The sequence below is a fragment of the Vipera ursinii genome, assembly GCF_947247035.1.
Source record: "Vipera ursinii genome assembly, chromosome: 2".
Lineage (NCBI taxonomy): Eukaryota > Metazoa > Chordata > Lepidosauria > Squamata > Viperidae > Vipera > Vipera ursinii.
The window spans coordinates 136,067,370-136,189,265 of record NC_139513.1 but is presented as its reverse complement, the minus strand read 5'-3'; the positions used below and the strand labels follow the sequence as shown (position 1 = coordinate 136,189,265).

The 121,896-nt window shown below is 41.4% G+C and overlaps 1 protein-coding gene and 1 long non-coding RNA gene across 6 annotated transcripts; one reads left to right on the top strand and one right to left on the bottom strand.

Moving 5' to 3' along the window:
- Nucleotides 1-1,390: 1,390 nt before the first annotated feature.
- Nucleotides 1,391-10,040, top strand: LOC310636018. Of its 3 annotated transcripts, none has more exons than XR_014491585.1 (4): nt 1,391-2,700; nt 8,117-8,178; nt 8,930-9,104; nt 9,689-10,040. It is a non-coding gene; the product is annotated as an uncharacterized lncRNA (long non-coding RNA). The 3 variants fall into 3 exon arrangements; XR_014491586.1 differs by having other exon boundaries at nt 1,393-2,226; XR_014491587.1 differs by lacking the exon at nt 8,117-8,178 and having other exon boundaries at nt 1,395-2,226.
- TEX2 (testis expressed 2) lies at nt 6,319-108,516 on the bottom strand. 3 transcript variants are annotated; one of them, XM_083355436.1, is made up of 12 exons: nt 108,321-108,516; nt 59,416-61,028; nt 48,807-49,007; nt 47,707-48,046; nt 45,047-45,285; nt 40,799-40,945; nt 33,459-33,558; nt 26,222-26,354; nt 15,296-15,421; nt 11,569-11,778; nt 8,496-8,616; nt 6,319-7,072 (listed from the first exon to the last, which is right to left on the bottom strand). In XM_083355436.1, exons 2-12 carry the CDS (start codon nt 61,003-61,005, stop codon nt 6,950-6,952), a joined length of 3,330 nt encoding a protein of 1,109 aa, XP_083211562.1. In that variant the 5' UTR covers nt 61,006-61,028; nt 108,321-108,516; the 3' UTR covers nt 6,319-6,949. The 3 variants fall into 3 exon arrangements, with proteins under 3 accessions (XP_083211562.1, XP_083211561.1, XP_083211563.1); XM_083355435.1 differs by having other exon boundaries at nt 108,316-108,512; XM_083355437.1 differs by lacking the exon at nt 108,321-108,516 and adding an exon at nt 108,042-108,164.
- Between the last annotated feature and the right edge of the window lie 13,380 nt (nt 108,517-121,896).

The following is a 121,896-nucleotide window of genomic DNA, read 5'->3' as shown; positions in this document are numbered from 1 at the left end:
CGTGCCAAAATTGAGAGGAACGTAACAATTTAGCATCCCCCCCAAAAAAACAAAGATCAAAAACACGGCGGGGAAAAATATCAGCATTGCGCGCTAACCGGCACCCTTACCTCGAGTTGGCGCCGATCACGTGAACGGAGTCGTAGCAATGCGATTGGCTGCTGGGAAAGGGGCGCGTCCCTGGGCGCCACGTGGACTATAAATAGAGACGCAGGCCGCGCATTCAGCCTTTTCGTCGTGGGACCCACGGCGTGGGAGGTGCGTGCTCGCCGCGCCCTTTCTTTTTTTTTTTTTTGGGTGCTGTCGTTGCTAGCAAAGAAATTCCCTCTTGCTTACACCCGCGCTTCGGCAATCTGAACGATCGTTCAGCGAGAAAACGTTCGCAGCTTTTTTAACAGTATATCTCTTCGGTGCCATCTAGCGGTCGTTGGGTGTTTTTGCATCCTACAGACGTGCGGTGGTCCCGATTGCGATTAGAGCCTGGCAAACGTTTCGGGTCGAAACGCCTGGAAATTGAGCAGACGCGTTGGTCTCACTCACGGTTGTGGCCCGGGATGGGGAGGAATCACGTCGTGCCTCGCTGCTCTGATTTTGGGGGGCTGGCTTACTAACTGCACTCGTGCACCTTTGCCTTAAGGGGGTTCAAGCGCTCTCCCAACGGCAGTTCCGGGCTTTTAGAGCCAGTTTTGCGAAACGCCACAAAACTTATCAACTGAGAAGGTGTGTGTGTGTGTGTGGGTGGGCAATGCATTGCGTTATACCACGGGTAGGCAACCTCGGCTCTTTTATGACTCATGGACTTCAACTCCCAGAATTCCTGAGTCAGCAGAGCTGACTCAGGAATTCTGGGAGTTGAAGTCCATGAGTCATAAAAGAGCCGAGGTTGCCTACCCCTGCGTTACACAGTAATTTTTTGAGAAATGTTTTTTGACAACGACTCGCGGTGGAGTTGGATGTGCTAAGTGCCCTTGAATGTATTGTCCTTTAGTGCTGAGAAAACTCCGTCCGTGAAAAGGGGGGGGGACTTTGGGGCTTCTTATGGTATTTTGTACTGTGGTGTGGAGGTGCATTTCCCTCTTGGGTTTGGTGGTCAAGTCTTGACCAGGGTAAATAAATTGGGCAGTAGGTTGTTATAGTTTGCTTTTGCAAGAACTGGAGAGAGGCCCGGTATATCTCTTGATGCCAGAGGTAGATTTTGTGAGCTTTAGGAATAGGACTCTGCTGATGCTAAAGCGCCCCCCCTCCCTGTGCTTTCAGATGTGTTGTGCTCCTTCTGTAATGCTTTATAGTTCAGGGGTCTTCAAACTTGGCCCTTTTATGACTTGTGGACTTCAACTCCCAGAATTCCTCAGCCAGCAAAGCTTTGCTGGCTGAGGAATTCTGGGAGTTGAAGTCCACAAGTCATAAAAGGGCCAAGTTTGAAGACCCCTGCTTTAGTTTGTACATTTGAAAAAGAAGTTGGAATTGGTGTATAGGGAATTACTCACTTGCCATATTAAAAAAAAATAGAACTTTATTCTAGATTATGATGACTGTATGTGCTGAGTTGGAAAGGTGGGAACTTCTTTCCCTCTCAAAATGTGCAAGTGCCAGCAATCCTGCGGTGAAGCTGATTGATGCTTAGAACAAAGAAGTTTTCCATACAGTGGAATTTATGAGCACACAGGGATGACTACTACTATGGATGTCATTAAAAGAGAAGTGAAAATCATGGATGACATGTCTGATATGGATGGTTAGTCTTAAAAGACTCAAAGGTTTCCCCTACATTGTTGGAATCATGTCTCCAAAGAACTGCAGTAGGGGAGGGATATGTCTGCATCTCCTTGTGAGCACATCAAAATAAACCTTTTTAATCCTGCTGTTGGGTGATCTAAATTGGGAATACTATGCTGGCTGCTGTGATGATATTTCTTGGCGTGTTAGACTGCTGATGCAGATGAAGAGAGACTATATCTGAGCCACCAGCATTAGTTGCCCAGGTGCAGGTAATAGTGTCCTAGCTCTCAACATTCAGTGATATGTTCTCGTTTTGTTTTTTAAAAAAACTAATTTTGTTAGGTTTGAGCAAAGATATCTCGGTATTCTTAAATCACTACCCTAAATTCTGCTTTTTTGCTGTAGGTATGCCAAGATTCTCTTGATGTTGAATGAAAACCTCTGGAACCAACTACTGCTTGTTGAATAGAGCAACACAAAGAGGACCAATGTGGGAATGTTCTGAATGTAAATAAATAAATTTTAAAAGACTTTGCTTTGGATATTTTTTTCAGATAGCTTTGAAGCACTGCCTTTGAACTGGTGCATGGCCCATTCATGGTCTCACTAGCTACGCTACAGTGCAAAAATAAAAAGCTTGCTTATAACTGGTGTTGCTCAGCTTAAACCTGAGTGATTCTTTTAAAGACAAGTTACAATCCATCTCATGCTTAATGTTAAAATATGTAAGTGCCTCAAAAAACTGCAGTGAATATTCAGAGGCTTGATCATCTGGAAAGAGTATTACGTAGGAGTGCTTCAGTTTTATCTTTGCTAGAATATCTGAAGATAACATGAATTAAAAGGAAAGATTGGCTTGTTACTTGGGTTCTTATTGCTTGACAGTCTTTGCATAATCCTATCTTCAAAGATTATTTATTTATTTATTCGTTTTATATACCGCCCTTCTCCCGGAGGACTCAGGGCGGTGTACAGAGCAAAGTAAGTATACAATAAACCAACAATAAAATAAAACCCCAGATCTACAAATAAAACCCCAAATCTATCAGGCCAGGCCGGCTTGCTGGAATAGATAGGTTTTTAAATCTCTCCGAAAGGTGCGAAGGTCGGGGGCCATCCGGATTTCGGCTGGTAAGCGGTTCCAGAGGATTGGCGCACCCACTGAGAATGCTCTCCCTCTGGGGGTCACCAGCCGACATTCTCTGACCGGTGGCACCCTGAGGAGGCCCTCTCTGTGGGAGCGCACAGGACGGAGGGGTGTTGACGCTGGCAGTAGGTGCTCCCGTAGGTAATCCGGACCCATGCCATGTAGGGCTTTGTATGTCATCACTAGCACCTTGAATTTCACCCGGAAGGCAACTGGAAGCCAGTGCAGCTCACGAAGCAGAGGTGTAATATGGGAGTATTGGGGAGCCCCAAAAAGTCCGTGCAGCTGCACTCTGTACCAGCTGAAGCTTCCGAGTGATTCTCAAGGGCAGCCCCATGTAAAGAGCGTTGCAGTAGTCAAGACGAGAGGTCACAAGTGCATGGGTGACTGTACGTAAGGCATCCAGGTCCAGATAGGGTCGTAGCTGGCGCACCAGACGAACCTGAGTGAAAGCCCCCCTAGTCACAGCTCCTATGTGATCTTCTAAGGAGAGCTGTGAATCTAGGAGGACACCCAGGTTGCGAGCCCTATCTACGGGGGGCAGTAACAATCTAGCATTGGGAAAAAGTGTGTAAAGCCCTACTCAGACAAGCTATAATGCACTGCAGCTGACTGCTATCTCCTTGGTGCCATATTTCATCAAAAAGCACATATCCATCTTTGGCATGCTAGTGGAGCATCCAACAAAAGCCAGCAGTCAAGGTAGGGTGCTTCACTGCTAATTTCCTTCCATGGTGTTTAGGACAACTTAATGAAAACAAACCAGATTTCAAAAGCACAGCCCTCTGATTTAGCCACAACTTAAAACACTAGTATGGATAAATCTTATAACCAGAGTTCTTTGCAAAGAACCACTCAAGCATGTTTGTAACTGACACAACTTGTTGACAATCACATTTCCTTTAATGCTACTGAATATAGTAATGAGATAAGCAACTGGAGCATATTAAGAGTGCCAACATGTTGAATGTGTAGCTTAAAATTAGATACCAATATTTCAAGGAGGTGAATTGATCTATTCCTGGATAAATTTTTTCTTTCGAGGAATAGTTAAAAGTTCTACAGAGCAGCCTCTCAACCTTTTTAACCTAGAGCACGGGTGTCCAACTTGATTGCATCATGTGACATATCGTGATATATTTTGCCTTTGTGGGGCTGGGGTAGGCGTGGCCGCATGACACACCTGGCATGTGGGTGCCAGTTTGACACACCTGACCTAGAGAAACCCTTAAAATTTTCACATCTCTGGGAACCTCTGCATAAATATAATTGTATCTACAGTTAAGTCAAGATCTCTTGAAGGATCTGGGCAAAACTTTAGTAATGCTATAAAATAAATTGATGCTGGTTAAATTAGCATAATGTGATTGTAATGAAACAATCTGGGATCTTGTGACAATGGATACTGGATACTATCAATTTGACTTAAATTTGCGATGCTAAACCATGGCCTCTGGTTTAATGTAAGTACATAGGCTGTCCCATGTAGTTCCTAGTGTCTGGTTATTTAGGGAAAAAACCTGAACTCTTTATTGTGCATGGCTATACCATGTAGTTAATGCCCGGTTATTTAGGGAAAAGGCCTGCACCCTTTGTTGTGCATCTGGTCTTAGGTGCAGCTTTAAATTATATCTTGAGATGTTGACTGTAAAGGAACATAGAAACGGGTGCATCTCTTGAGGCAGCTGACCAAGAGATACAACCACTTCTACTTACTGAGCAGCAATTTTGGAGAAATCCTGAAACATTTGATTGGATAGTTCGCATAGCTATAACACTGAATCATGTTTTAGATCACAGTGTATCAATACAGAAAAAAACCCTTGTTCTTAAGGGTTGTTGCAAGTCTTCCTATCTGGGAAGCTAACTGTTATTTAGATGTGGTGGCATCCCTAAAACTTTACAAATGGAAGAAAATGTTTTTACATACTGTAACAAAAAAATAAATAAATCTCAGACCTTCTATTTGGAGCAAGATTGAGGAAGCCTGTAGGAATGCAAAATTAAATCCTGAAGAACTGTATGCTATTTTAATTCTTGAGCTTTTTATGCTTTAGGCCAGGGGTGTCAAACTGCTGGCCTGTGGACTGGATGCATCATAGCGAAACCGCGCCCACCTCATTGCCAGCAATGGGGAAAAAGTCACAATACGTCACGTGACGCGAGTTTGACACCCCTGCTCTAGGCTCAATCACCAAAAGAATCTCGAGTACTCTTGGCTTAGAGAACTAGCTGGCTCCAGGTGTCATGAGACATGATCTATTTTGCCTGACTGCTGCCACAGAAAATGTATCTTTCATGAGTACTGGATATAAGAGCTGAAATGTTCAAAGGAATTCTAGAATATGATTGGGTAATTTTTCAGTATTTCAGTCTCGCTGAACAATGAGTGCTACATTCCTGGATATGCATCTACATTTCTACCCCACCAAATATCAAAAGAGATTTTTGACATGGGATAAGTTTATTTGAAAAAAACAAAGCAAGCCCACTGTAGTAACCCACACAGTCCAATTATGAAGTGCAGTAAATTTACTTGTGCCAACCTGGATAACTGATTACATATTTGTGCATCTACTATTTTGACTCATTGTACAGAGGTGGGAAAAAAAGCTGTGAATAAGACATGCAGATTTAAGAGGAAGCCAAATGCTTTCATTGAGATGAGAAGGATAGTACATAAAATGGAATGGTCCCAGAGTTGAGGTAACAAAATGTCCAAATAATATGAATATGTCAATATATTAAATGCTAAATTTTAAATAGGTTTCAGGCAAGGTGCTTTTAAAAAATTTCAATCAGCTTCATTGAAAGGTTGCAAATCATGAGAAATTTGGACGCAGGAACCTAACACAACATACAAAAAAGATTTTAAAAATATGTAAAGCGTAGTACACTATCAGAGAGTGAACTCACCTGCTTTCTTTGTAAACTAACATTCTTTCAACAAGTAGTTGGCAATACTGAGTATCAAGAAACACTCATTGCTTATGTAGTGTTCAGAAGAGACAAGATTCAGTATATGTGTTTAGTCCATACAGAAAAGGAACAGCAAGGTAGTGTTCTCTTGGCCATTCTCACTAGTGCTTTGGTGGTGTTACTTTCATACAGGAATACTAATACCAGCCTACAAGCTGCTTTACAGTTCATTTTTTGTCAACATAACTAATCAAGATTTGCACCTCCTTAAATGATTAAACAAGGATCCACTACATAGTTAGGAAGAAAAACAGCTGTGAACATTCTGGTTTGTGAAAGTGAATGGCTCCTTCCATGCAATCTTTTCTAATGAGTACGTGCTTGGTTTAGGGCATTTCCATGTGTACTCAACTCCCAGAGCCATCAATCACAACTTCTGCAATTGTAATGCACTAACTAGAAGGCTTACTGTATGGTCTCATGGCTTTATCTTAATTTGTTTTTCTAAAGAATCAAAATCCCTTAACAACCAATTCTGTATGTTTGCGTGTTTTATATGGCTACTCATTTCCAAGAAACTCAATTTCATATGAAAAAAATAAGTTACTATGTATAATCTACATGGATTGACAATATCACCTATACATCCAATGTACATTCTTAGCTCCAGAAACCATTTCAAAATTGCTTGACACAAGCTATTGGGAGTGCAGGAGTGAAGAACATGTCACTTCCATTTTATATCTCCAGCTGCTTCAGAGCAGAAAGTCTTCCAGTTAGACATGTTCATGTCTTATTGAAAACAAGTTCCATATGGCTAGATGAGATAAACTACCAGTGTTCAGGGTGTATCCTGAATTACTGCACATCCATAAAGAACTCCATGTGGATCAAAGCTGTTGGATCAATGGCTGCTTGTTGGATTTCTTTCTAGTTTACTGCAGAAGAGTGCATATTAACTACTAGGTTTCAAGCCTAGCAGAAATGGAACTAATGTTCTAAAGTCAATAGAGAGCCATAACTGGAGCAATTATTGGCAGAAGCAATTTTATCTTTAAAAAAATAAAACATGGCACAAAGACAAAATCAGCTGCTAGACTGTTTCATTTGAAAGAGAACAAGAAAATGACATCTGTTAATACTGTAAACTTCAGTCTTCACGTTTCATGATTGTTCCAATTCAGTTTCTTCAGAGAATTTCAAAGGGCACATAGATGAGCGGGGGTCCATGACTGAATGCATTAGAGGAATATAAACATCGTCCATGTTTGGCATGACAAAAATTTTCTGCAAGGTATAATAACCGAGTTAGAATGCAATTCAAATGAAAAGTTATGAGAAATTAAATATACCAAACTCTTAATTTTGGACACTCCCATCAGGCCAAGTAGAATTCTAAACAGGTTTATTTGAATCAACATCATAGGTCATTAGTAAACATCTATCTACCTTAAGGTTAGGTTTGGAATAGAGTCAAGGGTATTAAAGCAATGTTGCTTTTTTCAGGTTACAAGATCTTACCTTCCATTACATTTCAGTAAGCATTTTTAAAAAATAGTCGACTCCTATCTGCTACTGTTCCTTGCCCCCATCATTTCAAATTTTTAAAGGAAATAGCTAAAAATTTGAATAGGTTCAACAGTTCAATAAATTCATGATGAACAGAATTCTAGAAATATAGTCAATAGAAAAGAATGAGCAATAATTTATTCAAACTATTTGTCCCAGGTCAAAATCAGTCTTTTTTTAATGAGATTATCCACAATAATATTCCTTCTAATTATTTGGTATCTCTTAAAGGAAATTAAAACCAGGCATTATTCCCCTACTTTAAAAATATGAACACCGAAGGTATTTTAGTGTGGATATGGCACACTTCAGGTCCAAAGAAAAAAGTATTTTGGAGTACCAGTGATCTCACTTGGTGCCTCCTTTCAGATAGTCCTTGTCTTAGAACTGTTTATTTAGTGACTGTTTTAAAGAAATGACACAGAAAAAAGTGACTTATGACCATTTTTCACACGACCGTTCCAGCATCCCCATGGTCACCTGATTAAAATTTGGGTGCTTGGCAGCCTGTATATATTTATGAGGTTGTAGTGTCCGGGGTGTGTGTGTGTGTGTGTGTGTGTCATGTGAGCACTTTTTGCGGCCTTCTGACAAGCAAAGTCAATGGGGAAGAGTCACTTAGCGACTGCATCAATAAAGGGGAATATTTATAGCTCTGGGTTGAAATGAGGCGTGCTTGGTGCTGTCTGAGCTTGATTACATTCTACCATCTTCAAGCTTGCAGATGGCTTAGCTGATGTCTTACTTATTCTTTTAACACAGGGGTGTCAAACTCAATTTCATTGAGGGCCGCATCAGCATTGCGGTTGCCCTGAAGGGGCCAGGTGAGTGTGCCCTGGGTGGGCGTGGCCTACTGGGTGGGCGTGGCTAGAGTGCATATGGCCTACTGGGTGGGCATGGCCAGCTCTACATCGTTCGCATCAAGGGTGCCTATGGGGGCCTGGGCAGGAGTGGGACAGATCTGAGGGTCTCTGGCAGAAGGAGGGTCTCTGGGCCAGGGCCAAGGCAGTGGGGGCCGTTCCCTCACTGTTTCCAGGATGGCTTCACGGGCCGCATGAAACCACTTTGCGGGCCGGATCCGGCCCCCGGGCCTTGTGTTTGACATGTCTAACACAATCAATGCTAATGGCATTTGAAGTACCTGGAATTCTTGTTCTAGTTTCTTCTCTATCCACTCAGTCACATGAACCAAAGTCACTTCTCTTTCACCAAGTTTTGGCCGAGCTTTTAGCTCCAGGTAAGGGGGTCTTCGGAAACCGTACCTGAAGACAAAGAAAATGTTACAGGTTTAAAGATGTTTCTACCTCATATTTGTATGCCATATTTTCTTGAAGGCCTCTGGGAGAATATAATCCGTGCTCAGATGAGACCTGTTTATCCAAAGCCATCCTGGGATATTCTTGTACAAGCAGAAATTTTAATTTAGAAATGTGCCCATGACTACATCATGCTCCCCAACCCCAATCTTGCTGGCTTCTGGGACTTGTGGTTTCAGACATCTGAAGCAGTCTAGGTCAGGGATGGTTATACTACCTCATATAGCCTAATCTTGTGCATTTGCTTTTTATGTTCAAGGATTTTGTGCTTGGAGGAGGCTTGGAGGCTCTAAATCCAGGCCTGCACAACTCACCAAGGGGAAATGCTCACTGATAAATTAAAAATGACTGTGGGCTGCAAAGGAATATCTGGCATAACAAACGGCTATTTGGCAGCCGGTTGAGTGGCAATGGGACTGAAGCTGGCAGCAATGGTGAGTCTTGGAGACGCTTAGCAATGCATCTTTTTGGGCAATAGTGAATTTATTACTGTTTTAAAACACTTCAGCACACGAGGTTGCTTGGTAGGCTGCACGCAGCCCACAGGTCGTGCATTGTGCAGCACTAAACTATTGTGTTCAACAAAATATTTATTCCAAGTGAGTCCATATCTCAACATTAAAAACAGTCTCATTTCCCCCTTTAGTTCAGGAGTATAGTTTCATTTCTTCTATGTACCCTGTAAATAGATGTGTCCAATTCACAATCTGTCATTGTGAGATCAGATATATATTAACAATTAGTGTTATTGTTGAAGTCTAGTACCCAACTAATAGTAGATGGTGAAGGATTTTATGTCTGAAAAATTTTATACACCTGACTTATAACTGAGATTAAGTCCTAATTATCTAGCAGTAGGTACTATGATTCTCTCAAGAATGACCACAGTAAGAAATCAAATCAGCACCTTTTTACATTCTTACTTGTGAGGGGCACATGACATGGATTTTGTAACTTGCTAACTAACATAGTTACTTTGTATTTTAATTTATTTCTCTCCTTTATGATTATTTATCAGACCACTATACACTGGAATGTAGGAAAACATTTTATCCTATCACTGTATGGATTGATTGATAGCTTCTAACGTTCCTAAACTGAAAAGATAAATTACAGAAGAATGGATGGATACTATTTCCTGATAAAAAAATTGTTGGTGCAAAGCTGTTGTCTGGTACGTTCCTTCATGAACTGCAAACAACTTTTGTGCAAAGGAGAAGTTAACTTTTATCTCGTCCAGTCAACTTCCCTCTTGCATTTTCTTTGTTGTGTTAACTATAAAAGGGAATGTAAGATGGATCTTTGGGTTCTCCCTTTTCATAGGGAGATCCCACTTTATCAGGGTACCCTAATAAATGGCTTTTAAATGATCTTCTGTCTGGGTTGCTTATTGGGAAGGTAAACTGAGGCAGAACCTAGGGCCAGATTTGGCTATCACTTGTCATTAACCCTTTTTCCAATACAGTTTAAAATAATTATGTATTGTTGGACCAAGATAATGTTTTCTGTATTGAATTACACTCTGCTCCTCCTAGAGCAGGGGTCCCCATCCTGTGGTCCATGGACTGGCACCGGACTGCGACATGCCAGAAACCAGTCCGTGCAAACAAGCAAAGCCCCATCCGCGGGATGCAGGCAGTACATGAAACCACGCCCCCTCCGGTCTGCAGAAAAACCTCTCTCCACGTAACCGGTCCCTGGTGCCCAAAAGGTTGGGGACCTCTGTGCTAGAGGTTAATTTCCTCAGGTGTAACTGAGGATCTCTCCTTTGTCAAATATTTTCATTTGAAAAAAATGGGATCCCACCTCAATTAAGGTATCCAATGGTGAAAATATTGAACTGAGAAGGCCCAACTTCAACTCCTCAATGAATACGGACCTCACTGAGGTGTTGTGAGAATAAAATTATGGGAAACCCTATATAAACTGCTTTGAATCTCACAGACAAAAAGGCAAGAATATAAATGTTCAGCGAAACACTCCTGGATAAATGAAAACAAAATTTCATTCACAATTTCATTCCATATTTGTTTCAGATAAAAAGAAACACTGAAATAGTTTTTCTCCTTTGATACTATTTATAAAAAACCACTGGAAAAAGCCTTGGCATTGACCTCTTAATACCTCTGTAGAGGATTTATGTAGTTAAATAGGCTCTTTTACCCAGCATGCTTCTGTATTATTCCATATTAAAGGAAGGGAAAGGTAGGTGAAAAGAAAGAACAAGTGGTAATCTTTCTTTTTGACCTGATTTCTGGTTGCCATAGCTTTTATTCATGGATGATAAAATTGCTAAGCTTTGTAGCTTCTCAGTTTCTGGAAGTTTACAAAATGCATAATAAAAATGGAACTGTACATTTTTTACAAAAGATCTCTTTTAAAATAACATCCAGTTCCATTATCTTTGTCAGTAACTGTTCATAGGAGTTAGTGGCAAAATCCCACACACTTTCTCTCAGAATTAACTTATTTAACCCTGAATAAAATGGTACATGTCAGACTGTCGCTTATGACTCACACATTGGCACTGCAATTTTCTAAAAAGGATCCTTACTAAGAATCATCTGAATACTTGTTGAATTCTGTAACAATGATCTCACCCTGCAGACCAATTTTGATTTTATAAGCATGCTCTCCTGTATGACCTCAAAACTACATTTCTGTTGTATTAATCTTTATAGTTCATTAATCAAATGGTCCAGCGCTTTTATTATTATCTTGGAAGGATGTGAAAAAAAGTGGGAAATTAGGGGACTAGAGAATAAAATGTTTTAGGGACTTCTTTCACAGCCACTCAGAAAAATAAGAAATCTACATTATTTTGGCTCTCTGAAAAGTTTGAGTGCCACATTATACATGATGGATTCCAAAATCATAAGTCTTCTTAATTACACTTACCAGATCCGATCAGTAGGCGGGGGAGGAATGTTAATTACTAACATCCCTTTACACTCTTGCACCTCAACAGTGAGCAGGAGGGGTGTATTGGAGACTTCCTCAATCTTTTTCTTAATGAATTCTGTCTCAGTCGCCTTCTGGAAATATTTTGACTTGGTAATTTTATCCACAAATCTCATTATTTTACTTGTTCGGTGCCCTGATGGATACCTTTAAGGGAGGAAAGAAGAGGAAGTCATCTAAGTAAGTTTCAGCTGCCCTTTAAAAAAATAAAGGCTACGGTAATGCTTTGGGGGTATTCTGCAGCTGAAAATACAACATGTTAAGGGCACAGAATGCCAGTCTGCTGCTAAAGATTGTGAAATGTACAAGTGCATAGACAGCAAAGACTTATAGTTTTTGTGAATAAAAATGGAAAGATCCATAGACCTGGCTGTGACAAGTGCCTGCACTATAAATCAGAACTAATTTAAAATCGGACGTTAGTTACTCACATATTAAGGATTTTGGTAAACAGTTGGCCCAATGTTCACTATTCCTCTTACGCTGCTGGCTGAGGAATTCTGGGATTTGAAGTCCACAAGTCATAAAAGGGCCAGGTTTGAAGACCCCTGTCCTATATGCTGCTGGGATTTCTCCCAAATGTTTGAGAGCTCAGGCCAAACAGGTGGCTTACGTAGCTGCAGTGGACCTTTCAACCCCAAACTGCAAATTTAAGGATTTAGCAAGAGAATGCGTAAATTAACGAATTCTGGATTTTTCCTTATGGTATTATTTTTCTCAACTTTTTATATTATGGTTTTGCTGCACCTTTAGGTTTGATTGTTACTTGGTGTGGATCCCAGTAGATTAGAAATGCAGACTATAAATGTTTAAAAAAGAAGCCTCTGGGGATTTTAGTCTGTTAGTCGTTGCTGATTATAGGGCCACTGCTCATCTCTGAGCCAATGCTGCCTGAAGACATTTCCATGGTCATGTGGCCAGGATGATGTCACGGAGCGCTGTTACCTTCCCACCATAGTGGTACCTATTTATCTACTCGCATTTGCATGCTTTCAAACTGCTAGGTTGGCAAGAGCTGGGGAATATAAATGTTAGATGTAAGAAAATAAAGATTGTAATTAAAAGTAAAGTCAGACATTTTTCTGAAAATAAATAAGCCATGCCTGCTAGAAATTTGACAATGCTGCTAAACATAATCTATGTACCCAAAGGACTATTAAATCTATTGATTAATCTTTGGATGATGTGCAGTTGATTGGCAAGAATCAACTATTATTACTACCTTATTATTAAATAACAGCAGCAGCAAATCCTCTCTGCTGAAATGAAAAAAAGGATAAACTTTTCTGCAACAGATAAAGCAGAATGATCTTTCTCTCAAGTAAAGACTTAAAAATAGCTACAGGAAAATAATTATTTCTGCAACTTCGATCATCTGTTACAGTTGCTAAATTATTTATAATCTTGCTAAGAAGCTGCATTGATCTCTATGCTAGTCCAAAGAAACATTTCAATGTCTGTTATCTAAATGTTTGTTTGCATTAACATAGAGATATTTTCAGACATCATCTAACCAGCAATTCAGAAAAATCCATGCAACATTTATTTTTGATTAAAGAACTATATTTCATTCAGCCTGTACTATTCTCCTCTCTCGGCAGCACTTGAAATATACAAGTTGGATGTTCTTACACACTGAATTTGTTAACTATAAAATAAGCTGCTATATACATGAAAATATCATAATCATAATTGTATCATAATATCATGATCATAATTATTTCTTAGACCTAATTCATTCTAAATCTTTTATCCAATAACTGCTGAAAACAGCCATCTTCAAAACTAGATAATTTACATCATGACTTGTAAATTTATAAATGCCAAATATGAAAAAACAGGGCTGCCTCATATCCCTTATATTTTTTTCTACTAATTAGCAAATATAATTAAGAATCACCTAATGAGACAAGGCCATTTGGATTATTGTAATAACAAGTATCTAATTATTTCCAGATGTATGGCCAGTAAAATTGGCACTCTGAAAACTGCATCACCGAAAGCATTAAAATGATAAATATAGACTGCAAACATTGAAACATTTATAGAGTTAGCTTAAATATCCTATTTAGGTCGAATTTAATTTGAGACATTGTACAATGTTTTCAGGGCATTTGAGGCAAGCACATAATACATCTCTACAACTCATTAAACCAATCATGTTGCTGTTATTGGCTGATTGACTTCCCAGTTTTTGTAAATTGCCCTAAGGTGGAGCCTCTGGATGGACTCTAACAGATTTAAAATACAAAATGAAAACAAAAAATCCTGCAATCAATAGGAGTCCTGCTGATGGCCCCCAGAAACATTCCATCCTGATGCAAAGCAAAGGGACATAATATTATTTTAACAGCTTCCCAAAGTGTCTGGAGGATGGGGCTACTCAAATCTTTCAAAGCAGGGAGTTCCAAAGTGCAGGGGCCAAAACAGAGAAGGCCCTGCTGTCTGGCCCATATTTTTGCTTCAAACAGAGTAAGAAGTACATATGGGCCTTCTTGTGACATTTTTCACGGCTCAGTTTAGAAGACCACATAGGTGCTGTGACCAGGGGGGCTTTTGCCCAGGTTTGCCTGGTGCGCCAGTTGCGGCCCTATCTGGACCGAGATGCCCTACGCACAGTCACTCATGCGCTCGTGACCTCTCGGTTAGACTACTGCAATGCTCTCTACATGGGGCTGCCCTTGAGGACCACTTGGAGGCTTCAGCTGGTGCAGAATGCAGCCGCGTGAGTTGTGATGGGAGTCTCCCGATACTCCCGTGTAACGCCTCTTCTCCGCGAGCTTCATTGGCTTCCAGTTGCCCTCCGGGTGAGATTCAAGGTGCTGGTGATGACCTATAAAGCCCTACATGGCATGGGTCCGGATTATCTTAGGGAGCACCTGCTGCCAGCATCAACTTCCCATCATCCTGTGCGCTCCCATAGAGAGGCCCTCCTTAGGGTGCCGCCGGTTAGGGAGTGCCAGCGGGTGATCCCCAGAGGGAGGGCATTCTCTGTGGGTGCGCCTGCCCTTTGGAATGATTTACCTGTGGAACTCCGGACTGCCCCCGATCTGCGTTCATTTCGCCAGGACCTGAAAACCTGGCTTTTCGATTTATCAGGCCTGGACTGAAGGGGTTTTCGCTTTTTAAATATTGTTTTAATTGTTGGGCTTAATTAATTTAATTTATTTTAATTTTATATTATCTTTTATATTGTATTTTATGCTGCCCTGTAAACCGCCCTGAGTCCTTCAGGAATAGGGCGGTATAGAAATCTAATTAAATAAATAAAATAAATTTTTATTGGATAGGCAGGTTCAACCCTGGCCAGGTAATTCCTAACGTCTTTTCCTAGGGTTGCACTGCAGCTATGGAGCAGTCTTGCACAATCCAAGGAAAAACTGCAAGTGCTTCAAGGAATTGTGGATAGGAACTATATTAGCATTTCTGTATGTTCCAAAGTACCTTTTGCCTTTGGTTCAAAGTACTACACAAACCTACTGTGAAATAATATAACCATACACACACACACACACACACAACTAGATTTTTTTTTATTGTTAGAGAAAGAGAAGATACCTTTGATTGAATGACTAAGCACCAACGAAAGATGCACCATTGTTGATAATGCACACAATAGCCAGAGACAAACTGAACCAACGGCTGCCTGAAAGCAAAGACTCACCCTTCTGCTCCTGCCACTAAATTCTTTTCGCTTCCTGATGCTTCTGGAACATCATCTTCCTCTGAGGATCCTGCACTAGAAGATTCTTCATCGCTGTCTGCAAGGTAATATGCCCTTGGCCTGAAACTGAAAGGAGGGACACAGGTCAAGACAGAAGCAACACTTACATTAGCATTGGTCAGGACAGTATTTTTATGCCTTAGGCAATTAGAGACTTTCTTCCATTCACTTCTGTCCCCCCAGTTTGTTTTTAAGTGCACTGGAGTTCAGACAAAGGGTAGAAATGTACATCAATCTGCTTTCTCTGAACACAACTGTGCCGGACTTTGCTTAAAATAAAAGGAAATGGGTTTGTGTATCCTACATGCGGTTGAATGAAATGTCAAATAAATTAAAGACATATAAGGATGTGTCTCTTTCATACCTAACTTCCCAATATAATGGAATACAATGCCAGCAATTATAACATTAAGATGAAGATGAGAAACTTGGCATGTACTTTCATTTTTAAACGTAATGGGATAGGCTTCTGAGGTCCAAATGAATTGCTGTGTGAAAAATCAGAATTGATTTTGTAAGTGCTGGATGCTTCCAGAAGAACGGGCATTCCTTCCACTGTCTTTTCCACACATACATACCTAACGTATTAACCCAACACCCACAGCTGAGTCCTAGCTGCACTCCACTCTAGGCCACTAGCAATAATGGAATCAGAAATATTTTAAGCAAGACATTTGGCAAATAAATGCAAAAGACATGACAGCCTCAGATGCAAAGCATGGCAAGGAATAGTTTTCCTAAGGCTTGGAGCATCTTTGCAGGATCTCTTGCATTTCAAGTTGTCTTTAAAAGGAATCGCACAGTTGATTGTGCATTAACTGTGAATTGTGATTTAAGGGGAGAAATGCTAAGTACCTCTCTATTTTATCAACAGCTTTTCTTTTTTTTAAATTTTTTATTAAATTTATTATTTAAAAACATTGGACACAGTACCAGCGAGCTGACAAACCTTTTTGTCTACAATGTTCAAATATATATATATACATGTATATATGTACATCAAAAATACACTTAAATACACTTAAATTACAAATCGGTGAAATAACACAATATTTAAAACAGTGAGCTAGTCTGTAAAACCTAATAGAGACCTTTCTTTTTATCCATCCAAAGATACAATTTGTTCCAAATTCTATAATAGTCTGATTGATCTTTATTCTTTAGTTCCAAAGTTAATTTGTCCATTTCAGCGCAATCCCAAATTTTCCTAATAACCTCTTTTTCTCCTGGGATCTCATTCTTTTTCCATTTTTGCGCAAATGATATTCTAGCTGCTGTGATAATATGAATCATTAAATATAGCACATCTTTAGGATATTTCTCTTTCGTAATTCCCAACAAGAAAAGTTCTGGACTAAACTCAATATCTTGTTTCAATATTTCTTTCAGCCAAATCCAAATCATTCTCCAAAATTTTTGTGTTTTACTGCAAGACCACCACGTGTGGAAGTATGTGCCTATCTCTTCAGAGCACTTCCAACATTTGGGAGATGCTGTTGTATACATTTTTGCTAGACGGGCTGGGGGAAGATGCCATCGGTAAAACATTTTAAATAAATTTTCTTTATACGATGAGGCCAGTGTTATCCTTTTATTTCTATCCCAAATTGTTTGCCAAGTACCTAAGTCAATGTTATGTCCTAAATTGTTAGCCCAGATCAACATGGGGTCTTTCACTTGCTCTTCAAACAGCTTATATCCCAAAAGCAATTTATATAAATTCCTTATTTGTTTAGAGTCTGGTCCCAATAATATTTTGTCCAATGCTGTTTCAGAGGTATATATCCCCCATTCATTTTTATCCTTCCTAAATCTCGATTGGATTTGTAAGTAGGCCCACCAATCGAGTTTTATACCTTGTAATTCTAGTTCATTCCTAAGTTTCAATTCCCCCTCCTCATTCAGAATATCCTTGTATGAGATTATGTTACCCAAATCAAATAGATTTGGGTAAACAATCGCTTCAAGGGTGGATAGCCAGACCGGTATTTTAGTGTAATTGTGAGATCTAATTTTTTTTCCAAGTATTAAGTAACGCTTGCCTGATCCGATGTTTTTGAAAATGTGAGAAAAGACCTTGTTTCTCCGTCCATAGGAAAGCATGCCAGCCATATTGCAAATCGTGACCCTCTAAAGTTAATAGTCTTCTATTTCTCAAGATTACCCATTCTCTAATCCAACTCAGAGCCGCGGCATGGTAATATAATTCCCAGTCTGGCAATCCAAAACCCCCATTTTCCTTCGTGTCCTGTAAATATTTCAATTTAATTCTTGGTTTTTTCCCCTGCCAAACAAAATTTAATGATAATTTATTCAAATTTCGAAAAAATTTAGAATCGAGTTGTATTGGGATATTCTGAAACAGAAACAGGATTTTAGGCAGAATATTCATCTTAATGACAGCGATTCTTCCCAATAATGAGAGTTTTAGATTTCCCCATCTTTCCAGATCACCTTTTATTTGATTCACTACATTATCATAATTATCTTTTTTGAGTGAGGTGCATCTAGCCGTAATGTTAATCCCTAGATATTTTATTTTCTTGACTATTTCTATATCCATGATTCCGGCCAGATTTTGTTTATTGGTCATATTTTTAACAATCATCTTGGTCTTGTTTCTATTTATTCGCAGTCCGGCAACCTCACCATATTTAGATAGTTCTTCCAATAGATTTGGTCCTGTCTGACATGGATCCTCCATAATAAAAACCAGATCGTCTGCGAAAGCTTGAAGTTTAAAGGTTTCCTTTTTAATGGTTAATCCTTTTATCTTTGGGTCGTTTCTTATAATTCTCGTTAATACTTCAAGAGTCAATATAAACAGCAATGGTGATAAGGGGCAGCCTTGCCGTGTTCCCTTTTGAATTTGAAACTTACTAGATGCTTCCCCATTAATAATTATTTTTGCTTCCTGGTTGTCATAAATTGCCCTAATTATATTTATAAATTTTTCACCCATATTCATAAAGCTAAGCTGTTGGAGCAAAAAAGACCATTTAACATTATCAAATGCCTTTTGGGCGTCTAAAAAAAGTAATGCCATCTGTTGGCCACTATGTAATTCATAGTACTCCAACGTATCTAATATTATTCTAATGTTGTGCTTAGTGTGTCTCTTAGCGAGAAAACCATTCTGGTCTGCGTGTATGAAATCATTCAGAAATCGTTTCAATCGTTCCGCTATAATTGATGTAAATATCTTATAGTCCGAATTAAGAAGTGATATGGGTCTATAATTTTGGATTAATGTATGGTCCGTGTTATCTTTCGGGATAAGGGTTATGTTTGCCTCCGACCAAGATTTAGGCGTTCTTGCGCCTTCTAATACTGCGTTAAATACGTCCACTAGGGGTTGTGCTAAGATATTTTGTAGTTCTTTATAAATTTCTGATGGGAGACCGTCGGGGCCCGATGCTTTATTATTCTTTTGTGCATTAATAGCTTTTGTCACCTCAGATAGCCGAATTTCCTTGTTTAGCATATTTCTGGTATCTTCTGTGACCTTGGGTAGTTTGGCTTTTTGAAAATATTCCTCCATTTTCTCCACACTTGCCTGGCTATCTTCTTTGTATAAACGCTCATAAAATTCCTGGGCTATGATTTTTTTTTTCTTCCTGGTGGAATATTCTCCCTTCCTCATCTCGTAGTTCGCGAATCCAGTTTTTCCCCTTTTGTTTTCCCAATTTAAATGCGAGCCAATGGCCCGGTTTATTTGCATTTTCAAAAAAATTTTGTTTCGTGTTTCTCAATTGTTGTGCTAATTTCTCTTTGTCTAAAATATTAAGCTTGTGTTTAATCAGATCCATAGATTGCTTGATATTCTCTTTTTGTGGATCTTGTTGGAGTATAACTTCTAAACTCTTGTATTCCCCTTCTAATCTTTCCCGTTGTTGTCTTTTCCCCTTATTTTTGTATACCATGTATGCCCTCGCTACCCCTCTCATCATTGCCTTGGCTGTATCCCAACTGTTTTGTACTGAGGTGTCTATAGCTTTATTTTCCTTAAAGAAAAAACTTAGTTCTCTATTTTATCAACAGCTTTTCCTGGGACTGAAATCTATTCATAATCAGTTCCTGAGAGACTGTTCTTTAAATCTTGGTTATATAGGTGGCAAAGTTAGAAAGAAGACCAATGCCTTCAGCCAAATTTGATTTGGCACCAACCTCAAGATTCTTCCCAGCTGAGAAAGGACTTAATTTTTCTTGTGTGTAATAGAGACAGCGCTTTTGCAAAATCTCTGCAACTGCCTATTAGCTGACTACATAATGCACCCCCTAAATATCTGACTTTATTTTTTAAAAAAAGAACAGCTCTTTAAAAATTCAATCACTACAGAGTGAAGATTGTTCAACAGAGATTATAAAACTTTTCCTTGCCAATAATCTCTTCTGCCACCCATAATGCCCCAAGATAGTTTTCTCTTTGGTTGATTGGATAAAAGTGGGTAAGAGGGACAGTTTGAAATAGATAACACTAAAGAAGTAGTAGTTTAAGAAGTTCCCCATCCACCCACTGATCCCTCCTGAAACAACTTTATTGCTTTATTTAACATTTTGTGGTCATGTATTGTACATAACATGTACTTAGCCTCTTGTACAAGTCCCTGGGAATAAATGGTTACTTTTTGTTTGCTTTATGCTTCAGTGTTATAAACAGAGAATCTCCTTTTTTTCTTTCATCCTTTACAGCAGAAGCCCTCAAATTTTGGGCACCAGGGACCAGTTACGTGGAGAGAGGTTTTTCCACGGACCGGAGGGGGTGTGGTTTTGCATGCTGCCTGCATCCTGCGGATGGGACTTTGCTTGTTTGTGTGGACTGGTTGCTGGCATGCTGCCGCCTGGTACCGGTCCACAGATCAGGGGTTGGGGACCCCTGCTTTACAGAATTTATAATTCTTGATCAAGGTGCATCCCAGACCCAAAGAAAAACTGGTCAGAAAATGCTATCCAGTAAAATTAGTTCACAACTTAACAAGCCAAATATTTAGAATTAAAACAAATGCAACAACCACATATAATAATACAAAGGCCTTTAATTCCCTCCTTAAAAGTAATCCAGCTGTCACAAGAGAGAACTGATTCCTAAAAGCCCAAAGATTGGAAATTGTGACTCTGGAAAAGCAAACGGAAAGATGACCTTGGTAATATTTGGGGAGGTCAAATTGTTGCTGGAGCCCACAAGTGCTCATCAAAGGAAAAATTAAAATCCTCACTGTAAGAAGACAATAATCCTAATCCTATCCCTCTGGAAGCCCTAGAGAAGAGAGGCCAAAAGACCATTTTTTTCTGTATCCTGCTATTTCTCCAAAAGTTCTATACCAATCTGATCTGCATGTGTTTCGCACAAAAATTATATGATCAAAAACTCCATCATTCCACAGCAAACTATACTAATGTGAAAATGATAGACACAGACATGGTGACCACCACTCAAATGGTACCGTTAATTACAGTGATACTTTGGTACTCAATAGCTTTGAAACTCATCAAATTTGGTACTCAATGCATTTTGATGTGGAAATTTTGTCCCGGTACCCATCGTTTGTTCGGTACTCAATGCACAACATAGAATTTGTCAGTGTTGGCTGCCTTGTGACTCATTTACATTATTCCTTATTGGGAAAAATGTGTTTGGTACTCATTATTTTTGATACTCACCATGCCTCCTGGAACGAATTAATGATGAGTACCGAGGTACCACTGTATTTGCATCCTAATGTCTGATTTGTTACAGCCTGAGGATAATGATAAAGCCACACATGTCATCATTAGCTTCCTCTGTCTTACAAATTAACTCAGATTTTTGTATCTCACAGAGTTTGACAAATGTTCCTTTAACTGCTTGGGAAAACAAGTAATCTAGAACAGCCTGCCAATTTTTATAGATTGCTATGAATATTTCTTTCCCACGCTCCAGAATTTTTCCAGAAAGATTGACATGATAGACTCCAGTAACTTTCAATTAGGGCAGCAACATTCTCACCATCCTAATCCACCCAGAGCAGAGCTCCTGGTCATTTTTTAAGGATTCCACATTCTTCTGTTCACTAGATTAGATTTAATACGAAATCATAGCCACTGCAAATAGTAATGGTAGTCTGGTGTTTTAGGAACCATTTCTGTAGATTTTTCTAAAATGATCACTTTCTTATATCTTTTGCTATAAAACAAGCAGAAAGCCTATTACCAATCCTATCAAATTATTTTGCTTTTGTTATGACTGTTGGCAATCTGTGTTATGATCTTGTGTTTTAAACCAAGGATAAAATGACTGCCATAGCTTTCAATTTTGTGCTTCAAACAGCTAAGTTCAAATTCACCTTCAGCCGCAGAGGTCTCTCTCTCTCTCTCTCTCTCAGCACAATCTACCTCATAGGGTTATTGTTGAACAGAATGTAATTACGGAAGAATCCCATATACACTGTGTTGAGCTTCAAAGGAAAAGGCAGGAAATAAATGCCATGATGTTAATAAATAACCTTGTTACCTTTTAATTCATTCTGATGAAATCTATAATAGCAGGAAAAAATGCTACAAGCCTCCTGATAAATGTTCAAATTTCTCTTTAAAGCCATAAAGAAGGAAAAGCAGTGTCCTGTGATAAAATACTTAAGCATATCTGGCCATAAGCACACAACCATGAAGAAAAGGGCTATTCATAGGATTTTCTAATAATATTAGACCAGAATAGCACCAAAACTGCATTATTATTTGCACTTTGGCACCTTTATGATTTATCACATGATTTTATTTGCAGATTACAGAAGGCTAGTTCTGAAAGATTTTTTTTAAAAAAACAATTCCAAAGTTAGAAGCATTCATATTTGTCATTCTACCCATAGCTCAATTTTTCCAGATTTGCTGCTTTACACTGCAGATGGGAATAAGCTAGATATTAGGCTCACTAGAGTGTTTCTGCACCGTCTTCAAGCAGTATCAGTAGTATTAGAGAATTACTACTTGTAATAAGTAATGTTTGCTTCCAAATCTAGAGAGCACGTTTCTCTATCCCTCGACACCCCCACAGGCAGACATACTTCAGACATTCCAAGAACTGTGGAAAGAAAATACATAAGACTCCCCTTTCTCTACTACTTTAGGAGCTGTTGGAGTGATTCCAGCTAGAACTACCGGTAGTATCCAGGACATATAACTATGAGCCAACCCAGTGATGCCCTTGACGTGATGTCCCGGTGCTTGGAGGTGGTGCGGGTCTGGATGGGAAGGAACAGGCTCAGGCTGAACCCCTCCAAGACCGAGTGGCTGTGGATACTGGCATCTCGTATTGTCCAACATGTTCCATCTCTTTTGATGGTGGGGGAGGTATTGCCCCCCTCAGAAAGGGCCCTCAACTTGGGTATCCTCCTGGATTCACCGCTTAACTTGGAGGATCATCTAACTGCTGTGACCGGGGGGGGCCTTCACACAGGTTCGCCTGGTGCGCCAGTTGCGCCCCTTTTTGGACCGAGATGCCCTATGCACGGTCACCCACGCCCTTGTCACTTCTCGCCTGGATTACTGCAATGCTCTGTACATGGGGCTGCCCTTGAAATGCACCTGGAGGCTTCAGCTGGTGCAAAATGTGGCCACGCGGGTGCTTATGGGAGTTTCTCGATACTCCCATGTTACACCACTCCTGCGCGAGCTGCATTGGCTTCTGGTTGCCCTCCGGGTGCGATTCAAGGTGCTGGTAATTACCTTTAAAGCCCTACATGGCTTAGGCCCGGGGTACTTGCGAGACCACCTGCTGCCATTGTCAACCTCCCATAGCCCGGTTCGCTCCCACAGAGTCGGCCTCCTCAGGGTTCCGTCGGCTAAGCAATGCCGGCTGGCGACCCCCAGGGGGAGAGCCTTCTCTGTGGGCGCGCCGACCCTCTGGAATGAGTTGCCTCCGGAGCTGCGGATGGCCCTTGACCTTCGGTCCTTCCGCCGTGACCTGAAGACATGGATGTTCCAACTATCGGGCCTGGACTGGCTATAGTTTTAAATTTGGTTTTATTGGGTTAATTGTTATGTATTTATTACATTTGTTGTTTAATTCTTTTTTAAATTTTGTATTTTATGTTTTTTAACTTTTTATTGTTGTGAGCCGCCCTGAGTCCTTAGGGAGAAGGGCGGCATATAAATTTAATAAATTCAATTCAAGTGTGGAAATCCTACAAGTTTGATCAAGTATTTGAGAAGGCAACTGCAAGTGTATTAAAGCTAACTATCAAGATATACTGGTTTCAAAGAACTGACTTCTCCATACAAAGATTGTGTAGCATATGCACTGAACAGTGGTTTCAACAATAGGGAAAGGAAAAAAACCCTTCAAATTCAACATGCATTTGAGAAAACCTTCTGAATGTTTCAGCACTAACAGAATCAACAGTACACAGAATGGGATGATATGACACATACCACTCACCAGAAAAAAATCCCAGATTGACGAATCCAAATATTATTAAAAAGAAAAGAAAATGAAGGGGAAATAAGAATAAGTGTTAAGTTAGAAAAGAGACAGTACAGAATAATTTCTGGCTAATTTCTATTTAAGACACTTCATTTGGCCAGCATGAAATAAACAGAATCAGCCGACCTTTTTAAAAAGTGCATTTTGTTAAGTCATATAGTGTAATCTAGACTATTATTAAAATATCACATACACCGATTATAAAAACATGAATTAAAATATATAGCTGACAAGTTTTTAATTTTTTAAAATGTACATGGAGCTCAACCATTTTGGGGGGAAGGGGGAGGCAAAAAATATATACTATTCCAGAATTATGTGAAAGGTATAATCAGCTACATCTGGTGTCAACATAAACAGGGTAAGCTAGTCAACTAAAATATGAAATCAACAGAGAAGGATCCAATAGAAAAAATAGTTTAAAAATTAGTCACAATTCATAAATACAACCTGTTAATTTCAGCTTTTATTAAAACAGAATGTAAACATGTTCATTGATAGCTGTACATCTGCATGCCTTGAGTCTCAGCCGTATTTTTATTATTATTATTATTATTATTTTGTAGCAATACGTCTTTCCTAAGAGCTTGGGAGCTATGCCAGCAGCAAAATATATTTTCTTCCATTTAAGGCAGACTCTATGTATGTCAGCTTTACTGCAGTTTGCCCATCTTCCTGCAAGGTTGATAAATGGGTCTTTCAGCAGGAAAACAGCAAACAGCACGGCAGAAGGACCAAACACATCTGAGAATTTAAAATCTCATCCAAAAGTAAGCACAGGCCAGAACAAAAGATGATGAGGAAATGGAAAGAAGGGAGAAAAAAATTCTTTGTTGCATTTTGTGGCTAGTTGAAATTTGAATTGGGTCTGTATATACATTCCACTGCCCAGTATGCTATATTTCAGTTTGCTGGGATGGTTAAGAGAGAGGTCTTAAACACATTCTACAGTCCAGGGCCTTTCAACCTGTGGTATGCATACCACTGTTGTGGAGGAAAAAGGGAAAGAAAAGTGAGGGAGAAAAGGAAAAGAAAAAAGAAAAAAGGCATTGACTTCCGACTTCCTCTGTTGCAGTAGAACAGGGGTGTCAAACTCAATTTCATTGAGGGCCGCATCAGCATTGCGGTTGCCCTCAGGGGGCCGGGTGGGTATGGCCAGGGTGGGTGTGGCCTACTGGGTGGGCGTGGCTAAAGTCCGTAGGGCCTACTGGGTGGGCGTGGCCAGCTCTACACCGTTCGCATCAAGGGTGCCTATGGGGGCCCGGGCAGGAGTGGGACAGATCTGAGGGTCTCTGGCAGAAGGAGGGTCTCTTGGCCAGGGCCAAGGCAGTGGGGGCCGTTCCCTCATTGTTTCCAGGATGGCTTCACGGGCCACATGAAACCACTTCGTGGGCCGGATCCGGCCCCCGGGCCTTGTGTTTGACATGTCTGCAGTAGAATGAAGCATTAACATCAAACCTCAACTTTTTACTTTTCCATAATAGTATAAACTAGCCATTTCTACAACAAAAAATCAATATAATCAGTAAAACCCAAAATCCCCCCCCTGTTTTTTTTAGTCATCGAGTTTTTGACACCTTGTTAAGCAGGGTGGTATTTGAATATTGCCATGTCCTAAAAGTGGTACAATGTGTGAAAAGGTTGAAAAGCCCTGCACAGGCCACTGAACTCTTTCCTACAGCCCACAACGGCTCAACAATGACAGCTGCTGCTGGAACCCAAATCCCGCTGGACCAGCTCTGCAGACCCCTGCTCTCTGCTGCCGCCATCATTATATTTTTATCTCACTTTTTATGTATAACTCAATGTATATTCTGAGCATCAAACAATAACAAAATACAAAAGGCTCATTGAGACATTTTGAGCTTGAGGATGACAGAGTTAGACCGAGCACAATAGCTTTCCCATAAACAATTACAGGTAGTCCTCGATTTACGACCACAATTGAGCCCAGTATTTATGTTGCTAAGTGAGAAATTTGTTAAGTGAGTTTTGCCCCATTTTCCGACTTTTCTTGCCATCTTTGTTAAGCGAATCACTGCCGTTGTTAAATTAGTAACACGGTTGTTAAGGGCTTGTCAGCAGGTCGCAAAAAGGAATCACATGACTCCGGGACATTGCAACGGTCATAAATATGAGCCGGTGGTCAATCATCCAAATGTAAATCACGTGACCATGTGGGGTTTAAGCTGCAACACTTAGATATGTGAAAAAATGGTCCTAAGTCACTTTTTTTCAGTGCCATTGTAACTTTGAATGGTCATTAAATGAACTGTTTTAAGTTGAGAACTACCTGTACTACATTATTTACTATAAAAAAATTCATTGGGTTTTTTCATGGATAAATGCAGAACATTGCTCCTTCTTTCCTGAACAAAAAATTAACTGATAACCATATTCCTGCTTACCCTTCTTTACCAAATTCTCCGGATTTTAATGCTTCGCCCAGTGGTTCTTTCCCAAGTTTGGTCAAATTCATCTTTGTCTCGAGGGTCATCAGAAAAGATCCATTGTACAATATTTCCAAGTCAATCCAAAGTCCTAGAATTGTTGGGAGAAGGTCACGTTAAGTATAAACCACAAAAAGTGTGTGTGTGTGTGGGGGGGGGGAGGAATCTGCCACAGGATGCAAATTACACACATGCCTTCAGATTGTTTCCACCTCTTCTTTAGAAGTCAGGGCTATTATTATGAATGTAAACTCCAATTTGATCGGTAAAGGCAAGCATGAAGCGAAGACTGCATTATATCATTCAGCAGATTTAGAAATGTTAGCACTCTAATTGGTAATAATGTCTCTACCTGCTGTATTGATCTTACAATTAGATTGTTTCAAAATCCTAAGTTTCTGGAAAATAAAGAGGGTGATTCTTTCTCAAAAAGAGACTTGCTATGGAGCACTCACTTTCACTTTTTTTAGTCTTAAGAAAAGCTAATGACCAGTTTTTATCCTAAGATGCACTACTGTTTAAAATCATAAAATTCATAGCTTGCTAGCTTGTGACAGTGTACCTACAAAGTAACACAGGCAAAAGACTGTTTTGTTCCATTCAGACAGTAGCAAAATAGAATGTGAACTCAGTTAAGACATACATGCACAACCTTACTTATTCATGCTGTTGGATGTCTGCATTTGAGTGTGGATAAGAGGAAAATCTATTCAGAAGAATGGAAGTGGAATAATTTCTACGTAGCACACTGGAGTAGCACTACTTATATTATATAGAGGATCTTTTCATAAAAAGTAGGCCATGTGCTGCAAAGGAATACAGGTAATCCTCAACTTACAATCACAATGGAGCCTGGAATTTTGATCCTAAGTCATTGTGGTCATTAAGCGAGGGAGGCACCTCACAAACGCTTCACTCAATGACTGCAGTCCTGGCGCCTCCAGTTGTAGCTGTTAAGTGATCCTGTGGATCATTAAGCAGAGTATAGGGTGCCTTAAGGAGTCGGGGAGGGTCTGCAAAGCCTTGGCCAGCCACAAGATACAGTAGCGTGGACAAAGCTGCTGTGGGCCAGGAGGCCTTGGGCCTTCTCTCTGCTCTTCCAGACCTGAGAAGCTTTGGGTAGAGGAGATGGCTCCTCTACCCAATCATGCCCAGGAGATAAATTGCTCCCCTTCTCTTTGGGTTTTTCTGAAGATGCTGACAGGTGCACTCAGCTGATGGGAGATGCAGCCTTCCAACGGAGGCTGCTTCACACCCTTCCACAGGTGGATGCTGGGGCCTAGTGGGATGTGGGAGAGGCCAAAGGCCGCCATGACTTCAGCAGCTTTGCATGTGCTGGTGGGTTGGGTAAAATGGCTGAGTTGGGTTAGAGAGATAGACAGATGGGGGGAGTTGCAGTGCCCATTCAGTCAGTCATAAGGAGGGGTGGAGTGTCCAAATTTTTAATTATGTGGCTGCAGAAGTGCTGCAATAACTCTAACTTCAAATATAGGTCATACATCCATTTTTTCAGCACCACTGTAATTTTGAATGGTCACTGAACAAACGATCGTAAATTGAGGAGTACCTTTATGATTGGAGATATGATGATTTCATCAGAGTCAATAGGGCTACAATTTTTGGATTGTTTAAATTTACTTTGGTGGCAGTTAACTTTTCAGAAATTGTAACAAGAGTTTAAAAATTAGACCGCTAAGAATTACTATTTTGCCACCAAATTTAAGTAGCATGATCTTTGAAAGCTGTAAATCAAATAAATGCTCTTGCTATAAATGCACATCCTTCCTCTTTAATATTGTATTCAACAGTTCTGAAAACATCCAAATACTGCCTTCCAGTTTTCTCCAAAAATGCCCCAAATAAATATCCTTATGAACCTATCTTAAGGTACAATTAAAAAGCCTGTAAAAAGAAACACGGAAGCTTCCCACATTGTCTCTGAAAATGTTTCAAGCATTGCAATTTTGATCCTGTCATCTGCCCTGAATTCCATAGGGGGGCATCCATCTGTCTGAGGCAGACTAGCAATAGCCTGCGTGCAACTGTTTGTAATTGTATTGTTCTGATCTGTATGTAATATCCTGCAATTATAAAAGGGAAAGCTTTAGAGAGCATCTGCGAGGCAGAGAGATAAAACAGCCACATCACAGACTCAAAACATTGTTCCTGTTTCGCAAAAGAAGACAGGAAATGGAAAGGATCAGCATCTCAGAGCAGCTGCATCGTGTTATTTACAATCAGTTGTGAGGAAGCTTGTCCTTTTATAGCAAACCAAACACGCCAAAACCCTGAGGAAGGGGACACTTTGGAATGTGATACCCACAGCCAAACATATCTAGTGGGGATGTGCAAAACTTACCCTTTAATTCTCATGTCATAATTTTGGCTATAAAAAACCCCCACCATGTGGAACATTTCTAATATTCTTGTTTTACAGAATAACAAATATGGATGCATGAACAGGTTCAGAGGGAAGCCATTGGGCATAATGCTTAAGGTGTCTGCCTAGGCTCAAATGTATCTTAGAGTCTCTCAGCTCTACTTAATTGGTCAATTCATACACTTTTCCCACCAATCCTATTTTCTAGAGAGGTAAAATGAAGACAAATCCTCAAAAACCATGGAATATAATGAACTGGGGCAGGTGTGCTTAAACTCAAAATACCTCAAACATTTACCTCAACATCCCAGTAAAGTATGTTAGAATGAAATATAGTGCAGTGCCTTCTTTCTCCTTCTTGTAGGTCCACATTTTCTCCCTTATACTTAGCTGCTTATAATATATCCATGAAAGCATTCCTAAATTGAACATGTAGCAGTTTCACAATTAGGACTGCTTTTCAACTCTAAAGAGCTAAGTAGCAAGTGGCCTCTTTTCTTTCATCTAAATGCACCTCTAATGGAGACAATAAGCTCTTTAATGATGTTATTATGCGATATTATATTGGTTGCCTCTGAAATCTTTGTCAAAGCTTCAATCTCTTTGGATGAGCAATGGACGTATTTTTCACTCACTGGAAAAGTACTCAACTCTTTAAAGGGTGAAACAGAATGAGGCAGAAAATAGTAACACCCACTCAGTAGTCCTAACCAGTACATTTATCTTTCAACTCCAAAGATCTGGAATTTGCTTTCATGCCTTATTCCACAATGCCATGCCTCAGTAACAATCTAGTCAAAGAATGTGGAGAAAAGCAAAGTTTTACACTTAGGCAGGAAAAACCAAAGGTACAAGTCCAGATTAGGCCAGTGATGGCACACCTTTTAGGGACTGAGTGCCCAAACTGCAACCCAAAACCCACTTATGTATCGTCGGGTGCCGGGTGGGAGGGACCTATTGGGTGGGTGTGGCTGCGGTGGTAACGGCAGACTGGGTGGGACTAAAAAGTTCAATCAATCAATTCCAACTTTGCCAGATTTTTTCCCCCCGCAAGAAGTTGAAATTGATTGATTGAACCTTTTTTTTTTGCACATGGTGGCGGAGGGCTAAAGCGAAAAGGTTTTATAAAACCCAGCTGAAGGCCTAGGACTGGGGCGACGGTGTGCGTGCCCACAGAGAGGGCTCTGCGTGCCACCTGTGGCATCCGTGCCATAGGTTTGCCACCATGGGATTAGGCGAAACCTGGCTCAAAAACAGTAACTGTGAGAGGGACCTTGGAGTCCTAGTGGTCAATCATTTAAACATGAGTTACAAGTGTGTGGAAGCAGCCAAAAAAGCTAATACAATCCTTGGTTATATAAACAGAGGCATACAATCAAAATCACATGACGTATTAGTTCCACTTTATAAACCCTTAGTGAGATCATGGAGTACTGCATCCAGTTTTGGTCATCACATTAGAAGAAAGATGCTGAGACTTTGCAAAAAGTGAAAAGAAGAGCAACTAAGATGATTAAAGACCTGGAGATTAAACATATGAAGAAAGGTTGCGGGATTTGGGTTTGGCTAGTCTACAGAAAAAAAGGACTGGGGGGACATGATAGCAGTATTCCAGTATTTGAGAGATTGCCACAAAGAGGAGAGGGTCAATTTATTTTCAAAAGCGCCAGAGGTCCGGACAAGCAACAATGGATGGAAACTAATTAAGGAGAGAAGCAATCTGGAATTAAGGAGAAAATTCCTGACAGTGAGGACAATTAACCAGTGGAACAGCTTTGCCTCCAGAAGTTGTGGGTGCTCCATTACTGGCGGTTTTTAAAAAGAGACTGGGCAGTAACTTGTCTGGAATGGTATTAGGTCTCTTGCTTGAGCAGGGGGTTGGACTAGAAGACCTCCAAAGTCCCTTCCATCTCTATTCTGATTGGGGGGAAAAAGAACAGCCACCAATTGCTCTACAAGGGCTGGAACATTTCTATTGCAGTAAATTGAATGAACCAATTCTAAAAAATATATCATACTGTTTTTTCACAATGAAAAAATGGCGTTGCTTTAAAAAAAACCTTCACTATTTTACAGTAAGAGCAGACTAAATTCTATTTTTGTGATAGGATGAAAACAAAAAAAGAGTCATTCAAACTACAATTCTGTTCTGCTGGGTTCATTAATTTGTACTCAGATGCTGTTTTGACAATTTAATACTGCATTTATATAAAGCAACAGACATGAATAGAGCCTATCTGATTAATCTCCACCAAAACAGACCCAGTGATCAAGAACCAACAAATACATTTTTGCTGTAATTTCAGTTGGCGAAATTCAGTTGCTTTCATTTATGCAATCAGTGAGTCAGCAACCTCCAAGTACGGTACTAATTCTTTTTAATAATATAATGAAATTAAACAAAAATAATAATTGAAGGAGATTACGGATGATATAAATGTTTCATTCACGACAAACCAAATTTTCCGATATGAGGCAATAAGAAACAGTTGTATTGATAATCTAGCTTAATGTTTTATATCGTGTTACTAAATTTAAAAAAAAAAAGTGTGCCCTGTTTTTTTACCAAGTTGTTGTTGTTTTTTGGTCGTTTGGGCTTTTTAAAAATTGTGTAAATTACCCAGAGTCTTCTAAAATAGGCAGTCATAACGTAACAAATTAAATTATTAAACCGCAGGAAAGATGTCCCCATTTCTGTGCAAAATATAAATAAAGTATTAAAAATGTAATACATGAGGGGAAATTAAAAGATAAGCCCAAATTTGAAAGCTCCCTTTCAAACATTCATTTAAAATGATAGAAGTAAATACTGGTATTTACCCTTCTGAGTCAAATAGTTCCCCATCTTTAATAGGGCACACTTAGAAAGAAATAGAAGAGAATGTACTGTACTTAACTCAGGGGTGAAGTGCTGCCTGAGCTTAGTGGCTTGTTTGCAGGTGTTTCATTACCCAACTAGGTAACATTGTTAGTGTGTAATTATCATGAGTATGGTGTTTGCTCCCTGTTTATATTAAGTAGCTTGCCATGCCAGTTTTAGTTGGTTGTGGTTTTGTAATGCCCTAAGCAAGAAAGGAAGGAAACCGTAGCAAGGAAAAAAATAGCTGGGTAATGAAATGTCCTCTTGGATTCATGGCTCAATTTTGAAGACCATATAGGAGTCGTGACCAGGGGGGCTTTTGCCCAGCTTCGTCTGGTGCGCCAGTTGCGGCCCTATCTGGACCGAGATGCCCTACGCACACTCACCCACGCGCTCGTAACCTCCTGGCTAGACGACTGCAACGCTCTCTACATGGGGCTGCCCTTGAGGACCACTCGGAGGCTTCAACTGGTGCAGAATGCAGCCGCGTGAGTTGTTATGGGAGTTTCCCAATACTCCCGTGTAACACCTCTTCTCCGTGAGCTGCACTGGCTTCCGGTTGCCCTCCGGGTGAGATTCAAGGTGCTGGTAATGACCTATAAAGCTCTAAATGGCTTGGGTCCAGAAGGGAACACCTGCTGCCGGCATCAACTTCCCATCGTCTTGTGCGCTCCCACAGGGAGGGCCTTCTCAGGGTACCGCCGGTTAAGGAATGCCGGCGGGTTATTCCCAGGGGAAGGGCGTTCTCTGTGGGCGCACCGGCCCTATGGAACCAACTTCCCACGGAACTCAGGACTGCCCCCGACCTTCGCTCATTTCGCCGGGACTTGAAAACCTGGTTCTTCGAGCTGTTTGGCCCAGACTGAGGGGTTTTAACTAATTTAATTTAATTGGGTTTTAGTTTAACTTCAGGGACTGTAATTTAATCATAGTTTTAACTGATTTTAATTTGTATGTTATGTATTTTAATTTTCCCTGTAAACCGCCCTGAGTCCTACGGGAATAGGGCGGTATATAAATTTAAATAATAAATAAATAAATAAATAAAATGTCTGCCAACAACCAACCAAACTCAGGGACCACCAAAAGGTCCACTTCTAGGTAGTTAAATAGAAAACATGATTTGTTTTTGGATAAAAAAATACATAAAGTAAGCAAACTGAAGCTCTACTCAATGAAGCAATCAGTTCAAGTAGCATTTACGTGCACCACTCCCCCATTAATTTTTTTAACTAAAGAGATTTCTAGCCCAATCCAATCCCAAAAAGAGGGACAAACAGTGAAAACAAAGCTGCAACAATGTTCAAATAAAAGCTGCCCAGCCATACCTTATGAGAACGACACCATACAACGGGATTCCCCTCTTTCTTCCAAAATGCAAGGAAGGCTAGGGCTATATCTATGGGGGGAGGGGGGGAATTCTATAAAGTGGGGACTGTTGCCAAAAAAGGCTGCCCGTTATTCAGGCTATTTGGGCAAAGCACTGCCTGAGATAACACAATACCCCACTGTGTAGACCTAAAAGTAATCCTGAGCATTCAGAACTGGGCTCGGAAGCCTATTGCTAACCAGTGCAGCATGTTCAAATAGATGTTCCTCTATACCAGGGGTAGGCAACCTCGGCTCTTTTATGACTCATGGACTTCAACTCCCAGAATTCCTGAGTCAGCTATGCTATGCTGACTCAGGAATTCTGGGAGTTGAAGTCCATGAGTCATAAAAGAGCCGAGGTTGCCTACCCCTGCTCTATATCATATCCTCCCTGCTGCACAGGTGCAGCTTAGATGTTGCATCCAGAGGCAGTCCCATGCAGGAAAAACAAGAACGTTAGAGCAGCCTAAGAGAGATATTGTTGGAACTAGAGAACATTCACTGAGTGCATATTATGATTAGGTAACAGCATGTTAGTCTTCTATTATTAATGCATCCTACAACATTAAAATTCAATGCAATACCTTTATAATCAATGGTAGGCTTATAGGCTTGAAGGATTTTCGGCAACGCAATTCCCATGTCCAATTCCGTTAGTGTTAATTCATTCATGAAGTATGGCAACTAGAAGAGGGAAAAAGTAGAATAAAGCAGTCTTTTCTCTCTTTCCCCAACATTTGTGGGGGTTTGAATGATTGACAATACCTGGGATGGCCCAATACTTCCAGGGCCACATTAAGATCCTAAAAGGTCCCTGAAAACAATAATCTGGTTTATTAAAATCTTACCTGGACCTTTACTTATCAATAAATCACAGTACGTATATGCATAAGAGTGGTAAAAATATCTTTAGTGTATTTAATTTTGATGTATGAACATTTTGTTCTTATTATTCTATTTTTTGAAACTTAACATTTCATAGACCCCTCTCACCCTGCAAAGTTTTGTAGGCCTTAGGAGTGTACCTACAAGAAGTCCTCAACTTATGATCCAATTGGCCCTGGAATTTTGGTTGTAAGTCATTGCAGTTTAATCACCATGGAACCGGACTTGGTTTTAGGAGTGTTTTATAGTGGTTGTTAAGTGAGTCACCATAGTTGTTAAGCAAATCATGTGGCTGTTAAATGAATCATGTGGTGATAAGTTTGAATCCAGCTTACCTAGTGGAGTAAGTTTTTTTGCCAGAAAACTACAAAAACCTTGCAAAATGTGATCATATGACAGGGGGATGCTGCAATTGGTTGCCAAGGTTGCCTGAAATGTGATGAAGTGACCATAGGGATAGTATGGCAGTTGTAACTTTGATGATGGGTCTTAATTAACTTATTTTTAGTCCATCGTAACTCTAAATAATCATTAAGTAACTGGTTGTAAGCTGAGCATTACCTGTATTGTGACCAAGGACACAAGCATTCCCATATTCTGGTCACTGGGCAGTGCCCTCCATCACCTTTTTAGTTTAGGCTCCAATGAGACCAGACACCAGGAGACACCTGCCCATGTGAACCTGCATTTTGCAAAATGCCATTCAGGCAAATATGTGGGCTCTTAGACACAGCCTTCTGAAAGGTTGGTAGAACTTTTTCTACACAATGTTCCTTGGTCTTTCAAAAGGCTGACAGACCTGTCTGCCCAAAATAAGGGGGAAAAAGGTTCCTGCTTGATTTAAACTAGAAGGACATACATTACTGATTCTCCCAAATGAAGACGGTGTATGCCTGTGTGAGTGCACACACGTGCATGCACACATGCTCTTGGTAACTTCTTGGAGAAGTCTGGCAGTTTTCTGGCCAAAATTTTTGGAAGTGGTTTGCCATTGCTTTCTTCCTAGGGCCGAGAGAGAGATTAGTTCCAGGTTACCCAATTGGCTTTCTGCATAAGGCAGGACTAGAACTCATGGTCTCCTGGTTTGTAGCCTGATGCCTTTCTTAACTATTACACCAGACTGGATCTTTTGTCCTAAATGAGTGCATTACAGGTTTTCAGATCCTTCTACCAACACATGGTTTTCTATGCTTTCTACTATTTTTATTTCTTGAGCGGTGTGCTATTTTTGCCTACTTCAGTATCGTTCTGCATGTTCCACAGAATACTTTTGGGTTCTGCCAACTGCAGCCACTTGCTGCCAAGAGCACTGTTCCCTTGCAGCACACATGAATCGGGACATATCAAAGCTGGGTGACATTAATAAGGGCTTCCCGTTCTGACTCAAGTGACAGAAAGACCATAAATCGCTTTCCCAAAATAGCCTTGGTTGACAGATCAATAGGTGACAGGACTGTCCCAATGTGACATGAAAACTCCCTCCTGCTTCACCCTGAGTATTTGCTCCACTCCATCAATCTGTCAGTTGATCTAGTTCTCAGCGCAAACCCACCAGAGTCTTCCAAATCACCAATAACATGGTGTTCAGAAACCTCCCGAGTGACAGATTACCAGCGCGGAGCAGCCCTGTGCCAATGACAAGTTACCAGGGCAATCTAAAAGGTGGCTAAATCATCTGCATCAAGCACCCATCCACATACCAAAACCCATTGCTACTCCATGTTAAGGAGAGCAATCAGTCCTGCCAGTGAGTGGCGGCAGAAGGAGAGGGGGAGCAAACCCAGGAGAATCCCCAATTGTTTTCCTTCAATTGTCCTGTACAGGGAGTCATCAAGTTACAACAATAACTGGGACCAGAATGTCCACTGCTAAGCACAGTGGATGTTAATAACAACAGCACTGAGACTTACACATTGCAGTACTTTACAGCCTTCTCTGGGTTGTTTTACAGAGTCAGCATAATTGCCCCCAACAATCTAGGTCCTCATTTTACCAGTCTCAAAACGATGGAAGGCTGAGTCAACCTTGAGCCCTGTCAGGATCAAACTCCAGGCTGTGGAATGCAGAGTTTTTGCCTACAATACTGCATTCTAACCACTGTGCCACCACGGCTCCTGTTAAGCAAGTCATACGAGTCATAAGCGCCTTGGTGGAGCAGTGGGCTAATGCCTCCTTAAGTAACACCAGCTGCCTGCAATTAGTGCAGGTTCGCATCCCACCAGGCTCAAGGTTGACTCAGCCTTCCATCCTTCCGAGATAGGTAAAATGAGGACCCAGATTGTTGGGGGTAATAAGATGACTTTGCAATAATGCCGCTTGGGGGTGTGTGTGAAAGCCCTAATAAGCAGGCATATACATAGAATGAAGGCTACTGCTAAGCTTGTAAGCCGCCCTGAGTCTTCGGAGAAGGGCGGGATATAAATGGAATTTTAAAAAAATACCCCGTCTTACGCCCTTTTTTGCCATGGTTATTAAGGGAATCACTGTAGTTATTAAGCAAATTCGGCTTTCCCCATTGATTTTGCTGGAGGCTGACTGGGAACATTGCAAATGGCAATCATGACCCCCCGGGACACTACAACCATTGTAAATATATGCCAGCTGGCAAGCATTTTGATCACATGACAGGGGAATTCTGCAACAGTCATAAATGTGAGGACCAGTCTTTTTTTCCAGTGACATTGTAATTTTGAATGGTTGCTAAATGAATGGATGTAAGTCAAGGACTACATGTAGTGAAGCCATTAGGACAGGGACTTGCAAGCTTTGTTAGTGAGGCAAATTGGAGCTCAGCTGTCAGGGCAGCACACATGTTTGCAGCTGATTCAAGCACTGGATAGCCACTGAAGTGGTACAGAGTCTCCTGCTTGAGCTGGGGGTTGGACTAGAAGACCTTGAAGGTCCCTTCTAGTTCTATTCTATTCTGATATTCTGACATTGACCTTTACTGAATGGGGGGTGAGGTGTTACCCCCTGTTGATAGGGCTCGCAACTTGGGGGTCCTCCTGGATTCGCGGCTCAGTTTTGAAGATCATATAGGAGCCGTGACCAGGGAGGCCTTTGCCCAGGTTCGCCTGGTGCGCCAGTTGCGGCCCTATCTGGACCGAGCTCATGACCTCCCGGTTGGACTACTGCAACGCTCTCTACATGGGGCTGCCCTTGAGGACCACTCGGAGGCTTCAGCTGGTGCAGAATGCAGCCGTGCGAGTTGTGATGGGGGTTTCCCGATACTCCCATGTAACACCTCCGCTCCGCGACCTGCATTGGCTTCCGGTTGCCCTCCGGGTAAGATTCAAGGTGCTGGTGATGACCTATAAAGCCCTAAATGGCTTGGGTCCGGGATATTTGAGGGAACACCTGCTGCCGGCATCAAGTTCCCTTCGTCCTGTGCGCTCCCACAGGGAGGGCCTTCTCAGGGTGCCGCCGGCAAAAGATTGCCAGCGGGTAACACCCAGGGGGAGGGCCTTCTCTGTGGGTGTGCCTGCCCTTTGGAACCAGCTGCCCGTAGAGCTCAGGACTGCCCCTGACCTTCGCTCATTCCGCCGGGACCTGAAGACCTGGCTCTTTGAGCTTTCCGGCCAGGACTGAGAATTGTAATTGTAATTTTATTTTAATTGGGTTTTAATTGGAGTTTAATAGGGGTTTTATTTTATTCAAGGACTAAATTTAATTATTTTAGTTCTTAACTTTTGTAATTTGTATTGTTATTTTAAATACCTTGTGAACCGCCCTGAGTCCTATGGGAGAAGGGCGGTATATAAGTCCAATAAACATAAACAAATAAACATTAACACTGTGGTGAGGAACAGCCCATAGTCAAATAAGAAACCCAGAACTGCAAGGAAAGTAGAGAAATCTCTTTCTTGCTCACCTAAAGTAATGGCATTTAAACCACTACCAGAACCTGTGATGGAGACATGAAGGGCACAAGACATGCTTTGAGGGACTAAAGGCCCAGCTGTTTTCCGTTTCCACAAAAATCATCTAAAAGATACTTAGTAAAGGTAAAGGTTCCCCCGCACATGCGTGCTAGTCGTTTCCAACTCTAGGGGCCAGTGCTCATCTCCGTTTCAAAGCCGAAGAGCCAGCGCTTGTCCGAGGACGTCTCCGTGGTCATGTGGCCAGCATGATTAGATGCCAAAGGTGCACGGAACGCTGTTACCTTCCCACCGTAGCGGTCCCTATTTTTCTATTTGCATTTTTACGTGCTTTCGAACTGCTAGGTTGGCAGAAGCTGGGACGAGTAACAGGAGCTCACTCTCTGTTACGCGGCACTCGGGATTCGACCCGCCAAACTGCCGATCTTCTGATCGACAAGCTCAGTGTCCTAACCCACTGAGCCACCGCGTCCCTTTTAAAAGATACTTATCTCTATTAAAAACAAAAAAACAAAAATGGGAGTGGGGCAATACACTTTTACATGTACAGTACTCCAAACATGAAGGATTACATCGAACGTGTGAATGACAATGCCTTGGGATCCATTTAAAAATCTTCAACAATGTGGTGGGATTACCAGCTGAAGGGGAGGAGCAGGAGCAAAGAGAAATTCCAGCTTGGAAAAGGTTCAGGAGAGAATATGTCTGAGGTCAAACCTTTAGGTCTATATCTGTCATTTCCCAAGGGAGACAGGCAGTCTGGAGAAATTCTTGAAATGTAGATGATCAATAATAAAATATCTACTTGGGCCTATTGGCTCTGGTTACTTGTGCTTGACAAACAGTATCTCAAAATCCCAAATGTGTCCATAAACCCAAAATCAGTTGCCTGCCCCTGCATTAAGAAAAAATTAAGGATCTGTCAAAAGGTCTTGTGGAAGGGAGGGGAAAAGGAGAGTATGTTTTACTACCAGTAGATTAATGTATGACTTTGTAATTATGAGCTAGTTGACAAAATGCTCATCGTAAGCAATCTTCCTCAGCCTGATGTTGTGTCAATGCATTCGGAGAGTAAGAGACTTTGGAAGGCTGCTCCTAAGAAATGTAGGGATTTCTTTCCTGATTTAGCCAGGAGAATTCTACTACTTCTCACTATTGTTTTTCACCTCACCATTCTGGCATCTCTCTCCTAGCTTTTCTGGGGCTCAAGCTTTAAATAGGTCCTCTCTCTTGCTAGCTACTAATGGATCACTACTGTAGCAACACTGAACTGAGTATAGCAACAAGATCATTACCAAGATGAATTGAATAAGACAGAGGGTGTGTGTGTCAATAATTAATTCAACCGACCTAGTGAACTCCACACAGATTTCCAATATCAGAACACTATTATTTCACATACATTTGAACAAAATGTTCCTAGCCTTTAATAGAAAGAACAATAAAAGCTTTGGCTGAGCTTGGAAGGCAAGCTTTTGTGTCCAAAATTGTAGGCTTTAATTCACAGATGCATGGACAGGCACACACATTGGCGGCAGTTACTTCTTTAAAAGACGCCAAATGGCCATCCTCACTGAACTATTCAAATGGGAAATTTGTTTTCATGCTAATATATACAATCATTCCTGCAGAATGGCATTAGGAAAACTGCTCACTTACGCTGCCAGCTAATTTGGAAGTTAGTCTGCTTGTTTCATTTGTGCAATCAAGACACGTAGAGGAATTAATTGAATGGGACACAGCTGAATCACAGCACTACCTTGGATCATACATTTTCATTTAAAACTCAGGGGAACAGAGAAACAAAAACAGTGCTTGGATCATTTATTATTCAAAAGTCTGCAAACTGGGGGCACAAACAGAACGTATTAGAATCTCTGCTTTGGCTCTCTGATACTCCTCTCCTGAAGATTAATGCTTGCTGTGGAGAAATATTTCACTCACATGAAAATCCTGAATGAACAACCAACTCTTGAATTATCACGTGGTACTTAGAGCCCTCTAAAATAAATGAATATTGTCATTGGAATAGAGTAGACATCCCCAAACTCTGGTTGGATTGAGAGAAAACAACAGCTGGAGGATGCTAAACGTCCTGTATCCCATCACGGTGAGAGATTATTTGAAATGATTTTTTTCCCTGTGGGAAAGGAACGATTACTTTCCAAACTGTGCTTTGCTAGAGAGGAATTATACCAGACATTACTAAGAATCTTTGCAGAGCATAGGAACTGGAGCAGGAAGCCAATGGATCATTTTGAAAACTGTAAATCTTCTCCATAAATTATCTTTCTTCCCAAGGACAAAGTTTAGTACATCAAATGGGTTTACTCTGCTGGACCAGACCTGCACATCTGTGAGAATCAGACCATGCAACCTTTCCTAGTTTCTCCACTGTTAGGAGGAAGACTGTTGCAGACTGATGGACCTGACTGAAGTCATTGCACAAGCATTCAGTTGTGCACAACAGGTAAATGGTTGCTGGAAGAAGAATTATTGTTAATAATGTAAAAAAGAGGACAAAACTATGTTTATATCATTAAATAAAACTTATGTCGGAGGTTCTTAAGGAGGAAAAAGTATCAGACCTCTTGGGAGACCATCTCCATGAAGGTTCATTTACTACTTTTGAGTCAAGGCAGAAAAGGGAGCAGACCTATTGCATCAGATCTGCAAAGGTTACTATCTTTTCTCTCAAACTGTTTCCATTCTTGATGTTCCATTTTCCTTTCCCTCCCAATCCTTTTATGACATATCTTTTAGGAAGTCTGTCTAGGGCAGACTTGGCTCTTTTATGACCCGTGGACTTCAACTCTCAGAATTCCTGAGCTGGCTGAGTTGAAGTCCACGAGTCATAAAAGAGCCAAGGTTGCCTACGCCTGGTCTAGGGCAAGGACTACCATTACTAATTTTTGTAACCTCTTCTAGGATTTTACTTCAGCCAACAAGTGAAATTAAAAATGGTTCAAATAAAAATAGGATAGTTAGTTAAGCTAAACATGCTAAGAAACATTATGGCTCAAGAGAAAACAGACTGGTTTAGTCCCTGTACAGGTTGCAAGATAGCAGCCTGCACTGCCACTGGACTGAAGCTCTATAACAATTCCCTGCAAGAATGGGCTAACCAACAAGATGGTAGATACTCAGGAAAATATTCCTACCTTTATTTTGCTGAGCTTCATCTGTATTTTCTTTGAGACAAAGTCAGACCAATATTTCTCTCCCAAGAAATCCCAAAAGATTCTTCCCAGCAATGCATTGATCCAGGCTTCCTGTTCCTCATCTTCACTATGGGAGGTGGTTAGCAACTGGCAAGATATATATATATATATATATAAATACATATATTTAAAAAAACCTCATTTTAATAAAACTCACAATGCTACTACTGAATATATAAAGTGAACAGTTACTTTTAACATGTGTATGGAAATAATAATTTTTTGTAAAATATTGTAAAAATATTTCACACAAATGAGTCTAATATATTGTCCAAGGTGTGTAAATCATCAGTGTAGGAGGAATAAGACTGGAAGCTAAATGGGCTGAAGAACTGGGGTTCCAGAAACAGAAGCCAAGCAGAGGCCTGCCTCAGCTCAGCCCTTGAAGACTCTGACACTGATCTAAAATCAATCATCCAGCCCATTCAGGAGAGAGCTGCTGCCTTAGGCAGTTAGAGATGAGGAGCATCAGCTGTGTTTCATTAAACATTTCTTTCCTATCGTAAACATTTTTATGCAAGAGAAATCAGAAGTTGGAAAATGTTTTGATCTTATGTACTTTCATGTCTGGTCTCCAAGCTATGTCTTGGAGGACATCTCTTTGACAGGATCTGACAATGGTTTCTGCTTTGCCCAACGGTCACAGTAGCTTTTAATTAAGGAACCTTGTGCCTTCTTAATCTTGAATCAGACTGGGGCTGAGTCTTTCCTCAGTGACTCCACTGTGCTTCTATTATTGCTGAATTGAAGCTTTTAACAGATTTCCTAAAACTTTTGGGTAAGAGCAATATGCCTTATGTGGGATTTGCAAAATGTCTACAGCTAACAAATGGCAGAAGGCCAGAGCCAGGCCATCTGAAAGTTAGAGGAAAGATCTATGCATTCCCCATTATCCCTAATTTCCCAGTTGCCGATAAAATGAAGACCAGATTGCAACTCAAGGTGTCTTAGGTCTTATAAATGGGACTACTATGTTTGGAACCTGATATGTGGCTAGGGTTACTATCAAAGGGCCACATTGGTGGTGGCAAACACTCCCCTTAAAAATAAGTCAAAATGACTGAAGAAGTCCAAATGCAGGTGTTTTATTAAGATAGCAAAATTACAGTAATCATTGAGCTCCCAACTAGCAGAAGCTAGCACAGATGCTGATCAGAGAAGACCTTCAGGTTTGTAAAAAATGCAAAGGGCATAAACACAGTTCAGTCTCCTCATAGGAATAGTTACAAGTGTAAAATTTGTAAATAATTTTACAAAGAAATTGGATAGGGTTGCCCAAGGCATCTTGGCTGGCCTCCTGTCTGATAACAAGAGCATTTTGTATTGCTATGCCACTTAGCTTAACAATAACACATAACTGCCATTTTTTGTTATTTTAACCAGATGATCCTCATTGCATCTCAGGGGGAGCATAAAGGCATTCCCTATCTAAATCTTTGAGGAAGTTGCCATTGTAAAGGTATAGAATTGTAAATGAAAGCCATCCATCACTTAGTAAGGAGGTATGCCTGAGGCAGTTGGTTTGAAATGAATAGAAAAAGCTGCAACAGTTAAATCAGCTGTAACTGACCTGTATCTAACCAAGAGAGGGGATAGATCCAGCTAATGCAAGTTATTGAACTAATACAAATTTATGTATAAACATATAAGATTATTTATGCAAATTAAAGTATAAAGATGCAGACGTCCCACCATTGCCTCCAGACAACAAACAGGGCCTGTTGTGTTATTGTTTGAGGAAGTTGCTTATGGCAGAACCTTGTTCGTGAGAGATTAAATATGTGGGTCTCTGGATGTTAGTTTAAATTTAAGTGCAATTATGAATCAAAAGAAGGTGCAATTCTTGCTGATTTTGTGTGTTTCTACGGTATTACTGGAAAAAAAATACTGAGCATTTTATTCTCAGAATCAGAGCTGGATTAGGCACAGCAGCCTGGATAAGACAGTTTGTATTTCAGACCTAGAAAAGGTGGCTATTAATTCAGGATGGAGGCAAAGCAACCCTAAGATTGACTGCAGATAGGAATTGCTATAACAATAAAGAAAAAGGTAGTAGAATGTTACTGGGAAGGCAAGATAATATATATGTGCTGCCTTAACAACATTGTCTCTGCCAATCTTGATAATATGGCTGACATGTGGTTAATAATTACTAGATTAGCTAACAGAAAAGTGTTTGCATTCACAATATCTTCCAACAAATATATCAAGTTTGCTTATTTAGCTGGTTGACACAAGGGACTTGTATTAGCCTTTTACAAATGTATATGCTGGTTTTCAAGTGTCTGCATCAACTGAAGCTTCCAGGTAGGGGGAAAGGATGTTTTTAATATCTAAGAAACTCATTCATCTGCTTAGGTATCCTGGTCTGCATTTCCATTCTGCTGGGAAAATGAAACAGGACTGAGATTGAGCTAGTGTACCCTCTACCTCACTGCTCAAGAACTTTACCCCACTCACTATGGGAAATATACAAGCATTACACATAAACAAGGAGAGAAAAGGAAGTCACATTTCATAAGCAGTGTTCAAGACAGTCTCAGGTAAAACAGAAGAGACTGCATGAGCTTATGGGGCATGCAAAAGGTGATGGTCATAGAATTAAATGTGGATGGGGTAAATTCAATACCCTGCTTAGTACAAGAAGCCAAAGCAACACATTCCCACAAAAGATTTTATTTTATTTTATTTTATTATTTTATTATATTTTATTTTATTATTTTATTTTATTTTATTATTTTATTTTATTTTATTATTTTATTTTATTTTATTATTTTATTTTATTATTTTATTTTATTTTATTATTTTATTATTTTATTTTATTTTATTATTTTATTTTATTTGTATACCGCCCTTCTCCCAAAGGACTCAGGGCGGTGAACAGGGCAATAAATATCAAAATACCGAAATACAAAAATTAAGAACAGATTAAACCATGGTGCCCGATACAATAAATAAATTACATTAAAACAATAATTTAAAACCCAAACCCATCAGACCAGGCCGGCTTGTTCAAACAAGTAGGTTTTTAGATCACGCCGGAAGGAGCGAAGGTCGGGAGCCATCCGGAGCTCAACCGGTAAACGGTTCCACAAGTCAGGCGCACCCACAGAGAACACCCTCCCCCTGGGGGCCACCAGTCGACATTCTACCCTCTGCTTAAATATATTCAGTCAAAGGGAACTACAGTTTTTCTGGGTAATTAGTTCCACTGTCTAGCTGCTCTTATTGACAGAACAAGACTTCCCAGTATAATAATTGCCTTCCTGTAATTGAAATCCATTATTCTACCTCCTGCATTCTGGAATGAGAGAGAACAGGTCTTCATTATCATTTACTGATCTGATTATATCAGACCTTTACTTTGTACAATTTAAGACAGTGTATGCAATGCTTCCTACTATTAGCCTCACAACAACTACCCAGGGAGGTGGGTTATGCTGAGTGTGTGTGACTGGCCCAAAGTCACCCAGCTGCCTTTCATGCTTAAGGGAGTGCTAGAACTTCCAGACTCCTAATTACTAATCTAGCCCTTTAGCCACTACACAAACTGGCTCTTTATCTTTTGATCAACATCTTTCAGCTATTTGAAAATTGTAATCTTATTTCCCCTATTCCAAACCTGTCTGCTTTCTCAAGGCTAGGTCTTAGAATCTTTCTTCATAATTTCTAGATCCCTTGGGATTTTCGTTGTTCTGCTCTGAATCTGTTCCAGTTTTTCTAAACATTTTTAAAATGTGGGGCCCAGAAACTGGACACAATACTTAAGTACCGTGAAAATGATTACTGAGAATTTAGAACATATTTCTGTTAATCAGCCTAAAATAATGTGTTTTAAATAAATACTTGAGTACACACCTTTTTACAATAGTTTAAGTTCTTACTGTTATAATTCTGTTTCTATTAAAAAGGACAGTTTGTACAATATTTTTAATTTTGCTCTCTAACATGCCAAGTAATTTTATTGATGGGTAGTCCTAGAAGTGTAAGAATTAAATGAAATATCTACTGTTACAGAGATCTTTTAAGCTGCATCAAAATAATGTTGAATGTTGAGAAAGTGAGCATATTGTAGAAATGTTATTAGCCCCACACTTCTTTGGGAACAAAAAACAGCCGCCCCCCTCCTTTACACTACAGGGTAAATCATAACACCTCAATCAAGAATATTTAAAGAATATACTTCACCTTTTTCACAGCTGTGGGGCTGCTGTCAGCACTATGAATGGGACTAAGTGTAGGGCTTGGGTGTTCTGGCGGAATGCACCTTGCCATGTACACATTATAGTCTAAAAGTATTTTCTGCCTGATGTTGGAACCCAAGTCCTTCAGCTTTGGCTGAACAACGATTTCTTCTACACTTCCTTTACTGCTGCTACGGCTGTGTGTAAGAATCCCAGACTGGCTACTGTGTCCTGGCAAGAAGCCTGAATACAATAAAAAGGAAAAACAAGGGGTAAAGCATCAATACATAATCAAATATGGAACATAAGAATGAAACAGAATGAAAAACAAAAGTTGACGATGCCAAGGTTGTTGTATATAGTGTTTTAATTGCCCTGTACACTGCCCCGAGTCCTTCGGGAGAGGGGCGGTATATAAATCCAAATAATAAATAAATAAATAAATAAATATGACAAGGCGGTAAACATACACTATGATTTAATCTGTTCAATGTACAAGTCGACACATTACTATTCCACGCCAATCTATTCAAGATGTCACTTTGCAGCCTTGACTTGTTGTTGAATTCCCAGAGCCACAGCCAACATGGACAATAGTGAAGTATGCTGGGAATTGTATTGTATTGTAGTTCAGTAACATCTGGAAGGCCGCAGGTACCCACCCACCTCCCACCCTCTGCCATTCTATGGCAAATGGTAAGTAAGCTATCTGGTTGTACATCTTTTTCAATACCATATACAAAGACATCGATCCTTAATTTAAAACATGTTTTGGCAACATTTACAAGAAACTGTTTGAAAATAAATCATAATAAACAGAACAGAGAACTTTAGAGGAAAGAAGACAGCCAAGGATATAAAACTCTGCACTAAGTCTGATATGCTGAAGCATTCTAGCATTCTAGATTAGAAAAAAACCTGAACGTAAGCAAAGCTAAAAATCCAAGAATCATGAATGTCAGCAAATAAAAACACAAACACACCCATACCCGCCAACTTCAATTTAAATGTGTAAGAAGAGTGAGTAGGTGGAATCACATTCAATTATCATTCCTACTTCTGTGAAAGGTTTTTCATAAACTGGGTTAAGAGGAAACATTTCTGAACTATAATTCAGCTTTTCCGAAGCTTGCCATAAGTTTTGCAAACATTTATATATAAACAGTGCAGATATTTTGCACACAGATAACTTGAAGGTTGTTTTGAAATAAAGACAAAGACTTTGTAAATTGTGTTTGAACAATCTGCATTGTGTTTAATGAACTACGTTTCAGTTGTTTTAAAAAGAATAAAAACTGAGATATTATCTCCCTAAACGTCCTCTGTAATTATTGCTGTATTAAATGCTCAAAGGTTCACTTATGGCCAAATCTCCAGGCCCTATTAACTTTAGAGAACCAGTTTTAATTTTTTTGGTGAGCCATAATCGGAGAAAAGAATGTTCCAGAAACATTATAAAACAGAGGGTAGGGGACATGTAGTTAAGAGATGAATAATTATATTAACCATTAATTGCTGTATTATATATCACATTTAAAGACTTGAGAACTTTGGCAGGATGTTTAATATTCCTATAACATTAAAATGTATGAAATCATGTCATTATGAATCAACAAGATAACTGAACTACACATTTAGTATTAATAAAGTAAAATTAAGTCCCTTAAAAAAACCAACCTTTAAAATACTTTTTGCCTAAAATGTATGTGTATTATTTCTGGAAATATATTGGGAGTCCTATACCATTTTAAATTATTGTTCTGCAAGGAAAAAAAATCAAAGACGGATTAATTCTATGTTTAGTCCAATCAACCACTTATATAAAGCAGGATATTAGAATGTAGTTTGTTAAAAATTTAATGTCTTTAGACACAAATTGTGGTTAGATATCTTGATGAAGTCACTGACAAGTAGTGTTCTTTCTCAATCATGCAATAGCAATAGCAATTAGACTTATATACAGTTTCATAGTGCTTTACAGCCCTCTCTAAGTGGTTTACAGAGTCAGCATAATTGCCCCCAGCAATCTGGGTCCTCATTTTACCCACCTCGGAAAGATGGAAGCCTGAGTCAACCTTGAGCGCTGTCAGGACTGAATTCCAGGCTGTGGGCCGAGGTTTTTGCCTGCAATCCTACATTCTAACCACTGTGCCACCAGGACTCCAGGTTAATCAAGCTCCCTTCGTCCTGTGCACTCCCACAGGGAGGGTCTCCTCAGGGTACCGCCGGTAAAAGATTGCCGGCGGACAATACCCAGGGGGAGGGCTTTCTCTGTGGGTGTGCCGGCCCTTTGGAACCAGTTGCCTGTAGAGCTTAGGACTGCCCCTGACCTTCGCTCATTCCACCGGGACCTGAAGACCTGGCTCTTCGAGCTTTCTGGCCTAGACTGAGAGTATTAACTGGGGTTTTAATTGTATTTTTAATTGTAATTGGGTTATATTTCAAGGTTAGTGTAATTATTTTAATTGTTTTTAATTTTTGTAACTTGTTGCATTGTTTTAAAAAAACCTTGTGAACCGCCCTGAGTCCTACGGGAGAAGGGCGGTATATAAGTTTAATAAAATAAAAATAAAATAAATAATCCCAATTAACATTTAATAAGCTGATATTTTTTGACCTTATTACACAAAGCATCAATAGAATAAGCAAACAGGTTCCTCCTACCTGATTTGTTTCCCCAAATGACAATTGGCTTTTTTCCTTCAGATTTCAATTTGCGGGCGACAAGGAATCTCCTAAACCATTCTTCTTTCTCTCGACCTGTCCTTGCAAATAAATAAAGCACTTGGTTCTTCTGGGTCCCAGACTTTGCTCCATCCTGAGAGGGTTTCCAGATTTCTTCACTGCTCAAGTTTTCCTTCTCTATAGAGATTTTTTCTTCTGAGGTTTCTTTATCAGCCTGGGCTTTGGCCATGAAATCATCTTGTCTCCCAAGCTCAATGCAGACTGGGTACTTTTTATTCCAGACTCGTTTTCGAGCCAAACTCTTGGGAACCAAATAAATCTGCAAACCAAGTTGTGAGAGAGTTTCACATTTCATCTCATTAGAGAAGAGAATGCAGAATACAAACGCATTGCCGTAATCAAAGAAACAACCAAAACAAAACAAAGTTGGCCAAGCTGCCTGCCCAATATCCAGGAGTGATAAAATATGGATTAGGAGCTGTTATTTTGAATCAAATGATATTTGGGCTTCTTTTGTATTTTCTTTGATAAGTTGGAAAGACTTGGTGTGGGGCAAACCTCTATCGGCCCAGAACTTTTTTTTGTTTTGTTTTGCTACTAGATTCAGAAAACAAGGCTTAAGGTGGTTTAAAGAGCAGTCAAAGCAATTTTTATCAGTATGTTTAATTTCACCAGCAGTCATGAAGCATGCAATCTTACAAAATCAACTGTACTATCCAGTGTTTGTTTTAATCCATCTTGTTCTGGCTATACAAACAATTCAAAGATCATGGCAGAAAAGGGCCAGAGAGGGTTTCAGATATTAGTCAAAACTTCACTCATTCTTTGATGGTATTAGAAGCATGGTAAAATGGCAACCTTAAGATATTATTGCAGGCATGGGGCTGGGATTAAAAACAGTACCAATAACTCTGGGAATTTAAAAAAAAATGTGGGGGGGGGGTTTCACTTGTCCAAGGCTCATAGATCTTATAGTTAGCAGTTGTCTGCTTCATTCAGACTGCAGTAATTCAGGTGAAAACAACTGTAGAACAGAAATCCAAACACTGCCAGATAGGAATTATTAATTCTGAACTCACCTTACTATCAGTAAGATCATAAATTTTCTGGCTAACGTAGGTAACTTCTGGCTTGCTTTCATTGTAAAAAGCTCTTCTGGAAATATTTTTGTTAGGTTTTGAAAGTCTCAGGATGTTTCCTTCGAGTCTCACAAAAATAGAGTGAGTCAACGTAGCATGATAGGTTTCTGGATCATAATTATAGATCTCATTCATCCAGCCCTGCAGAAATTAAAGAAATGAAGAGATTTTTCATTTTAAGACAAAATTAATTGGAGGTGTTGATTGCTGACATCTTGAATCATTTTAGTTAGTTGGGTGTATGAGTTGAGTTGAGTAAGTTTGAGTTAAGATTATAACTTTCCCACATAGTAAAAGTCTTCAAAAAGATCTAGAGGACATCTGATTAATGAAGGCTGACCTAGATAAATTCCCAACAAAAAAAGTTTATTTTACCTTTGGAAAAATATATCGCACATGCTAACTGTGCATGTTATAAGAGTAGCTGGTACCTGTATTTCATAGCAGGTTGAATGCACTTCTTCTATAACACTGGAAGGAGATAGATTTTTAAATATCAAAACTGGAATGGGTCACAGAAGTAACGATGGCATAAAATGGTTTACCTGGAATGCTTGCTAGTTTCTTCCTAGCCAGCAAGCCCTGAATCAGTCAAGGTATATCTCGATCGCTGTACTGGGAAGGAAGATGCCGTAATACAAAGAATACCTGGCAGTCCAAACTATCAAGAACTGTATTTCTTGCACATATTGTTTTAATCTCCTCTGTATACGTCATATCTTGTCCGCAACATGCTACCCAAATGCCTTGAGCATGTAATTCTAATATGTCCATTTTCATTCATGTTAGAGGTAGGCATTGCTAGAGAAGCTGAATGTTACAATTCAGCCTCCTAATCTTCTGAATGATTACTATATATTACTAATATATAGTAATATATATTAATATATTAATTAATATGAACACTAATTAATATTAATATTAATATTAATTATATCAATATATTAATATATAGTAATTACTATATATTACTAATCCCATGATACTACCCAAAGAGCTGCAGCTAAATTCTTTGGCTTTGGACTATGATAATTAAGAGTGGGAATAAGGGTGGGGTTCTTACAAAGGCAAACTACTCTTACTCTTAAGGCCACACCAAACCCTAAAAATGACCTGAAACTATATTGCTGAAATTAGTCCAATTTGTTACTGAAATTCGACAGTGCAATATGAGGGTGCTAGGGGGTGGGAGGTGAGCTGTGGCTGGCCCTTCTCTATCTTAAGTTGTACAGTATGATCCAAAGCCCAATAGAGCTTGTTGATCAGACCGAAGTATACATAAAAGGTCTGTCTGAAAACAAAAATATTGTGCAGATAAGGACTTGATAACTACTGTAATTAAATTAACACAACTTGTTGCCTTTCTGTACTTATGTAAAATAGAACCTGCATGTATGAAGCAATTCTGTGCCTCTGTATTATGTCACATAACTCGTTGTCAATCAGTTACAAAGGTACAGTATGTATTTTCTGACAGCAAGAAAAAAAGTCCATAAAAGTGTGTCATTTCACTGCAGGATATAAGACTAGTCAGTCTTCTACATAAAGGCACACCTTTTAGACATGACTCTCATTGCCTGTTTTTCATATTGCTGTCTTTACATTTAACTAGATAACAGAAAAACCACATGATCCACTATTTGATTTATTATCCTCTTGGTTCAGGTTTTCTGGATAAAATAACATTAAGTCCTGCTAGTGACCATTCAAAGTTACAACAGCACTAAAAAAAGTAACTAATGACTATTTTTCACACTTAAGACCACTGCAGTATCTCCATAGTCACATGATCAAAATTCAGATGCCTGGCAACTGACTTATATTTATGCCGGTTGCAGTGTCCCAGGGTCATGTGATCCCCTTTTGCGACCTCCTGATAAGCAAAGTCAATGGGGAAGCCAGATTCACTTAGCAACTTTGTTACTAACTTACCAACTGCAGCGATTCCCTTAACAGCTGCAGCAAAAAAAAAAAAAAACATAAAATGGGCAAAATTCACTTAAAAAAAGTTTCACTTAGCAACAGAAAGTTTGGGCTCAATTGTGGTCGTACGTCAAGGACTACCTGTACCTTAGTCCAGAGATCCCCAACCTTTGGGGAACCAGGGACCGGTTACGTGGAGAGAGGTTTTTCCGTGGACCGGAGGGGGCGTGGTTGTGTGCTGCCTGCATCCTATGAATGGGGCTTTGCTTGTTTGTGTGGCTCGGTTGCTGGCATGCTGCGGCCCGGTACCGGTCCACAGACCTGGGGTTGGGGACCCCTACCTTAGTCCACTTTAAATGAAAGTATAATCTTTCTCCTTCTCTGAGCTAAATATCATCTGGGTTTTTCACGAACATTAGAAAAAACAGGGCATATTTAGCAAAAGATAAAAGAAAGAGATGAGGATAGCTTTAAAATTCAAGTGGCTGTCACCATGATGGCACAAACTTGCCCTTTAATGCAATAGGAAAGCAGTGAAATATTAGAACTTATTTGTCAGCAGCATAGAGGCAATGGCTTATCTGATGCTAATTTGGTAGCTGTTTCCCAAGAGCTGCTATGGCATATTATCCAGTTTTACAGGCCTCCAAAATACTTCGCAATTCTGATTCTAAAATAAGAATTTTCAGAAATAACTATTTACAGGTAGCCCTTGACTTATGATCAGTTATTTAGTGACTGTTTGGCATTAAAACAGCCTTGGAATGGGTGCTTTCTGTAAAACTGAGGAATCCCTATAGTTATATACAATAATATTACAAACCTCCAAAATAAATAAAATTTGAAGAGCAAAACCAAACCAATCGGACTCAACAAAGTAAAGTCTGTCTTGTTTTCTGCGCTTCTGGTGCCACGCAAAGATAAGCACCAACCCTACTGAGAGATCTGGGAGAAAATGTTTTTTCATATTTTTGTGCGCTTTTTTTTACATCTTTTCCCCCTTAGGTGCACTTATTAACTTCTTCATTTCTTTGCAAATTTTTCCTGAAAGATGAGTGGTGGATATTGCCAAAATGTTTTAAAGCTATGGCTGGAATGCAAGAGAAAAACCTCTCTATCCCCTGGTTCAGTCAAGATGAAGCTAATCTGTTTAGAGCCTTAAAGACATTCACAACTACAGTGAATTACACCTGGAAACATATTCCTATAATTATATGAGGAGGAAATAGCCAACCTGCAATAGGGCACAGTGTCAAACTTGCCGCGCGTCATGTGACGTATCGCAAAGTAGCGTGACTTTTTTTGCATTGCCAGAGCTGGGGTGGGCACGGCCTCTACATGATGCAACCGGCCCGCAGACCGGCAGTTTGACACCCTGCAATAGGGGATCATCCTTTTCTTTTTTTCTTTTAACAGTCTTCAAAATGGCTATTTCCTTTAGATGTTTAGGGCCCTGTATTCAACAGATAAGGGACGCGGTGGCTCAGTGGGTTAGGACGCTGAGCTTGTCGATCGGAAGGTCGGCAGTTTGGCGGGTCGAATCCCGAGTGCCGGGATTGTTAGGCATATGGTGTTAGCCTACAATGTTGGGTTGAAAATATATTAACCATAATGCTATGTCTTTAAGAAGTTAATTGGCCAATGGGTGTGTAAGTGTTCTCATGGCCATAAGAGGAAGCTAGGAACGTAGCTTCTCTCTCTCTCTCCGTTCCTCGTCCCAGCTTCTGCCAACCTAGCAGTTCGAAAGCACGTAAAAATGCAAGTAGAAAAATAGAGACCACTCCAGTGGGAAGGTAACAGCGTTCCGTGTGCCTTTGGCGTCTAGTCATGCCGGCCACATGACCACGGAGACGTCCTCGGACAAGCGCTGGCTCTTCGGCTTTGAAACGGAGCTGAGCACCGGCCCCTAGAGTCGGAAACGACTAGCACACATGTGCGGGGGAACCTTTACCTTTTATTCAACAGATAAGACTATATTGCACAATTAAAGCTGAACTGTAGGATTTTCCCATCTCCCTCCCAGGCGTGCTTGAGAAGCTACTAAGGGTGTCCATTTGAGAGCACTTAGCCCTAACAGATTTGTCCCTGGCTCCCCTGGACAACTGACCAATCACAGATTGAACAATGGAAATCGGGTTTTTCCACACTCAGGCTCCGTTGCTTCCTGGCTAAAGTCTCTTTCAAGGTTACAAACCATTGAGACATCTTTACCAGGAACAAGGAATCAGTTTATTTATTTTTCTTTAGTGCCACACTTAAGTGTTTGAACTGAAAACTTCCCCTTCAACAGTTGCACTTATCAGTACTACTGTACTTTGAATTTCAGAAGCAGTTTAGTGCTCTTTATAAATGGCAATGTGCCAAACAATTTATTTACACAGGTGTGGATCAGGACTGCTACAGCCCCTTTCAATTATCAAGAGCTACTTTGCTTGAACAGTTCTACTGGACACAGTTAATCTAATGCACGGGTGTCAAACTCACCACGTCATGTGACGTGTCGCGATGTAGTGCAACTTTTTTTACATAGCTGGAGCTGGGGTGGGCACAGCCTCCACATGATGCAACCGGCCAGTGGGCCAGCAGTTTGACACCCCTGATCTAATGGATTAGGAACAGCTACAGTAGTAAATAATCAGTGATGTTGAGCAACTTTTACCTTAATGTAACCTGAGTATGTTAAAGAAGGTAGGGGTACTAAGTACAGTAAAAGGGGAAGAGGAGCAAAGATCTAAAGTTGTGTTTTCATTTACTATATTCATCTAAACTGGTATTTTCCATATACAGGTAGTCCTCAATTTATGACCACAATTGAGTCCAAAAATTATGTTGCTAAGTGAGAAATTTGTTAAGTGAGTTTTGCCCCATTTTACGACTTTCCTTGCCACTTTTGTTAAATGAATCACTGCAATTGTTAAGTTAGTAACACGGTTGTTAAGTAAAGCTGGCTTCCCCATTGACTTTGCTTGTCAGAGGGTCGCAAAAAGGGATTAAAATGACCCTGGACACTGCAACCATCATAAATATGAGTCTGTTGCCAAGCATATAAATTTTGACCACATGACCACAGGAATGCTTCAACAGTCTAAGTGTGAAAAATTGTAACTTCGAACAGTCACTAAACAAGCTGTTGTAAGTCAAGGACTATCTGTATGTTAGGCTACAGCTCCCAAAATTGCCAGCCCACAGCAGTGTGTACTGCCTAGCAGTAATTTGAAAACTAGGCAATGCTTGGAATGCAAAGGGCAAAAAGTGGTCCAAAATGTGTAGGGCAGAGTTTCTCAACCTTGGCAACTTTAAAACAGCCATTCCTTCAAGCTGCATAATCCCAGGTAAAAGATATATTCAGGTTAAAGAATTTCAGAAAGTTATTACATTCATATCCTGCATATTCTGAACTCTTTTTTTTTTTTGCTAAGGTATGCAAAGTGCCACACAACCCAAGTAAATATACCATCCATAGGGAAAGATTATTCTCCAAGCAAACATGAATATATGTGTCATATCAAATGACACATGTAATACTAATAAACCTGCTCCAGGAAACAACCGCCCTAGAAATATTATGCAAATCCAATCAAGGAAAGTTTAACAGTATTCTGAACACTGTTGATAGTAATTTGAGGGTTTGGGCTTCACACAAGATTTGATATAAAAAAGCACAATAATATTCACTGATATAACAATAAGATTATTGTGCTTTCTTTCTCTAATATAGGTCATTCTACTGTTTTATTTCTTTTTCCCTTCTCTGTTCTCATCCCTATTCTCTCTTTTCTCATCAACAACCATACAACAACCATCTGTGCAGCTATCAAGCCAAAATATTTCCCTAGAATCCTTCATGTTATACTTGGTAAATATTTTTTTTCTTTCAGTCCTTACTAACATGTTTAGAATTCATAAAATAACCTTAGTGGGTGCTGGAGGGTAACTTATTGTGGCTTTGTCCTACTTCTTTGCTTATGTCTATTAAATCAACTTGTTTACAGAACTTTTAATTGTCACCTAATTCTTCTCCTGTTTGTAGGGTATTTGCAGAGCTACTAATTCTCCATGGGATAGTAAATCTTGACTGCATTTTGAATTATTCCACAAAAAGAGCCAGGAATGTCAATTCCCCAACTAGCAGGCCAATTGTATCTTAATCAGATGTGCTCCCATAACACTTCAGTTAAGTCATGGTGCCTGTCTTTCAGAATGAGGTTCCCCCTGAGATCCTTGATAGTGTCCCAAAGGATCTTAAAGACCTGGCTCTCCTCTCAAGCCCTTGGTGGTTGGATCTCCTTGGGGGTGTTTGACATGTTTGTGCTATTTGCCATCTTGTTACTGTTGTATTCTTGTTTAAATTCTTTTTGTTTTTATGTTATGAGCTGACCTGAGGTGACTGGAGTGAAGTGATGCCTGTCAAATTAAATAAATAAATAAATAAATGATCTTTTGTATCGGCTCTTGGCTGCATGTGAGATCACATAAACATGGGAATGGAGGTCTACCAGCAGTACATCTATATACAGAAACTGACCAGGCTAATAACTTCATGGTACTTCCACAGAGATGAAAGGATTATACTCTCCACCCACAAAGGACAACAGCAAAGTTAAGAGAGCAACAGGATATGATACATAGCAGATGTAGAACTTTGTTCTTAATGACAGAGCATACAGAGAAAAAAAACACTAAGTCAAAACATGATTTTACATAAAGCATGATTTCTTTCATAAAGTTTAATAGCAATTCACATCTATCAAAAAGAAACACCATTATTTTAGACACTGAAATAGTATCCTGGGATACTGTTAAGGTGAACACTCTTGTAGGCAGAACTTTCTATTTTGCTGCCCCAGCAAATCTGCACACCAGGCTTATCACAGAAACATAGAAAACTGAACAATGGATTTATACAGATTGCATAAACCTCTTAAAAATCAAATCATGTGCACCACTGGAACAGTCTCTTGAGGAGGAGAAAAGATTTTAAACCTTTTTATAAGGAATATTAGCATTAATTCTCAGTACAAAAATTAAATCCATGCCTTTACTTGCACAAGCCTTCAGCATTTAAGCATGTAATAGTTATTAAAACATTTTTCAAATATTATACCACACTATGTAAATTATAATTATAGTAAATGAAGAGTGAGTAATGTGTGGCTTTCCAGAGGTTTCTTGTATTAGATTTTCCAGAACTTTTAACAATTGGCCATGTTGGTTGCAGCTGCTGGGAACTGGAGTTCAGCAACATCTGGAGGGCTATAATTTGCCCATTCTTTACAGGAATGATTTGTAAATCCCTTAGATTTTAATCAGTAGTCACTATCTCTTCTAGACCTAATTCACTTCCAATTTACCCTCCCAAAGAATTTCCCAACATAGATATGACAGCTTGTGTATTGCCAATATACAGATATTTTGCCACGTTGTTACCATGATGTAGTCACAAGTTAGGAATATAAATCTTTTTTTAAAAAAATGAATAAAAGGATCAAGCTTAAATGCAGTATTGTTCCCAAAATAATCTCTAAAGATTACTTATATTCCATTTGGCTGCAACTTGGAACATCCAAATATTTAATAACAGAACAGAATAACAGAGTTGGAAGGGTCCTTGGAGGTCTTCTAGTCCAACACCTGGATCAGGCTGGAAACGCTATACCATTTCAGACAAATGGTTGTCCAATCTCTTCTTTAAAATTTCCAGTGTTAGAGCATTCATAACCTCCGGAGGCAGGGTGTTCCACTGATTAATTATTCTGTCAGGAAATTTCTCCTTAGTTCTAGGTTGCTTCTCTCCTTGAATAGTTTCCATCCGTTGCTTCTTGTCCTGCCTTCAGGTGCTTTGGAGAATAGATTGACTCCCTCTTCTTTGTGGCAATCCCTGAGATATTGGAACACTGCTATCATGTCACTCCTAGTTCTTCTCTTCATTAAACTAGACATACCCAATTCCAGCAACCGTTCTTTACATGTTTTAGCCTCTAATCCCCTAATTATCTTTGTTGCTCTTTTCTGCACTCTTTCTAGAATCTCAACATTTTTTTTTACATTGTGGCGACCAAAACTGAATGCAGTACTCCAAGTGTGGCCTTACCAAGGCATTGTAAAGTGGTATTAATACTTCGCATGATCTTGATTCTATACCCTTTAATGCAGCCTAGCACTGTGTTGGCTTTTTTGGCAGCTGCAGCCCACCGCTGGCTCATATTTAAGTGATTGTCCACTAGGACTCCAAGATCCCTCTCACAGTTACTACTATTGAGCTAGGTACCACCTATACAATTTGAATGTGAAAAGTACTAATATGTAATTCTATTTCATCTGAGTTTTCAGAATGAACAGGGGGAAGGAAAAGATAACAAAATGTTTTTACTGGGTTGGCATATTCAACTCAAGGAAGGTAGTCTGTCGAAGCCCTGAGCCATACAGGGCTTTAAAGGTCATAATCAGCCCACCAAATTGCATTTAGAAGCTAACTGCAGCTCCCATAGCAGCAATGTTACATAGTAAACCTCAGTATATGCACAATGAGATTGGCCACTCTGCGCTGCACCAACTGAAGTTTCTGAACAGTCTTCAAGACAGTTCCATGTAGATCACAGCCATAAGGTGACAAGGGCATAAAAGAGAATAAAACCTCCTGATTCAGGAAATACCACAACTAACATACAAAACGTAACTGTGCAAAGGCCTCCCTGGCCACGGCCTGTGCCTGCTGTTCAAGCAGAAGCCATGTTAAAGCAGACACCTTCCCCGCCCCCAGATTATGGGTCAGCTCTGCCTGGGAGAGTACTACCCCTCCAGTCAGCTTCTAAATCCTTTGAGCTCTGTCTCAACAACATTCATTCACTCTATCTTGATAATATTCAGTGGCCCAGCAGACAATCTTCTGGCTCAGTTTTTCTAACAGGAACTAAGTTTCTTTAATGCTGTTCAGTTATTCAGAAATGCAATAAGAATGGAGAAGGAAGCTTGTTTCACTGGTCTTACTGCCACAGTAAATGCTAGAATGATCTCTTATCCATGTTCAGTTAAATTCATTATTCCTCTTACACCAGTGTGGTCTAAGCATCTCTTCTGTCGTTTTATTTCCATGGATCAGCAACGAAACAGAGACTGCTCAGAAGCCATCCACCCAGCACCATTGCCAATTAGGTATCTCGCTATGTCAGATGGAGGCGGTCCATCCATCCTTGTGTTCCTTGATCTTTCACTGGATTTTAATATTTCACAACTACAGTATTCTCTGGGGACTAGAAGTGGGGAACACTATCTTATAATGGGTTGCTTCTTTTCTCTGGGGCTGATTTCAGTCAGCGTTGGTTGAATGGGGAGAGATCTTTTCCTAGGGCCTTCCTCTGTGGGACCATTATGTGCCATCAAGTTGCTGTTTTCTCCTAATGACCATGTAGATACTAGCCTGCTGGAGGATTTTACGCGCTCTCCCTTCTTATTCAATATCTACAGTATATGGGATTTCTGGGTGAGGTCCTCTACTGCTTTGGGATTCGATCTCATCACTGCAGGTAGTGCTCGAGGTATGACAGGCCTTTTATTTGAAGTTAGGAAAGCACCTTAAATAGGGGTTCAAAATTGCAAAGAAAAAGAGGCCTCTGCAGTCATGTGACCTGCATTTCGTCACTTCTGAAGCAGCCGCCGCCATATTTAGTCCTGTCACTGCCCTTTGGGACCCAGAAGTCACCTATGGTTACGACAGGCAGTTTCCAAGGTCCGTGTGGTCGTGTGCATTTTTTTCCCCCATCAGGGACTTTGCAGCTGGCATGCTTTTATTTTTCTCCTCATTGCTGCTGTGTGGAAGACCAGAGAAGTAAATCTCTTGTGGCTGCTCGTTGCTTATTTCGTTGCTATTGCCTTGAGGACTGGAAGACTGTAATTGTCTTTGGAAATGCTTTAAAATTTTCTTTTTCATTATAGTACTGAGCTTGTTTGTAAATACTTTGCAAACTACTGTGATTGTTTATAAGTACTTTACAAAGCTGAAGACTTTTTTTATTAAGTGTATTTGTGTTTGCTTTGGAATTGCTTGGAGAAATACTAGCCAGTATCTACAGAAAGCAGATTTAATACTGTGAAGTTCCTTTGCATTCTGATGCATTGTGTTTGCATGTGCTTTGAGATTGTTTGCAAAATGTTCCTTTGCTGGATCCAATCTGGGTCATTTACCGGGACCAGAGGTTTAGTCATCTGCTCATTTTGTCATTTTTGCTTCTGTTTTTATTGTTTAATGATTTTCATATTTTCTTGTGAGGTGCCCAGAATTTTTGGGAGCTGGATGGCATACAAATTGAGTCGAATAAATAAATAATAAAGTTGAGGCTTGATTAACGCATTGAAATCTGTCTTACAATATACACCACAGTAAAGCCACCATTTGACCTCATTAATCTTCCAGCTAACAAACCATAGCATGATAAATGTACAAATTACTCTGAGGGAAAACCCTATTAATTAAATTCATCACAGTCTACCAGCTCAAGTAAGAAATTGGCATCCAATCTATGTCTTAGGTTCAACACAGAGTTAAATGAATTCCAATACTGTTTGTAATATGTTCATATATGAACAATGTACGCAACTACAGAAGTTTCAAGGCAAAGCCGTGACTCACCTTAAATATCTCAGGCTCCTCAATGTCCAGAACTTCTGCATCATTAAGCTGGGTGTTCCAACTGGAATATCGCCTGTTATTTGTATCACTTGGTGTAAAAAGCCAAATTACACAGGTAGCGATAATAAATCCAATAGCAATTCCCAAGAAAAGTCCACTGAAGTAACTAGGGAGAGGAAGTATAAAGTAAACATAGATCAACATGGTGAGAAAGTACAGTGTCTTCATCGGAAGCCGTGCCTGTGGTGCAGGTAGTTCAATTCCACCTTCACTGCTAATTAGCGGAGAAATTTCTTCTTGCACTTCTGTCTTCTGCAAAATTTCCAATGGTTTGTCTTGTCTGTCATCCTCTATTAAGCAGAAGTCCTCAGAATACAACTCGCAGAACTCTTCATCTTCCTTACTTGCCAGGGCAGACAGGCAACAGCGTTCAAGTACCAGAGAAGTCTTAGAAGTAGAATCCTTTGTGCTTAAGAACGGGGAGCTTCTAGCTTCCATTTCTTTTTCGTGTCCTCCTTCAGTGGCTTGGGTTTTGGTACTCTTATTTACACTGGGATTACTTCCATAGAAGTCTCCTTCCGAATCACATTCTTCTTCCTTTATACTATAGTTATTATTGCTTTCCAAATGGCCATTCAAGCTGGAGAGATTGGAAAGTTCTGAAGCACTTGAAGACAAAGCTTTGGGCCTGTGGCTGCTGCTCTCATCACTCATTATCTTGCTGAAGAGCTGAAAAGGCTCATAAATCACCTCTGAAAATCGCCTCTTCGTGTTCTCAATTTTGGCTTCCATTTCGGGTACTTTAAAAAAGGAGCGAGTGTCTGGAGAGGTCAAGGGAGAGGAGGGAGCTGTTTTGGAATCACTACCTGTGCTTTGAGGCTGGGTGAACTGTTTGAAGAGGTGCAAGTTCAATTTAGATTCGGGTGGTTTGAACGACACGGTTTCAGGCTCCTGCTTAGAAGTGTCTGTGGACAGAGACTTCACCAGAGTTTTCATTAACTGCCTATGTCTCGTGGATAGAGAGGGCTCTTTTGGTTCAATGTCCGTGGAAAGGGATTTGACTAAACTCATGAAAGGCTTTGAGCTAGTAACAGTGGTTGGCGTGCTAGACAAGACGTGTGACTTGGAAGGGGAGGACAATGGAGAAGATGAAAGGCTGGGTCTCAGTTCCGAAGGCAATGCCACACCAAGTGGGCTAGGGGCTTGGCCCAAATCTGAGGAGGGCGATGCAGCCAATGGCACCACACTAAACCCTTGGGACTCCAAGGGTCTCACAGTTGGCAGAACTGTGGGAGATGCAGCCACAAAAAGCGAGGTAGTGGGACCAAAAGAATTCTGTTCACCATGATCAAAGCATAGGTCTTCCTTAGCTTCAAGTGCAGTTACAATGCTTTGGTCATCTAGTGTCTCAGAAGGAGACTCCGCACACTCTTCTTCTTCCTTCTCCTCCTCCTCCTCCTTCCCAAATGCCGAGAAATGAATGGTGATGGTTTCTCGGGAAGCGGATCGCTGAACCTGTACTTTGGGCGCTGGCTGCTTTGAGGACATTTCACTGGTTTTCTCTGCATGGCTAATGTTCAGACTTGTCATTGCAGGTCCCAGAGATACAGGGTCTGTAAAGAGGAAGCAAAACATAAATTAGACTGAAACTTTTAAACGTTGCACACGATAATACTTGTACAGACAGTCTTCGATTCACAACGGCAATTGAGCTAAAATTTCTCTTGACATTTGTTAAGTGAATTTTGCCCCATTTTATCACCTTTCTGGCCACAGTTGTTAAGTGAATCACTGCAGTTGTTAAGTTAGTCACAGGACTGTTAAATGAATCTGGCTTCCCCACTGACTTCGTTTGTCAGAAAGTCGCAAAAGGGAATCACATGACCCTGGGACACTGCAACCGGCATAAATACATGCCAGTTGCCAAGCATCTGAATTTTGATCACATGACCATGGGGATGCTGCAACATTTGTGAGAAAAACAGTCATAAGTCACTATTTTTCAGTGCCATTGTAACTTTGAAGAGTCACTAAGAGAATGGCTTTAAGTTGAGAATTACCGCTGTAACTATAGCAGTAAACATAGTGAGAAGAAATAATGAGCCTCTAGCAGCCCACATACATTACCTAATTGGAAAAATAATTATAGATAGCCAAAAGGTGGTTAATAGGGACATAAATGGTTGCATCACAAAAGCTGAAGAATATTTTTTAACTCCATTTCGGTCACTCTAAAGCAGACATGTCAAACACAAGGCCCAGGGGCCAGATCCGGCCCGTGAAGTGGTTCCATGTGGCCCACGAATCCATCCTGGAAACAGTGAGGGAACGGCCCCCTCTGCCTTGGCCCTGGCCCAGAGACCCTCCTTCTGCCAGAGATCTGTCCCACTCCTGCCCAGGCCCCCATAGGCACCCTTGATGCGAAAGATGTAGAGCTGGCCATGCCCACCCAGGCCACACCCACCCGGCCCCCTGAGGGCAACCGCAATGCTGATGCAGCCCTCAATGAAACTGAGTTTGACACCCCTGCTCTAAAGCCTTTTTACTAAAACTGTGAAGAAGATACAAAGTGAAGTGAAAAGAAAAACCAGTTTGCAAATTGACCCATCATAATTGTATTGAGAAAAGGCATTAAAAATGGATTCCCATATGTTTAAAAGATAAAAAATGAAAACTATATGGCTTGGATTCAAAGCATATTATAGTCAGTGTAAGATATACAGGCTATTCCAAACTGATTCCATGCACTGAATGGAATCTCTGCATTGCAATGGCTGTTGACAAGAGATAAAATATAAACTGAGTTCAAAGAATTCCATAATGTATATACATAACTAGAGCAGTTCTGCATTATTATTTTGATATAAGCAAAAAAAAATCTACCTAGATCAGGGCTTTTCAACCTTTTCACCCATTGTACCTCTTTTAGGATATGGCAATATTCGAGTACCACCAGTCGCCTAGCAAGGTGTCAAAAACATGATGACCCCCCCCAAAAAAGGAAAAAAGTGATGAAGTACAGTAGTGCTCCACTTACAACAGCTCGCTTAGTGACTGTTAGAAGTTACAATGGCATTGAAAAAAGTTCCCCCCAAGCCACAGCCGAGCAAGACACCTGCCTGCCCGCCTGGCGGCGCTCTTCCACCTGTCCGAGGTTTTCATTGTTGTGAGCATTTCTGCTGAGGATTAGCAGCAGGGGGGTAGGGTGGGGTGGGTGTTTGGTTTTTATTCCCCCCGTCTGCTGGGTGGTTGCAGCAGGTTTTTGGTCACTTCACATGACCCTGGGAGACTGTGACCATCGTAAATATGAATCAGTTGCCAAGCATCTGAATGTAAATCATAAGACCCTGGAGATGCTGCAACATTCCAGCTGATCAGCGCTTCTTCTGGTCTCAGCAGACACACCAGGATCAGCGCCGAGCTCCAGCTGGAGCCTGGCACTGATCCTGGCGCTTCCACTGAGCCCTGACAGCCATCTCTCGCTCAGATGCTGCCACTACTTCAGCTCATTCCCCTCCCCCTTCAGAGATATGGTATTGCAGCCAATAAAGATAGAGGAATCTCTAATTTGAAATTAATTTAATCAGATTTAGTGATGGTCATAACCTGTTGATTTTTCTGTGCCACTATTGGGATATTAATACAAGTACTCCCTTCATCCTTGAGAAGGTCTATCTATACCAGACATGTCAAACACAAGGCCCGGGGGCCGGATCTGGCCCGCGAAGTGGTTTCATGTGGCCCGCAAAGCCATCCTGGAAACAGTGAGGGAACGGCCCCCACTGCCTTGGCCCTGGCCCAGAGACCCTCCTTCTGACCCTCAGATCTGTCCCACTCCTGCCCAGGCCCCCATAGGCACCCTTGATGCAAACGATGTACAGCTGGCCACGCCCTCCCAGTAGGCCATATGCACTCTAGCCACGCCCACCCAGTAGGCCACACCCACCCTGGCCACACCCACCCGGCCCCTTGAGGGCAACTGCAGTGCTGATGCGGCCCTCAATGAAATTGAGTTTGACACCCCTGGACTACAGTCTTTTCTGCCAGGCTGCCCATCCAACTGAAACATCTATAAAAGGACGAATGTCAAGCTTCTGTTCACCAAAATGTACAAGCAATGTAAGATTATTTTTTTTTAACATTTTGCCAGATTGGAAAAAAACCAGACTATGTTCTCGGCTCATCAAAACATACAGTATTAAGGTATTGAGTATTGTATGGCAGTCTCAAAATCTGAACCGTAAATAACATTTCAAGCTATCATAATTTGAACATGGGCATCTCCAAACATAAAATGTTTGTGCATGTATTCCAAATCTGATAATTCTACTACTACTATCTCTTCATTTTCTTACTATAAATTTGCCACTGGTTAAGACAAGCTGTACAATAGGCAATGTCAACCATATATATGCAATCATTCCAAATTCTACACATGATAACCCTACAATTTACCATGAATCTATGAAAGGAGATAGCAAACCCTTGTGCTTCGAACTACAATTTTACCATTTATTCCAGCTGGCGGGGTCCAGGAAAAGGCCTTCTCTGCCATTGCACCAGCCCTCTGGAACATTGGCCCCCATCCTCCTGACCTTTTGTAAGGGCCTAAAGACCTCGCTCTGCAGTTAGCTTGGGGCCCAAATACGAAGCATCAAAGTGGAGCTGGTTGATCATGTAACAACAGATCCCACCTCCCCCTGCCCTCCCCATCTGTCATTGGATGTGTGTGTGTGCGTGCGTGCACGCATGCGTGATTGTAAGCCACCCAGTGTTACCCTGTGGTAAGATGGGCAGCCAATAAATTTTATAAATAAATAATAAATCAATAAAGCTATTCTAAACCTCTTATAGTATTTTGTGTCCTTTCTCACTAGAAGCCAAGCGACATATCTCCATTCTTACTTCTACTGAAGCAACGTTTCACAATGGCTACATTCACACATCACAATAAGTCACAATGTAGTTTCTTTTTTTCTGATCCCAGCAACTCTGGATCTATAATCTATGGCATATGACTTTGTGGGTTATGTGAATCCAGTCAATGCTAGCTTATTAAAACATGATTAGAACATGGCTTAATGTAGTATAGCAAGATGCTAGATATTTATTTATATTATGTCTTACTAGATCCAAATTTCTTCCTTCCTTCAAATTCCAAAATCGGGAAAGAGCCTCACCCCATGCATACGCTTTTGTGCTGAAACTGGTGTAAAACTGCACTGAATAAAATGCTAATCATTTTTCATACTAATTTAAACATACCTTTTCTAGTTATTCCGGTCATCACATGCTTCCAAAAAGTCCCTCAAGTTCATTATGTATGGCTTATATGATGCCTGCCACAAGTTCAATTAAAATTACACCTATTTCCTCCTAACTCTCAATAATTATAAATGTGGGGTTTTATTAGGATTTGGATGACTTCTGTATGTTTCTGCTAGTTATCCTCTGAAGTTATTCAACTAATTTTTAAAATTGACACAAAACCTATGCTTATTCATTGACTGATTCTCCATTGTTTCCTGAAAAGCCTGATTCCTCTCTTCTAGCTACCATGGAAAAAAAATAAACAGTCATTCTCAACCTTTAAAGAACTTTATAAGTACCAACATTCTTATTTCCTGTTAAAGGAACATCATTGTGCTGGGTGAGGGCAAAGAATCAAACAATAGTTCACTGAATCAAGAGTGAATCATTTTTGATGGCCTGAAACTTCACGTAACCATTTTTGGGATGTCAGTGGGCTGCTGGTGCTGGTGGGGTTGCTATTACAAATAGAGGGAGCCCTCATTTTTTAGCTTTGGGATTTGTAGTAGAATCGATTTTTTAAAATAAACTATTGGGCCTATTTCAAATTTTATCTTTAAAATGTCTAGTACAAATAATAATAATAATAATAATAATAATAATAATAATAATAATAATAATAATAATAATAATAATAATAATAATAATTTAATTTCTATACCGCCCTTCTCCCAAAGGACTCAGGGCGGTGTACAGGGCAATAAATACAATAAAATACAATGTACAAACGTTAAAAAAGAATTAAGTAAGTAGCCCAATTATAATAAAAATTAATAAAATTAATATTAAAATACCCCAAACCCATCAGACCAGGCCGGCTTGTTCAAATAAGTAAGTACAAGATGTACAAGAAGTACATCCAGAATTAAATGATTCAATACTCATAAAAGTAGTCAACAGAAAGCGGCACCTATCCATTCAGTGTGTCTGTTCATTAGTGTGACATGTGAACCAGATCTATGATTGGATATTTGTGGTGAAGTGGAGGAATCTCATCTGAAGGAAAAAGGAGTCCCACTTGTGCCTCAAGAATCCCCTCCAAGGCAATGAGTTGGGCAAGTTGGAATATGGAGGAAAAGCATACTTTAATGCTGATACTGCTAAGGGCGACTTAAGGCTGACTCATCCATAAGACGAAACCAAAGTTATACAGTAGGTACATGATAGGATGGGGAGGGGGGAAAGGTTGTCAGGACATGTTTGTGCCATCGTTAAATGTAAACAGGAAATCCTGAAGAATTTTTTTTTAATCAAGAACTAACTTAAATAAGATTAACAGATTGCAAGAATGTATATTAGGATCGTTGCATGATGGTATCGCAGTGGTTAGAATGCAGTACTGCAGACTAATTCTACTGACTGCCGATAGCCAGTACTTTGGCAGTTCAAATCTCACCAGGTCTCAAGGTTGACTCAGCCTTCCATTCTTCCGAGGTGGATAAAATGAGGACCCAGATTGTTGGGGGCAATAGGCTGGCTCTGTAAACCACTTAGAGAGGGCTGTAAAGCACTGTGAAGCAGTATATAAGTCTAAGTCAGACATGTCAAACACAAGGCCCGGGGGGCGGATGCGGCCCGCGAAGTGGTTTCATGTGGCCCGCGAAGCCATCCTGGAAACAGTGAGGGAACGGCCCCCACTGCCTTGGCCCTGGCCCAGAGACCCTCCTTCTGCCAGAGACCCCCAGATCTGTCCCACTCCTGCCCAGACCCCCATAGGCACCCTTGATGCGAACGATGTAGAGCTGGCCACGCCCACCCAGTAGGCCATACGCACTCTAGCCACGCCCACCCAGTAGGCCACGCCCGCCCTGGCCATACCCACCCGGCCCCCTGAGGGCAACCGCAATGCTGATGCGGCCCTCAATGAAATTGAGTTTGACACCCCTGGTCTAAGTGGTATTGCTATTTACCAACTAGGATGTGATTGAGGTCCTATTTGAACAGAGTACAGCTTTAATAAAAGCTATCATGAGTATGTATTACTAAAAACTGCTTTCTTGTAATTATATTTTTTAAAAGTTGTTCTCAGAAGGGGAGGAAACAAATCCTCAAGAACCACCTTAATCATCATCTCCTATTTCCTGACCTTGTTGAAAAACCAGTTTAATATTTCAATTGCCTAATTAATGAATTTTTGGCCTGCTCTTTATTTATTCACTCACTTAAGGCATATTTACTAATCCTTTAAGCAGCTGCACGAATACGTCAGCCTCTATCCTCAGTTTTACAATCTAAAGACATAAAACTAAGGTAAGAGAATTGGAAATGAGAGAGCTGAGTCTAAGCTAATACAGACACAAGTTCTTGATCACAAAATAATTCTGCAGAACATAGAAAGTAGAAAGCCTGGTTCTTGTATGTAAAAGTCAGCTTACCTCCCCATCATGGTTTTACTAGTGCTCACACTGCATTTCTTGGTATTAATTAACTGAGTTAATGTCACTGTTTCACTCTTGACACCAAAGAATGTACAAGTAGTCTTCGACTTATGACCACAATTGAGCCCAAAACGGAGCCCATACATACATACAAAACGTCCAGGTGTCTTTTCATAGTATATAGTATGAAGGTGCTTCACCTGTTTACTTCCCATTATAGAGGATATAGAAATTTCTTCAGCTCTTTCTAGCAAAACTCAGAACACCTCAGTTGATTAAGGAAAATCAATTATCACTATCCTTCCTTGCTCATCTGCTTCTGAAGGAAACAGTACATGATTGCACCATTTTTAACTCTTTCTTACCATTATGAATTATAGCAAGAAGCAGAAAACAATGCTTTAGTACCAAATCTTTTTGCAGCAGGCACCAAAATGTTCTTTTCCTCTAGGTGGAGATCACCCTTCAGATTGGTAGTAGGAATTAGAGATGTGGCTGTGTGTTTTTCACCCCTACCCATCATTGTCCTACTAGTTTCTCTTATTTCTTTGGTTTATTTTTATTTTTTTGTACAAGCTGCGTTTAGCACTGCAAGCTTCATAAAATAAAATGTCTTCTTGTTTCTTTGCAAGTAATTTCTGTTGATGGCCTTTTAAAATTACTTCCACTCTATTGAATTCTGTGTTCCCCAGTAACCTTCTCTTGAATCCTATGAAGGAGTAGCAAGAGTTACAATCAAGAGGAAAGCTTATTACTCAAGCAGGTTTTGAAGCTATTGGGCTGACTCCAACTGAGTCAAAATGTCATCTGCCCATTTTGGAAAATGAAAATGTTTGTTTCTATTGCTGATACTCTTTCTGCATTCTGTTGGCTCTGTTTTAAATCACTGCCAGTTCAAAGGAGTGGGTGGTGCTAGAACTAGAGGAAGATTACACTTCATTACCAACACAGCTAAGGACAATTTAAACCTATCTCAATCAGGGCTGGGGAAAAGATAAAAGCAACATTATAGAGTCACAATAGAGAAATGTTGCCAGGACATATCTGTACATGTTAGGTGTAACCAGGGAAAGGTCTTACGCTGACCTCTTTTAAACTCTTAATGACAAACATAAGAACACCATACTGAATTATGAAGCCAGCAGCTGGAGCTGCAGCTTATACAAGTGCCATAAACTGGCCTGCTATAGTAGAAATGTTTTAGGAAAACACAAGATTTGCCTGTATTGCACCCACTGTGAGAAAAAGAACAATGAGCTGGATGTTTGCACTTTGCTGTCACCATCATCAACACACCCACTTGAATGTGAAAACAAAGACATTCTCATATAGGGGAGGATGAAAATCTGGCAACAAGTGTCTGGAAGAATGCCTGGGCACCAAAAATCTGTGTATTATGCAGAAAAACAAACCCTTCTGATTCCCCGGGTTTAGCAACAGAGCAGGATTTTGCCCCCAGATAGCTTTTTTCCTAACTTACCGTAACTGGAAAATCCTAGACTGTGTGATTGCAACACATCTGAAGGGCACCCTGTAAGGGATTCTTGCCTTATGTCACTCTTGCACCTCTATTTTTCTCAGTCACAGATCCCATTAACTGTTGCTCAAAACCTGTGGTGCTAACCATATGATGCTGCCTTTGTCTCACCCTAGCCTATAGTTTCATGCTTATATTACTGTGCTAAAGGGGTACTTTTGACTGTTCCCCATCATCTCTTCTATGTGCAGGATTTCTGGCACTTTAACGGCAGCCACAATGATAGCAATAGCAATAGCACTTAGACTTAGCAATAGCACTAAGACTTATATACCACTTCATAGTGCTTTACAGCACCATCTGAGCTGTTTACAGTCAGTCTATTGCCCGCAACAAGCTGGGTCCTCATTCCACCAACCTTGGAGGATGGAAGGCTAAGTCAACTTTGAGCCAGCGAGGATCAAACTGCTGGCAGTTGGCAGAGTTATCCTGCAATACGGCGATACTGCATTCTAACCACTGTCTCAGCATAGACCTTTCCCTGTTTACACCACAGTAATGAGATATTAATGGCTGAGTTTAGTTCCCTCTGTGGAACGGAACAATTTAGAGAGCCAGTTTGGTTAAGAAATAAGGCCAGAAATCAGGAGACTATGAGTTAGATATGTCTTAGATATGAAGCCAACTGGATGACCTTGGGCCAGTCACACTCTCTCAGGCCTAGAAAACAGACAAGGGCAAATCACTTCTGAAAAAACCTTGCCTAGAAAACTGCAGGGACTAATCTGGGCAGTGACCAGGAATTAAAAATTGACTTGAAAGAGCACATAGAACAAATTACATTTTGTGTTGTCTCACAAACTGATGGAAAAATATATTAAAGCAGCTAAGTGAATATGCCCTCAATGTTTCTCTGAAAAAAATCAGATTATTCTGTTCCTTTATCATCCAAAGTATACATTTCAAAGTTATAAATGTTCCAGGAAAAAAATTCTGCTTGATTTATTTTATAAATAAAAATATGTTTTTATCCCACCAGGCTCAAGGTTGACTCAGCCTTCCATCCTTCCGAGGTAGGTAAAATGAGGACCCAGATTGTTGGGGGCAATTAAGCTGACTTTGTAATAATACCGCTTGGGGGTGTGTGTGAAAGCCCTAATAAGCAGGCATATACATAGAATGAAGGCTACTGCTAAGCTTGTAAGCCGCCCTGAGTCTTCGGAGAAGGGCGGGATATAAATGGAATTAAAATAAAATAAAAAAAATAAATCAGAACTATTTTGAACTTCTCATATCCAATCATCCAAAACTAGAAATTACTTCTACATGAACTTTGCAGTAAATTACTCTTGGGATTACAATCAGCTTTCCTATGCCACATCCTCTCAAGCATTAAAGTGCTCCTTTACAAACCTTTCAAACTAGATTTCAGGATACTGAAAGTAGAAGCTGCAACTAGTCAAGCCCTCATATCATACAATAATTATATAAAGACTTTTCAATTCATTATTTTCTGAAAAATAACTACACATTCTCCACAAGAATTCTATCTGAAGCTTGGCATAAACAAGTGAGAAAGCTAGGCATAATAGGTAAGATGATCAAAATGAGGTGTTTTAATCTACAAATTAATGTGTATTGCTGAGCCGGTACTGGCAGACTAAAGAAAATTAATGAATTATCTCTACAAAATACATTTCCATGTTAGGGATATAAATATTTCACAACTCTATTTAATATCTGAAATTTTAATTTGGGAATTGAAATCCAACAATTATGGAGGATATCAGATTAATGAAGTCTGCAGTTTAAGACCAAAGTGTCATAAACCATCCTTTCTAAACCATAATTTGTGCATTTTTAATTTGTTTTTATGGCAATATCCTCACCTCAACCGCTGATCTCAAATACCTGACCGTGCTTCAGGTGCTGCCTACAGCTTCTTGATGACTCAGAACGCAGAGTGTATGTAAAGCTTACCTTTGGAAACCAAACTCTGCAATTAGCAAAGGCATTATTAGTTGCCTACCAATTTAAGCATTAAGGAGTCATTCAACCTGCAACTAGAAGAGCTACTAATTGCAGCTTTTGGGTTCTGTTGGATATTTCAAATTTTATATATAAGCTTCCCGAGGATTATGACACTGGTGCAATTGGTTGACAAATTAAGTAGAAATGTAAATATGAGAGCAGCTGCTCACATAGAAACTGGTCTCTCCTCTCCCCCCCCCCAAAAAAAAGAAGAAGAGAGAATTGTATTAATGCATGAACATCTGCAGATAGAATTCACTAGATGCCTGGTGCTGGGAGTGAGCTGGAAACAATGCAAGTGTGGCACTTTCCTTTTATTCATTTCAAACCGTTTTTAAAGAATAAAAAGATAAGTAAGCACAATAACCTATAATAAAATATACTTCTTAAACTATGGTTAATCATTGCATGTACAATTCTTCCCTCCAGTGGGCTTCACGTTCTCTCCTAATGTCATCATAAGCTATCACTTTCATTTGCAACTAAACATCATGCTAAGTCAAAGCAGACATGTTTTAACACAGTGTATGAATTAACTATTATGTCCAAACCTTAACCAGGACAATTATAACAGTCAATTTCATCCTTGTTCACAATCCTGGCTTTTTATCCCCACAGTGCTCTCTAACACTGGCTGGGAGTTGTGAGGTTTATATTCCAACATAGTTTGAAAACACCAAATTGAGGATTGCTACTTTAAATAAACAACAGCCCTAAATTCAGAACAGGCAGTTGAAAACAGAATGGAAATCTTCAGATTTCATGATGTGAAAAAAAAGATTGAGAATGCCATTTATTTGGGCTAATTCACACAGCACTGTCTACACTGAAGTTTGAATTAAGCTCTCCATCTAAAAAGTAGGAAGGAGAGAGTTCCACAATCATTAAACTAAGGAATAATAAAAATCTGAATAAATTAATGTAATCTCTGTCTGCCTTTTCTAGCAACTCTTTCAGTGCCATAACTGTAAAAAAAAAGAATTTCCTGTCACCTCTGAAGACAGGGCTTTGTAGACAAAGAATTTCTATTACATTAATATTTTGGAAAATAATATTTGTGTAGGCATCATTGTCCTTTTGCATGTTGAACGTGAATATCAAGTTTCATACTTCAGACCTTTATTGTTCAAGCTTTGTATTTTGACTGTTTCTGAAGGGAGGGTTGAAATCCCCCTCCCTCTTTGCAGGGAGGAAGGTACTTAGCAGCTTATTTAGGTGGAAAGACGAAGATTGGAGTATAAGAGAGGTTGATCTTACCTGGTCTCTTCCACGCTGCTTTAATGTTGCCTGGTCATAAGTGTGACTTCGGCTGTCTGCAGCCTAGTGACCAGCCGTGTTGCTATGGCTGGTCTTTCGTCTGCAGGCACTAACAGGAGAGGGAATGCAGGCACTAACAGGAGAGTTGTGGCTCCCCCGCGTTTCTGCAAAAGCCCCTTCTTGCTGGCCGCCCCTCCAGGGTGACTCTTCGGCCCTTTTAGGACACCCCCCCACAGTGATGCGAAACTGGACGTGGAAGATGAAAGCCATTCTTCAAGCGTCCATAATGGCCGGAGGTCTACAAAGAGTATATTAACTACAAAAGTACTACTGTACAATAATTACACTGTATATAACCAAAAAATGGAAAAAAAACCACAGCTAGGCACTCTGTCAAAACTAGTGACAGCACATACAACTCTTCACAAAGTTACATAAAGTAAGTTTCACAATGAAGAAGTAGGTATACATACAACCTATTCAACCAACACAGTGAGGTTCTGCAGACCTAGAAGTAGGTAACAGTTTTTTCATGAGAATGAAATAAAGTGAAAATCAAACAGTTCTTCATGACTTCATGGATACACCTATGCAGTTTTCTTGACAATTTTAGAAAGTACTTTTGCTTCTGCCTTCTTCAGGATATGTCTTCAATTGCCCAACATAGTCAACAACTGTAGGATTTTTTTTGTGTGTGTGATGATCTCTCATCTAAGCACCTTCAACCCTGATTGGTCTTTTCAAAACAAAGTTATCCAGTTACTGTCCCATTGCAAAAGTGTCAGCATAAACAAATGAGTCAAACCACAAAATGACTTTTTTTTTAAAAGAGAGAAATGAAAGAGCCCTGCAAAATACTGTTAAGAACCCACAAAGGAAATAAGATTCTGTCTTAATCTTTGCCTTTTTGGCAAAATATCTTCTACCCTGTGCACAAACTTAACCAATTAATACCATTGTGCAGAAGAATGTAGTCAAAAGAAAAAAAAACATAAAGCTGCATCAAGTATTTCAGCTGTGTTCTGAAAACATAATATAAGCTTTGTAAAATAAAGCCGATCAGAAGCTTTACACAATTTGGAAAATGCTCTGTGTTCACCCTGCCAAGCACAATTTAATAAGCAATAGTTAGAAGCGAGTGATTAAAAAGTTTTAAATTTCTTGAAAAGAAGGACGAGGGGTGACATGATAGCAGTGTTCCAATATCTCAGGGGCTGCCACAAAGAAGAGAGAGTCAAGCTATTCTCCAAAGCACCTGAAGGCAGGACAAGAAGCTACGGATGGAAAATAATCAAAGAGAGAAGCAACCTAGAACTAAGGAGAAATTTCCTAACAGAACAATTAATCAGTGGAACAACCTGCCTCCAGAAGTTGTGAATGCTCCAACACTGGAGGTTTTTAAGAAGAGACTGGACAGCCATTTGTCTGAAATGGTATAGGGTTTCCTGCCTAAGCAGGGGGTTGGACTAGATGACCTCCAAGGTCCCTTCCAACTTCATCATCATCACCATTATTATTATTAATCATCGCACAGTCAGCCAGATGTTCAGACTGGATTTGGCATTTTTGTCTACCTATCAAGTCCTTACCAAGGACCTGGGATAGACAGATGTGGATGTTTGATGGTATTACAGATATTGTTGTAGGATGGAAGCAGTTCCTAGTAAGGCCGCCTTTTGCCATTGATTAATTGCGAATTTGTCAATGCCAATGGTGTTCATGTGGTGCTCCAGTTGTTTTGGGATTGCACCCAAGGCACTTATTACTATTGGTACTATCCTTGTTTGCCTTTGCTACAGTCATTCTATTTCTATTTGTAAGTCTTTGTATTTTGTTATCTTCTCCAGTTCTTTTTCGTCCGTTCTGCTTTCTCCAGGCACTGCCACGTTTCCTTGTCTGATAGTAAGTGTGGCACATTTGTCCAAGCCAAACTCCATTGCAATATCTTGGCTATATATATATGGACAGTGCCATTAAAATTATAGACAGATCATTTCTTTGTCAGTGGGCAAACGTAAACAATCAACAGGGGATCAAATAATTTTTCCCCTCACTGTATCTGTTCTGAAGAAAATACATTATATTTGACATAATTTTGGATGTTGTCAATTTTTGTTTTAGTATTAGAGGAAAACAAACTTTCCTACAGCCACTTATAAATATAAGAAAAGGCAGTTTGTTCATAACATACTTTTCCTAAGAGCATGTATCACATAAAAGAGCAATGTTTTGACTTTACTGCTTTTCAAAGAACCCCCCCCAAATAAACCAATATCCGCCCTAAGAGTAACCAGTCAGCCTCAGGGACAAATTATTTCCCTCCCACATGTATTACAAAGTAACAGTCCATAGCAAATTAAATTTAGCTTAGTATTGCTTCATGCTCCTTTCTCTCTATTTTTGTTTCCCTTTTGACAACTGTTTCCACTCTAGTTGCTGAATCTTTATTCAGAATGATTCCTAGCCGGAAGGAGAGAGGCGTGGCAAAGGTTGATTGACTTAAGTCTCTAGGGCAGAAAGGCAAGATCAACCAATCAGTGGATTCTCCACTCGTCATGCTGGAGAATTTCTTTGATTACCATCAGTTTGGGAAAATTAGACTGCAATGGCTGGGTGCCCTCAATTCACTGCCCAACCTTTAATCAATTCAGCAAATCAAAATTTAAAAACATGAATGTCAAGATCCACAATATTTATTCAGTTCACTATATATGGCAGGGGTGTCAAACTCAATTTTATTGAGGGCAGCATCAGCATTGCGGTTGCCCTCAGGGGGCCAGGTGGGTATGGCCAGGGTGGGCATGGTCTCCTGGGGAGGCGTGGCTAGAGTGCGTATGGCCTACTGGGTGGGCATGGCCAGCTCTAATCGTTCGCATCAAGGGTGCCTATGGGGGCCTGGGCAGGAGTGGGACAGATCTGAGGGTCTCTGGCAGAAGGAGGGTCTCTGGGCCAGGGCTAAGACAGTGGGGGCCGTTCCCTCACTGTTTCCAGGATGGCTTCACGGGCCACATGAAACCACTTCGCGGGCCGGATCCGGCCCCTGGGCCTTGTGTTTGACATGTCTGATATATGGAAACTCAAACTCCCAAGTTCTGGTTTAAATAAAATCATATACATTGTAGAATTATTAAATACTTATTTTTGTTCTCATCTTCATCTAGTCCAGGGGTAGGCAACCTTGGCTCTTTGATGACTCATGGACTTCAACTCCCAGAATTCCTGAGCCAGCATAGCATAGCATAGCTGGTTCAGGAATTCTGGGAGTTGAAGTCCGTGAGTCATCAAAGAGCCAAGGTTGCCTACCCCTGATCTAGTCAATCTAGTGATTTAATGTGCATCTATTCAAAGTTAAACCAAATCAGACTGTGCAAAATCCTCTCTTCATAGCTTAGTCCTACCAGGTAGTCCTCAACTTATAACCACCCATTCAGCAACTGTTCTAACTTACCATACAATGGCACTGAAAAAATTACATATGACTAGTCCTCGCACTTATGACCATCGCAACACCCACAGGGTTACATGATCAAAATGTAGGTGCTTAGCAACTGGCATATATTTACAATGGTTGCAACATCCTGGGGTCATATGACCAACACTTGTGACCTTCCAACAAGCAATGTTAATTCACTTAACAACCCCATGATTCGCTTAACAACTGTGGCAAAAAGGGTGTAAAATTGGACACTATTCACTTATTTTATATTTATATTTCCTATTTCTAAATTGCCCATCTCCTTCAGAGGGGGCTCTTACCAACTGTCTTGCTTAGCAACAAAAAATCTGGACCAAGTTGTGATCATATGTCGAGGACTACCTATATGCACAGATCTACAAGCTGAAGATACACACTGAAATATATCTTCCTTTTGAGATTGCATCTTTTTAGATCACCTTTGAATTAATTCCAATTTAGTTTTTGTTCTAGCCCATGGGTAGGCAACCTTGGTTCTTTTATGACTCACGGACTTCAACTCCCAGAATTCCTGTGTCAGCATAGCATAGCTGTTGTAGCCCCTGTTCTAGCCCTACCAACCACCTTTAAAAAGTATAGTCTTCAGCTTTTTAAAAAGTTGTACATAGTGTGATTCTACTGATCAATGTTTAATATGATACTTCTTTATGATCCACTATCATTATCAGGGAGAAAAAGACAAGAATCAGCAGTTCAAATCTTTTTGAATGACAACATTCTTTTTTCCATTTATCTTTTATAATTTTTCTAAAGAAAACTTATCTATTAGGATCTTCAATATTAAATTCACAAAAGTGAATTCACTTTCATTCTGAAGCACCCTCAACATTTTCAGATGCAGTTCACATCAATTACCAACAAAGTTTAAAAAAGTTCATCTATCACACTGTTATCTTTGAAAAATGTAAATACTAGTGATTCAACTGAATGATGATGATGATGATGATGATGATGATGATGAAAATGGAAGGTATCTTGGAGGTCATCCTGCTCAGGCAGGAAACCTATACCAATGGCTGTCCAATCTCTTCTTAAAAACTTCCTGTGTTGGAGCATTCACAGCTTCTGTAGGTAGGTTGTTACACTGATTAATTGTTCTAATTATCAGGAAATTTCTCTTTAGTTCTAGATTGCTTCTCTCTTTGGTTAGTTTCCATCCATTGCTTCTTGTCCTGCCTTCAGGTGCTTTGGAGAATAGCTTGACTCCCTCTTCTTTGTGGCAGCCCCTGAGATATTGGAGCACTGCTCTCATATCACTCCTCTTCTCTTCATTAAACTAGACATACCCAATTCCAGCAACCGTTCTTTATGTTTTAGCCTCCAGTCCCCTGATCATCTTTGCTACTCTTCTCTGTACTCTTTTTAGAGTCTCAACATCTTTTTTACATCCTGGTGACCAGAACTAGATGCAGTATTCCAAGTGTGGCCTTACCCAAGGTGTTATAAAGTGGTATTAACTCTTCACATGATCTTGATTCTATCCCTTTATTAATGCAGCCTAGCACTGTGTTGACTTTTTTGGCAGCTGCAGCACACTGCTGGCTCATATTTAAGTGATTGTCCACTAGGACTCCGAGATACCTCTCGAGTTACTACTACTGAGCAAGGTAGCACCTATACTGTACTTGCGCATTTGGTTTTTCTTGCCTAAATATAGAACCTTACTTTTTTCACCACTGAATTTCATTTGGTTATATAGGGCCCAGTGTTCAAGTCTGTCAAGATCCTCCTGTATCTTAAGCCTATCTTCTGGAGTGTTGGCTATTCCTGCCAGCTTGGTGTTGTCTGCATATTTGATGAGTTCCCCTTCTATCCCCTCATCCAAATCATTGATGAAGATCTTGAAGAGCACTGGGCCCAGAACAGAGCCCTGGGGCACCCCACTACACACTTCCCTCCATGTAGATGCAGTTCCGTTGAGGACCACACACTGAGTTTGGGCGGCCAGACAGCTATGAATCCATCCGGTGATGATGCTGTCTAACCCACATTTTACTATCTTATCAAGTAGTAGGTTGTGGTCTACTTTATCAAATGCCTTACTGAAGTCCAAGTAAATTATATCCACAACATTCCTCTGGTCACCTGGTTAAAGAATGCAATAAGATTTGTCTGGCATGATCTGTTTTTGACAAACCCATGCTGGCTTTTGTTAATGACTTTATTTGCCTCTAGGTGTTTGCTGATTTGTTGCTTGATTATCTTTTCCAGAATCTTCTCAGGTATTGAGGTCAGGCTGATAGGTCTGTAGTTTCCTGGATCCATTTCCCCCCCCCTTTTTTTGAAGATGGGAACTACTCAGCTCTTTTCCAGGCCTCTGGAGTCTGGAAGACACTGGACCTCTTTTGAAACCTCCATATCCTTTCCTAAATTTACATCCCTTATAACTGAATCATCAACCAGAAGGTGGCTTCTCTTTTTGGATGCCTTGCTCTTCTTGCATGTGTAATGCCTGATTCACACTTTCCCCTACCCAAAACAATTTCTTCATCTCAGACCACGATCCCCTGCTTATTTGAGTTGTCATCAGCACAACTACCTTGACCTGTTTCCTTAGTGTCCCTATTAAGGTCACCAAGGGCAATGTGTCTGTTATGCAAAGACACAGTGAAAGCTTTGTCTTTATGGTTCACAGGTCTTGCCCTGCCAGATCCCACAGTTGTCCATACTGCCCTTCTCCTGTAGGATCTTTCTGGTAGAGGGGGCTGATAGCGTGGATTTTGAACTGTTGCATATCTAATGGCGACACATTGTTAGCAACTAACCTGCAATTCATTTGTTTGCCTCCAAGGATCCTGAACTTACAGATAACATCACTCAGTGAATTACTTATACAGGTCAGTTCTCACAGAATTTTCTAGCCCTAGAAGTTCCATTTCAACCACTACAGATCAGTGCATAGAATTCTTGATTCTTTTCAGTACTTTTTTTTTATTGACCAAGAGCAAGATGGAAAACATCAATAGGTTTAAAGGTCATGATTTCTATCTGGGAAATCTCAGTCCAAAAGAGGAGACAGAAAGACATAGAAATATATCTGTCCTCTTCAAATTCACAAGGAAATCACAAGACGTGCTGGAAAGAATGCAAAAGTGCTTCCAATTCCTCATATAACAATAGGTCAACAGTTTTCATAGCAGTGAAGCTCCAAATGGATTCCAAGTTGTACTAATATAGCATTGCTGTAGTTGGCTCATTCATGACGCAGCCTGTTATATACAGTATGCCCAACTGCAGGTTATTGAATAAACAGTGGTTAAACAAACTATGGTTTAGTTGTAGAATCCACACTGTCAAAACTATTTAGCACCGAACCACTCAAAATCATCATAAAAGATTTAATTTAAATATAGGCCTCAATGATAGGCAAAATCTCTATGGACCTTGTTTTGCCTTGGAGGAAGAAAGATTCCAAAGTTAATGAACCTATTGATAAATGCCATATAAGCTACTGGGAAAGACATTTTCATTAATCTCTACCAGACAGGTGACAGTCATTTAATTTTAGAAGAGCTTGTTTTGTACAATTAATCAACTGCTTAGATGTTAGAATTCACCTTTATGAAACTGTATTCTGTAATTAACATCTTTTGTAATTTTCAGGCCATTATTTTTGAATGAACATTAAGGATCTCACAGAAGGTTTCTTGCCAGAAGGCACTTCTGCCTTCTCAATATGAGAGCTCTTCATTTCAGCTTGGCCTTTTCTTCCTTTAGATATCCTTTAGTTTTTCAAAAAAGAAAAATGTCTCAAGTGCACCTGAAAAAAAATACCAGTAAAGGAGCTGGAAATTTAGGGTTAGGGTTAGGGTTAAATCAAGGGAGGTTTGAAATGGCAATTAGTCTCTTTAGTACACAAAACCATCTGAAAGCACACAAATTAGAACATGAAATATTAAAGACACAGTCAGATAAGGCTATTAGCTTGAATGCTTCCTCTGAGTGTGCACTGTGAAAGACACACAATGACTGTTCTAAGTGTATCCATGTTACAATCCTAGGAGCCAAAAGTAATTAAAAACATTTATTTGTTCCTCTTATGCTTCTGCTTGTTATTAGGTTTTTGCTTCTTATTTGCTTAAGTCTATACCTCACATTTCTTTCATGAGCTCAAGGGAGCAAAATAGCACATCTCCCCACCCTATGAAATAGGAAGGCCTAAGAAAGAATGACTGACCCCAGCCACACACCGAGTTTCCATGACTGTAGACTTGAACTCAAGTCACCCTGATCCTAGTTCAATATCTTAACCTATACAAGTTGCCTAAAGTTACATCCCATGAGATATAGCAATGTTATTTCTAAATTAATCCAATGAGAAAGGTTGCCCTATTTGAAAAAATAAACTCTCTTATATAAAATGGAATCTTTCTATAACTATCATGAATTCATCCATGATTTCTACTTTCACACTTCTGACTAAAAACGTCTTTCAATGTCATGCTCATAAAATGTAACAAGAGACAGGATCCCCCGAGAAATGTGTTAAAATGACATAAAGGGAGATCTACATTTTCTCTGAGCAACTGGCAATTCTTGGAAAAGGTGATGATGATGATAACAACAACAGCAACAATAATAATGTTGGAAGGGACCTTGAAGGTCATCTAGCCCAATCCCCTGCTCAGGCAGGAAACCCTATACCATTTCGGACAAATGGCTGGCCAGTCTTTTCTTAAAAACTTCCAGTGTTGGAGCATTCACCACCTCCGGAGGCAGGTTGTTCCACTGGTTGTTCTGTCAGGAAGGTGCTTGCTTCGGCAGCACATATACTAACCTGTCAGGAAGTTTCTCCTTAGTTCTAGGTTGCTTCTCTCCTTGATTAGTTTCCATCCATTGCTTCTTGTCCTGCCTTCAGGTGGTTTGGAGAATAGCTTGACTCCTTCTTCTTTGTGGCAGCCCCTGAGATATTGGACCACTGCTATCATGTCCCACTCATCCTTCTCTTCATTAAACTACACATACCCAATTCCAGCAGCCGTTCCTTATATGTTTTAGCCTCCAGGCCCCTAATCATCTTTGTTGCTCTTCTCTGTACTCTTTCTAGAGTCTCAACATCTTTTTTACATCGTGGTGACCAAAACTGGATGCAGTATTCCAAGTGTGGCCTTACCAAGGCATTGTAAAGTGGTATTAATACTTCATGTGATCTTGATTCTATTCCTCTGTTAATGCAGCCTAGCACTGTGTTGGCTTTCTTGGCAGCTGCAGCACACTGCTGGCTCAAATTTAAGTGATTGTCCACTAGGAGTCCGAGATCCCTCTCGAGTTACTACTATTGAGCAAGGTACCCTATACTATACTATATACTATACCTGTACATGTATATTTTCCAATTGGTCATGTCTGTGTTAACATGAACAAGCCAGTTTGCTATCCATAAAGCAAAAGATCACAGGTTGCACAGGTAAGAGGATAGCTGTGTTTCCTCTGGAGAATTACTCAACCTTTGTAGAATAGAATAGAATAGAATAGAATAGAATAGAATAGAATAGAATAGAATAGAATAGAATAGAATAGAATAGAATAGAATAGAATAGGACCTTGGGGGTCTTCTAGTCCAGCCCCCTGCTCAAGCAGGAGAACTTATACCATCTCAGACAGGTGAATGTCTTGTCTCTTCTTAAAAATCTCCAGTGATGGAGCGCCCACGATTTCTGGGAGTAAGCTGTTCCACTGGTTGATTGTCTTCACTGTCAGGAGGTTTCTCCTTAGTTCCAGGTTGCTTCTCCCTTTGATCAGTTTCCAACCATTGTTTCTCGTCTTGCCCTCTAGTGCTTTGGTAAACAACCTGGCCTCCTCTGCCTTCTGGCAGCCCCTCAGATACTGGAACACTGCTATCATGTCTCACCTATTTCTTCTTTTCTTTAGACTAGCCAAACCCAAGTCCCGCACCCGTTCTTCGTATATTTTAGTCTCCAGGCTTTGGATCAACTTAGTTGCTCTTCTCTGAATTTTTCCCAAACTCTCAACATCTTTTCTGTGATATGGTGACCAAAATTGGCTGCAGTATTCCAGGTGTGGTCTTACTAGGGTTTTGTAAAATGGTACTAATACTTCGCGTGATATTGATTCTTGTAATCACAGAATAAGAGTTAACTATGTAATTATATTTGCTACAAAGGAAATTGGAATATCTTTCTAGTTCTTTTTATCTTTTCTTTCACTTTTTAATCTTTTTTTTGTTCTTTTATTCTGTGTTTTTATGTTCTCATTAGAACTTTCCTTAAAATTTATGTAAGAGGATTACTCAATCCAACATTCCACTGGCTCTTACGGAACAAGTCTGAAAGCCTCAGCCATGAGCACTTATGAATTCAGTGGCAAAGCAAATACTCTATTCTGAGCTTCTCTCAGAAAAAAATGTTTGGGAATTAAACAATTAAAGAACCCTGTCACTGTGTGGAACACAAGAAAAACAAATATAAAACCCAAAGGCTGTACAAATTTTGGATTTTTATTTACACATTGCTACTTCTTCATTCAAAAATACTTCAGTAGATAGGATTTTCCACATCAGAGTATTTTAAAAACATTGATAGAATATATTTGTCTAATCTTTACTTGATTATGTTTTCTTATTTCAATAGTTTTAAATGATTTCAGCTAAGTACGTTTAACAGTCTACTTCCTGCTGGAGAAACAAAAGATAAAGTCATAGGCTAAACATTGTGCTTTTACAGTTAAGAGATTCTAAATCTCTGGGACTTTGGAATTCACACAGACAAGCACCTGCCACATAATACCCTAGACTTAACAACTGTCGATAAGAAAGACAAAAAAAGTGTAGCTAGTGGATGGGGCAGCAGAGACAGAATAGAACTAGAAAAAAAATCACAAAATATAAAGACATGCAAATAGAAATAGAAAGTCTGGGGCAAAAGAAACAAAGGAAGTACCAATAGGCACTTTGGTGAAATCCCAAAACAATAGGAGCACCACTTGAAGACCTCTGGCATTGACAAAATTACTGTCAATTTCAAAAATCAGTTTTATTTCGAACACTTTACACACTACCTTTAACAGCATCAAACATCTACCTATCCCACGTACTTGGGAAAGACTGGATAGGTCAGGGGTAGGCAACCTCGGCTCTTTTAAGCTGGCTCAGGAATTCTGGGAGTTGAAGTCCATGAGTCATAAAAGAGCCGAGGTTGCCTACCCCTGAGATAGGTGGATCAAAATGACATACCCAATCTAAACATTTGGCTGACTGTGTGATGAACCATAATAACAACACACACACACCCAGTGAAGCACTACCTTAATGTGGTTGTGGGGCTTGCACGCTCCAAGGAGAATGAGAGCTATGCCAGAGGTTCAAGCATACTGGTCTTATCAGAGGAGCAGATAAAAAATGCCTCTCTCATAAACAATATGATGAGATGTAATTTACAGAAACCCAAACTAGATCTGTCATCACCAAGGTTAACAAGGACCATGACAGGTGTTGGAATTCCTGCACATCTGGTGACAAACGGGCTTCAGGACTGTTAGCTGAGCAACAAGGGACAACAGCTGTTTGACTATTATCCCGGAAGAAAAGTTATTGACCCATAGCAAATATATGAAAGCTGAAAAGAAAGAAATAATGATCAAGTCCAACGAGAAGGGGATATGTGAAAGAATGCAACAGTTCTAAAAATAATAGAATCCAGAATCAGAAATAACAGAACAGAAACTAGCAGATCAACACTATATATGTATAATATGAAATAAAGTATAAAAAGCTACTCAAACTAAGGTCCCTCTCCTCTGTCTTCTCTTCAGAAAGAACAAAACTATCTATCTAAAAAACAAGAGGAATTGAAATAAAGCGTGATTAAGCATCTAGAACAGCACAAAAACAACATAATACGATTGCTCGCACTGAAGCTTGTTCCAAGGAAACAGCTAACACTAATATTAAAAGATGTCAATATGGTAATATCAAATATAAGCACCAGCTCACTGCAGGAAACAAACCAAGTAAAGTACAGCATTGCTGCAGTTATAACCGAAAAGAGTGGATGAAAGATCAACAACAAAGGGGGGAAAAAGCCAAATTGCATCAACAAATGGAATATCAGGTTGGAAAATAAGATCAGCCTTCTAAAATCAGATGCAAACCAGCCAGAACAGATGAAACAAAGAAGCTGAAGAACAAGAAAGGCAAAGAATACCTGAACAAGAAATATCACGTAGAAACAAGGAAGATCAAGGAAGCAATGGAAATAAAAAAGCAGCAAATAACAGCTATAGCCAAGAGGATTGGCAGATATGAAGCTTGAATTGCACACTATAAGTAAAATCTTCAATTACAGTCAAATCAGAAATATTTTCCCCAATCCATTAATGGAGAGATTGCAATGAACCAGTGAAACCTGATAAACAGTATAGTTCTGGGTGCATCCAGGGAAGAACCCAAAGAAATACAACAAAAATACAGCTCGAATAAAGGAGGTGGATAAGAATAAAAAAGAAGCTGAAATGAAAGAATTTATAATAGCACAGAAATGGTGGGGAAAGGAGAAAGGAACATTAAAAATTGGCCAGCACCAGGTAAAGATGGGCTGCATGGTTTTTGGTTGAAACATCTGGCTGGTTTCCACCCACTCACTGCCAAACAGTTTAACAACATACAGTACTGCAAAAGCTTTTTCTGCCTGAGCAGAAAGAAACCCATCCAAATAGTAAAAGAACAAAATATCAGCCCCTAACTGACAAAAACAGAATCGTTGCTCAATACACACAGCAACAAAGATGATTGGGGGACTGGAGACCAAAACATATAGGGAACGGCTGCTGGAATTGGGTATGTGTAGTTTAACGAAGAGAAGGGTGAGGGGTGACATGATAGCAGTGTTCCAATATCTCAGGGGCTGCCACAAAGAAGAGGGAGTCAAGCTATTCTCCAAAGCACCTGAAGGCAGGACAAGAAGCAATAGATAGAAACTAATCAAGGAGAGAAGCAACCTAGAATTAAGGAGAAACTTCCTGACAGTGAGAACAATTTAATCAGGGGAACAGCCTGCCTCCAGAAGTGGTGAATGCTCCAACACTGGAAGTTTTTAAGAAGAGACTGGACAGCCATTTGTCTGAAATGGTATAGGGTTTCCTGCCTTAGCAGGGGGTTGGACTAGATGACCTCCAAGGTCCCTTCCAACTTATTATTATTATTATAAAACAATGTTGGAAAACTGCAACAGAAGGAAGACCAACTTGAATGTAGCTTGGATTGATTACAAGAAGACATTTGACTTGGTTCCACCTGATTGGACACACAAGTGCCTAGAAATAACAGGAGTCAGTACAAACATTAGAAGCTTTATGCAAAGATCAATGGCACAATGGAAGATATAGTTACTGGTCTACAGTTATAGACTGGAAAAGGTTACTATCAAGAGAGAAATACTTCAAGAAGCCTCACTATCACCATTAACTGTTTGTATTTGCATTAATTCCGCTTTTAAGAATACTGAACAAGTCAGGCTATGGCTAGCAAATATTAAAACATGTGCCAGGCTAACCCACTTCTTTTACATGGGTGATTTGTAGCTAAATGGAAAAATACTATTTGAAACAGAATCGTTGCTCAATTCATACAGATATGGCAAAGGGAGAAAGGTCATTAAAGAGAGATCCAATCTGGATCTAAAGAGAAATTTCCTGACAGTAAGAACAATCAATGGAACAGTTTGCCTCCTGGAGTTTTGGTGCTCCATTTCAGGTCTTCAAGACAAGTTTGGACAGCTATTTGTCTGGGACACAATAAGGTCTCCTGACTCGGGTGGGAAGTTGGATAAAAGACCTCAAAAGTCCCTTCCAGCCCTATGATACTATGATGAAGCCAAGATATTGCAATGGAGTGTGGATTGGACAAGTGTGCCACCCTTGCTATCAACAATTACTCTATCCTAGGTCCTTGGGAAAGACTCAATAGGTGGATAAAAATGCCAAACCTAGTCTAAACATCTGGCTGACTGTGTGATCAACACAATAATAATATTCAGAAATTGTTATTAAATCAACAGCTCTTCCAAAGAAAGCTAGCATATCTTCTGTTAGAATGATTTTGTCAGATATGGGACATAGCAATTAGGTTGTTTTATTTTTGGCTCACTCATGGAAAGTAGAGCTATTGCTAAGTGCTTTATAGAAATAATTATTCATCGGCTGATATAAGTCCACCCACTCCTTTCCATTCATCTAATGCAGACATGTCAAACACAAGGCCCCGGGGCCAGATCCGGCCCGCGAAGTGGTTTCATGTGGCCCGCGAAGCCACCCTGGAAACAGTGAGGGAATGGCCCCCGCTGCCTTGGCTCTGGCCCAGGCCGGCCAGGAGCCAATGTACAATTTTGTGGTGGTCATCTATACTGAAATACATTCAGTCTTAGCTCCACAAGGCCATCTGGAAACAGTGAGGGACCGGCCCCTGCCGCATTGGCCCCACCCCCTGGGTGCATGCTAGGGAGGTATCACCCTTTGTGAGGAATGAAGAAATGCACCATCGCCTGGAAGTGGCCAGCACATGGCCCTGCCTACTTCGGGCAGGCTAGGGGCTGGGCAGCGTTGTGCTTCTCTTCAGATTTGTGCCACCCGGCTCAGCCTCTCGGTGCTGTGAGGAGAGGGCCATGTGCTGGCCACTTCCAGGCAATGGTACATTTCTTCATTCCTCATGAAGGATGACACTTCCCCAGCTGCGTTTCTTGCCTGTTTTTCTCCCTCCCTCATCTCAAATATTTTTCCATCACTCTGTTGGAAGGAAGGAAGGAAGGAAGGAAGGAAGGAAGGAAGGAAGGAAGGAAGGAAGGAAGGAAGGAAGGAGAGGGAGGGTCTGAGGGAAGTCCTGCCTTAGTCCTTCCCTGCTGCCCTTTCACCATCCCCTTGCCCCCTCCTCCTGGCCTAACCTGCGTGGTCTCCCATCCTATTGTTAAGGAAGCTTTGGAAACAAAGCCAGGTCTCCTCACATGGAGAGGAAGTGGGCCTCCCTCTTGACGTTGCCCTCATACCCATCATGAGCAACCTGGCTAAGGAGAGCAAGCACAGCAGCTGGGCACCCCCTTGAGCCCTTGAGGGCTAGGCTGGGCATTTGACCTCCGCATCATCGTCCAGCCTCCCCCCCCTGCATGGCCTGAGAGGAACAGTGAGGCTCCTCCAGTGGACCATGCCTCGGCACTTGCCCCAGTCCCATCTCCTTCTGCCAGAGACCCTCAGATTTGTCCCACTCCTGCCCAGGCCCCCATAGGCACCATTGACGCGAACAATGTAGAGCTGGCCATGCCCACCCAGTAGGTCACACACACTCCAGCCATGCCCACCCTGGCCACACCCACCCGACCCTTCAAGGGTAACCGCAATGCTGATGCGGCCCTCAATGAAATTGAGTTTGACACCCCTGATCTAATGTGAAAATGCATCTATGCCCATGTTCATATATATTATGAAAAGACTAAGAAATCTGTATTCAAAATCTGATAAAGAGATAATGTTCATAGAGGATTGAGCAATCAGATGAGCAGATTTTATTACAGTCCATTTTAAAAAGTCAAAGTCATTATTACTTAAATAGAATAAAACTCATTATTACTTAAATAGAATAGAACTAATTTGTGCAAGCATACACTTCCTTATCATTGCACTGTTGTCTTTCTTCTTTAGTACAATTGTTTCAAAACATATCCCAATAGCAAAAGCAGAAAATAAATAATTTGATGCCCAAATTCAATATTTTAACTTAATTATAAATCAGAGATGCTCCCAACTCAAGAAATGGGAAATTTTAGGTATGAAACCAGTCTATCCCACTTGTTGCCTTCAAATATAGGGCCCTGGATGTTCTCTGAGCTTGTTCGTTTTTTTGCAGACATTTGCAGAAGTGCACTGATGATAATGTTACCTAGTTGGGTAATGAAATGTCTGCAAGAAAAAAAAAAACTACCTTAGAGAGACCAAGGAGCCCACAGTTGAAACCTGAGGTACAAATATTCTCTTCTACAAGTGCCTTTAAATATATTGGGCTTAACAATCTTATTTCCTTCTACTTCCTTATTTCCAAAGAGCCTTGGTGGAGCAGTGGGCTAATGCCTCCTTAAGTAACACCTGCTGCCTGCAATTAGTGCAGGTTCGAGTCCCACCAGGCTCAAGGTTGACTCAGCCTTCCATCCTTCCGAGGTAGGTAAAATGAGGACCCAGATTGTTGGGGGCAATTAAGCTGACTTTGTAATAATGCCGCTTGGGTGTGTGTGTGAAAGCCCTAATAAGCAGGCATATACATAGAATGAAGGCTACTGCTAAGCTTGTAAGCCGCCCTGAGTCTTCGGAGAAGGGCGGGATATAAATGGAATTAAAATAAAATAAATAAATAAATAAATATCCCTTATCCAAGCAGATACTACATGGCACCATGAAACATTATTTCACAAAGATATATTTTGTTTATTTTAAAATTCCTGATTATTTGAGAGCCGTAACACCGAAATCTCTGTGTACACTGCTAACTCTCCCCCCCCACCCCCAGCATACTGATACAGGTTTTTCTACATTTCTTAGAAACAACGACTGACGGGATGTCCTACCAGGATTTAATGATCAAAAAGTTGAGCTATTAAGGGTGACTACTGTAAAAAAAAGTGCTAGGCATTAAGATTCATAGTCCTTTTTGAGACCTAGGCACTTAATAAAAATCTTGGGGAGTGTGAACAGGAAGAATTTTAAACAATATATGCTTGTAGTAAAGGTCAGTCTTAGCTGAGCTCCACCTGAGAGAGTTAATAATCTCTTCCGTGATTGGGGAAAGATCCGGTAAAGCTGATGAGGCATTGAAATAAATAAGAGAGAAGTTGGAAAAGCAGAGAGAGAAATTCAAAGTTGGAGGAAAGAAGAAGAAAGAAGAAAATATGGAGGCGGATAAAAGTAACAAAATAAACAAAGAAAAGATAAACTACATTTCCACAACTGGAAGTTAGTATAAATTGTTTTTCAAAAGGAGATAATTAGATGAAAGGAAGACCAAACAGAGTTACTGTTATTAATTAAAATATCTATGCTGAGAGTCTATCTCCAATTGCCACAAATGTGAAGGTCAGACAACTGAAGGGTTGAGTTTATGCCCTGTTAATTAACTTTCTAATGTTTTGCTACCACCAGAGGCTCAACAGAGAGCACAAATCGTTTATCAAAATGTGTCTGGCAAATGCTACAATGATAAATTAAACCAGGCCAGAATAAATAGCAGTTTGAACTCACTAAAACCTTGTTTTCACACATACTTATCCATGGCATCATTATGCTTTGATAACATCAGTTTTTCTCTTGCCCATTTTGTTCTTATTTATAGGCGAAACAGCCTAAAATCATCATTAGGTGTACAAGGATATGTGTTTTCCTCCTTTAACCAACATTATCCCACCAGAAATCTCTCTCTCTCTCTCTCTCTCTCTCTCTCTCTCTCTCTCTCTCTCTCTCTCTCTCTCTGTGTGTGTGTGTGTGTGTGTGTGTGTGTGTGTGTGTGTGTATCCCACCTTTATTATATTTTATGAATAACTCAAGGCAGCAAACCTGTCTAATATTCTTTCTTCTTCCTATTTTCTCCACAACAACACACTGTAAGGTAGGTTGGGCTGAGACAGAGTGACTGGCCCAAGTTCACTCAGCCAGTTTTCAAGGCTAAGGTGGGACTAGAACTCACAGTCTCCTGATTTCTAGCCCAGTACCTTAAAGCTTAAACAGTAGACCAAACTGGCATCTTGCCACCCATTACTTTGGAGGCAAAATCAGATGATTTGCTGTGTGAATGAGATCACAAATGTGTTTTGGGAGTGTTGGAAGGGGCAGACACGATTCCCTTTGTGCTCCCTAGCCAGCTTCCATGGCAGCCATGTCTCTCCCTTGGTTTGCCTTCCAACAAATCTCTACCATGACTTGCTTGGCTTCCATACCTGTCACTTCCTCTCTTACTGCTTTGCTCCAGACTTCCAACAAGACAGAGGAGAGAGAAGCAGAGCGCCACTATTCTACTGGGGGTAAAAATAATAACGAATCAGATTTCCTCTGTTCTATTTGGGGAAGAAGGAGCGTTTTCCACAATTCCATCTCAATAATATTCTCTTTACTACAGATGCAGTAACCGTGTTTTTTTTTTCATTGCAGTGCTCAGAAATTAATTAATTAATTTCCTATCCACAGAATAAAAAAATGTTGCCCAGTAGCTAATCAGTTGGACTTCTCCAGCTTGATAGAAACCAGCCAGTAGAACAATCATGGTCTGGTCTGGTTCCTTCTTTCCCAAGCCTATTATTATTATTTTTTTATCCCATTTATATCCCGCCCTTCTCCGAAGACTCAGGGCGGCTTACAATCTAAGAAGCACAAATCAATGTGCTTAGCAATAGCCTTCATTCTATGTATATGCCTGCTTATTAGGGCTTTCGCCCCCCCCCAAGCGGCATTTTTGCAAAGTCAGCTTAATTGCCCCCAACAATCTGGGTCCTCATTTTACCTACCTCGGAAGGATGGAAGGCTGAGTCAACCTTGAGCCTGGTGGGACTCGAACCTGCACTATTCCCCCCCTCCCACCTTGCATGTTCCAAAATGATTACTTAATGCAAGGGAGGTGCTGAAATGAGAAGGGGCAGGCACACCAGCCTAGAGAATTCCAGGCTAAATCCTGAAATCAGACTCCTCCCGTTCCTGTTGCAGAGGATTTGTCCACTGGTTGGGAATATACTGAAATGAAATGGTAGCAAACAAGAGAAGAAAAAGAAGATCACTTTGATACATTCAGTAGCAGCACTATGGTCGATACCCTTCAACAGCGGTTCACACAAAACACAACAGAAGCAGGATGGATCGGCAATGTGGGCATCCCATTTTTATGTCTCCACAGTTTTGGCTCAAGGATGGATGGTTAGCACTGTATCTCCATTGCAGGAAAGCTGCAGCGTACAATAACCTTGAGGGAGACGGGGAAGAGATGTTGCCTAGGAAATGAGCAGAGGCAGAAAAGAGAGAGTCAGGAGCCCCCAGTGGCTTAACAGTCAGAGGAAGAAACCTAGGTAGGACCTAAGCAGGCAAAAATGGTGATGGGAAGTTTGTACTTTCAGACTTACGATATTCTGTTAATGTGGCTTTAGAACAGACATGTCAAACACAAGGCCCGGGGGCCGGATCCGGCCCGCGAAGTGGTTTCATGTGGCCCGCGAAGCCATCCTGGAAACAGTCAGGGAACGGCCCCCACTGCCTTGGCCCTGGCCCAGAGACCCTCCTTCTGCCAGAGACCCTCAGATCTGTCCCACTCCTACCCAGGCCCACACAGGCACCCTTGATGCCAACGATGTAGAGCTGGCCACGCCCACCCAGTAGGCCATACGCACTCTAGCCACGCCCACCCAGTAGGCCACGCCCACCCAGGCCACACCCACCGCAATGCTGATGCGGCCCTCAATGTAATTGAGTTTGACACCCCTGCTTTAGAATAAAGTATAGTACAATTAGCTCAGCATCATCCTTTTTCCTGTCTGGTTTACCTGGGAAGGCTGGCAGGACACCCTGAGACATATAGTGATATTGCATTGGTATTCTAAATATACCGTATCCAACACCAACAATACAGCAATCTATAAATTCTGAAGAACAATCTACACTACATTCTTCAGTAAACGTGTCTTCTGAACTATTTAATACTCTGTATTTATGCATCCAATTTGTGACACAGTATGGCAGCAGATGGGTATAGCATCATTAACTGAGAAAATGCGAGAAAAATGCCCACATGTCCTACGAGAAACACCACCACTGTTGCCTGCCTCTCCTCCCGTTTTAACACAGGTGGAAAGCACCCACATGGTGGGCTGAAGCAAAGATGGTAAATACACAATAAATGCCGACATGAAATCTGCCCAGTTGGACCCGGATGCTGCATTTGATCGTGTGAAATGGCCTACCTGAGTCCAGAACGTGGACCCTGCACCTGTGGGAACAAGGGAAGATGATGATGGTGGTGATTTGTGCATCCAATTTCTCATACACAGTATGTCAGGCCAATAATTTTGTGATACAGCTTTGAGTTTTTTTCCTTGATGCACAAGGAAGCCTCTCCCCTTGCATTTCTGTTTATAAGGTGGAATGTTTTATAAAAAGCAGAAAAAACTAAAAAAGCATAGAGAATGTATAACCTAAGATGTGTAGCACTAAGACCTAAAAAGCTATTGCAAATAGTTAAGATGCTGGACAGGTTTTGAACATAATACATGATGAACAATTTTCCCTTTTTGACTAGCAAGACATGAAAAGGTAAAAAGCTCAACAGAGCCATACTTAAATGAGAAGCCTACTTTATATTTTCAATGCCAGAATTACCCAGAAACTAAGCACATGACGCACTCTTTCTACAGAGTTTTGTAACTAAAGCAACGGTTAAATAACTCTAATGTAGAGACAAAAGGCAGCACCAGGATTTTGCAGCAGGGCATGCTTAAGCTAAATGAAACACAGATTCATTAACAATTACTATATTGATTTAAAAAAACCACTAATGTCAAAATAATTCCTATTTAAATGTGCATACAGTACTTTGCCTTGGAATAAAAAAAGAACAGAAAACCTCAACAGGTTTCCACCATGAATAAGTAGTTGCATTAAAGAGAGGTAAAAAAAAAAACCAGGGAAACTGCCATATAGTATCTCCATTTTCAAGGCAAATTGAAACATATGCCACTATAGGAGATTTTATAGTCTACACCCTCATCTCCTGGGCAAGTTCACACATGCACAGCCACAGAAAACTAACTGAGATTTTTCCGTAGCAACAGCAGCTGCTTGGCTTCTTGAGCAGCACAGCCTAATAAAGAGTCAAGAACTAGTTCAAAACAATTTCAGGCCAGTCAGGAAAGTTCAGCTCCATCATAATTTACCTGGGGGAGAGAGAAGGGGTCATGGTTTATTGGCCTACGTAAGGTTGTCTTTGCATGTACTAAGAATTTTTAAACAGTGTGTTGAACAAGACGTAATGACCGTACTTCTTCTGAAACCATAAAGCAAAGTCCTTTGTACATACTGTGTTTCCTCGAAAATAAACCCCACCCTGAAAAAAAGACCTACATTGATTTGTGGGGGTGGGCCTAATATAAGCCCTACTCCAAAAATAAACCCTAATTAGGACCCTGCCCATTCCGTCCCATCCGGCTGCCGCAATGGGGCAGAAGGCCGTGCAGCACATCGCACCGCTACCGCCAGAACAAGGCGAGGCAGGTGGGGGATGCGGTGCAGCTGCCCCACGTGCCCTGAACCCGTTTCCTTCAGCCTCCCCCTCCCCAGTCAGGCCATTCCTTGCTCCCTTTCACTCCTCCCCCAAGCCGGACTGCCATGCTACTGTACGGAGGATGGGCGGGATAGGCCTGGTCGCCCTCCACCATTTTGGAGCTAGGGGGGAGTGACGGCGAAAGACTCCACTGCCGCTGTGCTGCTTCATGCTCTGCCCCACAGATCACCTGCCCAATGGCAGGTGCCGCCTCCTTCTCCTCTGCCAACTCTCTTGTGGCTTGTGCTGTGACCAGGCGGCACAAGCCTCTCCCTCCACCAGCCCTCCATCGCCGCCACTGGAGAGAACAGAGAACGGGAAGCAGAGCGGCTCTGTGCAGCGATGCAGAGGAGAGAAGAGCACTTGCTTGCCATCCTGCACCGCCCTGCATCTCCCTTCTTTGTTCTCGAAATGGCAGCCCCGTTTCCTGCCGCTTCTCCTCCAGAAAGCAAAAAAAATTCAACACTCGTCTGCTTTCCAGCTCTGGTGCACTTCTCTCCTGCTGCAGGGAAACGGAATTCGTGGGACTAAAGAAAGTTCAATCAGACCTTCCAACTTCTCATGAAAAAAATAATAATAAATCTCACAAAGTTGGAAGGTCTGCAACAGGAGAGCTGGAAAGCAAGTTAGTGTTGAATTTTTTTTGCTTTCGGGAAGAGATAGGAGCTGGGCAATGGTGCGTCAAGCTCTATAGCAGCTCCGGGAGAAGCGGCAGGAAATGGGGCTTTGAGAATGAAGAAGGGAGGCGCGGGGCAATGCAGAGCAGCAAGCAAGTGCTCTTCTCTGCTATGCATCGCTGCGCAGAGCCGCTCCACTTCTCATTCGTCATTCTCTCCAGTGGTGGCGATGGAAGGCTGGCGGAGGGAGGCGGCAGGAGAGGCTTTTGCCACCCAGTCACAGCGCAAGCCACGGGAGAGTTGGTGGAGGAGGAGGTGTTGGCTGCCACCGGGGAGGTGATCTGTGGGGTGGAGCATGAAGAAAGCCCCTCCAGTGGTGCACACAGGCCTATACTACCCTTCCTCCATATGGTAGCATGGCAGTCCGGCTCGGGAGGGGAGTGAAAGGGAGCAAGGAATGGCCTGGTTGGGGGTGAGGGACTGAAGGAAACGGGTGCGGGGTGCGTGGGGCAGCTCCAGCCCCTACCCACCTGCCATGCGGGCTCCTGCTGGATGGGGCTGTTGGTTGCCACCACTGAGGCAAGGCAGGTGTCACGCAAAATATAAGACACCGCCCGAAAATAAGACCTAATGCCTCTTTTGGAGGCAAAAATAATATAAGACTGGGTCTTACTTTCGGGGGAACATGGTAGTTTGGTGCAAGGTGCGATCTGGTAGGTCAGTAGCAGAGAGCCTTGGTGGAGCAGTGGGCTAATGCCTCCTTAAGTAACACCAGCTGCCTGCAATTAGTGCAGGTTCGAGTCCAACCAGGCTCAAGGTTGACTCAGCTTTCCATCCTTCCGAGGTAGGTAAAATGAGGACCCAGATTGTTGGGGGCAATTAAGCTGACTTTGTAATAATGCCGCTTGGGGTGGGCGAAAGCCCTAATAAGCAGGCATATACATAGAATGAAGGCTACTGCTAAACACATTTGATTTGTGCTTAGACTGTAAGCCGCCCTGAGTCTTCGGAGAAGGGTGGGATATAAATGGGATTAAAATAAAAATAAATAAAAAATAATGCTCTGATTATGTAATTCCTTTGAAGGTATCCTCTGTTCTTTTTAGTCCTCCATTGGAGCATGGACCTAAGAATAATTATGTCAACATTCTTCAAAGGAATTTTAACACTAAAATCAGGCATCCAGAAGAACAATACTCTGTCTAAACAAGACCTCAAAGTGCTTTTTACTTCTTGATGGCATTTCTCCACAGGGATGCTTTTTTATAGCAATTAGAGCTAACATAAGAAAATACCAGTGGAAAAAATAGTGCAAAAAACACCACTGAGTACAGCTGACACCTCCAATTGCAGCCTTTGTTTCTTCAAATCGCATAATAGTAGTCAACTAAAAAAGGTTTCGCAGACACAAAATCACATGAATGCCACAAGGAAATCAAAGTCGAAGTGATGGGTTTAGTTCCTATCCTGATGATGTCCCCAAAGCCTTTAAAAATCAGGTTGTTTTCCCAGGTCTTGGGCTAAGTAAGGTGCATGGGGAATCCCTATCAGTTATATTTTATGTTAATATAGAGCAGGGGTGTCAAACTCAATTTCACTGAGGGCCGCATCAGCATTGCGGTTGCCCTCAGGGGGCCGGGTGGGTATGACCAGGGTGGGCGTGGCCTACTGGGTGGGCGTGGCTAGAGTGCATATGGCCTACTGGGTGGGCGTGGCCAGCTCTACAACGTTTGCATCAAGGGTGCCTATGGGGGCCTGGGCAGGAGTGGGACAGATCTGAGGGTCTCTGGCAGAAGGAGGGTCTCTGGGCCAGGGCCAAGGCAGTGGGGGCCGTTCCCTCACTGTTTCCAGGGTGGCTTTGCAGGCCGCATGAAACCACTTCGCGGGCTGGATCTGGCCCCCGGGCCTTGTGTTTGACATGTCTGATATAGAGTGTGTATTTTGGCCAAACGCACAGGACATTTTTTTTATTGTAAACTTCCTAGAGTCTTCCGGAGTTAGATGGTCTCCAAATCTAAATTGGGGTTAAGGTTGAGAGATAAAATTTTATAAACCGGACTAATTTGTATAATATGGGGGTTTTCAAACTTGCAGTATCCCAACTGTTCCCTGGAGCTGATGAAGTGAAATTTTAACCACTTTTCCACTCTTCCCATGTAAGGTTGATCAAGTTTTGTAAAAGATTGTGAACGTCAATTGCTTATGAGCCCCTGGAGGATCACAACACAAAGTTTGCCTTAACCTTGTTAGTTCTGTTTCTGGTAGTTTCATGTTAGCCAGCTCTTAAGAAGCACAACTTACAGACAACCAAGTCCACTACCCCCATAATTTATAGCACAATGTACACATTTCAGAAGCCAAATTTCCTTGGCAAAATCATTTGCAAAGTTTATTTTCAGGTAAAAAAAAGTATGCAGCACATTTTCAACTGACAATATGAGTCATAGCATGAATGAATGCCACGGACTTCAAATGCAAACACTTCTAAATACTTTCAAGCCACGGAAGCACAGCAGGAAAGAGGGAAAGGAGAGCAGCCACAAAACCTTTTGCAAACTTTTAGGAAGATGGAACTTTACAAAAAGAGAACTATATACTACTGACTTACCAAGTGACTCCTCCCTCAAATGAGAAACAAACCATACATTCTTAACCAATTAATTAGCATTTCATATATAAAGTAGCATTGTGAAGCAACCAGTAAAAAAAACCATAAAGTCTGATGATTTCGTGGGCATGCCCACACATGCCCTCTGTATTGGTTTCCATGTTCTGGAATGCTTTTTAACTAGCCATTGTGATTTCCTGATATCTCTCGTTCAAATATTAACCAGGACCCAACCCTGCTTAGCACTGAGCCCAACCATATTGCCGAGGTATTCTTATCTGCTGAGATGAAGCACCATCATAAATGATGAGATAAAGTAATCATAAATACTGTATGAATAAATGTAAGCTGTATATTTCTTCACCTTACGCCACATGACCAGTACTTTTCACTCGTTAGCAAACAGTTTAAAAACAAGATGAACTGAATATGGAAAGCTTGGAAATGCTCTGTAGATTCTAAGGAGGCATGTTTCATGTTCTAAACTTACACTTTTGAAAAGATAAATATAATTATTTTAATAAAGGTCCAAAATCTGCTGATCAAACCCATACCACTGCTTTAAGACTAACAACAATAAAAGTATAGGAAAAGAGAGGCCCTAACTCTCAAAATGCAAAACTAACAATTATAACTGAACAGAAGACAAGTAAATTATATGGCATACTTCTCTTATTTTATGCAGAGAAGGAACAACTTATCGGGGAAATGGGTGACATATAAATTTAATACCTAAATAAGGTTTACCATGGTTGTATTCTCAAGTTTTTATTTATGGAATAAATAAATATCTTATGGAATACCTTATGGAAAGTTAGTTACCAAATGATGCCTTTCCTACATATATACAAATTATGAAATATAAATTATTTCTCTGATCCAATCTGTACTAGATATACTGTATATCCTGTAAACAGTGAATTAAAAACAAATAATATTCTCAACTGTTAAATGAATTTTTTAAAGAAATGTTTTATTGACTCAGTATTAATACGAAACCATGTTTCTTCCAGAGGCTCCCATCACACCTTCCTCTCTTTATTTAAAACCAATAAACAGAAAAGGATCTCTAAAAATGACTACTTTAAGATATACTTTGTGCATATTAGGATGGGTGGGGATTATTGTTCTTGTGAGTGCAAACCTGAAGCAAAGTCCCAACATCTCTGAAGATACCCATGTAAAATCTTGAAAACTCTAAAGCAGTGTTTCTCAATCTTAGCAATTTTAAGATGTGTGCTCTTCAACTTCCATAATTCCCCAACTAGCTTTGGCTCAGGTTGAATAATGGCTGAGAAACGATGCTCTAAAAGCAGGGGTCTTCAAACTTGGCCCTTTTATGACTTGTGGACTTCAACTCCCAGAATTCCTCAGCCAGCATGGCTGGCTGAGGAATTCTGGGAGTCGGTCCACAAGTCATAAAAGGGCCAAGTTTGAAGACCCCTGCTCTAAAGCCTTTGGTGCAGATTTTATTATCTAATCAGGTTTGTTCTGTCAAGGCAGCAAACTGCTTGGACCACTTTAGATTACATATGTGGAGTCACCTTTAATAAAAAAATAGTTCAAGGCAAATAAAGAATTAGGATCATTAACAGGGGCCAAGCCAACAATAAAGTATTTTTTTGTTTTACTTATCAGGAAAGTCTTTAAATGCGGCTTTCCTTACTTCCAATCTAAAGTATCATGGTTAAGTCTATGACTCAGGCTTTTACTACTTTGGTCTAATTTCAGTAATTCTAGCAAAGCTAGGCAACTTGCTTGCTTGCTCCATGATTAAAATGCACTTACTTCCTGCTGCGGAGCAATGCTTTCAGGTTTCTGCAGAAGTAAATAATACCATAGAAGATTAAAACAACATGGAAGGAAGGACAGAATTAAGCAACTCTGTTGAAACTACCCCGCCTAAATAAGATAAAAGCACACCATTTTAAAAAACTGAAGGAGGAGCCTTCAACAGGAGAGCCTTAATGACTCATGTCGACCAGGTTCTTTTTTTTTAAAGTTCACAATTAAAAGATTGAGACCTAGATGTTTGGGTTTATATTTCACACAATCTTTTGTTTACCACTTATTCAAGAAAGGACAATGGTACGAAGTGACAGGACAAACGTTACACACAAGATGGCAGTATTTGCAAAACTGTATTTAAATTGGAACCACACTAAAAATATAGATACGTTTTCTGGAAAAAAAATGCATTGTTTCTCAGATGCTTGTTCTCCACTTGGAATTTTTTAACATTTCTATAGATTTCTTTCAGTTTGGATACCATTTCATTTTGTAGCCAATTATTAATGGAAGAGAATACTTGTAGCTCAGGGTTCAACTGTGGGGCTGTTGGTGCTCTCCGAGCTTGGTTGTTTCCTTGCAGACGTTTCATTACCCAAATAGGCAACATCATCTGTGGTAGCATGATGATGTTACCTAATTGGATAATGAAATGCCTGCAAGAAAACAACCAAGCTCAGAGAGCACCAAGGATCCTACAATCATTTATCTATAGCAAACCATTTTGGATGTATAACTTTCATTAGCTTTAAGTAACATGGCTAATGTCAAAAATGTATAGAAGATACAAACATATGGAAGCAACGGGTTACCTTTTCCTGATCATCAGTCATATAAACCCTTCAAGCATAAACGGAGAGTCTAAAGCTATTTTCAAAAGAACATTTCTCTCTCTCTGAATCCCTATTTCTTTTGACCCCCAAAAAGAGCTTATAAAAGCTTAAACTATCACACTTAACTGTATCAGTGACAAATGGCATGGTTAGTTTCTATCTCCTTTAGCATACCTGAAATGCTGTACTGTTGTTTGATTGTAAAGTGTTCAAAAGAAGGCTTCTATATTTTTATATTTGAGGCAATAAACAAGCAGTTGCCTCTGTTTCCTAAAGGAGCACTAAGACAGGGGTGTCAAACTCAATTTCACTGAGGGCCGCATCAGCATTGCGGTTGCCCTCAAGGGGCCGGGTGGGTATGGCCAGGGTGGGCATGGCCTACTGGGTGGGCGTGGCTAGAGTGCGTATGGCCTACTGGGTGGGCGTGGCCAGCTCTACATCGTTCGCATCAAGGGTGCCTATGGGGGCCTGGGCAGGAGGGGGACAGATCTGAGGGTCTCTGGGCCAGGGCCAAGGCAGTGGGGGCTGTTCCCTCACTGTTTCCAGGATGGCTTCGCGGGCCACATGAAAGCACTTCGCGGGCCGGATCTGGCCCCCGGGCCTTGTGTTTGACATGTCTGCACTAAGATGACCACGTCAATATTTAGAACATGGCATACAAGATCGACATTTTCTCTTTTTGAAAGCTTCTTCGGCAAGACACATTTTGCAGTTCAATATTTTATGCTGGATCAGTTCAGACCCTGTTTCAAGATTATAGCTGCAATATTTCACAAGAAAAGAAGATGATTCATCCTCAAAAGGGAAAGGCGGTAATATGCTTCTGTGCAAAGAGACCAAATGCAGGACTAAATTGCCAAAAAAAAAAAAAAGCCAACTCAGGCTCCTAGGCTGCATTAACAGAATGATACCATTGTTCATGGGAATTGATAGTACTGCTCCATACTGCACTAGCAAGGCCACATTTTGAATGCTGCATCCAGTTCTGGTTGCCACAATACAAAAAAGGCCGAGGCCTTAGAAAGAGTGCAGAGAAGAGCAACAAAGATGATAAAGGACCTGGAGGCTAAATTGTGTGACAAATAGCTAAGGGAACTAGCTATGAAAGGAAGGCTTAAGGGAGACACGATACCTGAAGGGCTGTCACATGGAAGAGGGGTCAATTTATTTTCCATAGCATTTATGGTAGGACAAGAAGCAATGGGTGGAAGCTCATTAGAGGGAAAGCCAACCTGGAAATAAGGAGGAATATCTGACAGTGGGAATGGCTAATCAGTGAAACAGCTTGCCTCCTGGAGTTGTGGGTGCTCCATTACTGGAGGTTTTCAAGAAAATATTGGATAGCCATTTGCCTGGGATGGTATAAGGCAGAGGTCTTCAAACTCGGCCCTTTTATGACTCATGGACTTCAACTCCCAGAATTTCTTAGCCAGGCATGCTGGCTGAGGAATTCTGGGAGTTGAAATCTATGAGTCATAAAAGGGCCGAGTTTGAAGACCCCTGGACTCCTCCTTCCCTGGGCAGGGGTTGGACTAGAAGACCTCTGAGGTCCTTTCCAGACCTATGAGCCTATCTCATGGAGTTCCATAAAAGTTTTACTGAGGCTGAGTTTGCAGCTGTGGAGCAGTATTATTTCATAGATAGGAAATTTCAAGAACTTAACATTGAAATGATAATTAAAGATGTGAAAGTGTGGTTAATTACATTGCCTCTCTCACTGTGACCATTTGGTGTTAGTTATACAGAACATGCAGTCCCAACACATCTGCAGGGAGTCAATGATGGTCCCAGACAGGAGGACTCCAGGTATACAAAGATCAGTACAGTGTCAATCATTCATGTAATCTCAATAAATTAAATGTATGCTGGTCTGACAGCCACGGATAGGAAGGCATTACAGAGGGTGGTGAGCAAGCACAAGACACTGTGGGCTGTCCCCTGACACCACTGGATGACATTGCCAGGGCTCGCTGCCTTGGAAGAGTGAGGAAAATTCTCAGGGATGACTCACACCCTGGACGGTTACTCTCCTACCATTGGGTAGGAGATACAGGAGTATAGCCAGCCGCACCATCAGGCTGAAAAACAGCTTTTATCCATGGGCTGTTAGGCTTTTGAACGGGAAATAATTTTTATAAACTTTATGCATAATTGACTTGCGAGGCTGGTGTGTTGTGCAATTAGTTCACATGGTGTAATAAGATGGAGGGTTTGTGTCACTATAAGCTGGGGGGTGGGGGCACGAAGGGAGGCTCAGCCAATCTCAATGTATACATGGTTGTAGTTTGACAATAAAGGTTCATTCATTCATGTATTCACTAGGGCTGTCTTAAAACTTCCATGACCTCCCAAGGGGCTCCATAATCTCCCATAAGTCATTTGGCTTAGTAAGTACATACAAATGTATGTTTATTTCATCTAAAGGAAGAAACATGGCAAAGCTGCATTTCTAGATATAGTTCTTAGGTGGAGCTCTTATATTGTGACAGCAACTGTAAAAGAAAGTATGCCTCAAAAAGCCATAAAGTTCAACATCACTTGGTTCACTTTCTAAAAATAAATAATTTTTTTCTAGGAGTGAAGACTCAAATGAAATTGTTAGTATTCAAACTTTATACTAAGGACAGAAAATGCAGAGAAAGGAAGCTGGTAAGACCAGTTATACAATTATATCTGCTACATTTCAAACAGAAACACTACTATTTTATTATCTGCTTTCGCAGTCACTTCATGCAAAGTGTTTAAAGTTCTCTTGAAGAAAAAAAAAGGCACACCAAATAATGTACAGGAACAAATTCCATTTCAAGTGTTTCTTGCCCAAAACAAGAAACTGATCATTTTACATGCCGCATTCTGCATGTGGAGGCTGTGCTGAAAAGTTACAAAAAGTGCCATCCTCAGCATGTTATCAATAAATTTAAACAGCAGGAGACACAACAATAATGCAATCAATAAACACTAACAATAGTGTTAGTGTAATCAATTTGAGCCGCTCCGCAGATAGCCTTAGATCTTCAAGGTCTTTTCAGAATCACATCACTGTATTTGAAAGCTACACAGTCACAAAGTTAGTACTGAATCAGAAACTGCTTCTGATCCGTACAAATCTCACCATCATAACTAGGTAGGAAGCACAAAAAAAGTTCTATACAATGGTTCATTTCAAAAAGCACAGCAAAGGCATTCAGCAAGGCCGTGGATTTATCACCTGTTCAATCCTAAGGCAAATGTAAACTAATTATTACTATGTAAATGACAGGTGCAGGTACAATTTATATATCTTCCCACAGTTCAAGTACAAGCTAATTGTAAAGCATACAGAAAGACTAGGGTTACCAAATCCTAAACAGAGAACTATTCTGGAGTTAGTAAGAAACAAATGTAATATTCAAAAATGAATTACATCAATGCCTCCAAATTGCAAGAAGCACTGTTGAAGCTGGTTTTTTTTGTTATCGTTTTGGAAATATGTAAAATTTTTAGTCCTTAGAACAGAAGCAAGGTATCTGAATTGTGTATTTTTAAAAGGCAATTCTAACCTTACTGCAAAGCAGGACAGTTTCAAGGTCAGAACTTTTTTTTGCTAAGGTCAAACAGCTGTTTCAAAATTTAGTACACCTTTCGTTGTTATTTAATGAAGTCATTATTGAAGTGAATGGAGGATAAGAGTTAATATTATGGTTCTGTCTAGTCAAAAATCAGAATTTAATGTCCAGATCTTTCCCAACAATGAATACTCAGTCTTTTGCAAGATAACTTTGTATGGGGGAAGAAAGGAAGGGAGCTTGGCAAGGCTCTTCCTCCTATCAAAGTCAAAAATGATCATTAAAATCCCAAGAGCTCATTTCAGCAATGCAAGTTTACCTGGAAACAAATCCATTACATTCTCTTCTCTTGAAAAGAAGGAGAAGATTTTTTTTATCAATTAATCTAGGAGGAAGCAGGAGTATACATTTATATTTTCAGGCACAGCAGCTAATACTTTTGACGCAAGCAAGCCAACCAGCACCCTGTAATCAAATTAATGGAAATCGTAAGGCTTCTTTTTCAGCCATTACTCCAGTCATACATCTAAACTCAGTTGACGAAAAGACAAATCTATGTTCTCTTATGCTTAACTGGTCTCACAGGGAGCAAAGATACTGATGCACATCATGTTTTCATAACGTATTGTTTAGCTCTGACAAAGCCATAATGTAAGATGTACAACACCTGCAAACTGAGAGCAAGTCACTTTCCTTATTACACCCACAGCTTTACACAAAAATGCACCTGTTGCAGCTTTACTTTTGCTTTTTTTAAAAAAAAAATCCTTCTCAGGTTATGATACTTGCCAAGAAATTAATCTTACTGCATTATTATGGAAAGGTGCCCTTCTAGAAATGCTTAGGCCTGAATGGTATCTGGAACAAAGATCACGCCTTTGTAGTTTTGCTCCAAAACAAGCAGCTGATGCCCAGGAAGCATGACATAATCCAGTAATGCTGGCTGTTCTTGCTATGTCATAAGGCCTTGCTTACTGCAGGGCTGGGCTGAGGAGAAACTATGAACAGGGACAGCCTAGATGGCTTTACAGAGAATGTTCTTGATGAATGGATGTTTGTGTAGAAAAAGTACTCCCTGGAAAGAGATACACAGAAGTCTGCTCTATTTCTCTCCATCATGCATCTTAGGATACAGTTTCACCAGGAAAATTCTATTCTCATAGGAAAGTAACCCACTTACACCCTGGCATTCTCCTATAAGTGTCCCCGCTCCTGACAATAACACTGTATTTTCCCCAGCAATAATAGCTACAGACTTGATCCAGGCTGGGTTCACACAAAATGCAAAGCTGAAATGTGATCAGCTAGTTTTCAGTTCAGTCTGTTGTGTAAATCCAACCAGACTGAATAGCTTGGTTCAGCTCAACATGGGTTAATAGGCTGAGCTCTGTACTTACCTTTATATAGCGGGCATTACTGCAAAAATCAAACAATAGTGAAGTCTTTTTGAGTGATGAGGTTTTTCTTCAACAAGTTGCAATTTAATAAAACTAAGATGTGCACACAAAAGTATGCCATTATTTAAATTTGTGTTTTAGATTCACATACCTACTTTTCTCCAAATCCTCAAGATAACTTTCAAAGACATCTCCCTTCACCTTATTTCCAATATTTATCTGCAATAGTTCTACAAAGTAAATTGAGCCACAGAAACCTCCCTCTGAGTTTTCATGGCAGAGAGTGAACTTCAGTCTAAATTTTCCTAGTGGTAGTCCAACGTCTTTACCACGACACAATATATTTAGCCAAAAGACAACCAGCACTTATACAACACAACAGAGCATGATTTGACTCATCAGAATAAACCAATCTGGCTACCTTTAACGTTCTTTGAAAGATCTTCCAGTGCCAGATTACAAGAATAATAGCTGGAACCCAAAGCAGGTTCAGCATAATTAGACAGAATTCATAAATCCTAAGCCATAAAATAGCTGTTTAATTTTGGTGGTTGTATAACCAAAGCTAAAGTTTATAAGTAATAGTTTGTGGACCACATACTCAGTCTGTTGTGGTCTGTTCAGTATATTATGTTCAAATGAACCATGCTTTAGAGCAGACATTCACAGATGCTTAGTTCACGGTGCCCTATTTCAATAATTCTTTCACAATGCCTAGGCCAAAACTGTGAATTACTGTGAGCTGGTAATTTATACAGTATCTGACAGATGTTGGGAATCATTGTGCTTTGCCTGAAAATCTAAAACATCCCACAGCACTGCTGTGAGCTTATTGAGGTGCTCCATGGCACCACAGTGCAGTCTGGGGACTGAGGCCTTAAGACCAGGCATGTCAAACTTGCGACATCACATGATGTCACACGACTTTTTCCCCATTGCCGGCAATGGGGTGGGCACGGTTTTGGCATGACGCATCTGGCAGTTTGACATGCCTGCCTTAGACTAATGCATGAATTCCACAATAGAGGTGAAGAATTCAAATTCAGACACCGGTTTACAAAGATGGATTATAGTTTATAGTTGGACAAACACAGCAAGCTGTGGTTTATTTAATAATCCATAACTGAACAAACCAGACCTAGCATATTATGTAAACACCTCCTTAGTATTAAACTTATCTCAAGAGAGATGAAAGGGAGTTCGTTGTTGACTAAAAACAATTCATATTACATGCTGGTTTAGCAATGTATAATTGCAAAACTCTAATCCTATGCAGATTAACACACACTGAAATACATTGAAATAATTATTTTAAACATTTCTTCAATGCTTCAGGAGAGCCAGGTTGGTGTAATGGATAAGGCACCAGGGTAGAAACCAGGAGATTGAGTTCTAGTCCTGCCTTAGATATGAAGCCCGTTGGGTGACCTTAGGCCAGTCACTCTCTTTCAGCCCTAGAAAATAGACAAGGGCAAATCATTTCTGAAAAACCTTGCCAAGAAGCCTGCAAGGGCTTGTCCAGTGATCACCAGGGGTCAACACTCACCCTAAGACACAAAAATAAATGTTTCAGGAGGCTCAGGTTACAAGGCTCCATGAAAGTTAACATTCAAGCAAAGGTTACAGTTAATTGTGCAAATCTAAATCTGATTTCTACATTATCTTGTACGGTAGAAAGTAGCTGAAAGGCAGATATTATAATGGAATTTGGGAAATTGTTCAAGAGCATATTGTCCTACTGATGTTGTGGAAATGTTAGTTTTGGTTTATTATTAACACATTTTGAAGATACAATGTTTCCTGATTGCTGTGCTTGTAAAAGAATTTCAACCTGAATTTACATACCGTAAAAAATCAATCATTATAAACTACATGCTTGCTGTAAAAAGCATTCTGATAAATGCTAAAGCATTTAAATGCTTTAATAAGCACTTTTAACAAGTGCTAAAGTATTCAGATAAATGTATATTCTGAAATGTATATTAAAAGATAATTTGAAGAAATACATTTGATCTTCTGTGTTTTTTTCATGGAAGTTAAACATCTGGCCTAGTTCCAGAAAACAAAAATAAAATTTTAAGCAAACATCCAAGAAAAAAAAAATCTTGCCTTTTAGCTGACTTTGAATTACCTTCGTCCACAGCACTTCAAACTTGGTAACATCCCATCTTATTCTGTCACCTTAAGATTTCAGAAGATCAAACCCTAATAAGCTCTTTTAGAAGTTATGCTATCCTTCAGGTCTAACTCAACTGCCAGTGTCTTCATGGACGTACCCATACAATTTTCTTGGCAACTTTGTGGAAGGTATTTGCTACTGCCTTCTTCCTTTTTAAACAGCTTTGGGATTTCCTAATGGTCCCCAATCTAGGTCCACCACTGCTTAACCTTTCCAAAATCAATCCAAGTCAGAGTACTATGTCTTGTATGACATTTAGGTAAAGGTAAAGGTTCCCCCGCACATGCATGCTAGTCATTTCAGACTCTAGGGGCCGGTGCTCATCTCCGTTTCAAAGCCGAAGAGCCAGCGCTTTTCCGAGGACGTCTCCGTGGTCATGTGGCCGGCATGACTAGACGCCAAAGGCGCACGGAACACTGTTACCTTCCCACCGTAGTGGTCCCTATTTTTCTACTTGCATTTTTACGTCCTTTCGAACTGCTAGGTTGGCAGAAGCTGGGACGAGTAACAGGTACTCACTCTGCTACGCGGCACTCGGGATTTGACCCACCAAACTGCCGACCTTCTGGTCAACAAGCTCAGCGTCCTAACCCACTGAGCCACCGTGTCCCTGTATGACATTTATGCCAGAGCTAATCAGTAAACTTTCTAATGCTTGTAAAACCTGAACAGATCAGAATCCGACTCAAATTTCAAGAGCAGTCAGATTGGAGAATTGCCTTAAGATCTTCACAATCCCTTTCTGTGGGTGGAGTTCACCTTCTGAACACCACTTTGGTTTAAAAACAAAACAAAACACAGAATCACTCAGTGGCAACCCAGATCAATTTAATACAGTGCACAGACTGTGCTCTTCTTGTAGCTGAAAGTCCCCAGACTATTTGCCTGTAAATTTCAACTACAGCAGAGTCCAATGTAAAAATAAATTGCTCCCCTGAGAGCCTCTCTACGAAAACTACTTTTCTTATCCCCAAAGAATGAGCCAGTCGGCAAGTCCCCTTCTTAGGAAAAAACAAACATGTGGCAATTGAGTCAAGTACAGTACCAATCTGTGCAGTACCAAGTATTAGAAAAAGCCATTCCGTTCTCCTTCACCAATTTAATTTTTCATACTGAGAGATAAGTTTAGCCAAAATTTAAACTGCTGCTATCAGTTGTGTTCTAGTAGATAATGACATTCCCTTACTAGGCATTGGGGGGGGGGGCTACAGCTGAACACATCCTTGGGAGCACCAGATAAAGAAAACTGCTTTCCTAGATTTGTTTGTCAGAAAAGATGTTACCAAGATTCCTGTTTTTGCAAGGGTACTTTAATAGCAATAGCACTTAGATACTACTTGGCAGGCTTTACAGCCCTCTCTAAGCAATGTACAGAGTCAGCCTACTGCCCCCAACAATCTGGGTCCTCATTTTACTGACTTCGGAAGGGTGGAAGACTGATTCAAACACCTGGCAGTCAGCAGAATTAACAGGGCTCTTCTTTTACAAAGCTTTCCTAGAGAAATTCATGCCCAACCTCTTCCACCAAAACTTCTCTGCTGCTCTGTTTAGAGAGCTCCATTTATAAAGGCATCTCTTTACTTAACCACCATCCCCCTCAGCTGAAACCCCAAACCCCAAATCCCTCTCTCTTCACAGATTTCCTTCCCTGACAAGTGTCACAACTCCACCTTTCTTACATTGGCTACTTCCTAACATACGACGCATCTGGCAGTTAGGTTACTCCATACCGGGAGGCGGAGGGGCGGGAGCTAGAGAGAAACAGAGAGGGGGGAGGGAGGGAGGGAGAAAGAGAGAGAGAGGGAGGAGGGAAAGGGGTAGAGAGAGGGAGAGAGAGAGAGAAAGAAAAGGAAAGGAGGAAGAGGAAGGAAGAGAGAGGGAGGGAGGGAGAAGAAAGAGAGAGAACAGGAGGAGGAGGAGGAGATAGCACGCCACCTTCTTTCTTAAGCCTGTAAAAACTGAAGAGGGGAGGAAAAAAAAGTTCCCGGGCTAAAAGAGCTGCCGGGAGTAAGTTTCTCAGCAATGTAAACAACTAGCACCCTGCCCGGCTTCCCGCACTCGCCGAAAGTCGGCTCAAAGTCTCGCCGCACCCGAAGCGTCGCCAGGGAAGGGACCAGCCTAAGGCGGAAGCTCAGACCCGCTTCAGGTGCCACCAGTCCCGAGGCGAGGAGGGTGCAGCGCCCTCCTCCTCCTCCTCCTCCTCCTCCTCCTGGCAAAGCCAGGCGCGAACGGCCAGGGACCCGCGCTCTTCTCCGGCTCAGAGGCACGCGCTCCCCTCGCCCCGCCGTCCAGACAAAAGGTCCCCGGGGGCGGGAAAGAGCTCCGCTCCCGGAATGCGGTCCCGGCTTGTCAAGCGCGATTCTGCAACTCACCGGCTTCTCCCCCTCCAAACCGCGGCCCCGGCCAAACAAACCCTCGACCCGCCGCGGATGCCGACCGCTCGGGCTCACCTTGCCTGCGCAGCCTGCCATGTGGACTCCCCGGAGAGGCTGGCGGGCTGGCTGGCTCCCTCGCCCCGGCAGCCCTAGGCCCAGACAGACTCCGCTGCCTCCGAGGCCGAAGGTCTCCTCCTCCCAGCAGCCCGAGAGAGAGGAGGGAGGGAGGGAAGGAAGGAGGCGGGCGGTTCGAGGAGCCTCAGCCCGGGCTCCTGCTGCCGCTACTGCACCAGGCGGCTGCGGTTGCCTGTCAAACGCTGGCGGCCAGGGAAAGCAGCCTCGGGCTTACCTCACCTGCGGTAACTCACGGCACGGCACGGCGTGGCATGGCATAAGGCAGACCGGGCGGGCGGCGTGGCGAGCGCCGGCGGCTCCTTCCTCTCAGCCCGGACGGTGCCCAGGCTCGCCCTGTCTCGTCACTGGCAGCGCGAGCCAGGCGGCAGCGCGAGGGAGACGCGCGACGGGGACCAACAGAAGCGCCGAGGCGGCCCAGCCCGCCGGTGGGCGGGTCTGCGCGAGGCACCGCCTCCCCGGTGACAGGCGCAAGGGAGCTGAGGCGAGAGAGAGAGAGAGAGGCGGAGGGGGGTAGAGAAAGCGAGGCAGCGGGGTCACTTGGCGGTCCTCTTGGCTCCAGCGAGGAGGGATGGAGCTCTTAGCCCGAGATCCCCCTCGCGCATTCCCTCTTGGGCTTAAGCCAGGGGTCTTCAAACTTGGCCCTTTTATGACTTGTGGACTTCAACTCCCAGAATTCCTCAGCCAGCTTTGCTGGCTGAGGAATTCTGGGAGTTGAAGTCCACAAGTCATAAAAGGGCCAAGTTTGAAGACCCCTGGCTTAAGCAAACTGAAAGGGCAGGGTCGTAGCGCAGGCCTAGCGAGCCATTCACTTTTTAGGGTGTGTTTACTGTTCATGTGTGTGTGTTTGTGTATACGCGTGTACACCCACGGGCATGCCTACTGTCCATAGTAGTAGTCGGGCTTCCTGAGCAGGATGGGCAAGCAGGCATAAATCCAAAAGGTTTTTGTAGGCATGTGCAGAGTACAGCAATAGCGCTCAGAAACCTCAGTGAGAGACTATACAGGTAGTCCTCGACTTAACAGCAGCGCATTTAGTGACCGTTCAAAGTTACAACACTGAAAAAAGTGACGCGACCGGTTTTTTTCACAGTTACGACCTTTGCAGCATTCCCCATGATCATGTGATCAAAATTTGGATGCTTGCCAACTGGTTCATACTTAAGACCAGGGGTCTTCAAACTTGGCCCTTTTATGACTTGTGGACTTCAACTCCCAGAACTCCTCAGCCAGGCATGCTGGCTGAGGGATTCTGGCAGTTGGAGTCCACAAGTCATAAAAGGGCCAAGTTTGAAGACCCCCTGCTTAAGACTATTGCCGAGTCCCAGAGTCATGTGATCCCCTTTTGCAACCTTGTGACAAGCAAAGTCAATGGGGAAGCCAGATTCACTTAACAGCCATGTTACTAACTTATCAACTGCAGCGATTCACTTAATAACTTTGGCAAGAAAGATTGTAAAATGGGGCAAAACTCACTTAACAAATTTCTCGACTACAGAAATGTTGGTTGTGGTTGTAAGTCAAGGACTACCTGTAATAAATTAGTGTTTATAGTGTCACAAGACTTTTTTTGGTGCTCCAGCCAGGAAATGGGAATTAGAGGGTAGGGCCATGAGTGGATGCCCCAACCAAGTTTCCTAACCAGTTTTTTTTTTTTTGCCACTACAGAATGGTCAATTTCACACATTTTAAATCCTAATGTAGATTGTGGAGTTGGAATTTAGCAAGATGTGTTATTTCAACTGACTTTCCTCCATGTGCTTGGCTGAAAAGTGATTGGTTAAATTGTGGTTCGGTTTTATGCAGACCTATTAACTCTAGGATGTCACTGATTCCAATAAGCTATGGTTCATTCTATAAAGGCTAATGTATTGTGTGAAGACTGTCGCTGTGACTCAGCTTTAAAGGTGAATTAAGAGCCTTCTTCAACAAATCAGCTAAGAATTCTGACTACAAGTGATGTATTGCCCCTACTAAAGGTTGTGTTTAGTAGTATACTATCATTTTAATTACAAATAATTATTGCAGAGGCTTTTAAAATATCTGCTGCCTTATTAAGTGGGATAAAATTAATTGATCACATAATCATCACTTGATTAAATTTTTTGTTGTTAGTTGCAAAGTCATATCCAATCCATCGCGACCCCATGGACAACATTCCTCCAGGCCTTCCTGTCCTCTACCATCTTCTGGAGTCCATCTAGGCTCACGCCTACTGCTTCAGTGACTCCATCCAGCCACCTCATTCTCTGTCGTCCCCTTCTTCTCTTGCCCTCAACCTTTCCCAGCATTAGACTCTTCTCCAGTGAGTTCTTCCTTCTCATTAGGTGGCCAAAGTATTTGAGTTTCAGCTTCAGGATCTGGCCTTCTAAAGAGCAGTCAGGGTTGATCTCCTCTAGGACTGACCGGTTTGATCGCCTTGCAGTCCAAGGGACTCACAGGAGTCTTCTCCAGCACCATAGTTCAAAGGCCTCAATTCTTTGGCACTCAGCCTTTCTTATGGTCCAACTTTCACAGCCATACATTGAAACTGGGAAGACCATAGCCTTGACTATAACGCAATTTTGTTGGCAGGGTGATTTCTCTGCTTTTTAGTATGCTGTCTAGATTTGCCATAGCTTTCCTCCCCAGGAGCAAGCGTCTTTTAATTTCTTGGCTGCAGTCCCTGTCTGCAGTGATCTTGGAGCCCAGGAAAATAAAAATTGTCACTACCCCCATTTCTTCCCCATCTATTTGCCAGGAATTGAGAGGGCCGGATGTCATGATCTTGGTTTTCTTAATGTTAAGTTTCAAGCTAACTTTTGCACTCTCTTTCTTCATCCGCAACAACAGGCTCTTTAGTTCCTCTTCACTTTCTGCCATTAGAGTGGTATCAACTGCATATCTTAGGTTGTTGATATTTCTTCCGGCAATCTTAATTCCAACTTTTGATTCATCTAGCCCTGCCTTTCTCATGATGTGCTCTGCATATAAGCTAAACAGGCAGGGCGACAGTATACAGCCTTGCTGGACTCCTTTCTCACTTTTGAACCAATCAGTGGTTCTGTGTCCAGTTCTCACTGTTGCTTATTGATCTGCATATAGGCTTCTCATGAGACAAATAAGATGGTCTGGTACTTGCTGTGTTGTTGTTCGTGTTGTTCGAAGGCATGCCTCCACGCTATCACTGAAAGCTTTGGTTCGAAATGGTCACACAGCTTCTTCTTTAGGTCCATATATGTGACGGTTTCCAACAGCACCAGGGCGACCAAGTTCTCTGCGATATCGAAGGTGGCTGGGCCGCATATGCAGCCTTCAGCCCACCGTCGCTGACTTGATTTGCTTGTAGGTAGTTCTCTACGCGGGAAAAGTAGGATGACCAGTGCTTTTTTTCTAAAAAAAAAAGGTGCCGGAACTCTCAACTTGGAGGGCGCAGGAGGCGGGGTGGGGTGGGGGTGGGTGCTGTGGTGACAGGTGCAAGGGGTGTTGGTGGGCTGCCCCCTGGGGCTGGAGCCAGCGCGGCTGGTGCTGTGGGAGCAGCGGGGCCCGCTCTATATGGCGGGGCTGTGCGGGGCGGGCGGCAGCGGCGGTGTGTGCCAGGCGATGCAGGGCGAGGTGATGGTGGCGCAGGTCCAGCACCAGGTAGGCCACCAGCCTGGCTGACATGGGTGAGCACAAGGAAGGAGTGCACATGGACTCTGCAGAACCCATCTCCCATTCCTTGTCCTCTTTGACTTACCTAGTTGAGATGGTGTAGCTGGGCAGCAGGGAGGCATGCAAAGTTCCTGCCAACTCACCTTCGCTCCAGACAACTTGCCAGTGCAACATTTGCTGGCCAGGTCTTTTGGCACGCTCAGCAGCAATTCCTATTGGCTTTCGAAAGCCAATAGAGGGAGTAGCATAGCTTGTGCAAAAGTCTTTTTTTTGTGCAAAAAAGGGTGCTGGAACGCCATTCTGAGCATTCTATGAGAAAAAAAGCCCTGCTTTTATGTTTTAATCTTATGATTTTAAAAATATTGTAAGTTGCCCCAAACCTCGCCATGTGGATTGCATGCAAATATTATATAATCAGTAAATAAAGGTAGAACATATGTTAAATATACATCAGATGATAATATGCTTCCCTACAAAGTCAATTCTTGCTCAATGACAGACCAAGGAGTTAACTCGGAAAGGCAAGAGGAAAATCTAGAAGAGTTCTGTGCAACTTGTAGAAGGGAAAAGCCCACACTGATAAATTAAAAATCTTTGTGGTCTGCAAAGGAATGCTGGTGGGCTAATCAATGATTTGGTGACTAGAGGAGCATCTACAGTGTTGGAGCTCGTGGTCATGGTAAGCCATGGAGGCACTAGGCAACATGACTTTCAGGGCAGTGGTGGTGATTTTATTACTTTTTTTAAAAAAAAAGTCTGTGCTCTGTCCAAGGGTGCTTGGTAGGCTGCATGTACAGGCCTGGTCTAGAATTTATTTTGGAGCATTCAACTACCCGTATATACTTGAGTATAAGCCGACTCGAGTATAAGCCGAGACCCCTAATTTTACCCCAAAAAACTGAAAAAAGTTATTGACTCGAGTATAAGCCGAGGCTGGGAAATGCAGCAGCTCACGGTAAATTTCAAAAATAAAAATACAGGTAGATAACAATAAAATTGCTTTAATTGAGGCATGTGGAAAAGAGGGTCAACAAAAACAATATATTATCAGTATATTCAACAAAAACAATATATAACATTAAAGTATTAACAATAACTTTAAATGTACAAAAACCTTAACTCAATAAGCAACCAAGCTAAAACACAAGCATCAAAATCCTTCAAAACTGGATTCCTCCTCCTCATCTGTATCTCCAAACAGAGCTTCAGCTGTAGCTGGTGTGAGGTTATCATCATATACATTGTCACAGAGTTCGCTGTCATAACTATCACAGCTGTTGTCCTCATACAAAGCAGTGCCTTCACTGCCATCCATAGCATTACTTATGCCACATTTCTTGAAGGCGTGCTTCACCATATCCTCTGGAATCTCTTCCCATGCATCACGAACCCACTTTGCTATCAGTTCTATGTCAGGCTTCATCATATTTCCACCTTTTGTTAGTCAGGCTTGACCAGATGACATCCATTCGCACCACATCTTTCGCACACGGTCTTTGAAAGGTTTATTTAAACACACATCTAAGGGCTGTAATACAGATGTAAGCCCACCTGGAATAACGGCTAAAGTAACTTGAGAAGACTTTGCCAATGTTTTTATGTCATCAGATGTGTGGGCTCTGAACATATCCCAAACTAGCAATGATGGTTTTTTCTTTAAGGCTGCTCCTGGTCGTCCATTCCAAACTTCTTCCAGCCACTTTTTTGTTCCATCTTCATCCATCCAGCCTTTAACATGTGGGCGCACTGTAATTCGTGGTGGGAATTTGACCTTTTTAGGCAAGGTCTTTCTTTTAAAAATAATGACAGGCCGCAGCTTAGTTCCATTAGCCAAACATGACAGAACAACTGTAAAATGGTTTTTCTCATTACCTGTGGTTCTGAGCAAAACAATTTTGTCTCCCAAACTTGCCACGGTTCTGTTGCTTGGAAGATCAAAGGTCATAGGTGTTTCATCCATATTCCCAATATCTCCCAGGTCATAGTTATGGATCTTTCTTTGTTTTATGATGAATGAATGGAATGACATCACTTTTTCATCAAGGTCTTTTGGCAACTTCTGTGAAATCTTTGTTCTTTGCCGCAAACATAGGCCATACCTATTCATGAAGCCAGTACACCATCCTGCTGACGCAACAAAATTTTCAATGCCTGGTACTTTTAATTTGTCATCTTTAGCCATTTGAAGGGCACGTAAGCGAATTCCCATGCGTGTTACGCAGTAACCATTTTGACGACACTCCATAACCCATTTATGCAATTCAGTCTCTAGAGCCCCATATGGAGTTGTTAAACCACGTCGAGCTTTTTTTGCCTTTGGAATCTTTTCCAAGTCAGCTTTCATTTTCCGCCACTCCCTCACTTGTTTTTCATCAACACCAAATTCCCTACTTGCAATACTGTTATTGCTTTTTTCTGCTCTTGACACAACCTTTAGTTTGAAAGCAGCTTCGTATGACCTGCGTTTTTGTTTTGGTGCAGGATTAGAAGTACTGGGATCCATTTCTAACAGGAATGGGGAGGTCTGCTAGGGAGGCGGCAGTCAAGCGTTGTTTCCCTCCTCAGTCAAGCGTTGTTTCCCTCCTCGTGCGTGTGTGTGTGTGGGGGGGGGCAGTCAAGCGTTGTTTCCCTCCTCAGTCAAGCGTTGTTTCCCTCCTCGTGCGTGTGTGTGTGTGGGGGGGGGCAGTCAAGCGTTGTTTCCCTCCTCAGTCAAGCTTGTTTCCCTCCTCGTGCGTGTGTGTGTGTGTGTTTGTGTGTGTGTGGCAGTCAAGCGTTGTTTCCACGTGGGCCCCGGGCTGCGCCCCCGGTGACTCCGCTCCCTCCCCTCCACTCCGGGCCGGGCTTCTCTCCGCCCGTCCGCCCGCCGGCGGGCTGGCTGGCTGGGCTGCTGCGTGACTGAGCTCTGCCCGGCGCCGGACTGCAGCGCCACTGCTGTTCCTGGGCGAGGCAGCGGGCGAGCGAGTGAGCGCGCTCTGCAGGGCAGGCTCTCTCCGCTGGGACACGGGCGGCGGCGGCTGGCTGTGGCTTTGGGGCGGCGCTGCTGGTCCTGGGCGAGGCAGCGGGCGAGCGAGCGAGCGGGCGAGGCAGCGGGCGAGCGAGCGAGCGGGCGAGGCAGCGGGCGAGCGAGCGAGCGGGCGAGGCAGCGGGCGAGCGAGCGAGCGGGCGAGGCAGCGGGCGAGCGAGCGGGCGAGGCAGCGGGCGAGCAAGCGAGCGCGCTCTGCAGGGCAGGCTCTCTCCGCCAGGACACAGGTGGCGGCGGCTGGCTGTGGCTTTGGGGCGGCGCCGCTGGTCCCGGGCGAGGCAGCGGGCGAGCGAGCGAGCAGGCGAGGCAGCGGGCGAGCGAGTGAGCGCGCTCCGCAGGGCAGGCTCTCTCCGCCGGGACACGGGCGGCGGCGGCTGGCTGTGGCTTTGGGGCGGCGCCGCTGGTCCCGGGCGAGGCAGCGGGCGAGCAAGCGAGGCAGTGGGCGAGCGAGCGAGGCAGCGGGCGGGCGAGTGAGTGAGCGAGCAAGCTCCACAGGGCAGGCTCTCTCCGCCGGGACACGGGCGGCGGCGGCTGGCTGTGGCTTTGGGACGGCGCCGCTGGTCCCGGGCGAGGCAGCGGGTGAGCGAGCGAGCGTGCTCCACAGGGCAGGCTCTCTCCGCCGGGACATGGGCGGCGGCGGCTGGCTGTGGCTTTGGGGCAGCGCCGCTGGTCCCAGGCGAGGCAGCGGGCGAGCAAGCGAGCGGGCAAGGCAGCGGGCGAGCGAGCGAGCGGGCTCCGCAGGGCAGGCTCTCTCCGCCGGGACACGGGCGGCGGCGGCTGGCTGTGGCTTTGGGGCGGCGCCGCTGGTCCCGGGCGAGGCAGCGGGCGAGCGCGCTCTGCAGGGCAGGCTCTCTCCGCCAGGACACGGGCGGCGGCGGCTGGCTGTGGCTTTGGGGCGGCGCTGCTGGTCCCGGGCGAGGCGGCGGGCGAGCGAGCGAGCGCGCTCCGCAGGGCAGGCTCTCTCCGGCGGGACGCGGGCGGCGGCGGCTGGCTGTGGCTTCGGGGCGGCGCTGAGCTGCGCGGCCGCCCTCCTGCCCTGCCTGCCCCCCGGCCGGTGCCTTCGCCCCACAAGCCCCCCCGACTTGCCCGGAGGAAGCGGCACGGCGCTGCGGGCCGGGAGGGGAGGGGGGCGCAGCGGGGGCTGCCCCTCCTGCCGAGGAGCCGAGCCCGGCGGTTTGTGTGTGTGTGTGTGTGTGTGTGTGTGTGTGTGTGTGTCAGACCCGCAGGAATGGCTAGTAAAGGTGGCGGCAGTCCGGCATTTGCGTTTCTCTGTGTGTCAAGCCCCGTGGGCTTGACACACAGGAAGGGGGGGAATGCCGGAATGCCGCTTCCCTACCAGCCATTCCCATGGGTCTGACACACACACGCACGCACGAGGGGGAGAAACAATGCTGGACTGCCGCCAGCTCTGCAAGGCTCTGCCGCTCCCTTCTCTCAGCAGCCTGTTCCGAACGAAGGGACAGTTCTTTTTTTTGTTCACTGGAGTATAAGCCGAAGTGGATTTTTCAGCCCGAAAAGTGGGCTGAAAAATTCGGCTTATACTCAAGTATATACGGTATTTAGAGCAGGCATGTCAAACTCATTTTGTTTGAGGCAACTTCTTATAAAAGAATTGCCATTAATTTGTTTTAATAAAATAATTTAAATCAATTTTTCACTTGATTTCAAATTAAATGAATTATATTGGTTGACAATGAGATTTTTTTTAAGTACAATTGCCAAATGCAATAAACTGGTTTTAGGTATATGTGTGCACTAATTATTTCAACACCAATACATTTTAACAACATATTCTATTTGTAAATGAATGCAAATGCAAATTATACAATTTTTTGTGCAAAAATAAAACAACAGATTTAAGAGCTGTTATCATTAGTTATCCTTAGATAAAAAATAATTCCATCATCCAAAACTTTGTTATACTGTATTTAATGAACAGATGCTTTGGGATTAAAAAAAAGACTGACTACATTTGATTGTGTATCACCATGGCATTAAAACAAAATTTGAACAGTGTATGAAAAACAAAGGTTCCCTAAACGTCTGCTGGCTATATTTATACATTTTTCTTGATAGCACTCTATTGCTTTCTTTTTAGCCTTTTTTTCAACTTCCCAACTTAAAAAAGGCAAGGCACTGGGAGCTGAAAGTAACAGACACTGTTTAAGCAGGTTGCTAAGCAACCTGTTCACACTCGGCCCTTCTTACCCTCCCACTTTTAAATTAGCCAGTGTGGATCGCATTTCCTTCAATTTGAGCCATCTGAAGGCCTGTCGCTGCGATGCATTCTGCTGCTCTGCAACCTGGCTGCTTGAGGAGAATTTGGCTCCTTCAGCTTTTTTTTGTGTGTGTGTGTGCAAAAAAAGGTGCCGAAATGCCGTTCTGAGTGTTCTATGGGAAAAAAAGCCCTGGATATATCACATATAATTGAAGATTGTAATTAGTTGCGTGTGCATGTTTAGCGAGTGTGATGTATTTGTGCTGGCATTTCTAGGCCTCTTTCCAATCACATCCAGAAAAATTTGTAACAAACATTGGAATTCTTACGGCCATGTTTGGTATTTCCCAGCAATCTGTTACTGGGAGGAAAAAGCAATCCCTGCTGCGTTACTGATCCCAGAGAAGCATTTGCATGTATGCAGGTATCCTTAGGGTGCCATAGTTATGGATGAGAAATATTGGTTGCAAAGTTGGCATTTCTGGATGTAATACAGATATTTTGGACTTATTTTTGTTTCTTTGCATGTTTGATATTTTTTAAAAGGCATATGCTACTGACTACGCTTATGCACATATGTAACATCTTTTGCTAGGATACATGACCACTGCTTTTCCAGAATGTGAAAAGTGAAAGATTGTGACTAAACAAAATTTTAATGTACAGATAATACCACCAGAAATTATTTTAGCCTTTTTAATAAATGTTGTTATTGATGTTAAGCTCACCATGGAAAACATCATATATTGTTATGTATATACTAGGTTAATTATTTAAAGACTGAAGTGCAACATAACTAGATTCTAAATAATCTATTTTTCAAAACACACAACAGTCCAAACAGTAAAAGTAAAGTCCAAATTAAGAATATTTCATTCTTAAGAATTGTTTAATTTAAAGTGGTTTAGTTGTAATAGATGGTTAGATTCAAAATAGTTTTCAAGACTATGTACAAAAGATACTATTTTTTTTCTAGCAACAGCTAAATTAGACATATTACACTGAGAAAAATGTTTCTCATTTCTTTCCATTTCTTTACTGATTTCATAGCAGAGATGTTAACATAGGAAATAGATTATTTTGTTATCTAATTTTACCTTCCAAAAGACAGAAGCAGATGAAAATGTGAGGTACTTTCCTGTTGGATTTTTTGAATTAGCTGTTTTACATTCTAAAAGTTTAGTTCCTAAAGAAGTAACCCTGTAAATAATTGTAATGTCCTCCTCTAGTGCAGGCTGTTTTATGACTCAAGGACTTCAACTCCCAGAATTCCTGAGCCAGCATGGCTCAGCTTGGAAACCTCTCCCTTTCCCCTCAGCATGGCTGGCTCAGGATTTCTGGGAGTTGAAGTCCACAAGTCATAAAAAAGGGCCAAGATTGCCTAGCCCTGCAATAGGCTTTCAGAGGGAGCTTTCCCCCCCCCCCCAAAAAGGTGCCTGGAATGCTGTTCTGAGCGTTCTATGAGGAAAAAAAGCCCTGAGGACGACCATCTTTCTGGGTGCATCACGTTGAATTCTTCGAGCTTTCCGACCTTCACCATGTTGAGAAGTCTTCGTGGCTCGTGGCTCATGTTGCCTCGTGCTGCTGACTTCTTTGTAGGCCCTGGGACTGATCCTCAGGGTGGGGTGGTTTCCAGCATGGCTTGCTAGGCAGACCGAGGGGGGGGAACACTGTTCCCTACCAGGCTCTGTGTTGGTCTCACCCCCTAGTGACTTCAGGTTCTTACGATGAAGCAGCATATCCCACCTTCGTCGCCAGTGTTATGTAGCTAGTTCTTTGCAGGCATTGAGCGATACGGAAGGTTCAAAACAGCAACAGGGTTTATTGAAGGTCAAACATAACTAAAGCAACAAGGGAGCTGCTGTGAAGCTATTTATACGGTTGGCCGACAGGCGGCAACCAATAGGTTTGAAGCATAGGTTTCCTGCCCAAAGACCTACTTAGCTGGCTGGAGACAAACAGTCTGGGCCAGCTAGCAACAACATACATGTGAACTAGCACTTAGCAATTGAATGCAAGCAATTACCAAGCAGTGCAAGATGAGCAAACACTTACAGGTGCCTTCTGTTTCTAATGCATCCTTGCACCTTGAATAGATTGAATGAAAGCAGAGACCAGGATTTGTGGTTAATTTTCACCTGTTGGCTGAAAATTATCTTTCTATCTGAGATCCTGGAACCCTTGATTATGTCAGAAAATTATACGTCTTCCTGGAAAATTATACGTCTTCCTTGAAAGCCAACCATGGCTATAAGGTATTGCTGTACAAGTGGTGCTTGATAGGGGTTATAACTAGGCAATATTGCTTATTAAACATTATGGAGTGCCCAGCCAACCTAGACAAAGCCTGTAAACTGCAGATGGACCAAATCCCTAAAGTACATCCTAAAACTTGCTTCATATCTCACATGGTTGGTTTATTCAAGGCACAAAAGAGTTTTTTTAACCATGGCAAGGTGCAGTGATTTTAGATTTATTTGTACCTTACCTACTGTATGTTATTTTCATTTAGATCTGGTTTGTTTATTATAAATCTTTATAGTCTTGGTCAGGGCTTTTTTTCTCATAGAACGCTCAGAACGGAGTTCCGGCACCTTTTTTAGATGGAACCTTGTAGGGTAGGCAAGGCAGGTTGTATGACGTGTGAGTTCCGGCACCTTTTTCTTTTACAAAAAAAGCACTGGTCTTGGTTCTTCTGTTATCTTGGTTTTTCTATCAAAGATGGTGGTCCTAACTTGATAACGATGACAATGTTGATATGAATGTTTGCTTCTCCTCGTGCTATTTTCCTCTTGTTTTAATATTGTATTGCTCTCTGCTGGCCTTCAGGTGTATTAAACTTTAATGAAATAAAATGTGGAAGTACACTAGGAAAGCAGAGTTTGAGAATCTCATCCAGAGAAAGAGATCTGTTGCTTTATAGGAATGTCCTGCTGGAATGATAAAGAGCACAACAATGTCACTATTCTGCAAAGCCTCCTTGCAAAGAAGGGCCTGTATAGTGATGCTCTTGCTTGCTCCTGTCATATTTCAGTGTTAAAATTAAAGATTAAGTGAAGGGGAACCCAAAGGTGCTTTTTCAAGAGGCAATTGGACTTTGCTGTTTTTCTTTGAAGATGTTTCGCTTCTCATCCAAGAAGCTTCTTCAGCTCTGAGTCAGTTGCCTTTTGAAAAAAGCACGGTTGACCTGGATGGCAAAGAATCTCCATAGACAAGTGAAGGGGAAGAAAAAGTTGAGTACCATAGATGAATCAGTCACCATTTGCAGTTGTGTTCAAGTGGAGCTCCTAACACTTTCCTGCCATTTAGTGGCCATGAAGATTTTTGCAGCTCAGATACAATAGCTCTAGGAAATGTCAACTGGATTCCAACATTTGTATAGTAGAGAAGATATTTTATTCTTAGGATTCTTCCTCATGTCCCTCTAACTGTTGCATGCACATTCCATGGTAGCCACTTCTGTATGCCATGTCATCATGATACTGACTTAGTCTTATCACCACCTCACACCCAAAACAGTTTTAGTCCTCTTTAGCTCTTTCAGTTTTAAAGTAATGTTTCCCTCTCCTCACCACACAATTTTTGCCATCGGTAAGATCTGGCATGCTTCATCAATGGGATAGTTGATGTTGTAATCAGGAGTTGGGATCTGCTCGGTTCCTACTAGCAACTATAAGGTAATAAGGAGAAACCCCATCCCTTCTGGTCCCCAAGAACCAGATGACCTAGGCCCCTGATTGTTTTGCAGAAGCATTTCTCTATGAGGTGTCTCACCAGTATATTCTGTTGGATGGTTAAATTGTAAAAGGGGTCCTACAAAACATGGATTTAGCAGCCTTTGGAAAGAGCAATGGACCTGTGCAGCACAGATAATGGAAGCAGGACAGGGGGTTCATCTCCTTCCTGCACAAGAAGCTCTGGGACTGCATCCAGCATATCTCTGGTCCTGATCCAGAGCAGTTTGGGAGATTGCCTGCTTGCTGCCCCATCAGCAATTGCCTCCCCTAGAAGCTTCTGGTCAGTCCAGTTATTTCTTTACTTAAAATATTTGTATGGCTACATATCTAACACAACTCTAAGTAGCCTACAACCATAGTAAAACCCAAAAACTGTAAAAGCATAACTATAAAACAAACAATCAAAAAAAATTCCAGCATTTTAGGTTGCCCCACAGCCATATTCTATTCTATTCTATTCTATTCTATTCTATTCTATTCTATTCTATTCTATTCTATTCTATTCTATTCTATTCTATCCTCATCCCATCCCATCCCATCCCCCTGCTAAAAGGCCAGGTTTTGATGGCATTATAAAAGGCTAAAAGGTGAGGGGGAGGGCTGCCAGATCACTGGCAAGAGGGTGTTCCATAAGGTAGGGGCAGTCACAAAAAAGGTGCACTTTCCAGGTCCCACTGGTTGGTAGGATTTCAGGGAAGGGATGAGGAGCTTTCCTACTATATCTAGTCTAGTAGGACAAGCAGATATTCTTAGGGAAAAATGGTCCTACAAATAACCAGGTCCTCTGCCATGTGGGGCCATGACAGTGGCAACCCTCACTGCTACAGGTAAATTAATGAGCAGTGACCTTGCACAACACTCCCCACAAGTCATGAGTTGGTGCCTAAATTTATTATTATAACATAGAGTAACTTAATTTGGGGTGTGCTCAATGTTTTGCTGTATGCATGGTTTGATGAATAGTGTGTGTGCACACATGTTCACAAACATAGGTGAGACGCCATATCTGGGTGCATAAATCCAGAAAGCCACTAGATTTGAAAAATTTTCTGCAGATCTGCTATTGTCTAGTGCAGGGGTCCCCAACCCCTGGTCCATGAGCCAGCACTGGTCTGCGGCATGCCAGCAACCAAGCTGCTCACACAAGTGAAACCCCATCCGTGGGATGCAGGCAGCATGCAAAACCAC

What these genes read in the sequence shown, in the direction of transcription:
- TEX2 (XM_083355436.1), bottom strand. Translation starts at nt 61,005, where the DNA reads ATGACAAGTCTGAACATTAGCCATGCAGAGAAAACCAGTGAAATGTCC. An exon ending in GCCCCACAGCTGTGAAAAAG is followed by an intron (nt 40,946 to 45,046) that starts GTGAAGTATATT and finishes ATATCTTGCCAG; the next exon opens with TTGCTAACCACCTCCCATAG. An exon ending in CCGCCTACTGATCGGATCTG is followed by an intron (nt 8,617 to 11,568) that starts GTAAGTGTAATT and finishes CTTTGTCTTCAG; the next exon opens with GTACGGTTTCCGAAGACCCC.